General features: G+C 45.7%; 1 protein-coding gene and 1 long non-coding RNA gene across 2 annotated transcripts; one reads left to right on the top strand and one right to left on the bottom strand.

Moving 5' to 3' along the window:
* Positions 1-584: 584 nt before the first annotated feature.
* On the top strand, positions 585-62977 carry LOC146186688 (uncharacterized). Its single transcript, XM_084608084.1, has 12 exons — positions 585-700; positions 1027-1143; positions 1322-1648; positions 10676-10999; positions 22940-23025; positions 24672-24692; positions 26906-27089; positions 33830-34123; positions 43536-43636; positions 47730-47928; positions 54181-54285; positions 62610-62977. The coding sequence occupies exons 1-12, from the start codon at positions 655-657 to the stop codon at positions 62975-62977; spliced, it is 2172 nt and encodes a 723-aa protein (XP_084464210.1). The 5' UTR covers positions 585-654.
* An 18935-nt stretch (positions 62978-81912) lies between these two features.
* LOC146186689 (uncharacterized) lies at positions 81913-88693 on the bottom strand. Its single transcript, XR_014708159.1, has 3 exons — positions 88584-88693; positions 86593-86729; positions 81913-81992 (listed from the first exon to the last, which is right to left on the bottom strand). It is a non-coding gene; the product is annotated as an uncharacterized LOC146186689 (long non-coding RNA).
* Between the last annotated feature and the right edge of the window lie 24616 nt (positions 88694-113309).

Raw genomic sequence — 113309 nt, forward strand, 5'->3', positions numbered from 1 at the left:
TAACATCAAGCAGCGCAGTGTTTGTACTGATTCGGGTACTCCGTTCTCTTATCTACTTTATCCTTGGGTGACATTTAGAGCAGTACTATCGATACTGTGTATGTAAAAATTATGCATGAATAACTTGACATGTCAATAATCTGAATCCTCAATACAGGCTCAAATTTGTTTCAAAATATTTTGCAGGCACAGAGTCGCTTTGCCGGATATTGCAGTGTCTTGTGGCCTCTAAGCCACGTGGCCAGCTCTTCAGCAAGGCTTGTGTAAAGCTCAGTTGACAAAAAAGTTCTGCTGAAATTTTACCTAGTGTACTGTACATTGAACTTATGAGTAAGATGTAGTCAAAATGTCTATTTAGCATGCGAAAGCTCACCACTTTCTTAGACAAAACGCGTCCGTCTGAATCATGTTATCAGCCAACGAGTCGCGAGAAATGGGATACGCTCAGCTTATCTGTGCTTTCAAGCGCCTACGCTGATTCTACTATCCAGGATCAGCTTTCTTTCCCACTGCAAAGCAATCTTAAGCGTCGGCTTTCGAGTGGGTAGTTTCGGCTTCAGCCTGTATAAGCAGCTGCGCTCTGCCGAAGTCACGACAGTCCTGTGCAACGGTTGCCGGAGGAAACATTTGGAAAACAATTCTCTGCGTTACAAGATGCGACTAAAAATCGTCGCTTTTCTTCTCTTCCTGTTGGAAACATGTGAGTGCACTCTCAAGCCATGCATTGTTTACATATTTATGTTCTACTGCAATGCTTAATATATTCTCTGACTACGAGAAATAGCATTACTTTCGAAGCAATTATGACTTTCATTTGTCTGCTCAGGGAGGCCTTGCTCACAACATATATTAAACAAATGTGATTGATAAGCTGGGTAGGGTACCAAAGTAGGCATAATTTCTGTCCAAGATGTTGCGGATCTCTTTCTTACCAGCAAGATGAAAAACCTTTTTACACGTCATCTTTTATCCCCATCTTCAGAGGCACATCATACGAGGAGAGGGATTTTCCTTGTCCTGATGCAGGCATTGATGACCCTCCAATTTCTTCGACATCTGTGTGCGACGGAATCATCGACTGCGCTCCATTACTTGACACTGACAGGGATGACGACACTGACGATGAAAGTACAAAAATATGCGGTGAGATTACAGCCCCATCACTGTTAGATTCAATTTGACCCATTGAGTGAAGCATCACAGCGGTATGAATGCATCCGCGTTTCTTATTAAAGTCATATTCTCCATCTTCTTCTTGACCACTCATAGTTAACCGCGCTAAACGCTAGCCTATACTTACCAATTCCAACTTCTTTTTCAGCCCCGCCGCCTTTCCTGGACAAAGCGATTAACCTGGAGGCACGTAATGTGACTAGCACATCAGTGCACCTTTCCTGGTCAAAGGCAGCCAGGAACGCACCAGGTCATTCTCTGCGTTTGGCTGGCTACTTTGTTTCTGGAAAGTCAGCGCCACACTCCTTTCAAAACTCGATATCAGGGCGGTTGCTTTCGCACCAGGTGCAGTGGATGAAGCCCTGGACGAATTATACGGTACTCGTACGGCCGTTTTACACTGAGTCTGGGAAACCTCAACCAATGTACAAGATCGGAACGGCGGCAAAGGTGGTGTTCCAAACACTCTCCTCAGGTGAGTAATTAACCAAGGTCGACTGCATAGTTAGAAAATGTTAACCGATATAATATTTTTGGTTTTCGAAATGTAGTCAGAGTGTGTTTAGACAACTTGTATTTCTTCTTTTTGCTCCTTAATGACTTTGTGAGGCAGAAAATATTTTACACCTTGTTGATTTTGAAAGCAGTCAAATCATCCGATGAGCGAATAAATGCGAGTATGGTAGGCTGAAACTACAACGAACGCATGTTAGTCGCAAAGCATACCTCTCCACGCGCAGTTGTCAAATCCAACGTCTGCGCATAACTTTGCGAAAACAAAAATTGGTACCAGAAATTTTGGTGAAAAAAACAACAGTGTGAACATTCGGGGTAATGTGCGCCCGTAGACTCCCTTCTTAAGTTGCAATGAGGTTTTGACGTGGGTTTAATACGATATAATGCACTCCAGTCGTTATAGAAACTATGGGTTCAAAATTTGATAATAATTTGTAAATAAACTTAGCTTCAATAAAGCTTCAAAATACATAAAAACTTTTCATGATACGACTTTTAAACTTTAAAACATTTTAATATTTTATAGTTATGTAGGTTATAAAAATATATAACAAGGTTGACGACTGGGCAAGTTGGTAAGGGTTCATAATTAACCAGCCAAAGGACGAGACACAGGGAAGAAGAGGACAGGACAAGGCTGGACTAGCAATTGAATGTTTATTGAACGGAAGAAAACAAAGAAGACTCCTTCCGAAAAGCTCGCGCACAACCCAACCGGTGGAATGACAGGAAATTGAGAAGATGAAAAAGAAAATTCAAAGCCAGTTCAAAGTTAAGGCCTAACTAATGACTTTTCTAATAGAGCGAATTCCTTACAATGAAGGCTAACCGACGCCTTAGCCATAAACTTGTCCTCAGCCTTAGCAATGTAATATGCTTCAACCAACTCTCGACAAAATTGTTTATCATTGCTGTAAACTACACCCGTATTACTGAAATCAGAGGCACAAAGGGACGGGTCATGCTCCCACTTACACTCTCGGTATTGCACATGTCGCGCCAGATTAGAACTCGCGTTCCCTCCCAGAGAATTAGAGTGCTCCGTCAGGCGCACATTTAGACGTCTGCCTGTCTGCCCGTAGTCGCACCGGCTACAATTGAGCAGAATACGATAAACCACATTCTTTCTGCGGGTGGTGAACCTTTTCTTATGTGACACTGCACAACGAAAACTATCACGAGCTACATTGTCGAGCCCCTTTCTAACTCTGGCGCACAAGCCTCCTATCTTGTTTCTCGCTGTAAATACAACGTCAACGTCGTACCTTGCCGCCAGTTTCTTGAGTCCATGCGAAACGCCTTGGAGGTAAGGTATGGCAGCCACCTTCTTTCGCCGCGTCGCCACGCCAACATCAACCTGCCCGGTTTTGCTCTTCCTCGAACGTGTTAAAACACGTTCTGACAGACCAGCGAGATGGACAGTTGGCAAGGCAGCATGTACATGCAGAAGTCAGGGGTATGCATTGGGTCGCAGGTCGCTCCTGTGCTCAGCGACATTTTTCTGTCTAAAGTTGACACCGCATTGAAGCCAGGTTTCGATGTCTTCAGTATAGTAGCTTTTGGCTACGTTGATGACTACCTTATTTTCTCGGGTAAGGATGGTTTGGATAGTTTGGCGCAAGATGTGTTACGAATGTTCAAAGAGCAAGGTCAGAGCTTGTCTTTTACGTAGGGGTTTCCTAAATATCAACATATACAGTTTCTGGATTCGGACCTGTGCTTTGAAGACAATCACGTGTGTTCGAGCTACAGCCCCAGGTCAGGGAAGCCTCTACTTAGGTTTGAATCGGACCACTTGAGGTTGGTAAAGGATGGGTTGGCGGTCGCATTACGTAAATCTTGCCATCACCGTGTTGGAGATGCATTTTCACGACAAATTTCGAAGTTGTTGGCGGCAGGCTTTCCAATTGTTCATCTCACTCGTCTGTCAGAAGGTGTTTTAACACGTTCGAGGAAGAGCAAAATGGGGCAGGTTGATGTTGGTGTGGCGACGCGGCGGAAGAAGGTGACTGCCATCCTTACCTCCATGGCTTTTCGCACCGACTCAAGAAACTGGCGGCAAGGTACGACGTTGACGTTGTATTTACAGCGAGAAACAAGATAGGAGGCTTGTGTGCCAGAGTCAGAAAGGGGCTCGACAATGTAGCTCGTGATAGTTTTCGTTGTGCAGTGTCACATAAGAAAAGGTTCACCACCCGCAGAAAGATTGTGGTTTATCGCATTCCGCTCAATTGTGGCCGGTGCTACTACGGGCAGACAGGCAGATGTCTTAATGTGCGCCTGACGGAGCACTCTAATTCTCTGGGAGGGAAGGCGAGGTCTAATCTGGCGCTACATGTGCAATCCCGAGAGGCTAAGTCGGAGCATGACCCGTCCCTTTGTGCCCCTGATTTCAGTAATACGGGTGTAGTTTACAGCAATGGTAAACAAATCTGTTGAGAGTTGGTTGGAGCATATTCCATTGCTAAGGCTCAGGACAAGTCTGTGGCTAAGGCATCGGTTAGCCTTCATTGTAAGGAATTCGCTCTTTTAGAAAAGTCGTTAGTTAGGCCTTGGCTTTGAATTGGCTTTGACTTTCCTTTTTCATCTTCTCAATTTCCTGCCATTCCGCCGGTTGGGTTGTGCGCGTGCTTTTCAAAAGGAGTCTTCGTTGTTTTCTTCCGTTCAATAAACATTCAGTTGCTAGTACAGACTTGTGCTGTCCTCTTCTTCCCGGTGTCTCGTCCTTTGGCTGGTTAAGTATAAAACATATACCGGCTGCACGGTGCAGAACGTGTGCTTGAAGTAGAAAGAGCTGTAGCAGAAAGCCGCTGATAACATTATATTACTCACTGAAAACTATATTTATGGCATTTGTCTTCCCCAATATTTTAAACCTGGTAAAAATAAAGGAATCTTTTTGTTTATAAAACAAACTCAATGTAATCATGAAAAGTGCGCGCGGAAGGATACTGCTGAGAAAAATGGGTCGAGATTCGATATCAATGCTACTTTGTGCAAAATCCAATAAAGTGTTTTCATATTGCCACCTTTTTGTGGCCATGATCAAGAAATGGTATTGTAAAATTATTATTTAGAGTCCCTAATGGACAAGTATATTATTGTGAGCCTTCCAAGGATCTTCTTTCACGTGTACATAGAATCGTCATCTTCATCATCCCGCGGAGCCACCGGTGGCACGCACCTCGGTTGTCCATCGAAATAACCGCCAGGCACGGTATCCCTTGCTTTGCCGTCTCGACCTTGCCGTCTCGACCTTGCCGTCTCGACCTTGCCGTCTCGACCTGGCCTTCTTCCACAAGTGGTGGAGGTGAGCCTTGATCCCCTTGCTGTTTTGTGCCCTGCCTCTCGCTGGAGCTATGTTCTGGTCGCTGTTTACCGCCTGCTACCATCGTTATGTCTATCGAGAGTACCCCCGAATCGGCAGAACCCTCTACCTCGGCTGCACCACCCCCTCCGACTGTGCCCACACGCCAACGCTACCCGCCGCTTTTCGCTGGTCGTCGCGATGAAGATGTCGATGACTGGCTGGACACCTATGAACGCTGGAGTAACTATAACCGGTGGGACGATGCTCTAAAATGCCTCAATATTTCTTTCTACCTCATTGGCACCGCCAGACCCTGGTTTATTAACCGCGAACCCCACAGCACTAATTGGACCACATTCAAGCAGCAGTTCTGCCAATACTTCGTGGACCAGGCAGTTCAGACTGAGATCGCGAAGAACAAGCTCGCTTCCCGTCTGCAAGGTCCCGATGAGTCATATACGTCTTACATAGAAGCCATACTTGCACTTTGCCGGCGTATTAGTCCCACCATGCTGGTCCTGAACACGTACACCACGTCTTGAAAGGAATTAATTCTGCTGCTTATAACACCCTAATTGCTCAAAATCCTTCAACGGTGGACGCCATCAACGCATCGACCGCTGCAGTTCTCCCGATTGCAGCCAGGCATCGCTACTAGCCCGAACTCTGCTGACTTCGATCTGCCGGCACTGATTCCAGCCATCATCCGCGAGGAGCTCCAAGTCCTCAAGCCTGTCTGTCTACACGGGTGCGATCATTCTTCCGTACCTTCTAATGACGCCAGTCTCCGCAGCATCATTAAAGATGAGCTGGCAACAATCACGCAACCTATGGCATCCGACACTCCAGCACCCGGTCCAGCACCGAATTACGCGCACATCGCAGCACCCCCCCCCCTCCTTTTCTTCCGCCGCCCCGACTGGCACCGCCCTACAATCACATCAATGCAATGGCGACGGCTCAACCTGCATCACCCTATTACGCACCTTGGCGCCCCTCCCGACCAGTTTGCTACTACTGTGGCATTAGAGGATACATATCCCGCTTCTGTCGCAGCCGCCTTGAGGACGAGCACCATGGTTACGACACCTTCGAAACTCATCTACTTTTATCCGTCCCGCAACAACTCGTCCTGTCCGCCATTCGGAAAAATAAGTGATGCAGTTGCCGGAGGTCAAACTGAACTCTGCGAACTTACTAAAAGTCCTCCTGGTCGCCCGTACAATATGATTTCTGTTTTTGCTGAAGGATTATTGGTCGAAGCTTTGATTAATACAGGGGCTGCAATTTCTATTATTTACGCTGATTTGTGCTACTGCTTACGAAAAGCGACGACACCATATGATGCGCCTCAACTACGTGGAGCCAATGACATATTCCTCACGCGCCCTTCACCAAAGTGCACTGTGCAAGTTGTTATCGACGTCGTCCGCCACCATGTGCAGTTAGCTGTTTTCTCACTTACTGTGCATCTAATGATTTTTGGATGGAATTTTTTGTCAACTGCTTCAGCGTTAATTTTCTGTGGCGATCGTGCCATCCATATGACAGACAGTGATTTTGCATCGGACTTTTCTGAACAATATTACCCCTCATTGCCGCCGCTGATACTGTTTTTCCTCTTCAGGCGAAAAACGACTTGCCGTTATTTTAGACCATAACAGTAACGGAGATGTACTCATCGCACCATCATATCGTCATCCTGCATGCGGCATCGCCTTCCTGTTAAGCCTTGTCCGGTTCCGCAACGGCTCAGCGAAAGTAGCGGCCACTAACACTTCACGTGAATCCCTCGTGCTCCCAAAAGGAACTTCTCTGCTTTGCATGGTGGATGTTCGACCTTTGTCCCTGATGGTGATCACCGCCCCTGTGCCTCAGCAAAGAGTTTCGACACACGTCTCTCTTCCTGTTCTCTCAAATACTATTAATACGAACCGCACGCCTAACCAACGCCAAGAACTGCTGACATTGCTTCGACATCGCCAAGCCATTTTTGATGCTACTTCCCCACCACTGGGACAGACTAGTGTTGCACACTACCGCATCTTTACTGAAGGTAACTCTATCGTTCGCCGACGGCCTTATCGAGTTTCTCTTTCTGAAAGAAAAGTTATTGAAGGAAATTTAAATGACATTCTCCGTCGGGATATTATTGGTCCCTCAGCAAGCCCATGGTCCTCTCCAGTAGTATTAATTAAAAAAAAAGACGGGTCGGTTCGTTTTTCTGTTGACTACCATGCACTCAACAAAATTTCCCGCAAAGATGTATATCCAATGCCGCGAATTGATAACTCCCCTGACTTTTCAAGGCGCTAAATATTTCGCGACCTTGGACCTCCGTTCTGTTTATTAGCAAATACCTATGCACGAAGATGACAAAGAAAAAACCACTTTCGCAACTCCCGATGAACATTACGAATTTAATGGTATGCCCTTCGGCCTTTAGAACGCACCAGCGACATTTGAAAGAACGATCGATACAGTACTTCGTGGACTAAAATGGACAGCCTGTTTATGTCACTTGGACGACATTGTTATCTTTTCGTCAACTTTTAACGGACATCTTACGCGCCTGAATGAAGTTCCCACTTGTCTCGCTTCGGCAAGCCTTCAACTCCAACACCAAGAAGTGTCACTTTGTACAGAATGAAAATAAATATTGACACATCAGTTAGGCATGAAGGCATTCGTCCAGAGCCTGAAAAAATTATGTCGGTCCTCAATTTTGCTCATCCACAACGAACTGCAGATTTGAGCAGTTTTCTCGGCCTGGCATCATACTTCCGCCATCGTATTAGACATTTTACAACTATTGCTTCTCCCCTTCATGAACTACTTAAAGCTCGCAGCGCTTTTCTGTAGACTGCACAGTGCAAAACTGCATTCAGGAACCTCAAGCACGCCCTGACATCGGATCCCGTTCTTGACCACTTTAGCGACACCCCTCCAACCATCCTGAACACAGATGCCAGTGGTTGCTTTCTCAGCGCTGTACTTCTACAGCGCGACGCAACTTCTTGTGAGAAAGTGATTGCCTTCGCCAGCCGTACCATGACTCCAGCTGAGCAAAAGTATACCATTACCGAGCAGGAATATCTGGCCGTCGCATTGGTGGTTCAGAAATTTCGTCCTTATTTATATGGTCGCCACTTTACAGTTGTCACCGATCACCATACTCTTTGCTGGTTGTCTTTGCTGAAAAATATTGACAGGTCGACTTGGTCGTTGGATTCTACGCCTACAAGAGTACAAGTTCAACGTCGTTTATAAATCGGGTCGCCACCACCAAGATGCTAAAGCGCTTTCTCGCTGCCCACTTTCGCCCTCAACCTGCAGTTTTTCAACGAAATGTATTTCTTCCTCTGACCAGAGCCGATTTTCTCTTCCTCCGGCGCATGTCACAACAGTTTCGTTTGACGCCTCTGACAACAAAAGCGCTCTCCGGTCACAGCAACTAGCCGACGCCTACTGCCGTCCCATCATCGATCGCCTTAACGGCGCTTTGAACCCACCCAATGCTAGGCTCCGCCGACAGTTACGCAACTTCAAGCTCGAAGATGGCATCCTACTCCGCTACGTGTATTGCCCTGAGGGAACTCGCTGGATCCCAGCCCTCCCGCGTGTGTTTCGCCAAAGTATCCTAGCGGGCCTACACGATGACGCTACGGCAAGTCATCTAGGTTTTCACAAAAACCTACGACCGCGGAACAGACGGTTCTTCTGGCCTGGCCTGTCCTCCAGTGTAGCTAAATACGTCGCTTCCTGCCCCCTGCGCCAACGTCGCAAACGGCAGACTTCTCCACCTGCTGGCCTCCTAAAACCCCTTCCTTGTCCAGCCACACCATTCTAAGTAGTCGGCATCGACTTATATGGTCCCCTGCCTCTGTCTGATCGGGGAAACCATTGGATCATAAACCACTGTGGATCATCTTACACGCTGGGCGGAGACAGCACCTGTGTCAACGGGCTCGACTCAAGAGGTTGCACATTTCTTTTTGCGATATATTGTATTGAGGCATGGCGCTCCACGGGTGCTCCTAAGTGACCGCAGAACGACCTTCTTATCGACAGTCGTTGGCGAAGTTCACGCATCATCCACCTTTCACAAGATTACTTCAAGCTACCATCCTCAGACTAACGGTCTGAAGGAACGATTTCATCGCACTTTATCGGATATGATCTCAATCTACATCACACCGGATCATCCAAATTGGGGCATTATTTTACCATTTGCCACATTCGCCTATAATCCAGCAGTACGGCGGACTACCGGTTACTCTTCATATGTCCTCGTTTATGGCCGCCCTCCCACCAGAAGCCTCGACAGTTCATTCTGCACTACGTCCGACTGTTCTTCCATATCAGTACCTGCCCAGTACATATCCCCTGTGGCTAGATGCCGTCACCCTGCTCGCCGCAACACAGAAGCCTGACAGGAAGATCGCGGGAGTCGCTACGATTCTGCTCATCGTGAGGTCTCCTTCCGTCCTGGTTGACGGAGTACTACTTTACACACCTCTCCACACCCCTGGCCTTAGTGATAAATTTCATCACGGCTACCTTGGTCGATACACAATCATCGCCTACGACACCTATTCATCCCCCAGCCGATCGATCACTGTGGCACTGAGATAGTTCATGTATCTCGTTTGAAGCCATTTGTGCGCCGCGATGCAGCACTTGCTTAAGAGCGGCCAGGCTGACCGCTCCCAACCCCCCAGGGGAAATTGTGTGAGCCTTCCAAGGGTCTTCTTTCACGTGTACATACCATTGTCATCTTCATCATCCTGCGGCGCCACCGGTGGCATGCGCCTCGGTTGTCTATCGGAATAAACGCCAGAGACGGCATCCCTTGCCTTGCCGTCTCGACCTTGCCGTCTCGACCGGGCCTTCTTCCACAATATATATCTTGAAAGTCTCGAAAATATTTTTTTAACAATGATAATTGTTACGAATAAAACTGCCGAGGAATAAAGCCTTCTAAACATATTACTTTTGCGCTTCACGGTGAAATGTATGTTTGAAATGACAGCGAAGATAGTAACTGAATTTATTGACTTAGAACAAAACTTGCTGCTAAAGTCTCTAACCTTACAAAAAGCCTTCTCCTGCAAGACCATCTCACTCCTCAGCTTATAGTGATCTGTGGGAGTTCAGAATGCATTATGCAAGAACTCCTCTGTAGTTTCTCCCTAAGCTCAACTTTACGGCCGCATGAATACTGCCACTACGGAATTTTGGTTGTCACTTTGTGTTGGACAAACCAGCACACGGCTGGCATACATGATTTAGGGGGCTTGGGAAAAAAAGGAAAGAACATTCTCATATCCACATCAATATGTGAACCTTTTTTTTTTAAATCAGTCGTGGCAAGCAGCTTCAGGAAGTCGTGATGGCGTACGATATTACATATGTTCCCGAGAAAGCAGGGCCACCGCTGGAGCTGCTCAAGCGTAAATGGAGCAATTCGGAAAAGAGCTTCCTCCTTCTAAGGGAATAGCTAGAATGATAATGACCTTAATTTTTCACGAAACTCTACCTAAATACCGCTTCGTGTATCGACACATATTTGGATAAACTAGATGGACACCTACACACTTGCTTGCCGATACTATTGCAAATATATTTTTCGCACCCGACATTTTATTGCTTCTTACACGCGAACCCTGGCTGCAGAGCCGGATATTCCAGGTTTAGTCTCGGTGCTCTCCGCGCAACAAGGGAACGTTGTGCTCAACGTCGTCGGCCCGTCGGCTTGGAACTGCTATCCTGTCGGCTTCCACGTGCGCTGGGAGGCACCCAATGTACGACATGGCCAACAAGGAGAACTGGACGTCGCGCTAGCTTCAGAGTGGTCCGTGGAAGAGAATATGGTGAATTTCACACTGCCACTGAAGGGAGGCGTGGATTATCGAGTTTTCGTCAGTGCAGTGGGAGCTGACGATTCCGGTGGCAGACGTCAGGGCCCTGAGGCCGATGTGGAGGTCAGCGTTGCACTCGGTGAGCCATACTATCTGATACATATCGTTTGAAAGCGCATTAGACTTTGCCCGTCCTCGGTTCACATCACCACAAAGGTCTCGAAGAATATCACTACGTTCTGAGAATAAGTTTATTTGGGTGCATACACAGCGGATGCTAGTAGGGGGTTTTCATGGTTTATGAGACCGGATACGTTATGAAAGCTGGTCAAGTTTGATCTGCGCAATATATAAGGCCTGGCATTCAGTATCACCCCACATCCCACAATGTAACACTCAAATGTATTTGGAATTAGTAACTGTCAATACACATGAGGTAGGTAAGTAAGATAAAAAAGACACACATGAGATAAAATGAGAAAGGCCCACAAAGGAATAACAATACGCGTATATATATCTCGTAATTCCATTGGATATGAAATATTTTGGCTATCATTTCAGGGCCAGTCATATTTCAGCGTCCAGCAAATCATTACTAAACTTTCCACGTCCACGCACTCTCTTCATTGCCGCTCAAAGGCGAAGATTTTAAAGGAGAAAGGCGTCCGGGGTCACGTCATACGGTGGGATACGATTCCTCGCTTGTTGCAAATTCCCTCGAGTGCTGAATTTAGAGTTACACTAGAAACACACAGCACGATCGAAAAAAATACTGAACAAGTAACACACTGGCGATCGAATCGGGTGCGAAAGCCACCCCAACAGGCTTGTATAAGTTTCCTCCAGATCATCAAGATAGAAACAAACATGTTTGATCAAGGGAAACTAAATATTTGTGCCGAGCCGAGAGCTTCTATTAAGCGAGCGCGATATGGGGTGCTTGAACTACTCGTTTAGGTTTTTCCGATGTGAGAAATATGGAGCGCAGAAAAAACCGATTTAAATATTATACGCTTTTGTTATAGTACATTGACATTTCAAAACTCATGGTGTTCTTTTTCTGCAATATCGGCTCATCTGTCTTCTTTTGTGTGACTTCGCCATCAATAAAGGTAGAAGTCAAAAACGGTATCCCACCAAAGAAAGCAATGGAAAGTTTGATTGCATAAGGGCACTTTGAAGCGCTTATGATGCTCTGGTTTGTTGAAAACAAACTGATTTTGGGGCATTCAGTCAAAGCACAAAATAGAAAGTAGGGACTAAATCACGACGTGCACTCCTCATTCATCAACAAACTGGCTAGAACCGTAGAAATATTCATTTCGGCTGATCTGCATCCCACAAAGTTTTTTTCACGATTGTATAGTATATGCAACGTATTATCTGCAAGGACACTTAAATTACTAATGCAAGTTTGTAAAGTTAAGCTCGTGTTCTCCACAATGTAAGGTGTTTAGGCAGATTATTATGTTGTTTTTTACTTGCAATAGAAAATACTGACAGGCTGTAAATTTGAAGCGAGAGGTATGACACTAATAAAATTAGATGCGGTAGCTTGATGTTAAACCTGAAGTTACGCGACAGCAATCGGCATGGCTACGCTTAGGTTCGACTTCAAAGTAAAGACATGGCTTTTGCGCATAGCAGTTCACTCTATGGTTTGAGCTGTATTTATGTCATAGAGGTAACCCTTCACGTATGAGCCCCCCCTGCCTCTCGTAGTTGATCATTCTCATTCGGGTGTAGAATACTTCTAGTGGTTTGACATCGTCTCCACGTCGCACTCCGGAGCACACCGTCGCCACAATGCTCAAAGGAACCTTCTGTTCCAGCACTCGCTGTTGTCTTCGCCTCTACCAACTACCGAGTTTTCTGTGTTCTTTTATTGCGAAAGCAATACTGCTAGCACTTAGAGCCTTTGGCGTGTCGTGGCGCCTCCATACATGACCTTTCACGTGACCGCGTGACGTCACGCCAGACCTAGAGATGGGGCCCCAGCTCGCGCTATAGGATGGTGGCGGCGAGTCCTTACAGGAGCCGCAGCGGTGACGTCACGCCAGACCGAGAGACGGGGCCCCAGCTCGCGCCATCGGACGGTGGCGACGAGTCCATACACCGCGCTGTGTCGCAGCCGAGAGAGGGCGCTCGCTGTTTGTGACCATAGAGAAACAAAATGTGAAGGCCAAATCACGTGGGAATTCCGCAACAGGCAGACGACCATTGACTATTGTCTAATGTCGCAGGAAATTTATAGCAAGGTCACAAAAATGGAAATAGACGAAGAAGGGGAGTGTAGTCTGGGAAGTGATCATAAACGTATTAGTCTGCAGATGGGGCCCTTGATGAAAAGAGAAATGGAACTTAGACAAAACGTAAACGCACAATTAAACGACGATCAAATAGCGCAGATAGCAGCAGACATAGAGGAAGCAATAGAGAAAAGCCCCATGGAAGACTGGGATTATGAACAGGTAGAACTACTCATAAGGAGTAAAATTAAGGAGGTTAAAGCAGCAAACCGCTGGAATGGAAAGAGGAAGCCACGGAGCTGGTGGAATAAGGAAATCAGGGAAGCTATTGAACAACGACGGGCTGCTTCAAGGGAACACCGAATGGCAAAGAAAGCACAGGCTTCTCAGGAGGAAATCGACCAAAAATGGGAATCATATCGAGAAAAGAAACTTCAAGTGCAGGCCCTCGTCCAAAGTAAAATAAGACAGTCCACCGATCGCTGCATGGCTGATATACACGATGCCTCTAGAGGCGGAGCAAGAAAATTCTTGAACCATATAAGCTGGCTAGGGAAGAAGAATCAAAGAAAGCAAGATCGGATTCAAGATAACGAGGGAAATTGTTTAAAGGCAGACAACGCAGTGAACTACATTACATAAGTTATAGCCGAGTCATTTAAGAGCGACGATAGGGTAATCTCCGCAAATCAGGAAGCAACACAAGGTAGCAGAATACAAAGCACCTTAGAACTGACCAATCTAAACTGGAAAAAGGCAGGAAAAAATATTCCTAAAAACACATCTACAGGAATAGATGGAATTCAGATCAAGCTGATTAATGAACTCGGTCCAAAAAGCAAGGAAACGCTGTTAAAAGCTTTGGAAACGGTCATAACGAATAAGCAAATTCCGGACAGCTGGCGGCAGAGTAAAATGAATTTGATTTATAAAGGGAAAGGAGAAAGGATGCACATAAAATCCTACAGGCCGATTACCATAACATCTGTAATGTACAGGTTAGCCATGCAGGCGGTGAAATTAAAGGTGCAAGCATGGGTTGAAAGTAACAAGATACTCGGAGAACTTCAGAACGGCTTTAGAAATGGTAGGCGCTTAGATGATAGCCTGTTCGTGCTTACCCAATGCATCGAAATATCTAGAGTGGAAAATAGACCTTTGTATTTGGCCTTCCTGGACATAAACGGGGCGTATGACAACGTAATCAGGGAACTCCTGTGGAACATATTAAAAGAAGAAGGTATCGGTTATGAGATGATAGAGTTCCTACAGGAAATATACCGGAATAACAAAGTAGAAATTACGCGGGAAGGGATAAGAAGTACGGAGGATGTCAAAGTAATCAAAGGATTAAGACAAGGCTGTCCTCTATCACCGGTGCTGTTCATGCTTTATATGATAAACCTGGAACGGAGGATACAATACAGTAACCTAGGTTTTAACCTGTCATATAGATTAGGTGGAAAGGCGGTAGGGCAGCGCCTCCCCGGTTTGATGTATGCAGATGATATTGTGCTGCTACTGAGAGTCTGGAAGAATTGCAAACTCTAGTTAAGTATTGCGGAGACGAAGGGGACGCTCTAGGCTTCAGTTTCAGCGCAGTTAAGTCGGGTCTGATGATTTTCAACGGCTCAACTGATCAGGGTCTTAAAATACAAGGCCTTGAAATACCTAGAGTAGCAGAATATAAATATTTGGGGGTATGGGTAAAGGAAGGATTGGCATACATTGGAAAGCATGAGCAATCACTTAAGGCCAAAGGGCGAAGGAATGCCGGGATAATGAAGCATAAGGCATTGTGGGGATACAATAGGTATGAGGTATTGAGGGGTATTTGGAAAGGAATTATGGTGCCCGGACTTACTTTCGGAAATGCGGTTTTGTGCCTAAAATCAGAGGTACAGTCGACATTAGACACAAATCAGAGATCCGTTGGACGATTAGCACTAGGTGCCCACGGCAAAACTACAAATGAGGTGGTACAGGGAGATATGGGCTGGGCATCTTTCAAAGTACGGGAAGCTCGGAGTAAAATATTATATGAGGAACGCCTGAGGAAATTGGACAGTAACAAATGGGCAGCTAAGGTATTTAAATACCTGTACCTAAAAAGCGTTGACTCACAATGGAGGAAAAGAACTAGGAAACTAACTAGTAAGTATACTATTAACAAGAACGGAGAAATAAAGAGCATTAAGCAACAGGTGATAAACACAGAATGTAAAAATTGGATAAATTCGATGAAAAAAAAAACAGAGTGTGGAATTATACCGAAAGTGGAAAATGCAGATCAGGAAGGAAGATTTCTTTGATAACTCAAGAGGCAGTGCCATACTTTTTGAAGCTAGATCAGGGTGTCTTAGAACACGCAGCTACAAAAAGAAGTTTAACGATGGAGATGACGCATGTGCTGTATGTGGAAACTCCAGTGAAACAATTGACCATATTATACTCGAATGCAATGGTATCCATCCGGAAGTTGATGCAGGCGCAATCACTGTTCCTGAAGCTCTGGGGTTTAGAGATAACAGTGGCCGGGTGAATAAACTGGCGGTGGAAACTAGCAAGAAACGGCTGGAAGATTGGTGGCTTAAAAGCAGAGAAGTGACATAATGTTAGTAATGTAGGAGCAAAATTTAACAAATAGAATGATGGTTTAGTTAACCATTCTAAATCAATAATTAAGATATATGGAGAAAAATTAGCATGATAGCTACTGCTACCACCCCGTTTCAAAGGGGACGCTCCTATATTCCATCCATCTTCCATCCATCCCGTCCCGCTAGGAAGATAAATGGAGCTGTGGCTTGGCTCCTCGCAGTAGTCGGGGCGCAGCCGCCCAGCAAGGCGCAGCCTAGGGCCATTGCTTTCGAAATTTTCCAGACTTAACCAAGCTAAGCCTTCAGCCAACTTTGACCTTCTTCTTCTTCGACTTTTTCTTCTTTTTGCCCATCTTCTTCATCTTCTTGTTTTCCTATATTTGTTCTCCTTCTTTTTAATCTTATTTTTCTTTCCTTCTTTTATTCTTCTTCTAGCTCATATTCGTCTTTTCTTCGTTTTTTTCTACTGCTTTATCTCTTTCTTTTTCTCCTTCGGACACTCTCGGTCTATACCACGTGACAATTGCTAAGCAACGGCGCTACACGCCGCGTAGAATACGGTACACGTACGGCACACGGTGCCGCGCCAACGACTTGAAAACCTAGCGCAGTGCAGCTTTTGCTACAAATCCGCATCATAAATTGGATCAAAATATACTAAGCACCTGAGCGGGCTGTCTAAGTTGACTAAAGGCACGAGCAAAGAAGGAAGAGAACAAAAGCGCAGTCAATATGCATGAATGGCTAAGAATTGGTGCGATTGCCAGAGATTTCAGCGCACCTTCTCAAATAAAAGCCTAATGTCACACGTATTATGTGCTGCAGAATTAGTCACGCGTAAAAGCAAAGATTTTTTGAACGCTTCCCACATTTGCGATTTGCCTTTTGTGTCTAGTGCCACAGGCCCTCCAAATCTAATTTTTTTTGCTATTCAAGCCTTGAACATGCAAATAGCCCCGAATTCTAAATATTTTGTCTAAGATATAGGTTTCTGTGTTCTAGAAATTTATCAACGTTCTAAGCGAATAACAGAAATATGATGCCATACCTGGTAGCTGACGTAGACAGCGTTAGGTTTTTCCAATACTACTCTGACCATGGCTGCTCCAAAACTCACCGTAGGATGCTGACCGATCTCACTGGGAGTTTTCGGGAAGATTCGAACTCGTGCCGCCTATGGTGTTTTCTGTCAAGCATCGCCACCCTCCTTTTCTTTTTGTTTCGACTACGCAACTGTTCTTAGCTGTTTCTGGCAACGCCACGAACGCGGCAACGATCGTTAACATGCGTATTTTGAGTCAAGGCATTTAAACATTAGGGTTCCGATAATTTGATCTGGTAATCTCCCAGGCTCAGCTTAGAGCGCAATAGCTGCTTGACCAGAAGCAGACATATGTCAAGCAACGAGCGCTAATTTTTAAATCTCCTCCACGTAAAATACATTTCAAGCACATCACCACATTTATTTGGAAATTAAATGAGAATATTACCGCTCCCCGCCAATCCGCCAATGCATAGCGCTACAGTACCTCTTGCTCCTGAGCACCTCCAACAGGAGTAGGAGTCCCTTTTATTAGGCACAAGAGCTGAAATATATTATTCGGTGAATGTTTCATACGTTTCCTTCAGTTCATTGTAAACGCACTTTGACGATTATAGCTGTTAAGCGCTTGCTGTCAATTAGGAAATGAACTGAATGAAGAAATGACTACCGAAAAAAAGCCAACAGCATAAGCAGTTGTACAAGACCAGTATGTAAAAGTTATATTACACCACTCAGGGATCGAAAGAAAATCTCAGAACACTATAGGCAACGTTTCTAACAGTATAACCCTTCTCTTATAAGCAGCGCTGCAATCCGTTTTGCAAGGCATTATAAGCTCCAGCTACCGAAGGAGAATAGCTGGGGAGGGAAGAGAAGCGAATGAGGGGATAAATTGTGAAATTAATGCACATGGGTCTAGAAGCCTTTGTCTAGGCTGGAATTTGTGATCTGACCCAAAAACGTTGATAAAAAAGTGCACAAAGCATGGGTAAAAAACAGTCAGACGGGCATGATGAATCCCAAGAAGCTAGTTCAGCGTTAGCACGCATGTCGGAACAACGGGTTAGCTGTTTGAAAAAATCCGATAGAGAATTATAACTGCAGCAAAATATATTAGGATAGAGCTAAGGAAAATTTTCAATAGCAAGGTAAGCTTACCGCGAATGCTACCAGAGAAAAGGGAGGATAACAATTTGAGGCTGCAGAGTTGACCTGTTAATAAATACTCATGCGGTCGTTTAGAGAACAGTGGGACCAGATGAAGCGTCAGTTCGAAAACCTGGCTGAGAATACTAGAAGCTGCATCAAGGTAAATAATATAAACATGTCAGAAGAAAAAAAAATAAGACAGTGAGATGACCTAGGAAGGCCTTCGCCAGACGTCTACAAAGAGCGACTGTGCGAAAACATTATTGCTCGCGATGCATGCTAAAGAAGAAAGTACCAGAAAGGAAAAAAAGAAACTGCAAATTACAAGACCTGGCGCCAGTGCACCGGCGCCACGCCAGCCTAGATAGGCGAGTTGGTACCTTTCTTTATCCTTAGTATCGAGCTGCCCTCTTCATCCTCTCCATTTGTATTTTATCGCCCTTCAGCATTTAAAGTCAGAGCGCTTTATAACTTGATTAATATTGTGCTCATCCTGCTTACAATGCTGCGAAACTGGTTATTCAAAGTCTACGCTTTACCGGCCCGGTGACAGTTTATTTACCTCCTTGTAAAATAATTTGTTAGCGACACATCGTACATATTTGGGGGAACATTTTATAAGGAAGATTACGTTAGACTATGTCGAACTGAAGCCTGCTTTTGTGTGCTAAATACATTCCGTTACAGAGCATTTTATCGTAGTGTCATTTTATAAATGAGCTCATCTTACATCTGTGCCGTGAAGAAAGATATGAATGAGTTGTATGCGTATTTTTACTGGACGCAATCCGAACAAGACAGAAGACGATTGATGACGACGAGACGATGCAATGCGGTTGCGCGTTCTCGCACATGTACCACATGGTGTGGGCATGCCTCTCTGACCCCGGTTACTACATTTCCCCCCACCTATCGGAGAGAGCTCAGAGGCTGCCCTGCTCGGCTGCTCTTGCAGAGATAGCGAAAGAGATCTCGTGGCTAGAACCGGGCTGACCGCGTGAGCCACACAGATTCCAGACTAGAGACCCCTTTTAGAATTTTTAAGGGGCAGTCCCTCAAAGCCAGTCACCACTCTTTTAGTAAATGGGCGTGGATGAATGTTTTCCGTCACCACAGCCATCGCTTCCTCTTCCTCGTACGCAATATTATCGGTTCCGTAGAGAAATAGTTCCCATTTTGGACAACAACGATGAATATGAACAGATGCATGGCATGACAATGGGTATGACTAGATGAGTGAAGACAGAATAGAAAGAAGACAACGGTTTGTAGCCACGATGATCGGATGAAATCTGGCTCAGGAGGTTATCAGGTGATAGGTCACCAACAGTCAATGGCTCAGGCTCATGTACGGGCCGCATAGAATGGACAAGGATGATGCCCTCACGTGTGGCAGCGTCTTGGTTCGGTGGTGTCCTCTGGTTGGGAACTCGATCAGTGGGGTCACCAGGTCGGGTCTCCCGTCATGTCTTGTGATGATGTGAGCGGCACCTAGGGTCGGTGGGGTGATTTACTTGCTTCCACCATTCATGTGTCTTATGGTCAGTGCAGTGGAATGGCGAGGTCACGTCGATTGCGGCAGTGTGTGAAATAGCCAGGTGATGCCTCTTAGGAAGCCGCCGCCGTTGACGTAAGCAGACGCAGGGCGCCGAACTTCCGTGACAGGATGAGGAGGAATGATGAATACAGACTGCATCTCCAACCAAAATTTTACGGGGTAGAAAGCCGGAGAACCGACAGAAGATAAGCCAGGATGATTTTAATGAATGCCGGTAATCCTGGCATGAGTGCTTCTTCCCGTGCCACTTCCCGCTTCCTCTTCGTCGTCCGTAACAATATTATCGAGCTCAGATGTAGCAGAACATTTTTTTGTACGCTTTTATATTATTGGTGCCCCTGCCAAATACTCTTGTTAAACAGCTTGGTACTTACGCAGATAATTATGTTGGCAAAGAAGTCAGAATGTTTTATTGCAAACAAATGCTAACAATAAATGGTGAATTGTATCGCTCTTTCAGCATATCGGTTCATTTTTGAGTGGCTGCGTTCCGGAGAGTCCTATTACTGGAGTTAGACTGATTCTTTGAATTATGATAGATATAGATTTTTGCGAATTGTTGAAATAATCATTTACATCGTAAAATACACTTGCTAGCCTAGCCGCATTTCATTATACATGCCTTCCTTAAAATCTGTTAAATTATTACTGATCATTTATAGGCATAACTGCTGGTCGGTTGGTGTGGTGTACTAAGGCGTTTTATGCTCTGTATCCACGAATTCTTTAATTAGGAGAAAATTGCCTTGAGGATGAGAGGAGCCGCGAGTGAATTTAATGCAGCTGTGATATCAATTCAGCCGGGAAACCAAGGACTTATCTGTTTCCAATCCGTGTTCTCATATTGTTACGAGGTGGAATGACAAGCGATGGAACACGGCGACACAACAGAAACAGAACGACGTGATGACATGATGATGAAATATGCTTTAATGGACAGCCGGCCTGGCGCGAGCGCTCCGCCTCGCGCCACTGCCCGCTTCATCTTCGTAGCACTAGCCGGGGCCACCGAGCGATCGTCCCGATCGATTGCTAGAAATCCATTGCATGAAGTGACGATGAACACAGACACAGGATTAGGACATGAAACGCTGGACACCACAATGAATGCGAAGAAGGGATGAATGCTGGCCTCGGAGCATCAGGTCCAATCTTCACCGTTTGCCGTAGGCCAACGCTCATGGACACGCCGAACGGCTTGGGCGGGGGTGCTGTCTTCGCTCGAGTGGTCGTGAGGTCGCTTCGTCGTGGGGTCGGTGGCGTCGGCTTTGGGCTCTTCCTGGTCGTCATGTCTTGTGGCCAGGGCTGGGGACGGGGCTGGAGAGAGCGGCTGGTCGGGTCTGAGCACAAAGGGCGGAGGCAAAGCTGGGCGGCGATCTCTACGGGCTCTCGGCCGATGGACCCAGCGTATGGTTGGCTTCGATGGTGCAAGGCGAGGATGGGGATGAACCGCACCTCGCCTTGTCAGATGGAAGGAAGGATGCACTAGGTGCGGTCCTCCTGTGAGGGTACAGACCTCAACCTGCGACCATCATCATCCTACGGCTACCCCAGGCAAGGCCTACCGCACCATAAGGTTTGGGGTTTTTTTGTTTCGGGGAGCGGGCTTTTCCCAGCCAAGGGGCTCATGCAATCCGGCCTGTTCCCACCGGGGCGGGGTCACCGTGCATATGCACCACGTCCGCACCACCCCGGTAGGTCGAAGCCTGACGCGAGCAAGGCTTCTAATATCTCACTTCGAGTTTTCCGTTTTCTTCTTTGAAGATCACTATGGGGGTGTCCCCATTCTTCAAAAAACTTCTTTCTGCCTAAGTGGCGTCTCTCTCTCTCTAGGTGGAACCATAGTTCTTTTCTTATTTTGGCCTTCACTTCATGGAGGCTCGGAGTCTTGTTCGAGTAGGCCGCTTGGCAGCGGGCCAACCACACCTGATAGTTGACCGCACCTCTAACCAAATGTTACGAGGTGGCATGACAAGTGATGGAACACTGCGGCACAACAGGAACAGAACGACATAATGAAATGACGATGAAATATGCTTTAATGGCCAGCGGGCCTGGCGCGAGCGCTCCGCCCTGCGCCACTGCCCGCTTCATCTTCGTAGCAATATAATGAAGATGGCGTAGAGGGAAGGTATATTTATTATTTTTCAGAGTATGATTTTAGTAACTTGGATTAGAAATATGCCGGAAACAATTTGGCATAAGTAGCAGCGAATGAATTACTCATGCATGTTTCGAATATATCCTGATGTTAGGATGATTCAATGCTGTAATTTATAGCAAAAACTATAGACTTCACAAAAAATGCTAGTTGAGCAACAGCTGTACTAGCAATAGGTAACTGATTAGAATCTGGATGGTGATTTTCGAGTTGTGGGGCTCCTTAGCCTCTTAGGGTGTTTCAAACCGCGCGCGCGTTTTTCTATTTGTATTGTGTTTGCACGGGCAGCGCGAGTGCGCATGAGCAAGCAGGTAATCTTGGGGGGCGTGATGTTAGCGGCGACAGACGAGGGTAGATAAGCGCGTCAGAAGCGAGGCGCGGGGCTTTTTGCGCCGGCGGAAAGGCCGGCGCGGGGCAACCGGCGAGCGTCATGGGCCAGCAGGGTGTGCACTGACGACCGAAAGAAGATCGCCGAAGCGAAGATTGAAGCAGTGCCTGCAGGAACAGCCTAGCCGTATTTCTGTGAGTTGCTGTGCCGCGAGGGGCAATCTTTCTTGTGTCGCCGTTAGCGCTTTGGCCCCATTGCTCGTTTTATTCGCTCCGCAGTGTGTGTTGTTTCGCCGCGGTAAGGCCCTGACATTCTTGCCGCTTTCCGTTGTTCTATTGTCGCGCGCATGAACAGCCTGTTCTCAGCGCAGTAGCGCCTTGTTTCTCTGTTTTTGCCTTTTTTTGTTTATCCGGAATAAACCGGTGTTTTTTAAGAAACTGGATTTGTCACTCGTCGGGCGAGACCATGGCTCGCGGACCCGTTTTTTGAAGGCGAGGCCTTCAAAGTATTGCTAATAAAGAGGGATATAGCACCACCAATTGGTTCAGCTTTTTAGCGTGCTGACATAAAGTGCGGTATGAATGCAGTCATCTTCCCTTGTTTTCTTCGCGCAGTGCTGGAGATGTGTATTCTGGATGTTTAGCCATTCTATTATAAGCTCTTCTATGCAATGAAGGTGTCGTTTGTACACGAAGAAATGTAATTGGTGGGGAGACCCGCTAGATGGTGTTGTTAGAATAGAGAAGTATTTTTTGTTGGCGTATAAAAGAGAGAAACGGCTTGACATCTCGTAGTGTTTGGCGTAAATAATGCCTTTTCGGAATCCTCGTGACTATTGGGATACTTGTATGTGAAAACAATCTGCTTCTTTGTTTGAGAGTGCGAACTCAGTGAATAATATTCAGAGTAGTAGATCTACGTCTTGGCATAATCAGTTTTGAGGTTTTTATGTCTTTCTAACTGATGATTTACTTTTTCAAACATGGCAGATTCTTACGAAGTGTCTGCCTACGCTGTGGGCTCTTTTCGGTGTTTGGTCTCTTGGCGGTCATCTGAGATTGTGGACGACTTCCGTGTAAGTTAAGCTTCCGATTTCGAAGCATTTTCGCTCCTTTGAGTATCTGCCTCGTCTAGCACCTACTACGATACTTCCTTTAAATAGCTGCAAAGGCAACTTCGTAATTTAGTTTCTGAGCTGAGTTGACTTGACATTTACTATTTTCACAAAGACTTAAAATGACGTCGCTTTTTGCGTGCATGTTTTCGAATACTGCACACTTCATTCAGGAGAGTATGTTTATAAAGTGAGCAACGTCTCTTAGTATTTGGAAGATTCTTCCTTAACACTTGTTTGTGCCGCTTCTTTCATGCCCACGGGTCGCTTATTTAAAAAAGGCGTAATTGCATACTGTGCTGGCGAAACTAATTATTGCCGTAACTAGCTGCTCGTTTTTTATTTTTGAAACCAACGACAAGCTTCCCGACAAAGCTGCTGTTGAACAATCGCGAATAGCAGAATTATCTCCATCTCTCTTAAATCACATTGGGACTGGTTTTCGATGCAATGCTGGAAAGGCAAAAGCAAAGAAAAAGCAAAGCTCTTATGAAAACCAGCATAGATAAATATTTTATGCCTATAATTTCGAGCACACAATCTGCTTGTGTTATAGACATTTTTGGTGGCACACTACTTTTTACTATACCAAAATTTCTCTTGGTAGTGAGTCGGTGCCCTATTTAGGCATCCTGCAACTGGGGTAAATATTCCCGTGTATGTGACGGCCCCTTTTTACCGGTAATACATGCATTCTCTTTTTTTGATCAATAACGTGCCTCCAACCCCAATATTTGTGTGGCCACTCTCTTGTGCAGTTCGGAGATTGTTTCAGCGCCGCAGTCGTTCTTTCCAGATAGTTCTAGTGTCCCGTCAGACATCGTATCGAATAACATTGGACGATTTGTAGGCTGCTGGACAATACGCGGAGGAAAATACGCAGGGGTTTGTGTACAGATTGTCACCAGTGATTTATATATATTTTTTTTGCCGTACTATTATCCCTTGTGTATTTTTGGTATGTGTTGCTCACTGCTGCCACTGTTACAGGTGCTGGGACCTCGTCAGGCCAACTGGCCTTTAGTCCCAGCCCCCTCTTTTTATTGAAGGAAAATAAACTTCATCATCATCATCAATATTGTAAGAACTGGCTACGAGAATCCGCGTCCGCTTGAGCAAAGCAAATAAATCTACGTCTCTGTTTATAGCTTGTTTGGCAGTCAGGGAGAGGAAATTCTCATAACGTGCTCACATCTTTGGTGCACACTTCACGCGGACCGTGCAAAACGCAAACAAATTACCATGAGAGGGATGAACATATTTGCCAGTGAGCGTTCACACTGGTCGTTTGTTCTCCTTTATAAGGTGGAAAAGGGGAAACAGGAGAACTGGTTAACACGATTTGGTTCGCTGTTCGTAATTTTAATCGCCGGCGCGTTTGAGCTTTCATTCAAAGCAGCAAGGCAGTAACGTCTGGTTGAATACAGAGAAGGTCCTCAACTGTGTGATTAGGTTGGTTTAGAGGCTTTATTGTTACAAACGACTCAGACAATAAGTTCTGAGCCGCTGTGGAAATTAGTTGAAGCATAATATGTGCAGCAATGTGCCTAGCTGCCAGCAGTTTTTTATCAAGTTTCATTGACTATTATCCTTCTTTTTTTTTTCAGGTGACAATCTACAAAGATGATGTAAGTACCACATATATTGGGTAGAATGCCTATTTCTCGGTAAACATTTATTGTACATGGGAGAACCAAATTCTATCAGAAAACCAGCCATCGAATATAGGGAATTAAATAGTTCAAGTCGTTCATATAATACATTTTATGCTTTCTGCAATACTGTGGTCGCACATAGCCATACGCTAACGGACGTTTGAACAGCACTGCGAAGTAGCTTTATGTTTGTCACGGTGATGCGGCCAAATATTCAAACTTATCATCCTGCTGATTAATCACCAGAAAGGCGCAACCCCATAGTATATAGGGCTTAGCGTTCCACGGCGGCATCGGTTCTGACAGGCGTCGTATTAGAAGACTGTGGACATATTTTCACCTGCTAGAGTTGTATTTTTTCCACTGCACAAACGTCGTCGTCGCGTCCGGCTGTGAATTAGTGTCCTCGGAACGAAGTAACAAATGAGCTGCAGTGGTGCGTAAAAAAGGTTACGTGCAGCGCAGATGCAAACCCGACGCACCTAAATGTTTCTCTCTTTCTATAATATTTATAGAAAATGAAGCAAAGCCTTATACTCTAACTAACGCACACAGATACGGGGAAAACCTGTCTTGGCCCGACGCTGTTTCATCATAGTAGATCATACATAATTCTTCTTTTAAACATTCAACTACTTCCCTAGTCGACGACACAAAATAGCTGTATCACCTTAAGTTGTGATTTAGTCAGACTTCTTAAAACTTACTTTACTAAAACAATTCTTCATATGTGGGTTCAACTGGCTGTTAGCAATTTTACAAAGAAAGATTTAGAACTGGATATGAAGTTAAAGACCCTGCATCCTAGATATTTATATCCTGTATTGCTACTGCGGAACTGTGCAGCTTCGTAGCGAATTCGCCGAAAAAAAGCCCAAACTGGAAGCTCTGCTTGATACTACTTTATCAAAAACACGGGCCCTTTAGGTTAATCACTTTGGCAGTTGAAATTCTCTAGGTGAGGCAATATTAGGGACTTCAATGGTACACTCGATTTGAGAGATATGTGTCCCATGATGCATAGTGTCTATCGCAAATGTCACACACCTGGCTTTGTAATGTAGCAGAAACATTCTTCAAGGAAATGCAGGTCAATCTCTTTTTTTCTTAGAGACATCGCTTTAAATAATGCGCAGTTATGTTTTTGTTTTGTTTGGCTATGGTTACCATCATCTAAAACAGAGTGCAAAAGTAAAACAATGGACAAGTGAAGAAACACGCACCCCTAGCACTAGAAGTAACGCTTAAGCGCTTGTGGTGTGTGTTTCTTCAGTTGTCCGTTGTAGGGATTTTGCATTCTCTTTTACATCATAGATCAATACCGAAAAGCCCAAATTTTCACCCTTGTGAATAAAGCGAACAATAGCTTCTATGCACTTCATGTGTTGTGTTATGCCTGAAGTGCTATGTAAAAACCCTCAGCAGATGTTGAAAATTTATATTTTGGGTTATACGGTTGTAAATGTAATTTACCTCAAATCTTACTGGTTGTTTAATTCTGCCTTAAGTACGCGGTACTAGAGAAAGCGGCCTATGGGATTGCATGCCTCTGCATTACAGTGTTCGAGGAAATAATTAGGGCCGAATTCTAGAGAATGCGACGCCGCAGTAAAGTTTTCAGAGTAGGCTTAGATATAACCAACCTCTGCCAGGAAATTACCATTAGTGTGAACAGATCATGACAGAGTGGCATAATCGTTCAATTGGGAACAACTTGGACAACTTGCCTGGCGTTCAGCGCTAAAGCAAACAGTTCTGCAAATAAGTGCGTTGCCTACCTTCGCTACAGTTTGATCGTTTGATGCTTGGCCGAACTAATTAACTCGCTACCGACTACCGAGAGGTGCATATTAACCGAGAAGTTTATCTGCTGCCACTGAAAAGTTTTATAGAAACGAATACTAGCCCACACTGTAATTTGCCGCTACAATTAGAGTGCCTCTTTTTATTGTAAGCCCCAGATAACGTATCATGCGTTGGTGAAGAGAGGGGTTGGATGCGAAATGTAAGTGGTCCCTTCTATGCAGTCAGCCGCAAGCTCAAAGAAATTTAAAATCGCAAGTGGCGCCAGAAATGAGGACAAGGAATTGCATGTAAAAACAGCCCTGTGCGCCATTGTCATCTGAAGGGAGTTATCGTGGAAATGTTCGAGTCACAATCGCTGAGTCCATCCCCATTTCTTCCAGGGCTTGGGCAACCAGAGTTTACATATTATGCGGCAAATCAAGCGAAATGGCAAAGTCACTAAAAAGTACAGCATTCTGATATCTGACCTTTTGCCTTGGACTTACTACGTCGTGGGCCTGGAAGGTTGTTCTGCTGGGAACTGCAGCGATCCAGTGAATGCAACATTCAGCACCCCACCGGAAGGTAGGCAGATAGACCTCGGTCTTCATTCCGCTGTAAAATACGACCACAGAAAATATAGTCAATGGCTGACCAGGTTGACTTTTTTATCGTTGCACTTCAGTGGTGGGCAAACCTATTTGGCATTTCGACAGATGGACTGGACAGCATAAACTTTCAGAATTAAGCGCGAAACTTATTTTCTCTCCCTCCCTAATCTGCCCCTAGTAGAGCTTAAAAGAATAGGTACTTGCTAAGTTTATGAATTGTGTTTACTGACATAGGAGGTTTTGGTTGGACAGCTTTCGAAAGAAACGTTAAACTTTAAAGGCAAGTAGATACGTTTTGGATGCAGGATTATCTCGTCCTAAGCAGTATGGTACAAATGGTGGAAAATAAGTAACCAATACCGTTAGAATTACTTCATATGAAATGTACTAATTTCAGTGGTTAATTACAGCCCCAGAAAATTGAATGAATGAATGAATGAATGATATTTTTATTAACTCTCACAAGGTTACATGGGTAACAAAAGAGAGAGGACGCTAGGCAAAAAGCTGCATTGTTGCATCTTGAGAGCCACCCTGCGCCCTCTGCCGGCGTATATAGTCCAGCAGCTGATCACAACAGCAGTGGAAGAGCGTCCTCGCAAGCACAAAAGAAATACATCCACAGAATACATACATTAACATTTGCTTAAAGTTATGCCTGTATTATCATTCGACATAATTTCACAAAAGAAACTACTCAACAGTTTTATGTACAGGAAACGCATTTATAATCAACCGAGATACAAATCAAATAGACTGAAGATACACAAAGCTTTACATATATGTTTTAATCACGATGTGAAAACTACGCACATTCAAACAAAGGAATAAGTGTTACTAATTTATGCCGTGAAGTTTTTTCAAGTATGACGTTGTTCTTGTGCAGAATGTTGAGGTAATGGGGTAGATTGTATGTCAGTGACTGCTTACCGCATGTAGTGCGGCAGAAAGGTACGGGCCGTGACATTTTGTTCCGTGTATTATAAGATGGAATGGAGCATTATTAGTTGAAACAGCGTTTTTATGCATAGAGATTGACTTGAATGGGAATAACTTTGAGATTTTCATGATATTGAACCTTGCAAAGAAGGCACCCGTATGAGTACAACACGGCACATTAGCTATTAATCTAATTGCTCGTTTTTGCGCCGTTAGAATTTTTGTTTGGTTTTGCTTGGTGGTTGTCCCCCAGACCATGAGACAATAAGTTATATGTGGCAATATAAATTTAATGTAAATTAATATTTTCACTCTAGGCGGAAGTGTGTGCCTCTGGCGGCATAGGATGCCATTGATCCTGTTTATTTTAGAGCAGATATTCTCAGTATGGTTATCCCGATTAAGTGATTCGGTCCAAACAACACCAAGACATTTTACATCTGGCACGACATAAATTTTTTTGTTTGCTAACCAAAAGTCAAAATTTGCACCTACCATTCTGTTTTTGGCTCAAAATATTATTGATTTTTTCCTCGTGATGTTTACCCTTAGGTAGTTCTTAAAGGACCATTGACGCAGGAATTCTAAAACTGATTGCCGTGTTCTAGTAGGTCTGTTTCTGTATTACCTGAGGAAAGCACTGTGAGGTCGTCTGCATACGCTATTATGGTTACAGGAAGGGGAGCAGAAATTAACTGAATATTTAGAGAACAGTAGTCGGTTCCTATTTCGTCAATTTATATTCTTATTACATTATTCGAAATTTCTTTCCATAACTCAAATTCCTAATTTCTGCGCTAAATTGGTGTTACTTGCATCAAAGTTTAAAGACCGTGTTATTTTCACCGATGTTTATTTTCCAAGATGTCTTCGCTGTTTATGGAATCTTTTCGCTTGAAGACGACATCCGCTACACTTAACATTCCCTTATTATACCGGCTGGAGGACAAGCCAGCGATATTCTATACTGATAGCTCACACAGTTGCTCATATTTGTAAAATACTTCAATGGCTGTTTCTATGCCCTCTATAAACCATAACCATAAACCATAAAAAGCCGCTTCAGTTAAGACCGCTGAAAATCTGAAGAAATTCGCTGCAGGTGATTTTTGAAAACATAACATCATTGGCAGAATTAGCTTGCTCATAGAACAAGGGGATTTTACAATGCTAAACTTAGTGAGGTGTATCGCTAAATGGCACTCAAAGAAAACATCGCGGAAGATGGTGCCGAAATGTTCGATCAGGATTTAACAACCAATCAAGGGAATAAGCATTAGCAATAATATAAGCAGGTGCGATGCCTGACCCCATTGTTGTAAGAGGCCGCGCTAAGGCGCATTAGGAACGTGCCTAGGAACACTTAAGAAAAATTAGAGGATCTCTTAGATATCTCTTACGAGGAGAATGGCGCAAGCCTACCCTTCCTATCCTTGAATTTGCCTCCCATCGTTAGCTTCTTGTCGGCATTCGTTGCAGTGCTATATATAATTATAATGGGTTTACAGGAAAGGTGCAGTATTTATCACACTTTCTCCGGCAAGTGTGTTTGGACGGTGCACCATCTTTCCAGTCACGTGGCAATCCTTGGCGCGTGTTCAAGTGTGGTATTGCAGATGCCATGGACGCCTCCCAGCACGGCCAATCAGAACGCCGCAAAAGCGGGACACACTTTGGCCACGACAGCATTAGCCAATTAAGGCTTTCGCCTTACTAATTCATTCCCACCATCACATTTGAGGCAGGGTAGGTGAGGCGAGAAACAGGCAAGTCAAAAATCAGGCTTTGGGAAGGCTTCAAAGGACCCAGTGAACACAGAAGGGGCCCTATCAAAACATGTGGAAAAGAGCCAAAAGCTGGTGGAGGCGATAGATAGAGGTAGATAAGGACCTACTCTTTCTGTGTGAAACGTGACGAAGCCTGATAAGAGGACGTAAAAAACTAATACAAAAGAAAGCTCTAACTGAAAATGGCGTAGGTAGAAGGAAAGCTTCCGAATATGCTGATCAGATAGGAACGCAACACTGGGAGATATTCAAAAGCTAAATAAAAAACTAGCACATCCATTAAAATGAAAATGCCTACTTTCCCAGCAATAAAAAATCAAATAATACAAGCACTGAAAGACTTGTGCATTGGAGCGCGGCCATGCAGATACCATCAGGCATACAGGAAAAATAATGGCCCGAATTTAGAGAAACGCACTGCAATAGAGAAAGGAGGAGCAGCATTTGAAAAGCCATAAAAAATGCTGCCGCTTGGAAGGACAATGAAACAGACCAACTTAAAAAATATCAGAAATATCAGAAAAAATTTAATAAAGCCTTTGAAAAGAGATTCAAAGAAGGCACTGTACCGGCCGGGTCAGGAGAATCATTCGGACGTAATGATACCCAAAGTGGGGAAAATTGTACAGATTGCTAATCTGTGACCAACTTTTCTTATCTCCTGCCTGGAAACAATCTATGAAAGAATCATTGGAATTATACTACAGTTTTATCTGGAAGACAACGAACTTACATCGAGTTTTGATTTGGAAACAAACTGTCATCGCAGGACATTCATATCTCCTTCTAAATAATAACGCGCTAAAGAAAATGCCGCAAAAAGGAGTAAATATTGTCCTAGCACAAGGAAATAAAAAGGGCCTTGAGAATATATGCGATATCGCAATGTTGGAAGGACAAAATAATTCAGGACACAAAAATGGGAACTTGAGATACGTTATGGCCTGCTTAACCGAAAGAATGGCTACTTTTTTTAAACAGCACTACATTAGAGAGATTTTAAACCTCAAAAGAATACTGCACGTTCTGAGGTATCGCCCTTACTATTCAATATAGAAATGGTGGGAGATATAAAAAAACACATAAGATATGCAGAAGATATCACCCTATGTATAACAGAAAGATTCATATGAGAGAAACACGAGGCTGCAGGTGGCAGCGGAACTAGTCGGTGGATACTTCAATGAGCTTGTGCGGGCGTTCTGGGAAGATAAATTGATGCATGTGAGAATAAGGAAAGGCATTAGGAAAACAATTTCATTATCATTGAAGAAGGTAAACCAACCAAGGAGACGACAGAAGTATAAATCCTGGAAATATGGCTGAGCATGGGTACGAATCCAACGAAACCATAGCAATCTCAAGACACAAATGGAAGGCTTCATGAGACAAGCTTGCAAAATAAACTGCGGAGAGGAATGAAGGAGGCGTGTAGGATGCTGGGCTAAGGATATACGCACCGCAAGATCAAACCCAGACAGATTGATCTGTCAAGGCCACAAAACTAAGAATTCAATAAGCTTAACTGCATTCCATTTGATACATCGGCGTTGAACCATGGCATGACTGGTTCACTTATCCCGTAAAAATTAGTTTATCTCTCCTGACCCCAAGCAGTCATGTGCACCTGTGGTGGAACGTTATGACGCGATCGCAGTGTCCCAGACTTGGCCTTGTAGCCTTTTTAGCACTTAGGTAACTGATTGCAGAAAAAAACATTACTGTTTTAATAAAGCAATAAATGCAGCACACAGACAAAATACGACCGTTTATAATTAACCCAATTCATACTACTCACGTCACAAGGCAACAGTTTCAGAATTTTGCAGGGCACTGGCTCCTCAATACCATTTTTCCTATTTTGCAGTGATATGCCAAGCATTGCCTTTATCTCATAAAGAACCATCACCCTCTTTCCGCGCCTTCAAAAACAATTATACAACGTTTTTTTAGTGATTGCCATATGGGAATTTACATATCAGAAAGCCCAAAATATCCACCTCCTAAGCACTATTCTTTCGAAGCTGCAAAGCATAGAGAGGCGAAATAACTTGTTTAAACATCACCGACTACATCAGTACATTGCTCAAAGTTTCAGCTGAAACTGTTTTTTAATATAATTATTAACTTTATTATTATAATTATTATAATTTTTAATTTTCAATCCTTATATACTTACCAGTCCGCGTTGCCTGAGGGTTCAATTGCCCCGGCCAATCCATAGAAAACAAACAGTTCTCCCGTTGAAACTGGCAGCCGATTCATGTAACCTTCCTTCGGTTTTCTCGCAACCATTATTATTGCACGAGGCTTAGAAACTGCTAGAATAAAGAAATGCGAATATGTATATTTCTCTCCTTCTAATTTCAATTAAAATGATATCTATACAATCTCCATTTCGGTATTACTTGTAGAGCACTTATTTTGGGCCAACTTGCACCATTATTATTGCACGAGGCTTAGAAACTGCTGGAATAAAGAAATGCGGATATGTATATTTCTCTCCTTCTAATTTCAATTAAAATGATATCTATAAAATCTCCATTTCGATATTACTTGTAGAGCACTTATTTTGGGCCAACTTGCACCATTATTATTGCACGAGGCTTAGAAACTGCTGGAATAAAGAAATGCGAATATGTATATTTCTCTCCTTCTAATTTCACTTAAAATGATATCTATACAATCTCCATTTCGGTATTACTTGTAGAGCACTTATTTTGGGCCAACTTGCACCATTATTATTGCATGAGGCTTAGAAACTGCTGGAATAAAGAAATGCGAATATGTATATTTCTCTCCTTTTAATTTCAATTAAAATGATATCTATACAATCTCCATTTCGGTATTACTTGTAGAGCACTTATTTTGGGCCAACTTGCACCATTATTATTGCATGAGGCTTAGAAACTGCTGGAATAAAGAAATGCGAATATGTATATTTCTCTCCTTCTAATTTCAATTAAAATGTTATCTATACAATCTCCATTTCGGTATTCCTTGTAGAGCACTTATTTTGGGCCAACTTGCGAAAATATACTGAGAAGTCACGCTGAACCCATTATTGTTACGGATGCACTCCACAAGAATGAAACATAACAAAGTACTTTTAACGTGCAAATAGCGGCAATAGATAGGCGCACTATCAGATGCGCTGAACGGAGCGTTAGGGGCTAAGAAGATTCATTTCAAATATTTAAAACACTTCCCTCTAGGGGGTCACCGCTCGTACATAGTGCTGCAAATCGGTAGTATTAATAAAATGTCTGTAGTACTTCTGCACATTATGAAATCGTCAGCTAGAGGTTGAATGAATGAATGTGTGGATGTACTGCACTACTACATTGTGCCCTATAGCAGAACATTTAGCTTGCGCAATTTATACCGTGCATTGCAAATGAACCCGCGGGTGTGTTTGCGCGCATTGCCTTTTTTAGAGAAAGAACCAGGAGGGGGTGGTTTGTAAATTGTCAAAACATTGCCGTGAAAGCAGTCAATGAGATTATGCGTTTAAAATGAATGTGGATAGAATTAATATTCCAAGATTAAAACTTATTATTGAAAATGGTAATATTACTAAATGTATCACAATAAATGTGCTAAGCCATCTGCAGCTTGGAGTTTCCCCAAACAGGCGGCGGCCGTTGAGTTCAAACTCCATAACATGACAGTGTAGGGCAACAGGACGAAGACACAGAAAGACACAGAAAGGGTACCCAACACTCTGCCTGTGTCTTTCGCTTTTTTGCGCTACACTCTCATGTCATGGATTACCGTTACCTACTAGCCCAAGTTTACACGCTTGTTAGTTCAAACTGCTCTGCATAATGATGTACAGCACACTGAAAACCACGGCGATCACCAGGTCGAACCTTATTCCTCAAATCAGACATTTCGAATCAAGAAAGTATCTGCACATTTTTTCCAGGCAGATATTATTGTGCTTTAATTGATTTATAATTACAAACTTTCACTTTATTGTTTGCAGTGCTGCCAGCTCCGTCGTTTACGGAAGTCAAAGCCACAGGTTCAAGCTCATTCGAAGTTATTTGGCGGTTCGCTCAACGCGATCCTCGTCTCTTCGACGGCTTTAGAGTGCGGTACTGTCCGAACGCACTCGACTCTTGTTTTCTGGTTTACACTAATCAAACCATTCTCACTGTGGACGGCCTATCACCTCAAACGTTTGTCAAGGTTTACGTGGCGGCAGAGTACAAGGACATAAAAGGGAAGCTTCAGCGTGGGCCCGAAGCAGGGACCTACGTTACAACATGGACTGACGGTGAGAAGGTTTTAGACCTAGGTACTTCACACTTGAATTTCTGTAAGTTAATTTTGACACTGCCTAAAGAAAGTGAGATGAAAGCGCAGCAATACTGCAGTTGCCTTGTCTGACGGAACTTCTATTGCTGACAGCAATATGTGCAACCCGTCCGAACATTCACAAGGTTCTAATGCGTTTTCCCCAATTCATTTATAATCTTGTCAACCCAGAAATTCCAATTTGGCCTTTGATTATTACCCAGACCATCAGGCGCACATAATTGTTCTAATGTCTCCTTCATATAAATTAAGCGAATAAGGATTTGTACTTTCATGCATCATGTGAACGGGATGCATGTAAGACCACTGGCAACAATGATTTGAAATAAACATACAGATATAGAGTAAAATAGACCATCATCATCTAGAGAAGACACTTAACTAAATGGACACATATTGTGTTTGTATAGATTACTATATTATCTTTATTCTAAGGGGTCACAATATTGTCACGTAGTTGTAACGAGGTCGACGACACAATTGAAGAATCGATGATTGCACTAAAGAAACTGTTTATTTGGGCTGACTTGCGCCCACAAAAGAACTAAGCAACTCGGCGGCGGCGATAGAAACAAACGTGCTCGTCGATCGTCGAACAAAGAATGCTCGTCACACTCGGCAACGCTCAATTTAAAGGCTGCACAGAACAATCTAGATAACGTCGCAAACAGCTACCAGCACGGGCTGGAACATTGTGGAAAGACACCCAAGTTGCCGGAACCTTCGAGACAGATCTCGGTGCATCTTGCGCTACAACAAAACTGATAAAGGTGTGACTCTCGACATCGAGCATTAACAAAGATTACGGAACTGATACGCGGTCCAGAATCAGAGTGATAAGCCTGTATGCCGGTGGCTGTTAAAAAACAACAAATACTGTTTTGAAGGTTTCGCGGCATTACTCCGCCCTTAAAAAAAAACATCGCCTCGATGTTCCAGAACAGAGAAACTTAAACATAAACACTGCAAAGTTTAAACACCACAGATTCTTTCGCGTGCGTAATAAGGCTTCAGTCGCACAACATGTACAATTTCTGGACGTGCGCGTAGCCGTTGTGATGCTGACGTTCCGTCGGGAATGACTTCATAGTCCAGTCGTCCGACGCGGCGAAGGATTTTGTATGGTCCAAAGTATCGACGCAACAACTTTTCACTTAATCCGCGACGGCAAATTGGTGTCCAAACCCACACTTGGTCTCCTAGATTGTACTCTGCGTGGCGTCGTCGTAAATTGTATCGTCGGCTGTCGGTGCGCTGTTGGTCTTTAATACGCAGCCGTGCGAGTCGTCGGGCTTCCTCCGCACGCTGCAGGTAGGCGGCGACGTCAAGGTTGTCCTCGTTGGTTACGTGCGGCAGCATTGCGTCGAGCGTCGTCGTGGGCTCCCTGCCGTACACAAGCTTAAACGGGGTCGCTGTGGTCGTCTCCTGGACTGCCGTGTTATAGGCGAAGATCACGTGCGGCAAGATGGCGTCCCAGGTCTTGTGTTCAGCGTCTACGTACATAGCGATCATGTCCGCGATCGTTTTGTTCAGGCGCTCCGTAAGGCCATTGGTCTGGGGATGGTACACAGTTGTTCGTCGATGGCTTGTGTGACTGTATTCCAGGATGGCTTGCGTCAACTCTGCCGTAAACGCCGTTCCCCTGTCCGTGATGAGCACTTCTGGGGCGCCGTGTCGCAAGAGAATTTGTTCGACAAAAAATTTGGCGACTTCTGCCGCGGTACCATTTGGTAGTGCTCTTGCTTCGGCGTAACGGGTAAGGTGGTCAGTGGCCACGATGATCCACTTGTTATCCATAGACGAAGATGGAAAGGGGCCAAGGAGATCCATCCCAATTTGTTGAAAGGGCAGGATTGGGGGCGGAATCGGGTTTAGTAGTCCCGCTGGTCTGATCGGCGGCGTCTTGCGTCGTTGGCACTCACGACACGTCTTCACGTAGTGGGAAACTTCGGCAGGCAGTCGCGGCCAGTAATACTTCTCCTGGATTCGACGCAACGTGCGCGCAAATCCGAGGTGGCCTGCTGTGGGCTCATCGTGCAACGCCTGTAGAATTTCTTGCCGAAGAGTTTTAGGCACTACGAGAAGCTGCGCGGTCTTGTTGGGTGCAAAGTTCTTCACGAGGAGGCCATTGCTTAACGTGAATGATGATAAATGTCGCCTGAACACACCAGGAGGGGAAGCGGTCTTTGCTTCCAAGTAATCGGCTAGCGCTTTCAGCTCATGGTCTGATCGCTGTTGTTCTGCGAAACTGCTGGCGCTTACCGGTCCCAAAAAGGCGTCATCGTCATCGTCCTTCGGGGGAGAATCGACGGGAGCGCGGGATAAGCAGTCTGCGTTGGAATGATTCCGGCCGACTCATAGCCTACAGTCATGTCAAATTCTTGAAGCCGTAGGCTCCATCTGGCAAGGCGGCCGGAAGGATCTTTCAAATTAGCCAGCCAGCAGAGCGCGTGATGGTCGCTTACCACCTTGAATGGTCGGCCGTATAGGTATGGACGAAACTTAGAAGTAGCCCAGATGATCGCAAGGCACTCCTTCTCGGTCGTCGAGTAATTGACTTCGGCTTTTGTGAGAGACCTGCTAGCGTAGGCGATTACTTTTTCCTGTCCGGCAGTCTTCTGGACGAGAATGGCTCCTAGGCCTACACTGCTCGCGTCGGGGTGAATTTCGGTCTCGGCGTTTTCATCAAAGTGGCCAAGTACAGGAGGGCATTGCAGGCGGCGCTTAGGTTCGTCGAAGGCTTTTCCTTGCGGCGCTTCCCATTTAAAAGGTACGTCAGCCTTTGTAAGCTGCGTCAACGGTTCGGCGATCCGCGAAACGTTTCTGACAAATCGTCGATAATAAGCGCGCAGCCCAAGGAATCGGCGCACAGCTTTCTTGTCGGCAGGCGGTGGGAATTGTGCGATTGCAGCTGTTTTCTCATGGTCTGGGCGAATACCGTCCTTGCTAACGATGTAACCTAGGAATCTGAGTTCTTCGTAGGCGAAGTGACACTTCTCTGCTTTTAGCGTTAGCCCCGATGACTTGATGGCTTCCAGCACTGTCTGTAGTCGTTCTAGGTGGTCTTCAAAGTTTGACGAGAAGACAACAACGTTGTCCAAATATACCAGACAAATTTGCCACTTCAAGCCTGCCAGGACTGTGTCCATTACTCGTTGAAACGTGGCTGGTGCGGAGCAGAGGCCAAATGGCATCACCTTAAATTCATAAAGGCGGTCCGGTGCGATGAATGCGGTCTTCTCGCGATCTCTTTCTTCGACCTCAATTTGCCAATATCCGCTCTTCAGGTCCATCGATGAGAAGTACCTTGCATTGCAGAGCCGGTCGAGAGTGTCGTCGATGCGGGGAAGCGGGTAGACATCCTTCTTCGTTATGCTATTCAAGCGGCGGTAATCAACGCAGAAGGGAAGTGTGCTGTCTTTCTTCTTGACCAAAACGACTGGTGCCGCCCAGGGGTTGTTCGATGGCTGGATTACGTCATCACGCAGCATTTTCTCAACTTGATCGCGAATGGCCTGGCGTTCTCGCAGCGATACACGATAAGGGCTTTGGCGCAGAGGTCGGGCGTGTTCGTCCGGTATTATACGATGCTTGGCCAGTGGTGTTTGTCGTACCATCGATGACGATGAGAAGCACTAACCGTAGCTTCGAAGAAGACTGCGAATCTGGTTTTCCTGCTGTGGGTCAATACTGGGTTGATGTCAAATGTGGGCTGACGGAATTGGTCCGGTGCATCTTCCAGTGGTTGGTCGTGGAGGGCGAATACGTCTTTGAGGTCCGCTAATTCGTCGAGAAAAGCTATGGTCGTGCCCTTTTTCAGATGCCGATATTCTTCGGTGAAGTTTGTTACCAGAACCTGAGCTTGACCTCTCCGGAATTTCGTGATGCCTCTTGCGATGCCGACACCTCGTTCTAAGAGCAATTGGATATTTCCTTCGACGATGCCTTCAGCGGTTTCGATGTTGGCGCTACCTACGCAGACTGCGAACTTGATCGGGGCGGGACGTTCAATTCTTCGTCGAGGACGTTTAGAGGGATGTGTTGCATCGACGTCGTCGTAGCAGGAACAGCTTTGTCTGCAGAGAGCTTGAAGAGCTTGGATCGGAGGTCGATGACAGCCCTATTTTCAATTAGGAAGTCCATACCTAAAATCACGTCGCGGGAACACGGCTGCAAGGCCACAAAGCTGGTGGGGTAAGTACGCCCATTTACGGTTATTCTTGCAGTGCATCGTCCCGATGGAGTAATCAGGTTGCCACCTGCGGTGCGAATCAGTGGGCCATCCCAAGTGGTGGTAACTTTTCTGAGCTGAGAGGCTAACGGTCCACTAATGACTGAATAGTCAGCTCCGGTGTCTACTAGGGCAGTGACTCTGCGACCGTCGATATCAACTTCAAGGTCACTTGTTCGCGTTGTCGCATTGCACGTGGGCCTTAGTGTCCGATCTCGGCTTTGTCGTTTTTTCAGGTCATGGCCGGGGCAAACCGTTGTTACTTCGATGGGCGGCGGTGTCTGCTTGCACTCTGGTCGTGTTGTCGTCGATGTCGTCGTGTGGAGCGGCGATGAAATGGTTGCGTCGTCGTTAGCGGTCGTCGGCGGAGGAGGATGTTCGTCTTTTCGCCATTGAGCAACCTCACCTCCAAAGGTTGCTCTGTTTAGTTTCCCCTGCGCGGGCTTGGGGACCTTCCGCGCATACTCTCATCGTAGGTACGGCCTGGCGACGCAAAGCGGGCCCTGTACGGCGATGGAGATCTGAACCGACGGCTTGGTGGACTGCAAATCCGCGGAGACCGATTCGTCAGTACGGGCAGTGCCGCACATTGTGACCGGCCTCACCGCAGTGGAAGCATAATGGCCGGTTGTTTGCAGTCCTCCAGGCGTCGCACTTCCTGGGTAGGTCGTTGGTAGGGTTGGGGGATGGGGGCCAAGGGGCGGGTTTCAGGATCAGGACGGTAGCGGCGAGGGCTGGGAAAGTCATCACGTCGGGGCGGAGGGCGACGTAATGCACCAGCGTAGTTCATCGCTGTTGCTTCTTGTGCTGGAACAGTCGCAGCCATCGCTTGAGGAACGCCCAGAGCCTGCTGGACTTCTTCACGGTCGACGTCCGCGAGCGTCGCCACCTGCGGTTGTTGCGATGATGGCATCAGTCGGCGGAGCTCCTCTCTCACGATCTCCCGGATGAGGTCCCGAAGGTTCTCTCCGCTTGTAGATGCGCTGGGCTGGTGGATTGAGCAGTCCGGCTGAAGTGGTCGCTCGTAGTGGCGCATCCGGGTGGCCAACGTCTTCTCAATAGTAGACGCCTCCGTTTCAAATCCCGCCACAGTGCTTGGCGGATTTCGCACAAGACCCGCAAAGAGCGACTCTTTAATGCGTCGCAAAAAAGTTTGATTTGCTCACCTTCGGTCATATTAGGGTCGGCGCGGCGAAAGCGGCGCTTCATCTCCTCAACGTACGCCAGGACAGACTCGTTAGGAAGTTGCAGTCTTGACTGAAGGAGGGCCTGGGCTCTTTCCTTTCGGACGATGCTTGAGAAGGCAGTCAGAAACGCTTCCTTGAAAGTCTCCCAATCCTTCATAGTTGCCTCATGATTTTGGAACCAAACTCGGGCATGTCCTTGAAGAACAAAGTAGACTTGCCTAAGTTTCGCGGTGTCATTCCAGCCGTTGAAATCTGCCACACGGTCGAAAAGGTCCACCCAATCTCCCGAATCTTCATCCGGTAGTCCATGGAAGCAGGGGGGCTCCCGGGGTTGGACGAAAATAACCGGTGCTGTAGGCTGGGCCATTGTCAGCGTCGATGCCTTCCGAGATCGAATGGGGTGAAGCAGCAGACCGTGTTAGGGTTGTATGCCTAGAAGTCGGCGGCTGGCTCGGTGACCTGTAGGCTGGTCTTCCAGGGCGACAGGACACGGCTTGGGTATTCGCTTGAAGGATCAAAGGCAGCACCTCCACCAGATGTCACGTGGTGGTGAAGAGGTCGACGACACAATTGAAGGGTCGATGATTGCACTAAAGAAACTGTTTATTTGGGCTGACTTGCGCCCGCAAAAGAACTAAGCAACTCGGCGGCGGCGATAGAAACAAACGTGCTCGTCGATCGTAGAACAAAGACTGCTCGTCACACTCGGCAACGCTCAATTTAAAGGCTGCACAGAACAATCTAGATAACGTCGCAAACAGCTACCAGCACGGGCTGGAACATTGTGGAAAGACACCCAAGTGGCCGGAACCTTCGAGACAGATCTCGGTGCATCTTGCGCTACAACAAAACTGATAAAGGTGTGACTCGCGACATCGAGCATTAACAAACAAAGATTACGGAACTGATACGCGGTCCAGAATCAGAGTGATAAGCCTGTATGCCGGTGGCTGTTAAAAAACAACAAATACTGTTTTGAAGGTTTCGCGGCAATATGTGCCTACTTGTTTCAGCAGGAGCAGGTGCTAAAATTAGATAAACGTTGCTGGATACTAAAATGTGGTTGCTTTCTTCCAAAAGCCGCAGAGGCATGGCTGAATAAAATTCTATTATATATCATACAGAGCACAGCTACTGGACTACAAGTTTGACGAGCTCTCTCAAATCAAGTCCCCGTACCCTGGGCGACATTCAAAAATGGATCTTGGTTTATATACTTCGATTTCAAGCTCTCAGTCTTTTCTTGGAACACTTTAATGAAATATTTCTGCCTATTGCTTTAAGCATATCTAAAGCTGCTCGAAATGAATGCTCTACATACCCAGCTGTTAGGCTGCTTGCACTTCCTTTCTCTTCAGTGCCCTTTTAAGGTCTGAAATCAGACGAAAACGTCTCATGCAGGGGCAAGATCCGGTAAATAAGCGGCTATGAGATGAATATATCCCAACGACTGATCGAAAAACCTGATCATGCACAGGCAAAACTTTATGAGTCAGGAAATTGTCGCGATGGGGATATTAGTCCCCTATCTACAAGATTACGGCGTTTTCCTCTCGTCATTTTTGAGTGGATTGAAGCCTAAAACAGACCCCCAGTCGACGATTCTTCTTATCCTAGAGTTCCATCAGCATTTAATTTTCCACAAGTGACCTGTATGAATTCCACTTCTCGGTTTTCGGTATTTGGACTCATTTGTAACGTCCGGCTATGTGATTTATTTTCGAAAGCTCTTTCGAGTATTCCATGGAATTGCGCGGCCATTTTTCTGGGACAAAACAAACATTTCAAGCATATTTACTGTTTGTTAGACATGAAATCACGATTTCAGGAGGCGTTTTGTAGCGTTCGGAACAGTTCCCAACATGGGGGCGCATATTCTCCAGCAGCAATGTCCAGTTGACTGGTCACATAAGCAAATTACGCCGCCTGAGGACCTAAACGACAAGTGCAATTACTGAGGCGGCCTGCTACAATTCCATATATGTTGATACAGGGAGATTAATGCCCGCATTCTTGGACTTTTCCGCTGTGGCAGCGAAGTCTGCTTCGAGCTATCGTTCCAAATAAGAGAAGACACGATGCTAGTGAATTGGAAATCCAGGTCGAGGCAAAAAGATTAGCTTCGCAGGCACTCTGCATTCGAGCACTGCGCTTCATTGTTTTTTATACTTCTTGATTGTTTGCTTTAGCCTCTATTTATTAAGCTTGTTTACCTAATAAGGGTGTCAGTAATTCACGCTGTGCAACGGAGGTCGTCACCGTCATTCTTCTGCCTATTTCACAAAGTTGCGCTGACCCTCTTAAATTTCTCTTCTTCAGTTTATAAAAGCCTATATAATGAACTAAATGCTTCGTTAAATATGGCAGATAATAGCAAAGGGCTACAGAAAAAGAAACAAAATTTATAAAACAAGTGCTATATAGTGTTTTTGCGTGTATATCCACGCTTCCCAAAGCTGAACCACCGATGAAAGTTTGTAGGTTCTACCTCATAAAGAAGCGCCTAAGCTTGCTCGTTCACAATGCCTTAAAACCTAAGAATATTTGCCGCAGCCTCCCCGTACCATGATTTCTCGCACTCCTTACAGGAGCTTGTAGGCCCACTTGTGTCCATATCATAAGATCTAAATTTTTGTTTCGATGATAACAAACATATTAGCTGATATAATCACCATAACAGCATCTATATGCAGTGCCGGAAGGAAACCTGCGGTTGTATTCATCCAACTATCTCTGCTACCACCGTAAGGTTCTTAGTGTCGTCCTCTCACCTGCCTGGCTCGTGGCGTCTGCATTATATTTGAATCCACACAATGTTTAGTTCAAAGTTATGTCTGCTGCACAATCATAAAATGAACGATATATTTTGTTTCACGAAGGTATTCAATCTACGGACAGAGCGTGAGTAAAGTAATGGCCTTAACGGGCAGGGGGACTTCACAAAAATGTTTTAGATTGCAGCAGAGTAGTGTCCTCAGTTCTGCTTCTTCTCTTCGTGTACCCGTGTGCTTGACAACTGCAACGCACGAGGAGGTAGAAAAGCATTTATATGAGCGAAAGGGCTGTCTCGGCCGCTGTTTGGGGAATTTGGGAATTAGTAGGGATAGGCGTGTAGTTTCCCACATTTTTTATAGTTTATATTCTCGCTTCCTTCCAAACTGCACCCCGAAATGGTGCTGCAAGGGTTAGGCAGCACGACTGCTGAGCCCATGGATGCAAGATTGAAATCCGGCATCTGCAGCCGCTTTTATAAGGAGGCGAAAAGCAAAGCACCTGTGTTGTGTTATCTTAGTGCTCGTTAAAAAACACTAGGTGGCCGAAATTCTCGCAGCCCTTAAACCTGATAAACGTGAATAAACCAATCTTTCAAGATCCAGCAGACCTAGCGTTGTGAGTCTACCTCCCTGAGACAGCTGAAAAACAGACTGCAGTCACATTATATGAGGATTAAATCATATTGTGTCATTTGTTCTCGTCAAAACATAAACATAATTCAGTATAGCTTAATACGGTGTTTTGGAGAATGTTATCATTCTTTTCGCTCATATAGATCATGCTTAAAATTCATTGAGATAATGTCCTATTTTAATTCCTCCTTTTGGAAATGAACAAGGCATTGTTTTATGTATTTATTGGCGTGGAAAATGCAATCTGAAATTTAAAGCTGAGATAGTACGCAGCTCTAGATTGACAAGGTGGCAGACTCAGGTAGACGAATGAGTTTGCAAAGTATGGCAGTATATGCTTAAGGAAGCAGGTTCAGGGCGGAGAATTAAAAGCCAGTAGAAAGGAAGATTGGCCCGTCTTAGTTTTTTTCTAGGCATACGTTTATGTACTAGCAGTGCATGTGAACGAAATTGATCTTTATCATCGTTCTTAGGGATCTATTTGCGACATATTGCTGTCAAGATACAAGAAAAATTGGTAACATCATCTCAATGCAACAAACGCAGTGCCTGTTGTACAAGTGGAATTTGAAGGAAACGTTGAAGATGGTGCTGAAACATCGTTGCTGTCCTGGAGATGTGTTAACTGTATCGTCGATTATTTTCAGGTACGTACAATAAACAAACATGTCTGTTATTCATGGGTGTTTCTTAATAGTATTATGCGTCCTCGAGGTAAACTATAAACTATGATGCCCGCCCACAAGACAGGGAACCATACTGAGTGCTGTACTATGGGCTGTGTAAGAAATCCGCATATATTTTATGGTCTGAGTATCCATTCTTTACCTTAGCGCTACTTCGTGTTCCCCTCTAGCCTGATTGTAATGCGTATATGATTGATAGTAAAATTCACTTGGTTAAGCATTGTGTTCTCCTTCATTGTGTAGCTGTTAACGAGTTGAACAAAACTTGGTCAAACCAGTTTACCTTCCCATTCACTCACGCCGATGCTAGTTTCTTGTGTGAGATCAGTGCTCTCTGCAAGAACTTCTGTTAGTTGCACCCTCTTTCTAAAGACACGCGACATATAGGCGCCTAATTTTTTTCCTGTCCTTGTAATACGATTCCACGTAAGCTCATACCACAGCGTCTTTTCTCAATCACTGCATACCCAGTGCCTTCTAAAACCGTGGCATCATATCACTGCAGAAACGGATCAGTTTGTAAGCATATATAAATTAAAATTGAACAAGTTTTTTTGTAGTTGTGCGACGTACTGCTCTTTCGTTATTGCTGAAGAGTTCTTGAGTTTTTAGCAGTATTTTCATTTTGTTAATGCCTCGTATTTTATGTGCATTATTTCTGATGTGCCCTATTGCCAGAATCTTTGTTAGCTTTCGCTTTCGCCTATGCTACAGATGTCATCAATCCAGCACACCGAAATGGCAATTACCTAAGACACCCCAGTTATTTACCAATAGCAGTTAGAACATCGCATGTTGAATGCACTTACACGTCAGGTACGGAAATGTTGACCTGAAAGCAAAATGTCCTTACCGATGCTACAATGATGCGTACTGGACATTTCGCGTTATTTTTTCGCCCGTTTCAGCTTCAAAGTTCTCGCACGTATTGAAATATTCTTGGCATTGATATCCCCAGGAGATCGAAAACTTGAGTGGCAACTTCAATTGATCATCGTAATATTGCTCTTTTTCACGCTCCTTCCTAACAATTAACGGAGGACATTGCAATGTGCTTTGAGCAATATAGAGCTCGAAAATATAAAACAGTTAGTCCGCTTATCTCCCGTTGCTTCCCACAATGTAATGACGTCACCCCAAAACTGAAAAACAACATTCAGGTAGTGATTTTCTGCTATCCGGTCACTGAAACGGCCTCATCCGGACATGGACTATATTAAAAAGGGTTTATTGCCGCATTGTTCCTAACAAAGCCACGGTCTCACACACTCTTCTAAGTGGACACCTACAACTGCCACCGGAAAAGCGCTTGTGTGAAAGTGTCTTTCCTCTGCCATGAATAGAGCGAGAATAAAAAAAATGGGGGCAAGCAATGAAAAAGCACTGACTAAGGGTTGAGGGTAGCCTCAGTTCGCAAGTTGAGCAAACGGTTCAACAAGTGGACTTGCCTTCGTCTGGGCCAACACAAAGTCATTGTCTCGGCTTGTGAACTGAGGCTTCTCTCAACCCTTGTTTCTAGTTCACCCTGACTTCTGTCTTAGCGCAAAGCTGAAAAGCAACAGAAGTTCCCATTTCTTCACAGACGCCTCTAACATGTGTTAAAGGGAGAGACATGCCACGAGCGCGCTGAACTTTTCAGCCAGAATTTCTGTCGCTGCACTGCTTGTCCGCGACTCTTCCTGACGCCTCACGCCACCGTTAGCTCTAGGTCACAAACATCCAGCAGGGCTGCCTTCGTAAAACTCATGTTTCTGACGGTACCTCCGGGTTTAGGCCCGGTCCGGTGCTTCTGTCTACCAGCCAGTGTTCATCCCCGTCCATCTAGCTGTGCCCCTCATTAACAGGTGCAAATGCACTACGCATGTGCTAAACAAATTTCCTGTTTACAGATTCTCTAAAATATAGCAGAGACAGTGATTCTATCGTAAATTTACGTGAACATTCGCTCAGTAAAAGCAATTTGTGAGAAACGCTTCACCTATTGGTCGATCTAGTGGGTAATTATTCTGAGATATAGTCAAAGACACCCAATAGATTGGTGAGATGCTATTTTCTACTAGGGTGTCCTTCAACTAGAGAAATGATTCACCATTCCCTCCTCTTGGAATTCACCATTTTAGGCATTTCCAATTTCATTTCGTCCTCTCTTCATTTTCCATGGGGGCATATGCATAGCGGAAACCGACGACCCCTTTTGAAATTAGGCATTTCTCTGCAGACCAGGAACGCTGTGCAAAAACTTTCGTTCCGAAATGATACTCTCCATTTCCTAAATAAAATGATATTGAATGTACAACTCCTTTAGAAGACCTGCACAATAATTAGTGTTACCTGCTTTTATTTTTAAAACGATGTTTGTGCCAATGGTGTGAAAATTATTTGAAACCCAGTGACCGCGATTTATACTCTGGACCAAATTTTTAAGACAGGCAAAAAACAAAAAGCCAATAGCGCCGAAACCGCCAAACGGCAATTGAGCGGTAATAAAATTGGCTTTTTGTATAAAAACACGTCCTCCGAATCTAGAAAAAGACCCCTTTGCAGTAATCAAATACTTCTAACAGCGCAAAATAAAACGAAAGAAGCGCCATCACAGCCGTTTCTCGCCATTAACCGACCCATTACCAGCGATAGACCTTTGAAGGCGACAAGTGTACGTCCGGTTGTATGCCTAAATTATGAACTAAAACAGTTTTTTAGGCTGCTAGTCTACTGCTATTACGCCTATTATACTGGCGAATGAAAAACTAAATGTTAGACGTCAAACAAATACATATGCTCGGTGGCATCACAAGCAGTCAAATCTGTTTCGGCGCTTCCTATCTGTATGCCCTGTTTGACCACGTGGCTTTGTATTGCACTATCCCCTGTTTACAGTTGCACAGAAATAATTGAAACGAAGTTCTCCTTGGACGATGTTTCTGTCTCGCAAGTGCCTTCATATTGAAAATCTGATATAGTATTTATGTAAAGCTGCAAACGCCGGTTAACTACGCACGGCGGACTTGCATGAAACCAGGCGGAGCTATAGGAGAGCCTGTTCACTGACAACATGGCGGCTTTGATCGCTCAGTGAAAAAAACGAAGGCTCGAAAAAACATAGCTGTATTAGTCAGGTAAGCACTGCTATTTCGAAAACTAGGATGAGACACAAAGTGGCTGATAATTTTATTTCTCTGAATAGGACAGCTTGATTAGTGCTTTAAAAAAAATATTACCTAGTGAGACAGATTGTACGCGCGACGGCGCTGTTAGGCCTAATTTCGCTGCTTGTAGTTCTTGGCGTTTCCGTAGTTTCAGAGAAAACATGTAAAGACCGGCCTTGGTTTTGCTAAAATGATTTTGCAAAGCTGTAACATTTTTCACACTGATGGCCCCGGCAAATGTTTCATTCCCGCTCCAACTGAAGCGAAACAAGAAAGGCCAGTCGATCATGAAGCTATCACATAGAACAAGCATTGACGTTATTGTCTCCCGCTATGGAAACCATTGACGTCCTACCGATCCCATCATCGACAAAAGCAATGATGTGTTGCTCATCATTGAGGAGTGAAGGTTAGGCCCACAGCCGGTCGTAAGGTTAGGTTTACAGCCGGTTAGGCTAACGTAGGCTTTCATCCGTCCTTGTTTCTATGGCCACAAGCTACGCATAAAATATTTTTTTTTTACCTGAGGCGTCCGTATGCATTAAAATGCTTCCCAACGTGCAAGACTGGCCAGACATCGGAGTTGCTGTTGATGGTCGTACATTTCACGGGACATTCGGAGGCTGAAGATTTCAGTCAAAGCTGCGACATATTGTTGTTTCTAACGTTTTCTTTTCTATAACTTGCATTTGTTGCATAAAATGCTGGCACATTTAATTTCTCTTCCACCATCACAGTCAAAACCATCGTGTTTTGCTTTGCTTTCTTTGGTATTTCCGAGTGCCGGTTTTCATTAATCATTACGTATCAAAAAAGTACCTCATTCTCCTACCCTTCATTTCCATGCGACACATTGTTATATTTTGGGGTGTTAGCATCTGAAGTTTCTTTTCCACCTGTGATACCAGTACCAGCTTTCGGAGTATGGCGTGTGGACTACCTGTAACGACGATTCTGAATGCGACGTCTTCAAGGAGGGGGATGAAATGTCAGCAAGTGGCTACCTAAGGCTGGAGATCCAGGAACAGGTAACGACTCTGAAGATTTTGGTTCGGGGGTGCAACAGCTTCGGATGCGGAGAAGCTAGCCCTGTGCACGTGAATGCACGTGTGCACGTATATAATATTCAGGCCCTCAATTTTTCTTCAGAAAGCATCAGCAGGAATTCCGACTGGCGTATATGTTTTTTAATTCTCAAAATAAAGAAAACCCTCTATATTGCAATTGCACCAAAAGACACTAAAACATCTGCCCATAATAAATAATTGTGTACTGAATTGGGCAGTTTGCCGCAGGAAGAGAGCGATGCATTGATGCAATTTGTTTATATATATATATATATATATATATATATATATATATATATATATATATATATATATATATATATATATATATATATATATATATATATATATAAGCTAGGCGCCCGTGTGCTGTACGATGTCAGTGCAAGTTAAAAAACCCCAAGTGGTCGAAATTTCCGGAGTCCTCCACTACGGCGTCTCTCATAGCTTGAGGTGCTTTGGGACGTCAAACACCGAAACCAAACCAAACCAAACCAAAGTAGCCCCACAAGAGTTCTCGAAAGCCGGCGCATTCGAAACAGCCTTTCGTGGGCGCCACAGCAGAAACAACGAATTATCACTTGCCTTCCGCCTTTCTGCACTTAGACATCTTTCCTGGAATTTTTTCTGATTTAAGTAAACAAACTAGCGCAAATATGAATCACAATAGATAGCGCTCGTCAATCGTCATGTGTGTCCTTCACTGTTCATTGTGCTTTATGTTTGAGCTAAATTTTTGACTTAATGTATCACGAACTATCCCGGCTACATACTCTCCTCAGCTGTATTTCTGCTTTGTTCAGATGCTTATTCAGACTTTTCAATCCTTCGCCAACAACGAACGAAGCGTATATCATGTTGCGTTTTAACTATGGCATTGCGCAGGAGGTGGAGGCAATCGGTAAGGCACAATATAGAGATAATAGGACAGTGACGCCTCTAATTAGTTTAAATGTGACGAGAGTAGGGAATTTCATAGTAAAAGAGGCTCCCGTCAAGGATTTAGCGGTATGATATAAAACGAGGATTGCGTGTCAGGTCCACAGGCAGACAAACAGCTTGACAGTCTCAGACCTCAGCGTAAACACTCGCTCGTGTTCCCACCAGGAAGTCCCTCTGTATTCGTCACAGAAATCGCCTCCTGCGACGAACTTGAGGCGACTGCGACTTCATAATTTCATAAAAACCGACCTGCTTCACAATTCCCGAGCACGCGACTCACATGCCCTGTCCTTCAGAGCAGATGCTTTCATCAGGCGCTTCTCGCTGTCATTACCATTTCTAAAGTATCCTTTTTAGTCTTCTGTGTAGCTAGTTCACTATAGTCTTGAGCAGTTACCTTCGACAGGAATTTAGCGAGGTAAAGCGGTAGAGGCGCCCGTGCAGATGATACACGGCGCGAGAGCGGCTTCTTCAGTGCCGAAGTTTGGGTGAGTAGCTCGACGTGGTTGGCGTCCCTTCACCGTTCACGATGCGGCCCAGACCAATAGGTGCGTTCGCGAGTCGCATGCGTGACTCCCTTGAACGACATCTGCCCCGAATCACAAGACTGCTTCTTATTGTCAATCTTTCACTGCCCTTTCCCGGTGTCTTCGTGGCCTGAGTGTTTTTTTCTTCTGCTCCGCCATAAAAATCGCCTGTAAAACGCCTCATGCGGGCCACGCTTGAGGCCGTGAAAAGCTTGCACACTAACTCGGCGGCAAGCGAAGCTTCATTAGTCCTGAGTTTAAATATATTTCATGAGCCTTAGGTGGGATAAAGCTAACATTTTGCTCTATTGCACAGCTACCTGTTTTTAACGTATATTTTGCCAATTTGTATTCAATTGAGACAGCGAAACAGTAGGCACTGTTCATTTTTGTTGAGTTCATGGGCTATGCGTCAGTATGTAATTGACATGACCGGAAGATGCCGCTAGCTGTTACAGTGAGATGAAGCCCCATAGCAGCGGATGGACCAAGCATGAACAGCATCATGACGTCAATAGTACAAGGATGCTTAAGAAAACTGAGAATAAATTAATCCATATTTAAACATAACTTCGAGACAAAAATTTACAGACCGATAAATGTACAGCCATAAAGAATAGTTTGCTCGACGTAAGTCCCTTGAAAAAACGTCTGTGTGCCTGCTAAATATAATGAATGAAATGGGTTGAATCCCGAGGGAACATGCACGCTCCATTGAGAAAAAAATTCTCACGGGATATACTAGCGAGGCCAACGAAGAAATAAAGTTTTCCCCGCAAATCCGCATGCCGCAAACTTTTGTCCCTTACTGTAAGATACAACATGCAAATGGATTTACTCTGGTGTTCACTAGTTACCTTAGGCAGGCTCCCGTAAAAGCTGCCTGAGGACATATCAAGTCTACACTATCGCCGGCCATGATATAATATAGCGGCAACACACAGAACCCGTATAATAGCCTTCGTAGATAACGTAAGCAGCGTAAATTAATGCATAGGATAGAAATATATGACAGTACAGGAAGAAAACCTATGTAGCTCCACAGCAACCGTATTCCTCTATAAAGATGCCACACCTCATAAGAAGGCTTGTTCGACTATGGAACGACATGAACCTTCCAATGCTTAACGCCGCTTGCATACAGGGAGTAATTAGAGGCCTTGATTCGAAAATGTTAGCGATAAGTGTTATGCGAGTATATATCAGTAATTTGCTATTCACTTTTGACATTGCATTGTTAAGGATTTTACGGGACTAATTACAAAGTATGATTAATGACTCAGAGAAGCGGAGCCACAAATTAACGTTCAAGGCAGTCCGAAGATAAAAACATTAAGAATAAGCCGTCAGGTGCTCGAAGTGATGAGAGAAGTCAATATATGACGGGTCAACATAGGACCACAGTCAACATAGGACCACAGATCAAGACCACTAAAGTAAAATAACTCAAAAGAGGAGATTCGAATGGTGCACATTCAGTGAGAATTGACAGAGCATGTGGGACGTTTCCAAGCATTCCTCAAAACTGTGTAAAATTTTTATCCTGCAGGTACTCACCCTGTATGGCAGAAACGTGAACACTAACAGAAAAGGTCGCCTTTATTTGAGGGAAACCCAGCAACCTATTAAAAAATATGATACTTCAGCTGTAAAAGACAAAAGCAGAGCAAAATATTCTAGAAAAAAAATGTGCGTTTATAACTTTGTTGTCGAAGTCGAGATGACATCGAGAAGAGAATGAGAAGGGTATGCTTGACAGAGGGAAAAAAAACCATTGTCATTAAGAGTAACTTAAATGTTCCAATGAAAAGCACACGTGGAACGTTACAGTAGAAAGCTGGTGGCCGCATAAGATTACACTATAAAAACGTTTTTTTGAAAAATACAGACATTCTGGCAGCTGTTCTGCCAGAAATTTTCTATTCTATGTTTTTTGTTTTAAGGTTTCTGTGAGTTTACACTTTACAATAGAAAATTTTTACAAATTCACAAACCTTTTCTGTTGCACGACGTTTTCTGTTCTTTCTTTTTTGTTTTTTCTTTTTGTCGCAGTTAAAAGAATGATGCTAATATATCTTTTTTACTCCCCTTTCATTTCACATGTTTTTCCGCTGTAACAATAAAATTGCGTTAAGCGCCAATTTCTTCAGTGAACATCATTTTTAAGGCGAAAGCCTAACTCCAACTCACGAATATCTCACGGCGCTGGCAATACTCGATGGCACCCATAAAGCTGATTGTGCAGCAACCATTGTCTAGCCACCGAATTGAGGGAAGTGGAAAAATGCAGATACCACTGTAGCAGGAAGCGAACCAACAACGGACCTCAATGTGGCGCCACTAATTATCTTCTTCCGAATCAAAATTGTTACACAGCCGATCGTCAGACAGCGCCTTCGGAGTTCTCATACCATTTCACTTTCTATTCAGAATGTACCTACTATTCAAGTAAACATCAGTTTGCGGTAGAAAATAGAACAGACGACAAAAATATGTCGAATTGTTTGCCTTTCAATCAAGGTTTTGGCTGGAAAACACAAAAATACAGTTTGTTTTTTTCGAGAACGTATTTCGGCCAGTGAAGTAGAATGGATATTCTTTGTACGGGGACCGAAATTTTCTTTAACAACACCTGTAATTTTACACACACATTTTACAGTGCAGAAAGCTTCCTTAGATTCTGTTGGTGTAGCTGGTGGAGGACTGCGGTATTTGCAGACATATTGGAAAGACAATTGAGCAGGAAAAAATGTCGGTCTGGCTTGTGCATGATCATGGAGCGAAAAAGCTGCGCTTACCCAGGCACAGCAGAGAAGTGGCATGATTCTGTTTCTATAAACCGTGTGACAGGTATATACATCTCGTTCGTACAAGACATATATATATATATATATATATATATATATATATATATATATATATATATATATATATATATATTGTAACGTACCGTTACACAGAAGGCAATCTGGCACCGAGGAATCCTAACAACCAGTCAGGTCAGCACGAACAGCGGAACACAGTTTCGCTTCGTCTTCTTCTCCCAAACGCCCTTTCAAATCTTCGCCGTCGTCTATGAATGACATGTGTCATTGCCCCCCTTCTTGGCACATCGCCTCGATGCTGCAAATGCTGCTCGATGCGATGAGCTGACAGATGGTATGCTAGGTTGGTATGGGATACCACAACAGAAAATGGGGCGCCATCAGCCTTAAGATCAATCAGTGGGGCGGTCGTGTTAGGGTTTCATCCGGACGACGTGTACAACATCAGTGAAATTCTGTCGTCTACGGCTTGGATTCAACTTCGTAAGTAATGTCGCTGAGGCGGCGGAGGACACGGTATGAGCCGAAGTACTGACGCAGCAATATTTCAGACAGCCCACGATGACGAACCGGCGTCCAAATCCAGACAGTCTCTAGGCTCGTAGGCAGCGAAGCGCCCTTCCTTGTTGTAACGGACGGCGTCTAGTTGCTGTTGTAGGTATATGCGCTGCTTTGCCAGCTACCGCGCTTCTCCCGCACGCTGAGTAAAACTAGCGACGTCCAGGTCAAGCTCATGTTCGTCGTCGGTGTATACGGGTAGCATTGTGTCCAGGGGAGTGGTCACTCGACGGGCCGAAGACAAGCTCGAAGGGAGTGAGCCGCGTCGTCTCCTGAAGTGCTGTATTATATGCGAACGTGGCATATGGGAGAATTTGATCCCAGGTCTTATGCTCTATATCCACGTACATAGACCGCATGTCGGTCAGAGGTCTGTTTAGCCATTCCACCAAGCCATAAGTTTGCGGGTGGTATGCCGTGGCCCGTCTATGGCTAGTGTGTGTAAGGTTCAGCACAGCCTTAGTCAGGCGGGCCATAAAAGCTGCCCCACGGTCGGTAATGATAACAGCCGGAGCGCCATGACGCAATACGATGTCGTGGACAAAAACTCTGCTACTTCGGTGGCAGTTTTATTTGTGAGCGACGCGGTCTCAGCATATCGGGTCAAGTAGTCTGTCGTGGCAACAATCCAACGCTTTCCATTAGTTGACTTCGGGAAAGGACCAAGAAGATCCATCCCCACTTGTTGGAAAGGAGTTTTCGGTGGAGCGATCGGCTGAAGAAATGCAGCTGGTTTCACGGGTGGAGTCTTTCGGCGTTGACAATCACGGTAGGTTTTAACGTAAGATTGTACTGAAGGTAATAATTTCGGCCAGTAGTATTTCTCCGGAATTCTCGAAAGCGTACGACTAACTCCCAAGTGACCGGCGGACGGTTTGTCGCGAAAAGCGCTGAATATGTCTGGCCGTAGGTGCGTAGGTGCTACGAGTAGAAATGTCTCTTTTGATGTTTCAAAATTGCTCTTGTAGAGAACTCCACTTCGTAAAGCGTATGACTGCAAGCCACGACGAAAAACAAGCGGTGCCCTACAACCGCGTCCTTCCAGATAGTTGATGAGGGGCGCCAGCTCCGGGTCCTTGCGTTGAAGGTCAGCCATATGGGATTGGGTAATGGCCCCAATAAAGGGAAAATCGTCGGCGTTTTCCACTGCAGTGGAGTCCAATGGCGTGCGTGACAAGCAATCCGCATCTTGGTATTTATGTCCCGACTTATAACTAGAGTAACGTCATACTCTTGAAGACGGAGGCTCCAACGAGCTAAGCGTCCAGACGGGTCTTTAGGCTTGCCAGCCAGCACAAGGAATGATGGTCGCTGACAATACGGAAGGGTCGCCCATGCAAATATGGTCAAAACTTGCTAATGGCCCAGATAACCGCAAGGCACTCCTTCTCCGTTGTCGAATAGTTCGCCTCCGATCGTGAGAGTGTTCGGCTCACGTAGGCGATAACCCGTTCTACTTCGCCTTGCCACTGGATGAGTACCGCCCCGAGGCCAGCATTGCTCGCATCAGTATGTACGTCGGTTGCGGAGTCTTCATCGACATGGGCGAGTATTGGGGGTCTCTGTAGGCGGCTTCTAAGCTCCTGGAAGGCTTGTTCTTGATCGTCTCCCCACAAGAAGGGTATGTCTTCTCTGGTTAGTGCTGTCAGCGGTTCAGCTATCTTAGAAAAATCTTGGACAAAGCGTCGGTAGTAAGGACAAAGACCTAGAAATCGCCGAAGTGCCTTTTTGTCAGAGGGAAGTGGAAACTTTGACACTGCGGTAGTCTTCTCGGGTTCAGGGAGAATGCCCTCTTCACTGACAACATGGTCGAGAAAGCGTAGTTCCTTGAAAGCGAAGTGGCATTTCTCAGGCTTGATCGTTAGTTGTGCGCCTTTCAGTGCTTGAAGCACGATGCGCCAACCGGTCCAAGTGTTGCTCGAAAGTGGGGAAGAAAATAACATCATCTAAGTACACCAAGCACGACTTCCACTTCAGACCTGATAAAACCGTGTCCATCACACGTTGGAACGTGGCCGGTGCAAAGCAAATACCAAACGGAAGCACCTTAAACACGTATAGGACATCAGGCGTAACAAATGCAGTCTTCTCTCGGTCTCTCTGATCCACTTCGATTTGCCAGTATCCGCTTCTGAGGTCTAATGAGGAGAAGTACCTGGCGTAGTGTAGTCGCTCGAGGGCATCATCAATCCTGGGCTGTGGATAGACATCCTTTTATTGTCACGTTATGTAACTTTCGGTAATCGACACAGAATCTCAAGGTGCCATCTTTCTTTTTGACAAGGACCACTGGCGACGCTCATGAGCTCGTCGGAGGCTGAATCACGTCGTCCGCAAGCATTTCATCCACTTGCGTTTTAATGGCGTCACGTTCCTTAGGAGAACCTCGGTACGGGCGCTGGCATACCGGTAACGTGGTCTCATCGATGATGATGCGGTGCTTGGCGCCAGGAGTACGACCGACCTTAGAGCCTGTCTCGAAGCAGTCTGCGAAATCGCTCATAAGGGCAGAGAGAAGATTTCTCTGATCGGGCCTCAAGTCGGGGCTAATTTTAACGGTTCGCAGAGCATGACAAGGTGCGGCCTCTTCTTTAGTGTTCGCTCCGGCGGTGCATAAATGAGGCAAGGCAGTAACATTGTGAAGGACGGCAACAGCCGTGTCCTTGGCGAGCTGCCCCATCTCTTTAGCAAAATTTGTCTGGAGTACAGTAGCACAACTGTTCTGGAGTTGTACGAGTCCTCGAGCAACGGCTAATTCCTTCTCGAGTAGTAGCAGGAGGTGCCCATCCTAGATGCCCTCGTAATCGTGTTACAAGTCATGCTTTAGAAGAACCTGCACACTAGAGCGTGCCAGAACTCTCACGTCAATATCGACTATACGCAAAACGTTCAGACCCAGATCCTCATTTTCAAAGCGCGCCACGGCTCGTTTCGACGAAAAGGAAACACGCGCTTCTTTCAGGTCAATGACAGCGCCGTTATTCTGCAGGAAGTCTAGACCAAGGATCAAGTCTTTCGAACACTTAGGAAGCACGATGAATTCTCTGACATACACAAAACCAGGGATTTGTAATGTAACTTTACACAGAAGGCACTCTGGCACCGAAGAATCCCAACAAGTCAGGTCAGCATAAAAATCGGAGCACAGTTTCGCTTCGTCGTCTTCTCCCAATCGCCCGTTCAAATCTTCGTCGTCGTCTATGAATGGCATGTGTCATTATATATATATATATATATATATATATATATATATATATATATATATATATATATATATATATATGTGTGTGTTCAGTTCAGTTCAGTCGTGTCCGACTCTTCGTGACCCTATGGACCATATCACGCCACGCTTTCCGGTCTCTCACTATCTTTCTAACATCACATAACTTCATCTGCACGCGCCTCGAGGATGCCATCTAACCACCGTGTTCGCTGCCTACCCCTTCTCCGGTGACCCTCAATCTTTACCAACATCAAATCTTTCTCCAGTGAGTTCGAGTTGTGCGTTCTTCCCGAGCAGCGGGATTCATCTGCGTCGACTGAATAAACACACCCCTACAATTGGTGCAGGTGCTGCTGGGTACGTTCCCGTCCACCCTGGAACTAAGAAGCCGCACATTGCCATCTGCTTCCAACATGCCGGACGATACTGCCTAGACATCGCCGTCTCTTCCAACCACCGTGCTGTGTTCTGGAGCTCTATGGCAGCGTGATCTGTGCCTCTTCAGTGGCACAGCCGACTAAGATGTCGACGATTGGTTGTCGGCTTATGAGCGAGTCAGTAGTTACAACATATGGGACGACACTGTCAAGCTAAGTAATGTAATCTTTTATCTGACTGAAGTGGCGAACCTCTGGTTTCGCAACAATGAGGCAGACCTGCCATCTTGGTCTGAATTTAAAAAGAATTTTGCGGAAGTGTTCGGCCGCCCTGCAGTTCGCAAGCTCCGGGCAAAACAACGCTTGCGTGAGCGCACTCAGCATGCCGAAGAGTCGTTCACCAGTTATATAGAAGACATCGTGTACCTGTGCAAGCTTGTCGATCCGCTAATGTCGGAAGCGGATAAGATCTAAAACATCATGAAAGGCATCTCTGACGACGCGTGCCAGATGCTCTGGGTGAAAAATCCTGCCACGGTCAGTGACGTTATCCAAATTTTTCAGAGCTACGACGTGCTTCGTAAGAAGCGCGCTTTTACCCGGCGGTCCGGTGTTAGAGACGACGCCATCTCTACACTAGCGCTGGGCGGTTCTACCCCATCAGATGAGAGCCCTTTTGCTTCAACAAATCAAAGCCTTTGTTCGAGAAGAGGTCGCCCGCCAACTATCACTGGTCCCTCAGTTACAGGATACTGGCCGCCTTGCACCTGACATGGCTCCATCGTTGACGCCTACGATACGGCGTGCCGTGCAAGATCACATCGCTGATGTTCTTCCTCGCAGCTCCATGCTCCGGCCCAGTCCTGTGCTGCCGTCCAGTCCCGTGCCGGCGCAAGTAATGGCACCACTGACTTACACCCAAGTTGCGGCCAGGCCGCTAATGCCATCAGTATCTTTTTCCTACCAGGCCGCTCCTTCCAACCTTCCTTCGCCTTTGCCTGGGTCTGTATTCCATGTCCCTATTCCAAGGGTACGCCAACGCCCTACGAACCCTTGGCGAACCGCCGATAACCGGCCAATCTGCTACTCTTGCGGGCTGCCGGGCCATGTCGCACGCCTTTGCCACCAACGCCTTCCACCTTCTCGACCTGACCTCTGGAACTACTCCTACGATACGGAACAGCCCTCGCCGAGAACTCCACCCGGTTCCGACTTTCTATCCCGCTGCAATCAAGCGTATACCACTCGCCGATCATCTTCCCCTCGTCGCCGTTCCCCATCCCCACTTCGACGTACTAGCGGCGCTGTTGAGGGAAAGTAACAGTCGCAGTTCCCTGGGCAATAACTGCGCTTTGTTCGAACTCTTCAAGTCCTCCGTGTTCTCCCGCTAACGTAATACACGTGTTGCTCGACGGCGTCGCAATATTCGCTCTTGTCGACGAGGGCGCTGCCGTATCCGTCATCAGTGAAGCTCTTTGCCGTCGTCTTCGCAAAGTGACCACCCCGCTTCCCGACTTTTCGCTTCGCACCACATTATCACAGCGCATTCATCCCTCAGCGGCGGGCGCGGCCCGTGTTCTCATCAAAGACGCCTTATACACCATCGAGTTTATTGTACTGTCTCACTGCTCACACGACATCATCATGGGCTACGATTTCCTTTCCACTCATCGTGCCGTTATTGACTGCGCCCGCGCGGAAGTTTCTCTTTTTTACTTTTTGTGATACTGTCTTGTGTGACGTCCCTACCAGGTCTGCAAAACTCCTTGTCGCCAAATGACACAGTCATTCCTTCAGTTTCTGCTGCCCTCGTTCCACTCTCCTGTGAAAGCGTTACAACTTCGACTGTCTTCTTCACACCTTCCGACACCGCTTCACGCCATCCCTGCCTCCTGCTCACATTTGCTGTTCTCAAGTTCGAAGATGGCCTTAGTGCAATGTACGTCTATAATCCATTTTTGTGCCCGTCCGTTCTGCTACGCGGCGAGTGTCTCGGTCGTATTGAAGAACTTGACCCCGCGTTTTAAATACCCTTCCTACCACGCCTACTTTATACGACGTTAATGTTCTCAGCTCTTGCGATATAGCGACCGCTTTAACACCACGCGATGTTTTTCAACAGGTTATTGACGCAGATCTTCCACTCGCGCAACGCGATCAACTCGCTGCCCTCCTTTAGAGTTTTACTTGTTCCTTCGACCTTCCTCACACTGCTCTGGGTCGCACGTCTGTCGTTATGTACACAATCGACACTGGTACAAACACACCTTTGCGCCAGCTTCCTTATCGCGTGTCGGCCTCTGTGCGCCAAGTCATTGCTGATAACGTGGATTATATGCTTCGCCGGGACGTCATGCAGCCATCTAACAGTCCATGGGCTTCTGCGATTGCTTTGGTCACTAAGAACGATGGCTCAATTCGGTTCTGCGTCGATTACCGTAGTCTAAACAAGATCACGCGCAAAGACGTCTATCCTCTGCCACGATTCGACGACGCCTTGGACTGTTTACAGGGAGCCGAGTATTTCTCCTCTTTGGATTTGCGCTCTGGCTACTGGCAAGTGCCGATGGCTGACGCTGACCGCTCAAAACCTGCCTTTATAACACCGGACGGCTTATACGAGTTCAATGTTATGCACTTCGGCCTTTGCGATGCTCCAGCTACTTCTGTGCGCCTTATGGACACTGTTCTTCGTGTACTCTAGTGGCAGACCTGTCTTTGTTATCTGGATGGCATCGTAGTATTTTCTACCGACTTTTCATCTCACCTTCTCCGCCTGACGCATGTTCTCACGTGTATCGCCGATGATTGGCTTCAGTTGAATTTGAAGGAGTGCCACTTTGCCGCCCGAAAAATCACAATTTTAGGCCACTTTAGTGTCTAAGGACGGCATTCTTCCCCACCCCACCAAACGTCGCGCAGTTGCAGAGTTTCCGAAGCCAACCTCCCTGTAGCAGCTCCGGAGCTGTATCGGGCTGTGCTCCTACTTTCGACCTTTCATCTTGAGCTTAGCCTCCATCATCTCTCCACTGACCCAGCTCCTTGCCGGCATCTCTGACCTTTCAGCCTGGACTCTAGCCTGCGATAAAGCCTTCGCCACATTACGCTGCCTATTGGTTTCGCCCATTATCCGCCACTTTGCCACTTTGATCCGACTGCGCCTACGGAGATTCAGACTGACGCCAGTGGCATTGGGCTCGGTGCCGTCCTCACCCGACGTAAGCCTGGTTTCAGCGATTATTCGGTGGAATACGCCAGCCGAACATTGACGAAAGCAGAGTCTAATTACTCTGTAACAAAAAGAGAATGTTTGGCCATTATTTGGGCCATAGCAAAATGTCGTCCCTATGCCTATGGCCGACCGTTTTATGTCGTGACCGATCATCATGCTTTGTGCTGGCTGGCGTCTCTTAAAGACCCCTCCGGCCGCCTTGCTCGCTGGGCTCTCCGTCTCCAGAAATATGACATTCATGGCATTTATCGATCAGGCCTGAAGCATACGGACGCGGACGCTCTTTCCCGTTCGCCATTGCCTAGTGGTTCCTCGTCTGACCACGTCTGTGCCTACTATTTCTCGACCCTTGCTACTGTTGACATTACCACCGAGCACCGGAATGACCAGTGGATCTGTGCACTTTTACACTTTCTTTCAAATCCTACTCCCGGTAATTTATCCAGAGCACTCGTCTGGCAAGCGCACCACTTTTCCATTCGCGACAGTCTGCTCTATCGCCGTAATTATTTGCTTGACGGACGGAAATGGCTGCTAGTCATGCCCACATTTGCGCTTTGTTCCATAGTGACCCACAGTGTGCGCACAGTGGCGTATTGAAAACCTACACGCATCTGCGCCTGCGATTTTATTGGCGTGGAATGTACCACTTTGTAGGACATTTCGTGCACGCTTGCAAATCTTGTCAACGCCGAAACATTTCTCAGAAGTCCCCTGTTTCGTTGCAACCGTTGCGCTGTCCAGCTCGTCCGTTTGACGGCGTTGGCATAGATCTATATGGCCCTATTCCTATTACTCCCGCTGAGAACCGGTAGATTATCGTGGCAGTAGACCATCTTACTCGCTACACTGAAACATCACATTTACCCTCTGCCTCCGCACGAGATGTCGCTTTGTATCTTTTCAAGAACATAATTCTTCGCCACGGGACTATCAAGGAACCACTCAGCGACCGCGGACGCGTTTTCTTGTCCGACGCTCCTCAGGCCCTCTTGGAAAAATGCGGCATCATTCACCGCACCATTACTTCTTACCATTCTCAGACGAATGGCCCGACAGAACGCTTCAACTGTACTCTGAGTGACATGCTGGCCATATACGTGAACGACGCTCATTCCAACTAGGACCATGTTCTTCCCTTCGTAACCTACGTGTACAACACTGCGACACAGACCACCACTGGATTATCTCCCTTTTTCTTCTTTACGGGCGCGAGCCAACATGCACAATGGACACGCTTTTTCTCTTCCGCCCGGATGTTTCTGAATCGACGCCACTCTCAGACGCCGCCCAGTACGCAGAACAATGCCGTCAGCTTGCTCGTTCACTTACAAATTAAAAGCAGTGGCAACAAAAACACCACCGGGACACCGGCGAGGCTCCTTCATATGCACCCAACTCCCAGGTGTGGCTCTGGGTCCCTTCCACAACCGCCGGCCTTTCAAAGAAGCTTCTTGCTCGGTATTATGGTCCATACCGAGTCCTTCAAAAAAATCTCCTGTCAACTACGTAGTTGAGCCCATTACGCCCTCTGCGGACTTGCGTCGCCGTGGACGTGAAACAGTTCATGTGGACCGAATCAAGCCCTACTACGATCCGTCTGTCCTTTCGGCTCCATGACTAGCCAGGATGGCTCCTTTTCTACCCGGGGGCAAACTGTAGTGTGGTAATCTTCATCGCTATAGCCACTGACATGCGTCACGCATGTGCTGGCACGCTCGAGAACGAAGAAGTTGGTCGTAATCTGTGATTCGCTAAGCCTGACGCCCCGTTTCGAGTTCTTCCCGAGCAGCTGGATCCATCTGCGTCGACTGAATAAACACAACCCTACAATATATATATATATATATATATATATATATATATATATATATATATATATATATATATATATATATATATATATATATATTGATTAGCCTGGGCATATTATACAGAAATCGGACGTGCTAGGCAGGCTTCCACACAAAGCGCCTTGATTAACCGAAAAGCGTCTAAGGTGGTCAGCTGACACAATAGCAAGCGGGCTGGGTAATATATCTTTACTTGTTATATTCGCACGGTTTTATGCGTACCCCATCCCTCTCCTTTCTTCTTTTCGCCTTCGTTCCTTTTCCTCTTTATCTCCTCACTGTCCGTTTCAATTCCGTCGTCATAGCAGGTGCTAAACTGCCGTAGATAGGAAAATCCTTCACTTTACTTTGTTGTTCGATTTAACAGTAGAATGACAAACGAAGGTGAATGATGAATAGGAGGCGAATACATTTACAGTGGTGGTGTTCGTACGTGTCAGTGTAAGCTATTGAATGCAACTCTTAAATATAGTAACGACGGGCAGCATTTGAATTTCAAGCACAGAAAGTGTTCCACCTTGAAGCCTTTCGCGAGAGTTCCAAGCACTTTTTGGTAGAAGAGAGGCTGAAAATACTGAATACCCGTGAAACAAGCAGCTATTGGGCCACAAGCGGATGACATTATTTTCCAGAAAAATTTATGAGAAGCGTGTGGCGAAGAAAAATTATTATGAAGGTCGTACGAACACGCACGTCCCACTTGAAGAAAACAATGCGTAAATATTCGGTTGTCACCTTACTGTAGTAAAACAGTGCTATAATAAGTTTTGTAGAAACAGGTATCCGTATTTCTTTTCCTTGCTTTTTCCAATAATAAATATGAATGTGGTCATGAGAACATCAGTCATTCTTTACAATAAACAATCTTTGCGACACCTAATGATCTGTAAAACGTATGTTTATAAAAGCAACTGTCACTGGTGTACCGTTTTACACAATATTTCATAAAGTCACTGCTCCATTAGGAACAATTGCCGTTTTCAGTTTCATCTAGCGGGATGGCATCAAGACGGAAGTATCGGACTAAAACAGCTAGTGGCCAGTCACAAAAAGTCGTGGCTATGAGTGTCCGCCGTCGACGACAGCCACTGACGGGGACATAGAGACCTCCCTTCAGATGGCAATTGACACTGTCCAGGCTTTTGCACGAGCCAATGGTGTTTCTTGCTCGTCCACAAAATCAGAATTACTGATAATCAGAGACGAGAGGGTGCGCCGGCCCATCCAAAACATACCTGAACCGATCGCGCTCCACCTGAATAAGATTCCCATACCTTCAGTTCCGACCATCCGTGTCCTCCTTATGATGGTGCAGAACAACACCCAAAACACGGAGGCTATCAAACGTTTCCGAGCTACAGCCCATCAGATTAACGGCCTTATTCGGAGCATTGCCACTCGCCCTCGAGGCATGAAAGAGGAGGAACTTTCTAGGATAACCCAGGCTTTTCTAATTAGCCGCATTGTTTATGCCTTCCCTTACTACCACCTACGCCAGAAGGATGTGGAAGCAGCGGAGAACGTAATCCGTTCGCGTATAAGGCAGCGCTAGGACTGCCCCACTATGCTAGTACACAGCGACTGCTACACCTGGGCGTCTATAACACTCTTGCAGAACTCATCGAAGCACATAAAATCGTTCAAATTCACCGCCTCTCACGCACCAGATATGGTCGCCTTATACCCGACCGCCTACACGTAGCTCCTATCTGGGATACATATCACGCAGCTCCCCTTCTTATAGGATTCTAGAGCCGCCTCACGGTTAAACCCATTCCCAAGAATATGCTGGCTGGGCGTCACGACGCACGCCGTCGAATCAAGGCCGAGACACTTGACACCACTTACGTTACAGACAACCACGCATGCTACGTGGATGTAGCGAGACAGTGACAATATCTATGTCGCATGCGTAGCCACGCTACACTCCACACTTGTTACTGCTGCCACGGTTAGCGCTCCCTCTCCCACCGCGGTGGAGGAAACTGCGATCGCGTTCGCCATCCCCGACCGACGTACGCACACAGTAATTAGTGACTCTAAACATGCAATTCAAAATTATTAGAAAGGCCTTATCTGCCCACCCGCCGCACGCATACTCCGCGGCCGCACTCCCGATCATAAAATCCACTTAATCTGGGTGACTGCCCACGCGGAGATCTCTGGGAACAAAGGGGTCGACAGATTAGCCCGAGGTCTAACAAACCAGGCGGGCGGCTCCGCAGATCCAGAGGCCTTCACCCAGGCCTCCTTGACTTTTGCCGAAATAACCAACCTACACAAAGAGACGAGACGAGGCTTCCCGCCTCACCATCCTGACCTTGACAGAGCGCAGCCCACCATGCTGCGTAAACTTCGAACAAATTCTATTCTCATCTATTCGAGATTGGCATTGACTATGGACGGCGACTACGACCCCATTTGCCGCAATTGCGACTGTGCAGTAACGGCCACATTGGCACACACCCTTTAGGGATATAGGGGAAGACCACCCCCTCGTACTTTACTGCCAGCTCCCTCAGAGGAGAGCTGGCACCAACTTCTTACGCGCTCAGACAAGAAGACGCAGCTAGCGCTTATCTCGTTCGCCCAGAGCGTCGCCCCCACCTGGAGGCCATGCCAAGCCAACATGCCTTAATTATTACTCTTTTGGCATTAAAAGCTTTTTTCTCTCTCACTGGCGCACGCACCAGCAAACCTGTGGCTGAGTCATGTAATATAACAATAATTGGTTCACAGGAAAGAAAAGGCGCAGTTTCTGTCCCACTTGTTTCTTTGTATACCTGAACCGCACTCTAAGGAAAGGAAGAAAGGTGGGAATGAAAGTGGGAAGAGAGAAAGAGGAGCCGTAGAGGCTTCCGAGTAATTGTGACCACCTGGGAAAATATAACATGCGCTGACAATGCACAGGACACGGACGCCTCATTTCGCCTCCATCGAAACACAGCCGCAGGCGGCCGGGATCTAACACGGGAACTTTAGCACACTAGTTGGGCATCTTACCTACTCCACCACTGCGGCGAGACTGAGTCACGTAGCCGGTGTAGCGAATGCTGAAATGCAAACTCAAATGATGTATGCTTTGGGTACTCGAACATCACTGTTTTGTTACTCGACAACACTGACCTTTATCTGAAATGCATAATCGATTCCTATTAAATAAAACACCAGTAAAGTGGTGAAAGCGCCATCTAGTACCCGCTAAAGTAGTAAATAGAAAATGCATGATCGGTGGGCCCAAGAAATGTATTGAGGTTAGCATTGTTCCCAAAGCCTCAAGAAATAAATACATTCGAATGCTTTCACTCCTGAAGCTGTTACGATAGCCATTCTGTAAAAAACAATTAAGGATAAAAAGTACATCGAAAGCTCTACTGCACTTCGTGATTTAGCGCCCTCGCTGTCAGTGGTACGCCCCCGCATCTTTGCACTACATTAGGTATCGACAAAATCCTTTCGTAGTCCTCTGCCATCTCATTCCGCAAAATTTCCGCTCATTTCGATCCGAGCGGCTTAACAGCCGATGCAAAGTTTTTTTTTTGTCAGGTACTTTGAGAAAGCTAAAATTTCTGTGCAAAAGCTTTGGAATTGCGACGTGCGCTGCTTGTCTCCTATTTCGCGGATGTAAACCGCTCATACCAGGAAGGTGGTTGTTCTCAACTAAGCCGCTAGGCACAAAACGGCTGCACCAATGGTAAAATGGGCTATAGTACCAAACGCGTCGTTTTATATATAAATAAGCAGTCTGTACTACAACGCTCGTACGGAGATCTGTGCCAAATGTATGCAATGTTCCTTTACCTATGGACGTATTTGTTTTAATATGGGTAATTGTTCGTAATTTAGGTCCAGCAAGGCTGCTTGGAGTGACGCTTTCTTCTAAAGGAACCGAAGCTGAGCTTCGATGGCTCCCTCCGGGGAATGAATACAACGGAGTTGATGTCACGTGGAAGTGTAGCAACAACGATACCATTACGTACAACAAGTGGTTCCTGAGGGAGGCCGAACGCCGGGAGCATGACTACATGTGGCATCATCGTGAACCGCAAAACAAACACAGTGCGGAGGCACTTATTACAGGTGAGGCGATGAGGATATAGCTAAAAAAAAACAAAATTTAATTTCACACACATTGCAAGCAGCATGGCTGCCTTAGGAGAAATTATTATATGTGTTGCAGTATTTATTTATTCATCATCATCATCATCATCATCATCATTATCATCACCATCATCATCATCATCAGTCGGACTGTATACCCAGTGGAGTGCAAAAGCCTCTCCGATATTTCTCCTGTTTATTTGAACTTGTGCTAGCTGCTTCCATTTGCATCTGCGAAATTGTTAACCTCAGCCGCCCTTGAGTTATTTCTCTTACCCACTCTTCACGCTTATGATCTGTTAACGATACAGCTATCATTTGCCGTTCCATACCTCTCTGCGTTGTCCGCAGCTTAAGAAGAACCCCTTTAGTTACTGTGCACGTTTATCCGCAAAGGTGAGTGCCGGTAAAATGCAACTGTTATATACATTCATTGTGAGTGATTCTATAGTCTACTATACACTAATTATCGGCCTTATTCTCGTATTTAAATACTTTGGTGGTTGGATCTGCGTTAAGTCCTAAGTAGACATATTAGCTTACGCTCCATACCAGTCTTCTTCTCGTAGTTAATAACCATTAGTGGTTGGATCTACGCTTATTACCAGTTCAAAGTATACATATTCGCCCATCACTTCCAATGGTTCGCTACCTGTTGGAATCCTGTGCCTTTTGAGAGCCTGTTGAAAATTTCCTTAGTCTACTGCACATTAATTTAACACTTATCTTTCCGCTCTTTCTATCTTTCCTTAGTCTACTGCACATTAATTTAACACTTATCTTTCCGCTCTTTCTATCTAGCTTATTATCCACCTTAATGTTCTTCCTTACATATACTAGCAAGCCAATGTCATCAGAAGTATCACAGATTGCTCAGATATATTTTATCAACCATTATTTATACCTATTCGTATTTCAAGTCTCCGAGTGTTTCCTTCAAACAATCTGTGAATACTAGTGGGAAAAGAGTTTCCTTGCCTAACACCTTTCGGTATGGAAGTTTTGTTATATTTTATTGACCTACGTATGATGTGCAGCAACTACACATTTCTTCTAATATTTTCAAATATGTATCATCTACATCCTGATGCATTCACGACTGCAAAAGTTTCGATTGAGTCAAATGCTTTCTCGTAATCGTTGAATGCTAAGTATAGGGCTTAGTTATGTTGCGAGCACTTTTCTCTCGCCTGGTTGAGAGCATGCTGGTAGAGAGCATCGATGGTAGAGTACACTTTTCGGATACTTTCTTTATTCATTCATTGACTGAAATCCAGTTTTTCTGATTATATTAGCAGTAACCTGATGTGTATTAGGCTGAATGGTCTGTAATGTTTCAAGTCCGCCGTTCAGCAGGCCCGGGGTGCGCTCGAAAAGCACAAGCCTCACAACCACCACAAACGGGCCAAATGAGGTAGTGCAGAGTAGGGCATAACCCCGGGTCGACGCTTGGCCAGCGTCATGACACTTTAACCCATCGTTTACCGGCTCTTCAACAAAGTCACACACACACACACACACACACACACACACACACACACACACACACACACACACACACACACACACACACACACACACACACACACACACACACACACACACACACACACACACACACACACACACACACACACACACACACACACACACACACACACACACACACACACACACACACACACACACACACACACACACACACACACACACACACACACACACACACACGCACGCACACGCACGCACGCATGCACACACACACACACACGCACACACACACACACACACACACACACACACACACACACACACACACACACACGCACATACATTAGCATCCCATTTCTTATAGAACAACATATTGACAGCACTCTTCCAGTTGGCCAGTCTTCCTAGCATAATACTGTTACGGTGTGTAGCTGAGGTGTTAAAGACGACAATAGTATTTTGGGTGCTCTGTCAAACGACGACAACACTGAAGCTGAAGCTGTTGTGTTGGTGTAAACTGGTGTTCCGGAGGTGCTCCTGACCTTAAAGTGAGATTCTTACCGCTCGGCAACGCCCCGTAACACTTCGGTCGTGGAGTGTGCCGGGTACAACTATCCCGCAACCACAATCTGAAGCTCCTAAGTGGCCGCCAGCTTGATTCTCTAACTATGCCACTGAATAAATTGCCATCCAAAGCGGCCACAACAGCGCCGACCAATGTCATGGCACATCCTTGGGAACCAGGTACATTTTGCGGAACCGAAAATGTCGATCTCGACGACTGGCTTTACATGAATGAGCGGGTAAGCAAGCACAACCTCTGGGAGCCTATTGTTATGCTCGCCAACATGATTTTCTACCTGGCGGGAGCGACGCGCGAATGGTTCGAGACACATGAGGAAGGTTTAACATCCTGGGCAACTGGGAGACGGCGACAACGCATCTTGTGCAAGTGAGCTTATGTACCCAAGCATTGGTGTCACATTGCCATTAGTATAGGTTAGGAGAATACATAATTTTTGTAGAAGCCAAGTTTCTTTAGTGAATTGCCTCTCCGTTCCTTATGGACCCGCGCATATACAGGGTTTGTCACACTTGCGGTTAGAAATGGGTTTGTAAAATTTGAAAGGTCCTTTGAAAGGCGAAACATTGATGGCCAGAAAATTCGAATCAGGAGAATCACGGGACTGACCCCCATCTGAGAGGCAAGGCAAGGAATGGCTTCAGCGGACAAAATGTCTTTACCTGAGGGAGCTCCTACTTCGCAGCCATCGTTAGGGGGCACTTATGCTGGCTTCAGGAGGCGTCGCTCTGACGGTCACGGGCGACTGGCCCGTTTCTGCAATAAGTGATTTCTTTTCTATTCTGGAATAAACAGGCACACTGGGATTACGCTCGGATGAACAGCTTCGGGGGATGGCGAGGTGTAATATTGCAGGAGCGGCTTACAATTTTGCATGACCAGACAAAAAAAAGTCAAGTCCGCCAAGCCATTTCAGATTCCAAAAAGCTCTCTTTTGATCACTTCGATACGGAACTGCATCATGTGCTTGTTCAAAGGTTCCAGGTGGTTCGACAGTTGGTGGGAGACGACATGCGAACAATTGCGTTACGGCTTCAGTTTCTTGCACGGCACATGGGTGAGCGAGAGGAGAACGGGGACCAGTTAAAGAAAACGTTCACAGAGGAAATACGCCGCGAGTAATTGACATCTTTGTTTGTCGCTGGCTTGAGAGACCGCGTACGTCGGTTTGTGCTCTCGAGCGAAACAAGAGTTTTATGAGGCTTTGATGACCGCATTGGCTGCGGAGATAAAAGAGCTTCTAACGGCGAGCACTGAAAAGATACGCGTCGTCGAGAGAGCGGAGCTTAACCCCAGGTTTCCTTGTAGACGGAATGATTAGAGTGTTTGGAACAGATGCTAGTGGAGCAGGTCGTGGTGCAGACTGTACAGCACTAATTCCCGGGAGGCTGGAGACGGATAGGATTTAAAAACAAGCGTGGCATGGGAGAAGTGCGAACGATTGTGCATTTCGCATAACATGACCGTAGGCATAAATATCGCGAGGTTTTTTCCAAGCGCGCGCCGTGGGGTGCCGGAAATATAAAGAAATGAGACACGTCCGAAAGAAGTGTGCGCCGAGGCTTCTTGCGGTTTACATACTGATCAAAATTAGCATATCGTGCCTCTCTCGAGGAACGTGGGCAGGGAATATGGAGTGATGAAGTGGCAATAGTTTGCGTGGCCGACGGGGCTTGTCTAGTTGTATGTTGCAGGGTATATGGCAGCAAATGGAGTTCATATTGTACACAGGATCAAGAGTGGCATCTCTTGGATCGGACATGCTTAAAAAGAAAAGGAATCGCAAGTTTTTGGAAGTGTCTGGTGGTGACTTACCCCGTTTGAAGGTATAACGGGGGAACCAATTAGCATAAATGCGCTGCACTTATTGCATTTTCATATCGGAAGCGTTGAGTTACACACCCCTGTTATGTATGCCAGACAAGGTTTCTGTGTCAAATGGAGCGTCCGGTATCCTAGATGATTTTTGAAAAAGGGAAAAATGTAAAAGTTTCTGAGCCTGAGGGAGCGGCAAGGGGCATACGAGTTCCGTTAGCGAACTGAAAAAAAAGGAAGCTTTGAGGCATATTGCTGACGCTTGAGCTAACAAATGTACCCAAGTAGCATACAATACGCATATGAGCCCCTTGAGGTCCGTATGGGCACGTTGGGTTGGGGCAAACACAATAACACTCATTAGGGCTGCCTTTAGGGATCACGTGAGCCAGCCCAAATTGAGCTTGCCACTGCTTTTCTCTTGTGGATATCACATAGGGGTTGCAAGATATAAATCAATACAAATACCCACATCTGGCCCTGAAGGGTTCCTCTTGGGGAATTTTTGGGACCGATGCACAGCAGATTGGGGCTCTATGTAGAAAAAGGATGGGCTAAACATACGGAGCTGCAGACTCAAAAGCTCAGTAGTTCCCGCATGTGCCGCAAAGGGGCAAAAAACGGGCATGTGCGCTCATTGACTACGCGGGACGCTTGAGGGGTATTCGAAGCTCTGTCTGCACCTTGCAGAAAACTCCAGGGTTGCCCTAAATGGGGCTGGCCTACAAAAACTTAGTTTCCCCATGGCCTGTGGCGACAGTGCAAAGTGTCAATACCCTCCTTGCCCAAATCGGTCTTTTGCGGGGTAATTTAGGGAAGGTAGGATGCAGATGGTGGGTCAAAAGCAATTAGAAGTGCTAGTCCAAATGAGGCGGCCCACTCAAATGCCGAATACGCCACATGAGTGCCGGCCATGTTGAAAAGCGGGCATGCTCCCAAGCTGCTCGCACGGGCCTTTTTTGACATACTTTCAGACAAATGCAAATTGTCTTCGCATTCTATGCAGTGAAAATAAGATGACCCCATTCGGGGCTGCCCATAAAAGGCCGCAGTGGGTCCCAAATTGGCCGTTGGCGGTCTTACCACTCAAAAACCTCTCCATTCTATGTTCAAACGTGCTATTTTAATTATATAATTCACAATATATCCGCCGCTAATTGCCTCTTCTGAAGGTTTTGCATAGCAATTTCAAAAATATTCATGCCATTACTAAAGTCTATTTTTTACTCTGTCAACTACTGTAATTATGCAGTATTGGCACAAAATATGAAGCAGTAACTGTTACGCTTTACGGGTATGTGCTGAACTACGTGCGAATATCCGCTGTTTCATTAGGATTCGACACACAGCACCGAATAAAGTTTGAGACTAATATTTAGGGGCAATGTGGGCCAGCCCATTATGAGTTGGGAATAAATTCATTTTATGTTGATGAGTATACAGTACAAAGTATAGAAATAGGGCTCAATGTTCCGCACTTTATGGTTAATGGAATTTGGTCAGATTCAATGTATGGGGGCACCACGTGGGCAAGCCGAAATTCAGCTGGCCTCTGTAAAGTCCACGTCGGTACAATTCGGGTATTGGAGCGATTAACCGACATGAAAATTAAAACGTTGATCAATCGGGGGGCACCCGTCTGTAAAAAGAGTAGGACCTTATTAGTGATTTTTCTATGCTGCCCACATTCGGCTATGAGGGCCGAATGCAGGCTGCCCAAATAGGGCTGCGCCCACGGGTGCGAAGTGGGACCAATAGTGGAAATTCGGACAGCCCATGCTGGGCCCCTGTGGACACGAGTTGCAAATACCAAATTGGGCAAGTATGGGCTGCCCTCATAGTCCCAGAGCAGCTCCTCACATCATAGCCCAGTTTGTTCGACTTGGGTAGGTTTCTCCGACAAGGTGCACTTGCGAATCACAGTAAAGCTTTTGGAGGAGGCGATTGTTCAATCCTGGTCAGAGCATGTTTTGTGAGCTTTTGTGTCTGCAGACATAGAGAGTGGCTCCATGGGGGGGGGGGGGGGTATTGAGATGGTCTATTCACTGAGCAAATGACCTGAAAGCGGCCGCATGTCTCGTGACTGTCGGTGACCACCGAATATCCGTGTGAATCGGGACCTGTAGCCAGCAACCACTGCGCCTTCCCAAAATTAAGATTGCAGCAGCGTTCACGTCTGCGATAGAAGATACCCCAGCTGGAATACTCGCTGCGGTAGAACAAAATGACCCTCTAGTCACTCCGGACAATCTACTGGATCTTTTTCATATAAAACATGACTATTGGGAGGTATATGTGGTATCGAACTTAAACTTTGGTTCCTGTGACGTGATCGAATACCGGACAGAAACCGGCACTTCATCTCCTGTTTATCCTGTTTACCAAAGCCACTCATTACCTTAATCCCAACGCGAGGAGATGAACAGGCAATTACGGGACCTGATTGATCGAGGCATTGTTGAACACTCAAAGTCGCCTTGGAGTGCACCGGTCTTACTGATAGACATGGCAGACGGCTCCCACCGACTGGTGGTGGATTACCGTAATCTAAACGCTGTAACTCGCATTGACACTTATCATATCCGCAACATGCAGGGGCCTCTTTCTCAGTTAGATTCCCCTAGGTATCTCACGGCGGTGGATTTCGCAGCGGGATTCTGGCAAATAAAAATGCTCCCAGTAGATTCAGAGAATAAGGCATTCAATACGCCCTCGAAGCACTATGAACAGAAAATGCTAATGAGCCTAGCCAACAGCCCCGCTGTCTGGCTCAGGACTGCTGGTATTATCCTAGCGAGATTTCTGGGAAAACTGTGCTTCATGTATATGGATGACAGAATTATATACAGAGGCAGTTTGAGAAACTATTGGAACACAAACTATTTTGGTGCTACTAAGCAGACCTGTCCTCGAACTGAAATCTTCTAAGTGCCAGTTTCTCCAAAGTGAGGTTAAATATCGCAAGCATATTGTTTCAATTGATGGTGTGCGACCAAACCATATAAACATAATGTATATACAATTTTCCAACCCCAACTGGCGTCCGCAAAGTCCGGCAGTTTCTCGGAATAACTTGTTACTACCGAAGGCACACAGGAATTCACCAAGTTGATCAAAAGTTTATTCCCTTCGTTGATACCTTCAGCCTTCAGACTCGAACGGTTACGATATTACATAGGCAGAGATGGGACTCTGTGCCGACGAGGAAGGGCAGACCAGCGGAAACCACCCGGGAAAGGATAGTGATACCACAGTCGTGGAGGGAAAGAGTTCGCGCTTTGCAGGATGCGCATTGCACTGGAAATGTTGGCGTTTCACAGTGTTCCACGCATGCTGGTGGAACGATTCTTTATCAGGAGTGCAATGCTGAATGATGTCAAGGAGTGCTGCTCAATGTGTCAGTCCTGTCTGGAAAGAAAAGCCCCTCTTGGTGGCAGGCCACCGCCTATGCAGGCGTCCCTGTTTCGTCTCCCAACCAGTGCACAATTATGGACCTAATGATTATCTGCCCACAACCACCACAGGGAACAAGTACGCATATGTATTTATATTCAGTTTCAGTTTAGTCGTTCAGTCGTGTCCGACTCTTCGTGACCCTATGGACCATGTCACGCCACGCTTTCCGGTCTCTCACTATCTTCCTAGCATCACATAACTTCTTCTACAGTGCCTCGAGGATGCCATCTAACCATCGCGTTCGCTGCCTACCCCTTCTCCGGCGACCCTCAACCTTTCCCAACATACCACCTTTCAAAATACGCAGACGGTGGCACTCCCAAATCAGAAGGCCGACACGGTGGCCCGAGAATTAGTCGAATAGATAATGCTTCGACTTGGACGTTCGATACAACTACTAACCGACAGGGCAACAAGCTTTGTTTTGCAGCTGATGAGGAGGGTGTATGAATCCTTCAGATAAATAAGATGCAGACAACTCCATACCATCCTACTTGCATCGGCGTGGTAGAACGACTGAAACAGACTGTCTCTGGGTTCCTGTCGCATTTTGTTTTGCACGGCCAGAGTGATTGAGACTTGTGGCTTCCCTGCGCAATGTTTTCATATAACTGCGCTGCGCACGAAAACATGGGCGACACGCCGTTCTTTCTTCTCTACGGCCGAGACCCGGAACAGCCGAGTGAAATGCCAGAGGGTCACCGCCGTATCCCATACTGCTCACTGGACGACTATACGGTGGAGTTCAAATCGCGACTGCAGGTTGCGCTGGACATCGCTGGACATCGCGATCGCGAGAGAGGCTTTAAGGACAGAGACGAGGCGAAGAAGGGACGCGCGCGATCGCGGAGCTAGGGATGTGCCTTTTGGTGTTTGGTGACTGCGGGCAACTTGAGAACTTCCAAGGGCGTTCCGGGTTAGCTGAGATGCTCCAACTGAAGTTGAGAGTAGAAAGTGAAGCTGTTGAAATGCTCTTTCTATAACCTTCAAAGTTCGAAATGTAAATCTTGTAACTTTGGTGGCGGCACCCGCCCCCGTACCTGCGTATCGGGGGTGGGTAGATCACCTTATCCGATCCATCGGATATTAAAGTTTAGTCTATCTATCTATCGAAATGTAAACGAACACTTGATAGTGATGCATTCAAACCCTCTCAAGCCGCCCCAGCTTAGAGTTAACAAGGTGACGCCGGTAGAAGCACGAATTTTAATGGAGATAGAGATGGAGCAGAGTGCGCAGATAACGCCCTCTCCAACACTTGTCAGGCAGTGCGAGAGATTAGAATAGACAGACAACCAGATTTGCTTCAAACTTCCGACCAGCTTCGACCAATTCCGTGTAACGAGCGCCGCTCGTCTACTTTCGTCGTCTGCTTGAATGGAACACGAGATGTACTGGCGCTCGATCGGCTCAAGCCATCGCACATGGAAGTCTCGGTGTCCTGTGTGCCTGTTCATGCTTTAAATAGGCCCATACACCTTCCCCACCAGCACCAATTGGATCCGACTCGTCGTGTTCACTAGCATCACAGCTGCCTGCAGGCGTAAATCCTTCGTCGCATTGGCCTCCTCTCTCGGGGGAAGCCCACGTAGCGGCGCGGTTTCTTCTAGCGATTTCGAAGCCACATTTTGAGCTCTGCCTGACCGTGTCCATGCGAAACCACGAAGACAGCACCACGCACCCTCGCGCCTCTTTTCTTCTCTCTCTTTCACTCTCGCAACGCGTGCTCACCACCTCCGATCAGGTGTGACCCAGTCAATCTTAAAATAAACAATTAAAGCGTACGCACGTCTCTGTTGTCTCATCCTGTCTCTGGATAGCACTGGGCCCTACATCCTCATTAAAGCAGTCGTTCGTCAGGAGTTTGCGAACGGAGGCCTGAACTCCGCCAGACCCCCTGAACAATTTTTTCTCTGGGCGCCACACCAACAGTTGCTGCTTATACGCCCGCTCATCCTTTCCTTGTGGGCTACCGCTCCCGGAATCACTCAGAATGGCTGCCCATCTGCTTCCACTGCTCATGCGTCGGCCGCATTTCTTGCCATTACCGCAGCCGCTGCTTTTATTCTCCTCAACCTCGTTCTTATTATCGATGCGACGGCTACCGACCCCGCATGCCATCGTCACGTGATGACCCTCCCGTCGCCTTTAGCACTCACGCCCCGCGTAGATATTGCCGTTCAGCACCTCCCCGCTTGCTCCTACCCGATCGCCTCTGCCTTGCCGCCCGTCCTCTCCCCACAATTCTGGCTGCCTTCCAGAAAATAACCAGTGCTGCGCCCGGAACGGACGCCGCACTGAGGACTTGGCGCGAAAATCCTCTCCTCACCATGACTGATTGAAAAAATTTCGACATTTTTTAAACGGTGTACATGTAACTGCTTTATTTGGCATTGGCACCCAAGTTTTTCTCTTATGTACATCCTTTCGGCAATACACGGTAGACCCCTGCTACTTCCTCCGCCGTTCGCTTGGCCGATGGCAGTGCAGCCCCTGTCGTTTAAATGCACCCTGCTTGTGTTATATTCTTACCGTACTACTCCTGTTCAGCTCACCATTATAGACCGCGGTCCTCACCATATGATTATCAGCATAGAATTTTTGATCCCTCATGCTGCCTTTATTGATCGCTCTATTGGCCTTCTACGTTTGGGCCTCCCGCTCTGCGTCGACGGCGCCTCTCGGAAACCCGGTCTTTGCGCTGCTGAATTTGTTCGCCTGCCGCCAGAAGCTGTCATCTATGTTCCCATGTCTCCGCTTCCTTCTGTTCGTGATAGCGCCTAACTCATGCGCCTTATCAATGATTTCTTTCTTCAGCGCATTGCCGTTCATCACACTGTCGTCACCATCACTTCCTGTCATCAACAAGCGAAATGTCTTACTGAACGCCGTAGCCAGACGCTTACGGATTAGCTGTCCGTGTAAGTTTCCGACCACCATCCTGACTGGGACGTCAATTTGCCTATCTTCAAGTTTTCACACAATTCGTCCCGTCAAGATACAACAGACAACTCCTTCTGTCTCCCTTTTGGCCGCGACCCCCTGCTCCCTTTTGACAGTTTCCTGCTTGCTAAAAACCATGCTAGCAGTCACGCTTACGATGCCATAGCACCTGCCAATGCCGCCCGAAACATCGCTTTGGATTGCACCAGGGCTTCCCAGACGCCCTAATATCGTTACGATAACCACTATCAAGATGTGCGGTTTCCGCCTAGCTCCCTAGTTCTTTTGCTCCCGGCCCACCGTGTCGAGCTTTGCAAGAAAGAAATGCCTGGTTACGTGGGTCCCTCCGCCTTTTCCAGCAACTTAGTGACGTGACCAACAAGTTCACATCCCTGTTTTCATGTCATACTTCGCTGTGCCACGTACACTAACTACCCGCATTGTTCTTCTTAGGCCCCATAGCTCTCGCTGCCCGGTTTAGCAAGCAGCGTAAAATTACGTACGGTGTGCAGCCGAGTTTTCGGAAGACGACAAAGGTTTTTTTCGGCTTTGTGCCGAATGACGATGGCCCTGAAACTGAAGCTGTTGTGTTGGTATGGCACCGGTGTTTCGCAGGTGCTCCTAAATTTAAAGTGAGACTCTTTCCGCTCGGAAACGCCCCGTAACAATGTCACGATCACACTTCAAGAAAAAAACTAAGGTTTTCACAGCCTTACACCTCTCTTAACCTCATGATTTGTTATTGGCGGAACGCCGCATTCCTCTTCACTACCGTCAATCTTATAATTGTGCTGTCTACTTCGGCTACTGCATAGCTGAATATAGATTGCTTCTGTGGTACAGAAACACGGACAATTCTTCTGCGGTACAGAAACGGAGAGTACTAAAAGAAATATTTACCGCTCTCTTTGTTGTCTGAGCATACGACAGTAACTTCCTGATGGGCGAAGTATGAGATCAGAAGGTGGCTTTTCAGGCATATTTTGGGCACTCCTTCGTTCTCTCACAATCACGGTCTGTCAGTATTTACTGTTTTTACTCATAGAAACCAACCTTTGCAACGAAGAAATCCCACTTGCGGCTTTCAGATGCCACTCAACATAAATATGCCGTTGCAATTATGTGCCCTGAATTCGCTTGAATGAGCCGCACACAAATTAGTTCCTGCGCAAAATCGGTACATCCAGCAACCCTCTGTGCTCTCCTTGAGATGTGTATGACGACTGAACATTTGTTATGTTCCTGCTAAAGATCCATTGCGCACCACAGGAGATTACATAATATTTTAGGAATAGTACAAGACAGAACCCTGCGTCTTGAACACGTTATTGGTCCCTGATGCGATGGGTGTCAGGTGCACAAGTCACAAAAGCCGTAATAAAATCTCCAAGGTCACAAAGTGTGTGAGACCCTTTGCAACACATGTGTGTGGTTGTATATGCCTGTGAATTTGTCTGTATGACCGATTTATTTCATTCAATACTGCCTTTCACTTGCCTTCTTTTATTGCGAAAGCAATACTACTTGCACTTTCAAGCCTTCAGCGTAGCGAGGCGGTGCATACCATTAGCCTTTAGCGTCATATCCTGGTGTGACATCATGCCATCTGCCGCAAAAACCGGGTTGGGTGGTTGTACAGCTTTTAATTTCATCGGAAACGGGGAATTAAAAGTTGTACAACCAACCAACCCACGCGCGCCGTCAGCCATGCGAGGCGGTGTACACCAACGCGGCCTAACTCCTGCTCCTTCCGGGAGGAGCGCTACAGACGGAGTGACGTCATGCCATCTGCCGCAACAACGGGGGCCCAACTCGCGCCGTCAGCCATGCGAGTCGGTGCAAAACCAACGGCGGCCTAACTCCCGCTCTTTCAGCGAGGAGCGCTACAGACGGAGTGAAGTCATACAGTTGGATAAATTGGGCCCTGGCTCACGCCGTCAGCCATACGAGTCAAAATCAGCCTGCTAGGACCCTGGCATTCACGTTACCCCTATAGGCCACTAAGGTGCGTTCATACGGCTCGGTTAAAGCGGGGCTTTATATGTGGGCTGAGGAAGAAGAAAAAGAGAAGAAGAATGTTCGGTCTCCCGCAGCTGATGCTTTCACTGAATATTTGGTTCAGCAGCGTTGAACTCTTGTAATTTTTTTCACCCTCATCAGGAGTAGCATACTAAGCTCAGCACCAGTTAGGTATCTCCTGCTCACACACACACACACACACACACACACACACACACACACACACACACACACACACACACACACACACACACACACACACACACACACACACACACGCGCGCGCGCGCACGCACGCACACACTATATATATATATATATATATATATATATATATATATATATATACATGTGTGTGTGTGTGTGTATATATATATATATATATATATATATATATATATATATATATATACACCGGGTGTCCCAGCTAACTTGAACCAAGGGTTACAAAATAATATATATAAGGTAGGTCAGTGAAACCAATTGCATTCAACTGCCAGCCTGTTTGCGCACTACAGGCAATTTTTTGTCTTGCATTTACTTAATTAGTTAATTATGTTAATTTTTCTATTTTATTAAATATCGACTTTAGACCAAACATGTGAATTGGAAAGTTGTAGAGCATCTTCAGAAACCCCCATTCTATTAACTGCGATAAACAAAATCTCACGTGTATCTTTTTTTCCGGGCTCAGAAGAAAGCCCGCGAAATACAAATAATACCACGTGACTAGCGCATTTGTGCGCCGCGATTGTGGTGCTCTCAGTCGTAGTTTGAGCGAACGACATAAGCTGCGGCCGTGACCCGATGGTCCCGTTGCAGCGGCAGGCAGAAATGTTGGCGATGGTTCGAGCGAGCTCGAGCTCGCCCGTCTTCACCGCGATTTTGGCCAGGCCTGCGCAGGCCTGCCGCAGCAGCCTACATCACGACAGGGGATGGCGATAAAGAACCGGCAAATGAAGGTGCAGCGCTAATTTTAGTCGAGTCACATGATGTCATCTCGCCCCTTTACCCAATCCTTTATGCGCAGATTCAGTGGCTGATACCTTATCGCTCATTCGTTTGTCGTGACGTTTGCTAATGGGAGAGAAGGAGGCCTTGTTAGAATGTCGGTGGTGTCGGCTCGCCGCTCTCGCTGCTACTGCACCGTCACGTGGGCCGGCTGTCTGACGCGGGCGAAGAAGCCATCGCAGGCACATCGGCCTGCCGCTTTAACGGGGCCAAGAAGACACGGCCGCAGCTGATTTCGTTCGCTCAAACCACGACTGAGAGCACCACAATCGCGGCGCACAAATGCGCTAGTCACGTGGTATTATTTGTATTTCGCGGGCTTTCTTCTGAGCCCGGAAAAAAAGATACACGTGAGATTTTCTTTATCGCAGTTAATGGAATGGGGGTTTCTGAAGGTGCTCTACAACTTTCCAATTCACATGTTTGGTCTAAAGTCGATATTTAATAAATTAGAAAAATTAACATAATTAGCTAATTAAGTAAATGCAAAACAAAAAATTGCCTGTAGGGCGCAAACAGGCTGGCAGTTGTATGCAATTGGTTTCACTGACCTACCTTAAATATATTATTTTGTACCCCTTGGTTCAAGTTAGCTGGGACACCCGGTATATCAGAAAAAGCACAGGTTACACATGACGGCGTATAGGAGGGCTCCAGATAAATTTCACTGTGTCATCCGTTCATTATAGGTGAATAATGATGGTCTACTATTGGTGCGTACTCTCCCATACGCCATAAGAGTGTGTGCGGGTAGCTTTTTCGTTTTAAAGGAGACCCTTACAAAAATGTCTATGATCACTTTATGCAATGTCTTTAGACAATATGATCATAGAAGCTATCGACCATCAAAAGAAAGCCTTTAGAACACGTATGATCTATGTATGATCTCCCTTCCGACAATTGGCCACCGTGATTGAATAGAATGTATTTACATAGAACGTATTTATACCTCCTATGATTAGCCTATTGATAGCGTACATGGACACTGTAACGACTGTGTTCTGATAATTGGCCACCGTTATTTTAAAGAATCGTGTTCATACAAAGTATTAATACCTTGTGTTATGCTAACTATATTTCAAGTGTCCAATAATAACGTGTATTTTACTCACTATTCACATGCATGTAATATTTCGTGAAAAGTGAGAGTGGTGAAAGAAACAGATGCAAAATCATACCTTCTTTTATTGCACACACCCTTGACACAGAAACACTTCGTTTCCGACGGCAACGACATTGTGTGTTTGATGTACCAGCCATATCAAAATTTATCATGGTGTCACCTAGAAAAGAAATATACATGCTCAAAATTTTTCTGCCAATTTCGCACGCTTTGTGCTAGCATCACACACATCTCTCTTCACTCAGATGCCTGTTTTTCCTCAAAATATGCTAACTGGTTTCCAACCACTTTCTGTACAAACTAGTACCTGCAAAACACCCTCAGGAGATAGAGACTATTGCTGTGTTTAGTTGTATTCCTTTTGATCCTCTATATCATTCGACATTAGTTTATCACAATAGGGGCCCAGGAAACAAAGGAGTGAAATTTACACGCCAGTATGCTTGGTCATCAGATACTCTCTCCTCTGCCATTTGCTGCATCAAGCAAATACACATGTTGAGCGGCAACGTATCAGTATGTATACATACATTTTGGTGCATGCTACCAGCAAGTGATGCCACTATGCCTGTTTGCTCCCATTTTTCCTAAGTGATGGCTATGTTTGCCATAGCAGATGACACACACACATAAGTAATTACTGAAGGAGACCAGCTACACCAAGCACCTAGGGGATACAAGAGCGATAATAGGGAATGATGAAGTATATTATAGTTAGCCTGCAATATGCAGTCACACATACTTTTTGCTACATATGCAGGTAACAAGTCTCAATAGTGTATTCCCAGAGAGTAAGAAAATAAGAAAGTGCCACTCATGCCCATCTTTTCCTTTCAAGAGCTTGTCACCAAGGTAAAATCTTTATCACATATGAAAGCAAAATTTAGAATACCTTTCTTTTATAAGAAGTCCACATGGATGCTGCTACGTCCCACTGCTACTTGTCCAGGAAGTCAGGTTGCCTTGTTACTTGTCGGCACAGACCACGGCAACAGGGTGTCTCCAGATATGGTCGAATGAAGCAACAAGAGGACTGCATGTACATATGAGAACACTAGTCAGAACAGCAGGAAGAAAGATTTTTTGAATAATAAAGGAAAAGTCAAATGCACAAGTAAAAGAAACATAGGAGGAGTATTTCATATGGTTGCTGAGTGACAGCATGAAAAGCCCAGAATTGAAAACGCAATGCTCCACTGAGAAAAATTACATAATCATAAAATACATAAATACATAATAATCTAGGTAATCTCAGGAATAGTGGCAAGTCTTATGTAGGCACTATCTTTTGGAGATACGTGGAAAGACGTCATATGGGGTGGTAAAAAATGACTGGTTTGGTTTATGTGGTTTAACATCCCAAAGCAACCCAGGCTATGAGAGATGCTGTAGGGGAGGACTTCAGAGCGTTTGATGAGCTGGGGCTCTTTAACGTGCACTGACATCGCACAGGACATGAATGCCTTTTTGCTTCAATTTTGAGCTTACTGCTGAACTGGTCGTACTCAAAAAAGGTTGGCGCTACTTTTATTTAAATTTAGACAAGGTCCTTTTGAGGATACAAGACTTGCATGTGTCCCAGACACATTCAGGGAGACACGTTGGCCCTGTACAAAGGCTTAAAACGTGGAGAGCTTGTCTCATTAAAACCCACCCGGCCCCGCATAATCACTTTTTGGTACCTAATATTGCCTGCTTTGGCTCGTCAATAGTAGGCTACCGACAATAGGAGCAAAATTATTTCATCCTTAAAAAATCATGCAGCTTACTGCTGGAATATGCAGTCACACATAATTTTTGCTACATATGCAGTTAACAAGTCGTAATAGTGTATTCCCGAGAGTAAGAAATTAAGAAAGTGCCATAAATGTCCATCCTTTCCTTCAAGAGCTTGTCACCAAGGTAAAATCTTGATCACATATGAAAGTCAAATATAGGAGAGTCAGGTTGCCTAGTTTTTACTTGTCGGCACAGACCACGGCAACAGGGAGTCTCCAGATATGGCTCAATGAAGCATCAAGAGGACTGCATATGCATACGAAAACACTAGTCAGAACAGCAGGAAGAAAGTTATTTCGAATAATAAAAGGAAAAGTCAAATGCACAAGTAACAGAAACAAACAAGGAATACTTCATATGTTGCTGAGTAACAGCATAAAAAGAGAAGCACAGAATTAGAAATACAATGCTCCACAGAGGCAAACTACAGTAAAATGCTTGTGCACAAAATTCTCTTCTAGAATGGAAGATTCAGTGATATATGCAAGGGGTTACGTTTATCTATTGTGCATGCATACGGTACTATAGGAATACAACAAGGTTGACGACTGGGCACGTTGGTATGGGTTCATACTGCCCCAGCCAAAAGACGAGACACAGCAAATAGGAGGACAGGACAAGGCTGGACTATCAACTGAATGTTATTGATAAGAAGAAAACAACGAAGACTTCCGAAAAGCTCGCGCACAACCCAACCGGTGGAATGGCAGGAAATTGGGAAGAAGATGAAGAAGAAAATTCAAAGCCAATTCCAAGTCAAGGCCTAACTAACGACTTTTCTAATAGATGAAGTTCCTTACAATGAAGGCTAACAGACGCCTTAGCCACACACTTGTCCTCGGCTTTAGCAATGTAAAATGCTTCAACGAACTCTCTGCAGAGTTGATTACCATTGCTGTAAACTACACCCGTATTATTGAAGTCAGGCGCACAAAGGGACGGGTCATGCTCCGACTTACACTCTCGGGATTGCACATGTAGCGCAAGATTAGAACTCGCCTTCCCTCCCAGAGAATTGGAGTGCTCCGTCAGGCACACATTTAGACATCTGCCTGTCTGCCCGTAGTAGCACCGGCCACAATTCAGCGGAACGTGGTAGACCACATTCTTTCTGCAGGTGGTGAACTTTTTCTTATGTGACACTGCACAACGAAAACTATCACGAGGTACACTGTCGAGCCCCTTTCTAACTCTAGCGCACAAGGCTCCTATCTTGTTTCTCGCTGTAAATAAAACGGGCAGACAGGCAGATGTCTAAATGTGCACCTGACGGAGCACTCCAATTCTCTGGGAGGGAAGGCGAGTTCTAATCTTGCGCTACATGTGCAATCCCGAGAGTGTAAGTCGGAGCATGACCCGTCCCTTTGTGCACCTGACTTCAATAATACGGGTGTAGTTTACAGCAATGGTAATCAACTCTGCAGAGTTGGTTGAAGCATTTTACATTGCTAAAGCCGAGGACAAGTGTGTGGCTAAGGCGTCGGTTAGCCTTCATTGTAAGGAATTTTATCTATTAGAAAAGTCGTTAGTTAGGCCTTGACTTGGAATTGGCTTTGAATTTTCTTCATCATCTTTTTCCCAATTTCCTGCCATTCCACCGGTTAGGTTGTGCGCGAGCTTTTCAGAAGGAGTCTTCGTTGTTTTCTTCTTATCAATAACATTCAGTTGATAGTCCAGCCTTGTCCTGTCCTCCTCTTTGCTGTGTCTCATCTTTTGGCTGGTGCAGTATGAACTATAGGAATACATTACTGTCTGGGAAGTCAACCTCCACATCACCAGGTATCAAACTATCTCAGAGGTTTCTGAAAGATTTCTATGCAATGACAGGAAGATCTTTCACTATCAAACACAGTTGCAAATAACACTAAAATCTAATGAGCCCATGTATGTTTCTCTTAAAAATGTGCGGACGAAGGAAATGTAGTTGCTGCTCCTTTTATTTATTTACTTGTAACTAATACTGCATCATTTCCAGCTATAGCATGAGTGAACACAATGCAAACAATAGAGGTGAGCAAGCTTATCTAAAGATTTAGAATGACTTTTTGTAATAAAATGAACAGAAATCATTTAACTAGCCATGTACAGGAGACAATGCATGTACTAAAGCAGAGCTGCACAGATTTAAGAGCCTTAAAAGCTCTAGCAAAACACCCTTCTTGTCACATTTGCCTTTTCACAAACACTACAGGCTGGCCGAGAGCTAGCTTAGGTACAATACCTCTAATTATCGCATTCAAACTGATCACTTTTTCAAATACATTGATAAACACAGGTACACATGGCTGAGCTTTCAAAACATCATCTGTTGGACAAAACCCTCATTATACTCTTGGATAGGTCTGATAATAAAGATCAGCATGGCGAACAGCCATTCGGCGCTTCCATGCGCTATGCAAGCTTAATAGCCTTATATCTTACAGAACACTGTTGTAATTTTCAACACCTGAGAACCAAATTCCATGGGGGTTTAAAAGGACACCTTTGAGCAAAGTTCATTGTAGGATATTGCCCCCCAAAAACCCAATCAACAATAACACATGTTCGACAGCCTCTGGCTTTCTGCACAAAATACAGTTCACACCCCATGGCAGAAAGATCTCTCTCTGCCATCTATGTTTATCCAGGCAGAACCCAAACATGCAATTTAAAAAGATTTTTAGCAGGTTGTAAAGGCATTCGTTTTACATGTTAGAATGCATTATTATTTGATAAACACAAAAGGGCCGCCACACTGATACTTCCCTTCCTCTTGCAGCCCACCCCTTCTGTAACAAGCCCCCTCATGTTTGCAGAACTCAAAAACACACAAAACAAACAGAAAATGTTCTCCAACAGATAAATATCAACATATTACTTTTGTTATTGCTAGTAACTATTTGGCTCTAGGGTTAACGATGCATTTATTTAGGTTGTGAATAAAATGAGTTCGGAAGTTAATTGCAAATCTTGGTGACTAGCAAGAAAGTAAATATTTGTGTATATGTTGCTTTGAGCAAAGTAAATGTTCTCATTTAGTCACAGAAAAACAGAATACCACTTGAACGAACGTCACTTCGACGATGTATTCAGGTGTACGAACTTTATTAAATCCCCCCCCTGAAGCTCTATTGAACACTATGCAAACGCACTTCATTTTAACAAACTTCAGTTATTGCTCATTTCAGTTCAATGAACATTTTCCGCGGTGCTATCCTGTGTCTTCAAAGTCATACTGAGCGCTTAAAAAAGCAGTCTGCACTCTTTGTAGCATATTTTTATGTTAAGAACCACTCTTCATTATCGCGTGAAGAAAAGTGGCCGTTATTTAGCTTTAAAGTGAATTGGCTGCCTAAACTAGCTTGTAACCAGATGAATCCATAGCTGTCTGCACGCTTAATTAGCTGTACAGTCATAGCCAGATCTTCAGCCCTACCAGGCCCTTTAGCTCAAAGAATTGCAAATGTGTGCATTTTGGTTAACCATGATCTGCTTGGAGAAAATGAAAGCCTTGTCTCCTCAGCAGGCCGTTGTGATAGGCAAGATTCTCAGGAGCTTGCACAGTAATCGAGTTCAAAACCACTGTAGTCCTTTCAAAAGTGCTGCAAAAGGTTACGCATTCTTCACTTGCAAATCAGCGCAGTGACAAATAAATGGGCTCAGATAAGATTTGAACAACCTAAAAATCTGTGACATTTTCTCTTCTTGGGCTCCAAGATTACCTCTGAAGGAGACTGTAGCCATGAAATTAGGAGACGCCTGCTTCTGGGAAAGAGAGCAATGGTTAGCCTTGACCGCCTAGTAAAGAGCAGAGACATTAGTCTGCCAACCAAGATCCGTATAACTCGTGCTATGGTCTTTCCAGTTGTGATGTATGGATGCGAGAGTTGGACTGTGAAAAAGGCTGACCGCCGAAGAATTGACGCGTTTGAATCGTGGTTCTGGCGAAGACTCTTGAGAGTTCCTTGGACTGCCAGAAGATCAAATCAGTCGATATTGTCGACCATAAACCCTGACTGCTCATTGGAGGGTCAAATTCTAAAGTTAAAGCTCAGCTACTTTGGTCATCTGATGAGAAGAGAGGAGTTGCTGGAGAAAGATTTGATGTTGGGAAAGGTTGAGGGTCGCTGGAGAAGGGGTAGGCAGCGAACGCGATGGTTAGATGGTATCCTCGAGGCACTGCAGATGAAGTTATGTGATGTTAGGAAGATAGTGAGAGACCGGAAAGCATGGCGTGACATGGTCCATAGGGTCACGAAGAGTCGGACACGACTGAACTGAATATTTCTTGAAGCTAATGGAAACAATCTTCCACGCATTTATTTCAGTCCAATGAAATTTCATTTCAATAAACTTTTTCCTAAGGTCCCTTGAACTTTGTTCAAGTGAAAAATCACTGTATGTGTACATATGGTGAGGCAGTCTAAATAAACAGTAACTGAATGTCAGCATGAACATGCACACATATGCACAGTGCAGTCAGCTATATTATGACACCATGTTTGTCACTGAGCTATTAAAACACAGGTTTACTCAATTTTGCCTCAACTAGAAATAGTAGGTACTACTTCAATAAAACAGCTAAGTTTATCTCCTGTTTTAAAGCTCTGAAGAGTCCATGAAAACTTTTCTTTAGTGCAGACTATGAGCAAGATTCACCAACATACATGTCAGTCGCGCTAAAAACACAGCAAGAATGATTTAACAACACCGAGCTGGTCTCAAGCTTTGCTTTAATGAAGCCTGTTACACATCCGCCCTTTATACTCTCAAAAGAAAACAATAAATGCAAAGCATGAACCAGTAAAAATTATACAGTTATAAAGCAAACACATGAATGCAAAAAACATGAGCATGTGATACCTACCAATTCAATGTCTCCTTTACAGGAAGGATGCTTTAGGGCAGGGCACCCATGGCTGATAGAATAAACTGCCTCAACAGATTCATGACGCTGTCTGCCTCATATTCAGGCAGCACTCCCTCGATGGCAGATGAAATCTGCTGCAAAAGCAGTGTGACAATACAATTGCATCAGCTGGACTGCAAGCATTATTGCCAAACAAGCCGTAAATGCAGTAAAAGAAAGACTTCATTAAATCCATGCTTCTCAAAACCCATAACATACCATTACTTTCCCTACACTCCTAAAGAAAAGCTGTCTCAGAAAATGAATTCCTAGCAGCTCTAGGTCACATGCCATAAGTTACCAAAAAACTCGATCCTATCATCTGTTTCAATTCTGACCCTTGTCAGCAATGTCAAACATTAATAAACGAAGAACTTCCACAGTTGAAATTCACTTTTCAAAATATGCTGTTTCTCTGTGAAGCTTAAAGGTTCTTAGAAATTAAACAAAACAGAAGACTAAGTTTGAAAGCTCTAATCGCTTAATTCACAGCCAATTGTTAGCTTGACCCACATAACTTGCCACGCCTCCGTTAAAAAAAAAAGAAAAAGAACACTGGGCCTGTACTAAAATAATACGTACTGACCTACTAAGGATATAAATATAACTATTACTGCGTTGAAGTTTGTGAATTGTTATAAATAAAATTATATATCACCCCCCCCCCCCCCCCAATCTGTGCTTACTCTAAAGGAAAGCTTAAAAACCTAATTTTACGCGGAAAGTCGTTGCTATGGACTGTTCCAATAAAGCGGTAACCGCATGAGGCAACAGCCCCTAGCGATCCGTCGCAACGCCTGTCGTCGCTGGTGCATACCGCACGGAGCGACGGCGCTCAGCGACAGAAGCGCGTTTTCAGCGTTGCTCTGTTACCGCCGCCACGTCATTCGGTCAAGGGGAATGCAATCACGCTATATCCCATTTTCAACACTAAACAGCATGAAGTACGATAAAACACTGATGAAATTTCTTGTAACGCATCGTATTTTAAAGGGTCACAGGGCAGCGGTGCGTTACTATACACTGCGATGCCGACTTGCATTGCAAGCAGCGACTTTCTCCTGCTCCTTTCGGAAATTAACAATATCAAGCCACGCTAACCGTTTTCTTTCTTTTATTACCCTTCCAAGCTTTTACTGAATTATCTCGATGCACTCATATATATACACGGATCAGACGAAGTGAGCGCGTGAAGGCACCAGGTTCTTCGCCCAAACCGGACTAGGAAAACTAACTTTACACGCAATAAAAAGAAAGCCAGAACGGAAGTTGAGCACCCTAAAGCCCTCTGCGATTGGCTGCCTCGCGAGCTGCTTCCGGGCGACACGCGAAATTTTCTAAAAACCCAGAAACCGAGCGACGGCGACGAGCGGCAATGCTTTGGCGGCCCTCAGCCCGTCGCGCGACGGCGTCGCGCGGCATGTCGCCGCGTCATGCGGTTAGCGCTTTAACCTCGAATAACCGGCTCCATGTGCAAATAGCTCAACGAAGAAACGCTATAAATAAAACAGATAGGTAGCGAGCGATCGCACACATCTGATGGAATTTAAAAATGACAGGTTTTATACGTCTACATAGCTTTTACGCAGTACAAGGCCTCTCTCAATATTTGAAATTTGACGGTTATGGCTGCGAGGCCAAGCGGTTGTTTACCTTTGAAGAATTAGTAATAACTCCGCAAAAAAAACGCCTTAAAGATCTGAACTATGTTGCAAAATGATCGGAAAGAGGCCGCGGACAATCGAGGATCGCTTTTTAAAACCTAACTAGGTGATAAAAACGCTAAACAATGAAAAATATTCCTAGAGCATTGGGCGTGCAGTATGCAGCAAAGTAAAAAATGGGTAAACGCTTGTAATGTAAAAACTGCTCACTTCTGAAACACAAAATTTTCAGCGAGTATGCGCAAAGCGTTTATAAGAAAGGAATGAAAAAGTTTGTCAACTTACATTGAAGATTTCTGGCAGAAAGAACTATTTTCCACGCTCGACGTCGCCACACAGCCAAACGCCGCCTCTCAGTCGTGCGCAATCACGTGACACATGAAGCTGCATCACGTGTTTTGTGGAGTCACGGCCGGTCTCGAGGGAGAGGGCGCGCGCTCTTTCTTACGGCCTTCTCAATCGCTGCGGGAACAATGGGAACTTTTCTCCTTGAGCTACGCTCTCCGCCACCGCAAGGGGCGCGACCTGCTCACCGTTCGCTCCGCGTCTGCTTCAGCGGCGGCGGGTGGTTTTTGCCTGGTTTCATGTTGTCGCTCGCGAGTTTCGTGGTGAGTGCAGCCCCGAAATTAAAGAACACAGAAGGTAGATGCTGCAGCGGCATGTCGCCAGCGTACCACACGTGAACGGATATAAAAAACACTGTCGTTCAGCAAACGTTCGACAAGCATGGCATACATTGCGGCACGGTAGCTACTTTTGTTCATTTTAATCCGAATTTTTCCCAAGCCTGTACACGAATGGGAACAAAAAGAAAACTGAATGAGCAGTGATCACATCGAAGCTTCTTCAAGGCTAACATGACAGCACCTCGTCTGCAACAGCAAAACCGTCTTTCAGCGCTAGATGCGAATCCATTCATGTAGCACCGAAGATGAAAATAATTTCATAAAAATGTAATGTAAATTGCAAACTGCTTGCATGATATAAAGTATTAGTATAACAGTCAAAGTAAACGTTGTAGGGTTGAGTTTTAAGTGTTATTACAATTCATATACTTGGCAATGTGTGGTATTATAAACATTATTTTAATTTTGCAAATTTTGATGAACTTTTTACATGATAGTATGCTTAATATGAAAACAAAAAATGGTTGATATTCATGACACCACTTGTGCTCGAAGTGGTAAAAAAAGGCCAATAAATGATGAAGGTGATACTCGATGCAGTGACTTACAAATGAGTTCACCTGCTATATCGAAAGTATGCAAGAAACTTCTAAAGCGTTAAAGAAGGACACTCTCACTGAAGACTCATTTCAGGCCTTATATAGCGACAATTGAGGCTCTCTTCGGGAAAGTAAGGTTAATGTGCGGAAGGGAATAACATATGCCAGATGCGAGGGCCGTAACAGCTAGCGGCACATGACTACATCACTACATTATCAAGACGGACATTTCATCTGAGAGCAAAATCAAGGCACGGAAGGAAGTGATGGCATCTCCTACCATCCCATTTTCCACTGTCATATATTCCGGTTCACCTTACGTCGCTGGATATATCGTTTAGTTAATCAACTTCGGGTCTTACGCTTGCGCTATTCTTCTTGAAACTAGCGAAAGAAGCAGCCCCATGTAGTACGCTCTTCTACGAGGACAATGTTCTAGTGGACTGCATTATCCGAAACCAGAGCTTGTTGCCCTATTGGACAATTTTTTTTTTCGAAAAAGCTGCCGTGCACCTACAACACACAAATGTTCTCGAAGTACTTAAGAGATCCTGATTCAGTCAGCATTTCAGAACTCAACACTGAGTTGCCAGAAAGGAATTGACAACAGCTATGTTATTAGGTCCGTTTCTTTGATATTTGAAAAATTTTCTCAGAATTCTTCTTCTCAATTAATTATACCAGGAAAGTGACAGAGAAGACCGAGAGGCCAACTCCTTATGTGCACAAGCCGTGCAGGAAGATTTTGAGCCTGAATTTTCTAGACGCAGGTCGCATTTTGATGAATTGATGAATATATAGGGCAAAATATAACTTTGAAGGATAATTTTTTTATTGTTTGCTGCTCTTTTCGATTCTGCTATGCCCATTTCATTGATTAAAAGTAGTCGCGAGACTACATATACATCTTCGGTCTTTCAACCGACTGATACGTTTTGAACGAAGCTAGAACAGCCCAGTCCACTAGACAAGTGAAATTTTTACTATATGAGTAAATTTTTGCTATTTACTCTGAATCTGAGACGCGCCATGAATTTTTTGCCGGTGCCTCTTCTGATCTAAACGAAAACGGTAGCGGTTGACAGAATCTCCACCCAACAGTTCACCATGCACTCACGTCAGGTTGCGCTACACCTGCTTTAAAACATTCAAAGGCAGATTGCATAGCCTGGTAAATTTATTTTTGTACAAAACTTAGAGGTAAAAAATGTTGAAGTGTACCCGAAGCTTCATTCGACCGTGCACAGCCGCACTGACGAAGGAGCGCGCGCGTGAGCGGATTGTTGAGTGTATTTTATTCCTCGTACACGATAATTGTTCTATGTTGATGACGGACTTTGTATAAACCATAAGGGGCGAAATGTCAGGACCTGCCAGTTGCAACTGACGCGGGCGAAGCTAAAAGCGAGCGCGCGTTTCCCTTGCGCGTGACCGGCTGTACCGGAGGAGCAGCAGTGGGGCGGTGGCGACCCCACCGAGGCGCGGCGGGCGGTTGAAACAGACCCCATTGGAGAGGCCGTAAGAGAAGAGAAGCGCTCTCTCCCTCGAGACCGGCCGTGGTGGAGTTCGCTTTCTTTCTTTCTTTCTTTCTTTCTTTCTTTCTTTCTTTCTTTCTTTCTTTCTTTCTTTCTTTCTTTCTTTCTTTCTTTCTTTCTTTCTTTTTTTTTTCCAGTCGCGCTGCCACGCCGCGCTGCTCCATCACGTGTCTTGTGGAGTTCGCTTTCTTTTTTTTTTTTCCAGTCGCGCTGTCGCGCCGCGCTGCTCAGACGAAAGGCGGGATTAGTGGAACGCCGAGCGAGCGTCAGTTCTGTGCGTTCGCTATCTTGTGCGTTCGTTCTTTTTCTTCCGTGGTTTTTTGGGGTAGCTGGTATTCGAGGCGACGCAGAGACTCGGAGTGGCGAGCCCACTTCAGCGATCGTGTGTTTGCTTCCTTCATTGTAATGAAAACTTGAGTTCTTACCGTATGCGGAGCCGCACATATTGAGTGCCTGCGCATGAGTTATTTGCACGCACGCGCGCTCACACACATGCAGCTTTGCAGAGGCGAAAAAGAAATAGCTCTCAAGACTGAGAGCATCATACATTTGTGCTAAATAAACACTAAAAACTGATTGCTGATTTCGTTACTGTTACTCGGAGACAACTTTGCTCTGTGAATATTTTGTGAAACTTTAAACCCATCGTTTTTGCTGTATTGATGACATCACTGCGGTGATACCGTGAAATTGCGCTGTTATTCGGTGAACACATGTCTGTTTTCCTTTTCTTTCCTTTTTTTGCTTTTGCTGCTGTTCCTCTCTGTAATGTCTGCAATGTTTATGCCTGTGTTTATGCCTGTAATGTGTTCCATGTAAACTAGCTTCCTGTTGAGCTGTCACCTGCTGATGTTTGCGAGGGTCCTCGGCACTCTTAAGCAGTGTGCAACTGCCATCTCGCTGAGGTGCCCCCCCCCCCGTCCTCTGGATTTGAAAACAAAAAATTGATTGATTGATTGATTGATTGATTGATTGATTGATTGATTGATTGAAGGGCGCGTAAATGAAGCCGTCACAGGTTTGATACCGCGCGCTATCTACGTTGGCTAGCCTGCCCGCTTCTCCTTTCATACCTCCCGCACTTCTAGGGAAAAAAAAAAGAATGCCGTGCGTGCGTGCGCCACTGCTGTGTGCTTTGCTCGCAGGGCGGCTAGACGCCCCCCCTCCTCCAGCTCGAAGCCGCGCTCTGATGGCCAAGCGCCTCCTTGCATCCTTCCCGCGCATTGGATTTGAAGGACAGCTTCCAGCCAACCTCTCGAGAGGGTGGTTGCAACTAGAACTAGCATAACGTTCCCAATGGATCACAGCGGAAGGATGAATATGTTCAGCTACAGCTGGGCGTGTTAATTGTGCCGTAAGGGCGCTTAATTGATTTACAGAGGTCGGTGCCGCGGACCGCAGGTTGCGCGCTGATATAGTTCACGAGGCTGCATGAACGCTTGCGAAGGCTGCGAGCGAATATGCGTGTTTCTGCTGGCGCATTCTGTGCCGTTGTGTGTGTTAGTTCGCCGCTCCCCCCCCCCTCCCCAGCCGCCGCGCCTTCTCTCCCCCCCCCCCCCTCTTCCCTTACCATTAGCGCGCTTCCTTACCCTACCCTTGCCCTAAGCTCGCACCTCACCCAGACACCACCTCCAGCAAAAACATAAACAAAAGCAGAACCTGTAGAGCGCTCGCTCGATTGACGCACATGTCCAAAAGGCTGCTGGGTGGTGTCGGATAACCTCCGCGAGCGAAACATACGATGCGCGCGGTCAGGAACAGATGGGCTAAGATATGGCCGCTGCCTTGACGGGAGCGGCGGCGCAGAAGTGAATAAGAGAATAAGACAATCGCTAACATACTGAGCGCGGCGAGAGAAAATGGCGGCGGGCGCCGATTTGTTTTCATAAGTGGTGGACAGGAGCGTATGCTATGCACAGCGGGGTGGCTCGGATGCGTCTGGGAGCACACTTCTAAACACGATCGGGTCGATAAAGAAAAAAAAATACAAATTCATTTTTTTTCTCGGATGAAAATTTGGTCTTTGCCAGGGAAATGCACCCTCCATTTTCCAGTAATTTCGGCGCGTGCGAAGGAAAGCGGAGAAGAGGGGGGGGGGGGGCTCGTTCGGTAGCTTACTGTACATGTGCATATACCCAATCATTGTGTGTATGCCAATATATAATTCTAAAGTTTCGCCCATATAGCTTCTGAGGGATGAGCTACGTGGATCCGAGAGTCCAGGGCGTGCGTCTCAGCATCGCGTGATGTAACCCGACAACACCAACAGCGCGCATTCTCCACTGTAAAGTCGGCGGCGCGGTGCGTTTACCTTCCATTTGTGATGTTTTTGTATTTAATTGTGCGAGCGAGCTTGATAAAAGGACTCAGTGCGTCCTCAACAAGAGCGGACGCTTGACTAAGAAATGCGCGATGAAGAGCGAAATTGTAACCAGTTAAATTTTCAAATTATAACCTTATAAGTTTTATCTATAATTCATGCAAATTGATCGTATCAATTTTCCATTTCCATTTCTTTTTAACAGATGCTATTCATAATAAAAAATGTAATTCAAATATGAGTTGCAAGGAATAGCATTCACTCGGTCAGTTAATACTATATACTTTCGATCTGAACATTTTTTCTGACATGCTAAATTGCTTCAGTATATTTTAATAGCTGTGTATGAGTGGTATAACCAGAAATAATTTTCGAGGGCGTTATACGGCATCAATAAAAAAAAATTGCAAAAAAGGCCGAAAGAAGGAGTTCAAAAACTTTCGGAAGGGTTTCTGACATCGAAACAGAGCCCTGGCTACGCCCCTGCTGTATATTGATAGGAGTATATACAGAGAAGTATATTCACCTAACAACTTGCTATGTACAAACTTTATATGAACTGATTTAAATACACAAAAGTAACAGTGTATGAACTTCGTATTTACACATGTTCATACAGATTAAAAGTACGTACAATATTGATACAGTCAATAAGGTGTTAATACAGATTCTAAAGACTGTTCACGACCATTTTTGTAAGGGGATGCCCTCGACTTGCGGGGACAGCTCATCGTGAAGTTTGATACCTGTATTGACCGAATAAGGTGGCCGTTTGGTGCGCAGATTTTGCCTGTTCAAGCGAGAGTAAGGGTCTGATACAGGATTAACAAGCAAAACATGCTTTCTACAGCAAGATACTATACAAAAGAATTCTCACTCGTAATAGTACAATGACCAGAGGTTCACTGAAAGGTTATGGAAAGCATGCAGCCAGAGAGGCTCTAAAAACAAACACAGAGGCTTTGCATCAATGAAGAAGGTACTATAGAGTCAGAAGAAATAAATACCAAATTGCTTACCGGGCACTATCCCTGAACGACGTCTGTGGAGTCACGATGTGGTTGTCCTGTGAACTACCCAAGTAGCACAAAGTGGGCTATGAAGGCGGGCCCCTGGTGGGTCCGATGTAGGCAATGCAGGACAGCCCCGGTGGGCTCAATGTGGGTGCTGCAAGAGGGACCGATGTAGGCCTGAAGGGGGCTGTCGACAAAGCCCCGATAGGCCCCACTAGGGACCGATGTAGGCAGCCCTTGCGGGGCTGCCCGCATTTTTCCCACATTGCCAAAAGGGCACATCCCGCCAACTCCCCACGATGGTCCTACTTTGGACAGATTCGGGGAGCCGCTCTGGTTGAACACTTATTTTTTATTTCGGTTAGCCCCTCAGATAATGACAGGACCGATGCGGGCTCTATAGCGCAAGCCGCACTTGGGCTTGCCCACATTATTCTCATAGGGGTCCGACGCAGGAAATTAATGGGAAGCCCTTGTCTACGTTTTCCCAATTATTATTTATGCACATAATTAAGTAAATATTTTATGCATGTCTGCCCTTTATAAAGAGCCACAATATTAAATTTTACAATAATTCTTAACATTAATCTAGCCTAAATGACTTCGTGTACATCTTGTTCAGGCTATGGAGATGTGTGTTCTGAACAGTAATTTTGTGCTGAGTGTTGCAGCCTATCCACAGCAACCACATTGGGAGCAACAGTTAGCAATCAGTATGTTTTAGTATTTCTAGCGCAATTTGCATGAGCGCAAGAACTAAAGCCACGTAATATTTCCAACCGAATAAACATGGCAACAACTATTATACAAATAATCTATAATAGTAATAGAGGGCAACATCTAATACAAATAAAGGTTGGAAAGAATCATTACACAATTGCACGCACGTCTTCTAGCCCCATTGCGGCCGATGTGGGACCTACAGCGGTTTTGTGTGGGCAGTCGAAATTGGGCTGGGTGTTGCTTTTGAACCTAAAGCCCACTTGCTGTTGCACGTGCCTTCCAACTCCCCACAAGGGACCGATTTTTGTATCATGCAGGCCTGCCCGCCTTCTAGCCCCATTACGGCCCATGTGGGATATAAAGCAGTTTTTGCGGGCAGCCCCAATTTGGCTGGGTGTTGTTTTTGAACCTAGAGCCCATCTGCGGTTGCACGTGCCTTCAAAGTTCCCACAAGGGACAATTTGGGTACCATGCTGGCACGTCCGCCTTCCAGCCCCATTACAGCCTATGTGGGACCTTAAGCGGTTTAGCTAAGGCTACCTCATTTGGGCTTCACGAGGGCTTTCCCAAATTGAGCTCTTATTCATAATTCGCCTGCCCTCAAGTAACCTACAAGGAGCCGATTGGAGTAGCATGCGGGCATGTCCATTTTTTTTGCCCCACTACGGCCGATGTAGGTCCCACAAAGATTTTATGGGGGCGGCCTCATTTCAGATCTATGAGGGCTTTCCCACAAAGAGCCCACATTTAGGTTGGATTGCCTTGAAATATCCGACAAAGGACCCTTGCGGCCTGGATGCAGGAATGTGTTCTGCATTAGCCCGAGCAACGACGCTATGGGACCAATGCAGAAGGAACAGGGGCAAGCCCAAATAAGGCTTGCCCACATTTGCTCCATCGGGGACCGATGCAGGTTTTATGATGTTTGCCCCACCTCCATTTGCCAACATTGGACCTACTGGGGCCCCACATTCTGTGCTACCTGGGGAGCGCCACTCTCTCGCGGATCAGTGTCTTGCCAAGCAGCGGGTTGACCCCAGCAGCCGACCAGTAGCACTGAAACATGCTGCAGCACTGACTCTAACACTGGCTGACTTGTCGAAGTGAAGACACCTCAATAAAAAGGGCACGCCTCGTCTCTTTCTTACAATGGCCAAGGCAAGGATGAGCCAACGTTGCCGACAAGTGATGAGGAGGGAGTGACGCAGGTTCAGGCAAGGCTACGCATTCCTCGCGCGGAAAAGGAGACGTTTCTCCAATATTCTGCAACCCCTATGCGACGCAGCGCTCGCGCTTCTTTTGCGTTGTGCTCACTGGATGAAAAAATTAGAGGGAGACACTTAATTGTCTGCCCCGCCGGGGTGGTGCAGTGGTAAGACGCCCGACTACTGTGCCGGAGTTCCCGGGATCGAATCCCGGCCTCGGCGGCTGCGTTTCGATGGAGGCGAAACGAAGTGGCGTCCGTGTGCTGTGCGATGTCAGCGCACGTTAAAGATCCCCAGGTGGTCGAAATTACTCCGTAGCCCTCCACTACGGCTCCCCTTTCTCTCTATCCACTTTCACTCCCACCTTCATCCCATCCCTTACGGCGCGGTTCAGGTGTCCACAGAGCAAGTGTGACAGATACTGCGCCTTTCCCTTCCTATGAACCAACCAACCAACCAACCAACCAACCAACTTAATTGTCTCTTAAGAGGAGAATGTGAAAAACTGCCCTTCCTATCCTATTATTTGCCTCCCATCGTTAGCCTCTTGTCGGCATTCGTTGCAGTGCTGTATATAATTTAATTGATTTACAGGAAAGGAAAGGCGCAGTATCACACTTTCTCCGGCGCGTGTGTGTGGACGGTACACCATCGCTCCTGTCGCGTGGCGTTCCTTGGCGCGTGGCAGGGACGCATCCCACCTCGGCCACTCAGAACGCCGCAAAAGCGGGACACACTTTGTGCATGACAGCATGAGCCATTAAAGGCTTTCGCCTTAAAATGTGCACCGTTTTATGACATATGTTATGTTGAGGCAGAAAAGGAACGAAAAATAAAGAGCCTCGGCACCGTTTTATGACAGACTAACTGGTCTCAGCTCACGAGCACTATCATCGCACAGCACATGAAATCATCGTGTTTCGCTTCGATCGGCAATCGGTTGTGGCAGCCGCATTTCAACCGGACTACCGGGTTCAGAAGTACCATGCCATAATGAAGCTGCCAAAGCAAATGGTCAGCCCTCAGTTTTATAAATCTGCACCCCGGTGCTATCTGTCCTCACGTGGTTTTTAGTGATTATAAATAGAAGGCGCATCAGGTGAGTAGTAAGAAAATCACCATTTGATATGTGTTCACGAGAAAAGGAGATTCTGTTCCCGTTCTTCAATCACGCTTCTATATATTTCATCACCTAATGACTAAGATGCTTTAAGACAGTCCAACTTGAAAAATGAGCTCGCTAGCGCAGTTTCCTGAAGTCTTTAAAATGACTTTACAGATTTACCTACCAGCGCAGACCAGTGTGACTTCTACGTCTCAGCGTGCAATGATTATGGGGAGTCAAGATACTGCAGCTCACCAGTGAAAGCTGACCATGATGTAAGCTTACGACCTCCTAATAAATGGTTGTCCTAAAGCTGGCAACATTCTGACGAAAAAATGCTTTGTTCATGCACTGTGCAATCCAGCACTTTTTGTTGGCTTACCTCAAAATACAATGAGCAGAATGTGTTTCTGCCACTATTGATCATTTTTAGGAACAGATTTGTATATCTGAAAAGAAAAGTGCAGATAATTGTTCTGGAAGGCCTACATGTAAAGCGCACAAACAAACGTCCGCGTGAGCTTATATACATATATATTAAAATTTATATTTTCTGCATAAACGACCAATCACTTAGCCTCGCAAAACTTGGCTCATCTAATGATTCTGGTCAGCACGCAATCCGCTTCATCTTTTCCAGTGCTGTATGTCTGAATGTCACTCTTTCAGCATCAGGCGCTAAGGAGGTTACTAGTTTGTTCTGTGGCAATTGATCGTGATAAAAGTATACGTAATAACATACTACGATAGGTGCCCACACACCACGCACCCGCTCAGCGCCCTGGACACCACCAGCTTCATTACTATATTTGTCATGCAAGCTGAGCTGCACAAACTGATAAATAGTACCATTTGTACACGTGCAGCATAAATGGTTAATTGACATTCCTGTGTTTCGCGCCGTTGTAGTTCTAATACTAGTGTTTTACCAGAGGCAATTACCTTCGAGAGCCACTCGGAGTATGATGCCCACCGCTAACTATGAAAAGGGCGATTACTGGGTAGGGAGTAAGTGTGCAAGAGGGACGAATCAGCTGCTAGATGATGTTTACCCCGAAAGTAGACGGAGGTGGCTATGGTCTGAAAATGAGGATATGACGAAGGCCTATACGAATGCGCAACCTGACGTTGGTTCCAAAAAAGGAGAGGGAGCTATCACGTTTGGAGAGGGCATGGAGAAAGTTGAGCACGAACAGAGGATCGCCGACAAGGCAACCAATCCAGCGTCCATGAACGACGTCATTGCTTCGAACGTAGAGTGAGTGCAACGGCAAGTAATCAGGGGTATTTACTGTGGAGGTGATGAGACGATTTTAGAATTGAGAAACTGGAATGTAGCAGCCACAAATTCACTCGGAGGTGGGTTAGTGTGAACGGAGGTCGAAAGAATACAATGAAAAGAGAACGGTATTACTGTCCGCAGCAAAACAACAACTGCATATGGCCCATAAGGAAACATCCGAAGGTGCTTACCGTGAAAGAAGGATGGAAGGCTAGGGTATCTAGACCGGGCTGTCTGTGGCGGTATTATAAAAAGCGTCGACCAAGACAAGGCACTACAAAGAAGCACCGAACGCTTGAAGAAATGTGTATATGGGGTTACACGATGCTCGACAGCCACAAGGGTAGCATTGTCCTTGCGAATCGGCGTCCAGCAGAAGACATCATTAGTCCCGGAAAATGACAAGGCGTAGACTAACGACAACAACGTTTATTACTGCGTCAGGTAGGAACAACCTCAGAAGCAGGCCCGAAGAGACAACTAACACAGTCACAAATCGGGTGTCTAGGCGTCGTCTCAGCAGAATCAACCGTTATTTTTTATACACTCGGCCATTCAGACGTAAGGGGTGAAGGATACATGTTATAACAAGCTTTTGATGGTTTGGTTTGTGGGGTTTAACGTCCCAAAGCTACTCAGGCTATATGAGAGACGCCGTAGTGAAGGGCTCTGAAAATTTCAACCTCCTGGAGTTCTTTAACGTGCACAGACATCGCACAGCACACGGGCGCTTTGCTTTTCGCGCCATCGAAAAGCTGCCGCCTTGCTTTTCGCGCCATCGAAAAGCTGCCGCCGGCCCCGCCGGGGTGGCGCAGTGGTTACGGCGCTCGACTACTGTTCCCAAGGATGCGGGATCGAATCCAGGCCTCGGCGGCCGCTTTTCGATGGAGGCGAAAAGCAAGGCGCCCGTGTACTGTGCGATGTCAGTGCACGTTAAAGAACCCCAGGTGGTCGAAATTTCCGGAGTCCTCCACTACGGCGTCTCTCATAGCCTGAGTCGCTTTGTGACGTTAAACCCCACAAACCAACCACAAACGAACCAAAAGCTGCCGCCGAGGCCGGGATTCAATTCCGCGTCCTTGGAAACAGTAGTCAAGCGCCGTAACCACTGCGCCACCCCAGCGGGGTTGACAAGCTTTTGAATCAGTCATGGTGGGGTGGAGGAACTTCCTGTTACCGGCCGTGGGCGACGCTCTCTCCCTCGAGCGCTGGGCTTGGCTAGTTTGCAGAGCCACGCACGCACACACACAGCGACAAGTGCGGTTTGAACACGTCGAAACACGCCAGCGGGAGGAATCGTCGGGCATCCGAATGTATGGCGCTGAAATGGCCAAGCCGTTGCTTTGGCTGATATTCTTGTGTTCGCTGCATTTTGCTGTGGCGGCGTCGGCGGTCATACATGACGGTGGCAAATCGTAACAGACTGCCCCGCAGGGGGAAGGAGATCCTGAAGAGCAGGGGACTGCATCCGTTGTCGAGATGGATTGTCACGGTTATGCTGCTACCCGAGGTCATCCGACTGGTTGCGTTTCGTGAGCCCCGTCAGCCAGACGGCTTCCTTCGCAAGTTCTCGTTAGCAAAGCACTCTGCGAAATGGCTTCCGAAAAGTTTTTCTGTGTACCCAAAAGCGTCTCAACTATTGAAAAATCAACCCGTCGACCAGAAAGCACGACTCAAACTCCACTAAGCCCCTCTATGCCAGGATTTTTGTTCCCCTCTTAAGCAACCATCGAAAGGTGTGGCTCATCAGCACTTGGAACGCGTTCACAAATTCGAAAATTGCACTACAAAAGTACATCCATTTCAAGCACTAGGTAAATATAAAATATTGCCACACCGCTGTTCATCTTCTGGCGCCACCAAGTGGGCGAATGTCTTGGCGCGTGGCTGAGCGTCGTCCTCGTCTGTCTCGAGCTTCGCTTGATTAAAAAGGGCCAGCTCGGTTGTTCTTCTGTTTGCTACGTGTGTTGGTGACAATTGGTGAAGGTGCTGGGTGTCTACAAATGCGGTCACATCACAACTGTCGGTGGTTACAAAATTTCCCCGGGAACAATGCGTTCGCAGCACGTCGGTAAGTTCGTCGGATCGGGTCGTCGCCGCTCGGGCCGTCGTGTCAAATCGTCGTGTGGAGACTGTTTAATATGAGTTGTAGCGGCGGTTCACCCCCGGAGGTCGCCGTGTTTATTTTTCCCTGTGGTGGTGGTGGTGGAAAACATTTATATAGGATACAAATGCAGTAGGTTACGCATGAGCTGAGCCTGAAGGGGCCAACCCTCACAAACACTAGGTTGAGGTCCCTAGTTCGGGACCCCAGTGGCGTCTGCCGCCGCTCGGGCTCGCCCGACTAAGGCCCGTTGGGCCTGCAGGTCTGAGCAGCCGAGCAGGGTCGCCTCCCAGTCCTCCCGGGTTGGGTTGGGGTCAGGGGGGATAGCCGGATTTTAGGGGCAGGCCCACACCATGTGGTAAGCGGGCGTGCCTCTGAATTGCCCAGAGGAAGAGTATCGACTGGGCGAAGCAAACCGTCTCGCGGATGACGATCGCGACTGCCGTTGCGGTGACGTGGGGTTCATCTCGTTAGCAGCCAGGTATTCCTCAATCTCCTGTGGTCTTTCGCAATAGCGAGGTCCAGGCGTGTTTGGTGGAAAACCCCTTAAACCTATTCTCCGGTATGCGCAATTGCGAAGAAGGTGGCCAGGCTCGCCGCAGTGGCAACAGAGCGGCCGTCTGTTGGGCGTAGGCCACAAGTGCGCCTTGCTGATAGCGGGACGCTGGTCTTGCTGCGGCTCGACGGGGCGAAGATCTTGTTGCTGATCGACGGGGCGCACGTAACGAGGTGGTGGTCCGGCAACAGGGCGAAATGAATGTGGCTCGGGGGCAGGTCGACGTAGCACATCACTATAAGTCATAAGGCATGGCTCCGGTTGTGGTGCTGGTGGTGGCTGCACCGCTCGCCGGATTTCATCACGAATTACGTCCCCGGTAGAATAATTCACTGCAGGTGGTACATCCAAGTGGAGGTTCTGCAGCTCTTCGCGGAAAATGCTCCTGACAAGCTCCCGCGATGCCTCGTCCCTGGCTGCTGGCACGGACGTGTAGTAGAGTGTGGCTGCTACACTTGCCTGACGGCCGTATTGGGTACAACGTTCCTGCAGTGAACGTTCCATGCTGGTAGCTTCTCTCGCGAAATCTTAGTCAGTTCTCGGAGGGTTGCGAATGAAGCCAGCGAACAACTGTTTCTTCACCCCGCGCATGAGGTACCGTACTTTCGTTGCCTCGGGAATGGTAGGGTCGGCCCGAGTGAAAATTCGCGTCATGTCCTCGACAAACATGGCCACGCTCTCATTTGACTGCTGAGGCCTCGAACGGATTGCAGTCTCTGCGTTTTCTTTGCGTTTATTTTCTGACACAAAAATTTGAATATATATTCAAATTATTGTGTCAGGAAGAAAAAACCAATAAGCGACAACTTTGGAGCCTATATTCTTACGTTAGGGGCTCCGACTTAAGCCATCTGCGTTGCCATTGAGACTCCCCTTTTTGTAAAGCACCTCAAAAGAATACTTTTTCAAAAAGAGGCTCCAGTGCATCTCCAAGCTTAAACGGCCGCCTCAGGGTACTCATTTTGAATGATTCCTGTTCTCCTGATCTGGGAGCCCGACTTGCAATACGAGTCCGTTCCAACTCTACCTCGAGACATTTCATTTCCAATGCGTGTTGACGCTCTTGCTCATCTCGCTCTCGTTGTTTCTTATGTTCAAGATCCTGTTTCACTCCTTGTTCCCCTCCTACAATGATCTCATGGCATTCCGAAAGCTCGTCATCTTCACCTTCCAACCCAAGAGTCGCCTTTACCGCTTCTGTGCTTCTGAGTATAAGGCATCCAGACCCAACATATTAACCAGCTCCAGCAATTTCAGCTTGCGCAGTGACCTCAAATCCATTGCTGTCCAATTGCCGCCTTCTCTGCTGCCTACTGTTGTTGGCTGAAAATTAACCCAACAGCAACGATAACACAATTACTAGCTATGTTTTCTACCCAAACATATTCCTGGCAAAACTCAGCAGGAGAGCCCCACACTCACCAAACCTCGCAGTCAACAATCCAGCGCAGTTATTCCGCTGTAGGCAACCAGTCATCACACAGGGCTCGTTCCACTGCTCCCCGCTTGCCGTTGAGCTGCTCGTAGCACGGGTCCCGCCTGGGACATGCCAGCGCTACCTACCTGCTGTTAATCCTCAAGGATAGTTTAGGCCTTGCGGCCCGGGGTCCAGCGGAAGGCATCAGCAGTCCCGGCAAAAACGAGGCGACAATTAGCAAGAACAACGTTTAATACTGCATCACGTAGGAACGGCTAGAGAAGCAGGCCCGAAGAGAAAACTAACCGGCTCACAAAGCGGGTGTCTCGGTGTCGTCTTTCAGCGCAAGCAGCCGCTGCTTTTTATACTTCTACGAAGACGACGAGGCGGGCAGTGGCGCGGGGCGGATTGCTCGCACTAGGCCCGCTGGCCATTAAAGCATATTTCATCGTCATGTTATCACGTCGTTCTGTTTCTGTTGTCTCGCCGTGTTCCATCGTTTGCCATGCAGCCGCGTACCATTTGGTTGGAGGTGCGGGTCATCCCCATCCTCGCATTGGAGCATCGACGCCATCTGTAAGCCGAGACCGTCGGCCGAACACCTGTGGAGATCGCCGCACAGCTCCGTCCCAGCCCTTTCTGCTCAGACCCGACCAGACACTCTCCCTAGCCCAGTCCCCAGCACCGATCACAACCCACGATGACCAGGAAGAGCCCACAGCCGACCCGACAGATCCCACGACGAAGCGATCTCACGACCACTCGAGTGAAGACAGCATCCCTACCCAAGCCGTCCGGCGTGTCTAGGGGCCTTGGCATTCGGCAAACGGTGAACCATCGACCTGATTCTCCGAGGCAAGCATTCACCCCATTACGCATTCATTGTAGTGGCAAGCATTTCATCTCCGAGTCTTTCGCCTGCCTTCATTTGTCACCCCATGTATTGGATTGCACGCAATCGATTGGGACGATCGCTCCTTGGCCCCGAGTTATGCCACGAAGACGACGAAGCGGGTATTGGCGCGGGGCGGAGTACTCGAGCTAGACCCGCTGGCCATTAAAGCATATTTCGTCGTCATGTCATCACGTCATTCTGTTTCTGTTATGTCGCCGTTTTCCTTCGCTTGCCATGCCATTACGTAACAATACACTCGGTAGTTCAGAGGGAAAGGAAAAAGATGCACGTTATAGCAAGCTTTGCTGACTCAGTCACGGCGGCGTGTAGGAACCTTTTTTTAATGGCCGGGGTCAATGCTCTCTCCCTTGAGTGCTGGGATTGGGCAGCGTTTTCACACACACGCACGCACACACATGAATCCACGTGTAGCCTGAAATCGTCGAAACATCGCCGCGAGGAATCATCGGGAGTCGTAATTTACGACGCTGAAATGGGCGAAATGCTTGTTACTTTGACTGATGCTCTTGCGTTCGCTGCATTTCGCTGCGGCCTCGTCGGCGGTTGCACATGACGGTGCCGAATCATAACTTTGGTGACAGTTTGCAGTTTGCAAAATTTCGCAAAAGATCAGGATAACCTTTACCACATAAAATGTTCTGCCGTAAAAACACTATCCTAAAAAGTATGTCTGCGACCGTATTTGGCTGCGACCAACGTGGGCTAACAGCAGAACGCGATCACTGAGCGATGCAAGCGAGCAAGCGAGCATAGTAAGAATTCGGCGGCAGACTGCGATGAAACTCCTCTGGCTGATGTCATGTCAAAGCTTAACATTGTACTGTACCGTTCAGGCCAGCTCGAATAATGAAGTGTGAACACATCTTGAGACTGAGAAAAAAGAAGTGAAAGAGAGAAAGAGAGAGAAGGCAGAGAGGTTAACCAGGAAAGCTTCCGGTTTGCTACCCTGCACTGGGGAAGGGGAATGAGGAGTTTAAAGGAGAAAGATAGAAGAGAATGATAGGAAAGGTAAGGCGGCGAGGCGCACAGTCACAGTTTCTCAATCAAGTTTGTGTCTCTCATAAAACACATAAGTGCTTTGAAGGCTTTGCCGTTAGACGCCTTCTGTGGCCATGGGCCGAGGATTTTCTAACTCATAAAACTGATCATATGGAAGCTCAATTGCTTTCGAAGGATGCTCGTCTTTCTCAGCTGGAAATTGAGCTGAATGATTTCAAATGCTATTGAAGGAGTAACAGTCAGATACATGGTGTCAGGCATGAGAGTGAAGACTTGAAAGCAGTCAGATTAAATTGCAGCTAAACTTGTACTCCTAATCCTCCGAAAAGAGAAAATCGTAACAGTGCACTGGATTAAATCCCATCTTCGCATAAACAAGATCCATGTGTGGGCTCTGTTACTGCGGGATACCACGCGTTGCCAGCCACTACTGATTTTAGTGTATACGTGTCTCCTTCCATGAGCGACCGACGTGTGCACACGGATACCCCTACAGGAAAGGTGGCTGTCTATGTTGACACACGGTTTTCTTAGGGCCTTCTTGCTCTGGAAAACCGATGTAAACTGGTGTACTCCATATCAGGAGGTAGTTGCAGTGGCAATCACGTGTTGTAAAGCAAGACTTGTTGTGTCAGTCTATGTCAGACCTGGCGGTGGCTCTCCCTCCTGTATAAATCTTGGATGGTTATTGAATGTTAGGCAACACAACCTGGCATGTCCAAGTTTAGTTGGTTGTGACCTCAATGCATTTCACCTGGACTTGGGGTACTCCACTTTAAGTCCTCGCGGCAGACGATGCGCGACGCCTTTGTGTATGCGTTGTTTATTCTCCTGAACCATCCCGATACACCGACGAAGGATGTGCTTCATACTCTAAGTGGAACATACACTCCAGATCTTATGTGCTTGTCAGGGCCCAGCACTCCCTAGTGGCACTTGGAGCCGGGACTTGGAGGAATGACCACCATTATATCATTATCGGCCTCTATTCATCACAAGCCTGACGATTACGCCGTCAGTGTTCATATGTTGACTGAGACAATTTCCGCACCATTTTCAAAGTCACTCTCTGGAGTCGACATCATTACTTCTGAACTGCATATAATGCGCACAAAATGAGGCTACAACCATCACATGGAAGGAGTTTGGTGGACCAGCGACATATGTGTCTCTGAACAACTTGTAGGCTGCTCGTCGAAAATAGAAATTGACTGAAACTAGAGACCTAATTTATGCGCAAGCACGCACAAGACTGAATTACATTAGTGCTAAGGTTGGAATATATGAGCATAATCTCTCACGACGAGAATGGCATCTGTGGTGCTATCATTCTCTACACACACATCGAATGCTTATATCTGGTGAACATTCCATGCCCTGGAGCACGGTTGTAGTATTCCTGATGCAGCGACTACAACATGCTTTGCAGCAAACTTGTCTCCGAATGATTTCGCAAGACAAGCAGCGCGCAAGGTTTTCCCCAAGTACGACGTGTTGCCTGCACCAGTTACAAGAACTTACTTGTGGGCATGACATCACATGTAGATAAGCTGCATCTGCTGCTGACGCTGATTGAATCGCAAGCCCATTCCGGGCTCGTCCGGTCCGGACTGCATTACATACGAAGTTTAGAATAGCCCCAGTTATGATGCACTTCTCCAACTCCTTGACGTCGTAATCAACGTATGGCTAGACGGCGATCTACCTGTGAGCTGGAAATCGGTTATTGGGATCCCCATTCTAAAGCCGAGGAAAACGCCAACAGACCTTAGCAACCTTCGGCCTATATTATTGACGCCAACAATTTGCAATTTTGCTGAGAAAATGCTCGCCACACGAATCTCGTGGTGACGTGAAAATCAATTTCTTCCACCCGGCACAGATTGGCTTTCGACCATCTATAGGCACAGAAGACGGTTGGTCGTCTTGGCGTCCTCAATATTATCATCCACCCGTAACCACAATGCACACCGTCCTCGGCATGGATTTCAAAAAGGCTTATGACAATATTAGTCATGCTGTGATTCTCGATTCAAATTGGCAGGCTCCATTTACCACTTAAAGTACGCAATTTTGGACAATCATTATTTGAAGGGAGACAATTAGCAATACGCCTCAGGGGCGATGGTATAGCATCATTTGTTACTTACTCTTCGCGGCATACACCAGAGATCAGTGTTGTCACCAACATTATTTATTATCACATTTATCTCCCTTTCATGGCGGTATATGAAATTTGTGATGCTAAATTCTTAATATACGCTGATGACATCACCGTGTGCAGCACTCACAACGACCTACTGACTCAATCTGCCACCCTGCAATGAGCTTCAGGTATTACGTCTGCATATACTTCTTCCATTAGGCTTGAACTTTCCGCCAGTAAAACTACTTTCACATCAGCCGACAAGCGGTGGGGGCGCCGTGAACTAGTTGCAACCCCTATACGTCTACATTTGTTCGGAACCCAACTTCAGGAAGGTTAAACAGTAAAAATAGTTGTAGAGTCAGGAACTGAAACTTCATGGCTGTCTGGCTCTAAAAAGCAGGCGTTACACACTTTAGGTCTGATCAGGCGTATTGCTCTAAAAACGGGCGCCGGTCGCTCAAATGGTTCGCATGAGGTGTAGCGGACAGTTGCGCAACTGTACCTTTTTTTATGTAGCCCGATATCAGCACATTACAAGGGCATAATGGCATAATGTAGCTATAAATCGAGAGACAATGACGGTCATCAACTGCCGACCTCGCATCTAACCAATCGTGGTGCTCCAAGAAAACGCACAACTGAACACAATAAATAAATTGCTGGAGCAACGACGTGTTGCTTGCAGGCTTAAGGCCACCCTCTCTCAAGCAACGTGCGCTCTGAGATGATATTCTTCGTCACATTGAATTCTAAAACCACCAGTGCTAGTTCTTCCCTCTTCGCGTTTTATAGAACTTTTTTTTTGTTTTATCTACTAATGTGACTGCCATGGCTTCCAGTTCATAAATCATTTACAAAGTTTCAAGAATTAAGACAAAGTAAAACAAGTGGAGCCTAAGCATCCTGCTAGGTGATTTATTGCCGATGTTTTTCAGTGAAAAGACATTCCATTACTAAAGTTGAATCAGATCAGAATCACTTTATTCTCGGGTGAATTCGTTGGGTGCGAAAATGAAACGTAACTGTGCAAAAACTAAAGAGAACAGCCTGACCACACCACTGCCGTCACCTAACCCATACAGCGCTCCTGAAAAATCCAGAAAAGTGCATTTTTATATTTATAGTGCTTTCGTCAGCCGGTCCTAATGTAAAGCCACGAACAATAATTGACAGTACAAAAACGGATGTGCTGGAATGCATGCATATACGTAATTCAGTAATAACTTACACGAGCAGCAAAAGTATTAAACAGTTGCTAAGCGCTTTACTAATGTTTAATAAAATATTTCAGCACTGAAGAACGCGTACAAGTGCGAAGAAAATCTCGGGCTAGTGAGTGTACTTGATGTTCCATAGCGCGACATGAAGACGAGGGAAAATACATAAACCCTTTATTTGGTACACACAGAAGACATAAGGAACATAAGTGGAGAGAGATTAATACGACTAAGTGTGTTGTCTGACAACATATATTCTAAACAAAACACAAACGAAACCCAAGACGTTAAACCTGAAAAAAAAATCTCAATCGGTTCACACAGTGCCCTGTATTCATTGATGGGGTTCCACTTTTTATATATAGAGAGAAATATTATTTCAAGGCCATTGTATTTTTCACACTTATCTGATAAACTACAAGTTCCTCTACAGGACGACCGATTCTGTACCAATTTGTCTTTTTATGCCACTTTACAATCCTAATGCTTCCCGGTTGTCATTAGAAAGCTAACCTGAATGTTATTGATGAGAGTTGTTTAGCTGCATATGCTTCAAGTCTGAATGCCGTTGAAATAGAAGGTAATTTTTAAATAATTTCTGCCTTGCATAGCGGAGTATTGAATAGATGGAATATCAAGGACGATATCGGGACTTCTTCCACCAATGCGCACTGCACTCAAAGGTCAGCAATAATTTAAAATCTAAATATGCGCCGCATTCAAATGATTCGCTAATTTTACAATATCGAATTTTAAGCATCGCTCAATGCCAGTCCTCTCAGCATGTTTCTCCTCTGAGCACCAAAGCACCTCCGGAATAGAGAGGCCAGAGAGATAAAGAACAAAGCACAGGAGCTATCGGTTGACGCCGCTCAACCCGAAGGGATGTTTTCGATGTCATGTTTTGTAGGCCGAAAGAAACGTGATTGGGCGTTTAAGCAGAGAACAGCGGAGCTGGATGTACCCAGCTTGCGAATTGGAAATTCCCGCTCTCTGATTCAAGTCACGTACGGATGCGGGTGCTCTTTTCTTTTTCTGGGGTTGGCCGACTAAAAGAGTCGGGCTATTCGCAAGACCAGAAAAAATGAAAACTAATAATGTAAAAGGTGGGTGCAAAACTCTTGCTGAGGAAGTAGGCGCTGAGTAAACTTTCCTTCTCAGTGAAGGTCATTTGGATGATGCAGGATTTCACTTTAAATGACTTAGATTAACTTCCCTGATAGTTCTATGTGAATACCCTCCTTCAGGGCATAACATAAAATGAATTACGGCTTGTAATGTAGAACTTGGTTGCAATTCGCATTTTCAAGAAATGCACCTTCTTAAGGCAAAAATAAAAATTTGGCGGCCACGTCATGCTTCTGAACCCTACTAAAAAAGAAATGAGAGTAGTCATAGGATGCCACTTTATGCGCAAAATGAGGACGCTTATGTCGAATTGTTTGGAGGTTGTGGCTAACTAAAGTAAGGAACCACCCACTAAGGAACCGGGTACATTTTATGAGGTCTTGAAGAATATTTCTGTTTCGTTTCACAGAATTTGGGACAGGGGAAGAAACTTGAAAATATGGCTGTGGGAACAGAAATTAGAAGTAGAAATGACAGCCCATTAACTGAAGAAGAAACGTAAGGTGCTCGTTAATGCTCGTCTTCAGAAGTTGATGGCGGTACGCGCATATCAGAGGAGCGTGACATTATTTATAAACACTAGGTGGGTACACTTAACAGCATCGAAGTTTATGCAGTATTCCATCACTTGAATATAAAGTGGATTCATGATCGACGTTACGATTAAGACGGGACAACGTGGTATATATATTTTTTGCCTTTCAGCTCCAGCTTTCGAACTAGGAAAAGTGCTAAAGACAGGCGGGAGCTTTTTAAAACCTGGGCGCACCATCACGCCCTATGACACCATTAGTTAAGTACAGAATCTTTAAGATCTAGTCTAAGTAAAGCTCTGTAGACGGGTGTTTTCTTAAACAACTCTTTGATGTTCAACCACCCCTTCGTTTGCTTATCTGTTATTGATGTAGCATCATGAACACGAAAGCATTGGTCATTTTCCTTCCTTTAAGCACCCATTCCGAATGTGCATTTTCCTTCTAGTAAGCAATCGGAGTTGTACTGTGGAGATATCACCAGGACGCAATTGCTCGCTCCAAAAAGAGTTTTAAGCCCTGGAATTAGCAACACTGACAACAATTCCTTACACGAAAATTTTATTGATGTTCTGTCTCTGCAATGATGCATATTATACATAAAAAATGGTATTAGCCTCTTCGAGTGCGCGTAAATGTTGTGTACAATTTAGAACTGAATGATTTAGTTTAAACCAACGAATTGTAACTCAGCACTATCGAAGTGACGTCCTGTGAGGGATGTATAAACTTCACTGTGGCCAGCGTTCTGCTCAATATATTAAGCACCAGCTGCTAGTAAAGCCTGGAAATCGGCTAGACTGGTAAAACTAAACCAAAGAGAAGCGATTATATTGTAGTTTTTCCCGTCTCATGTAGCCTGAACTCGTCAGTATGTCATCATCATCGTTAGCGGCGAAAATTAAAAATAGGACGGGAACAAAATTGACTAATGATTTATATTTGACAGTGGTGAACCCTAAGTCACGAAATGTGTACTATGCATGATTGTGTGCTATTCTAAATAAAAAACAACGTATCCGAGAAATTTAGGCCTATATCGTGAAGGTGATAGCGCTCACATCAACCAAGGCAGGGCAACAGCTTTCTTAGTTGCCATGAAGGCCAAATGCTGAACGTCCGCATGCAAGCATGGCATTATTCATAATGAGATGCTAGCTGTCGATGACGAGGAAAATGTGCTCTAGATCCGCAAGGTGTGTTGAGAGATGGATTTTGAATAAAACTAACGAGTCAATAGAGATTGTATTATTCAGAAACTCATACCAGAGGAAAGAATATGCTTGCAAGGCCTATTGACTTCTTAGCTCGATATGAAGTGCCAAGTATTTTTATGCAATACTACTCCAGGTTTCGCCTCGTCGCGTAGCACCGGCGGCAGCCACTATTGAGCCGAGCAGCCGAGCAGCCGAGCAGGCGGTGCGCCGTTGCCTAGCAACCGAAGAAGAAGAAGACTGGTAACTTACGCTCTCGCGTCATACTCTTAAACGATGAGCTTAAGTGTCCCCACCTTACACTGATAGGGCGTGATAGGGGAATAATGTAACAGGCAAAAGAAGCTTCCGCCGTTGCCATCGCGATTCAACTAGGGTTAAGCAGAGTTAAACCACATGTAATTTTTGTAATATCTCAAAACATCTGCAATAATCAAGTTTCTAGATATTTTAAATATCTTAAAGAAAATTGCAGTAAAATTTGCTTTATTTCTTTTTTGTGAGGAAAACGCGTATTTGAAGTAAATACACAATGCTGTGTGTTAGTGCACCATTTTTGTTAAACGGCTTGGACACCAGATGCTGAGCAGACAATATGAGGGAAGCACAAGTCGTCGCATTTTGATAGTAAAATACGGTATATAATATATTATTTCTACTAAGATATTCATGAATGTATGCCGAGGCAACGTTAAATACATTATGTATGTTTTTCTCACAACTCTTAACGATTCGCTAATAAGAGGCACAATGCAAACTAATGGCAGTCAAACGGACGACATGCACAAAGAACGACTAAGACACGCGAGTAAGCACACTTCTATTTCAAAAGGAAAAAAGAAAAGTAGGCGAAATGCTTGACCAGATCTAATTACTTTATTTTATGCCTTTTTAATTTTTTTACGGGAAGTGCGTAAAATTTGTTTTACGGAAAAAAAGTTTAGACAGCTTCAGATTTGATTTTATTTTCGTCCTATAGGTTGGTTTCCATCTTAAATACTGAATTGACTGCCGAAGTCAATAGCCCGCCTTAAGTGCATGTCGCGTCACAAATAGGCAAGCCGCCTGCACGCACTATTAAAAAGCTCGTGCGAAATCCCACGAAAAATGGTCGCACATTCGAGATGCAGTTAATAGAGAAATAAGGGCAGGTAGAACATCTAATCCCCCAAGATAAATTCTGAAATTGACTTTTGGAAGAAAAGAGGCAGCGCGCAAAGTAAGATCGTCAAAGGACCGAACTGGCTCTTATCTGAAAAGGGGATCACGCAGAAAAAAAATATTTAGAAGGCATGTAGGAGCGAAAATAGCAAAAGAAAAGAGCATAAAGATCACTTTTATGGTTATGACGCGCAGCAATTATGGTTGTCACGTCTTCAGCTCCATATTGGGCGAACAGCGCATTTATGTACTTCGCTACGGATTCAACTAATGATTCGGCAATCTAAACCTCTATTATGTCACAACTATTTATTATCATGTCACAATCACCAGGATATTTGAGAGCCACGCGAGATGAACTTGAAACAGCGCTTTAAGGAAAGCACATGAATGTGCTCATGTGCCCTATGATCACCGCGTTTGACTTAAAAAATAAATGTTTTCTCGGGTTCCAATTTTTTCGCCAAAACAACCGTCTCAACTGAGAGACATGAGATGGCAACTCTGTCATGTCATATATTATGATGACGTCACTTAAAGCAACGACTCAATTTTGCCGATAATTCCACATGACTGCCGGAGATCTGATGCATACTGGGGACCTTTCACCCAAAACGCCCACACCGGCAACGCCAACGGCACATTTCCTGGAAAACGGAGGCTTATTCGTATCGGGTAAAAAAGTGCACTCAGATCGCAAGATCAAGTGATCAGTACGACTACGGCAATAAAGAGGATCAATTTGCTACTCTAAGATTTCTCCTTCTAAAGGACTAATCCCCGTTATATAACCTAAGTTTACGTATCCAAGAATCCCCGTTATATAACCTAAGTTTACGTATCCAAGACATGCTTAGGGTTGTGCAAACGTCAACTCGCCTCAAAATGTTTCTTATCAAAAATTGGTTATTTAGTTCTTCTTCCTTACCTCGCCGCTGCTTTTCAGAACAGACGAAAAGCAAGGTGGTCGTGTGCTGCGCGATGTCAATGCACGTTAAAGAACCGCAGGGGTTCGAAATTTCCAGAGTCCTCCACAACGGTGACTTTCATAGCCTGAGTCGCTTTGTGACGTTAAACCCTACAAGCCGAACCAATTGCAACAAAGTTGAATTTTTGTTCATTCGGTACAAGTTCTTGCGCGTGTAGCGCATGGAAGAACTTGTCGTCCTGTTTGTATGGACAAAGCATTAAAACTGCTACGTCACGTGT

This window comes from Amblyomma maculatum, chromosome 6, assembly GCF_055883805.1.
Source record: "Amblyomma maculatum isolate TAMU_Amacu chromosome 6, ASM5588380v1, whole genome shotgun sequence".
Classification (NCBI taxonomy): Eukaryota; Metazoa; Arthropoda; class Arachnida; order Ixodida; family Ixodidae; genus Amblyomma; species Amblyomma maculatum.

Bases quoted from the DNA above. Each gene is read 5' to 3' on its own strand.
- LOC146186688 (XM_084608084.1), top strand. From the start codon at position 655: ATGCGACTAAAAATCGTCGCTTTTCTTCTCTTCCTGTTGGAAACAT. The intron at 701-1,026 runs GTGAGTGCACTC...GTCCTGATGCAG, and splicing joins TCTCTTCCTGTTGGAAACAT to GCATTGATGACCCTCCAATT. The intron at 23,026-24,671 runs GTAAGTTAAGCT...TTTTTTTTTCAG, and splicing joins AGATTGTGGACGACTTCCGT to GTGACAATCTACAAAGATGA.